The following is a 141,999-nucleotide window of genomic DNA, read 5'->3' on the forward strand; positions in this document are numbered from 1 at the left end:
GTGGCAAGGAGGGTGGCCTGAAATCATCGCGATCCTGTTTTCTGGAGCTCGGGCTGAGGTCAGCTTCCCTTGGTGCGCACGGCTGTGTGAAAGAATAAATCCTAAAAGGGTGGGATTCACTCGGGAAGGAAGGGGCCGGCGCCAGTGTCTGATCGTCCGGTGTGTGATCATCTCATTGAAGACACAAAGCTGGCGTTTATTAAGTGCTTCCCGCCTAGCGGGTGGGTAGCACCAGGCCTTCGTGTACACGGTGTCATTTTGTCCTCACGTGGAACCTGGGAGGCCGATGACAGCCACCTTTCACCGGTGGTGGAACAGGCTCTCTAAGAGCCACTGGGCCGGGACCAGAGTGCTCTCAGTCACACGGAGTAGAGCTTCGACGAAAACTCAAGGTCAATCCCCAAATCCGTGATGTTTGCAGTACCGCTGTGTGAAGGCTGGAATTAGAATTCTTCAACACAGTCACGTGAAACCGAAGCATAGAAAACTTCCAGATGTCCTGGGCCGTGGAATTCTTCCAACCTGAAGAGCACACGCCTTCGTGATTGGGCTTTTGGCTGTCTGCCCGGGGAAGTGAGGAAACAGCCCCAGAAAGAGAAGCTCTGTGTTCCCGAGGAAGGTGGGGACCAGGAGGGAGTGACAGGGTGGAGCCGGGTTCCCAGGGCTTTGCTGGTTGCATCAGTTCTTGTAAGACCTTTGCGCTGGTTTCGGTTTTGTTTTGTTTAATCGGAGTTACCGAGCCATTTTCCCGGAACCGCCGGTGTGGGGCTGGTAAGACCAGCGTGGGGCTCCCTGTCCAGCGCCACCTATCACAGCCGCTTCGCTCCTGCTTCCCGAAACTTGCCATCGCTCTCCTGTTGCGCCTTTGCCTGTATCTCCCTGTTTAGAAGGTCCTGCACCTTTATTTAAATTCCACAGTCCTCCCAGCTCCCGGCCCGCGCTCCTCAGCATCCAGGCCTTTCAGCGATTCCCGCCTTTATGGGCCTGTGTGTTTGCACCGCGTGGCATCTGTTGTCCCCTAACTTGTGGTCTAGGGTGTGGTTTATGTTTGTTTCCATGTGTCTTCTCCTTTTGGCCAGGCCGTGACTTCCTGAGGATAAGTGCCAGGTCTTAAGTGTCAGCATCGCCAGTGTCTAGAGAGCGGGGAGACACATGCCAGTATCTCGTGTCACCTCATGGCTCTGTGAGAAAGGTGACAGGTGGGCTGTCACCCCCACCAACACCAGCAGAGCATGGCTCCCTCCCACTGCTCAGGCAGGTGTCCGGTCACAGACGGTCCTCACCTCCCTGCTCCTAACTCACAGCACCCACTGCCGGTACCCGATTCCGTATCACTAGGAACTTTTCAGGGATAAGCAATGGAAACAAAATCTGCTACAAAGAGAAAAAGAAAATGTATTGGAAGGACATCGGGGGCTCAGAGAATCACAGGAAATTGGAGGACGAGATGCGGAAAATGGGTTGGAACCAAAGCCATCTGGTGGAGATGCCTCCGAGGCCTTGCTGGGCCCTGCTCTGTGAACTTGAGCTTCATTCGTTCCACGTCCAGCAGCTTCTAGTCCTGGGTGAGGCCCCGACGGCCAAGTCCCCCCGGGTGCCCACGCCCTGCTGGGAGCAGAGAGAGGGGATGTCACCCCCTGCGCTGGGGGGCAGTGGGCAGCCGCTCCAGCACAATGGGGGCCTCCAAGCTGGAGAGGGGCGTGTTGTGTCCTGGATGGCCAAGAACGAGAAGACCAGAGTGGGTGGGCTCACAGACAAGCACTCGGGGGAGGAGAGCGTAAACCAGAGCCCCCAGAAACACAGCCTGAAAAGGTGCCTGGGGAAGACAGAGTGTCGGAAACGTGGAGAGGTCCTCAAATGTGTCTTCTAGGCCCTGTTCTCCTACTTCCTAACGTCTAGAGGAGGGTCTAAAGAGAGGAGAGTGAAAGAGTCTTATTTCTCCATCAAGGAAAATCAAGGCGAAATTAAAAAGGTGGAGCATCCTCTTCCTGGCGAGGGTCGTGAGGGCAGGAAGGGAGGGACGCGGAATGTGCGTTACTTAGATGTGTGGGCCGGTGAAGACATCTGGGCTGAGGGCTTAGCACTGTAGAACTTTCAAACCCTTTGGAGTTCTGTGTACTTTTTCTATTTCAAAATAAAAACTACACGGACGGACTCTTCCCAGCACCTGCAGACACTGAGCCCCAGGTCCCTCTATTCGTCCATCCACCCAGTGTTCACCGGCATTTACTGACGGCCGAAGGTAGGTGACACTTCCCCAGTGGCCCTGATGGTCACCAAAGACAGCTTCCGTTGGTTCCTTCCCTCCCTTCTGTCTACCCCCAACCTTGAATCTGCGCTGGTCTTGTGACTTGCTCTGACCGACAGGATGCAACAGGAGTGACGTGTGCCAGTGCCCAGCCTAGGCTTTCAGAGGCCTGGCGGTCCCTACTCCGTCAGTCCCTCTGACAGCCTAAGACCACCATGCTCTGAGGAAGCCCAAGCGGCTTCCTTTGGTTTTGATGAGACCATCTGAACTGACGACACGCAGAAGACAGTGAGAAACGGCACTTTGAGAGCGTCGGGCAGCGCAGGAATTGGGCGCTGTGCCTGTGCCCCCCCCAGGTGCTCGCAGGGGCGCCCCCTTCCCCCAGCTGCACGGGGCAGCTGTGCACAGTCAGGGCGGCCCCCTCCTCCCCCCGCCTCCACTGCGAGTTCTGATCCAGCTCGGCATTGACTGGGCTGCCTGGCTGTGGGCAGGTCAACTTCTCCAGGTCTCAACTTTCTCACCTATAAACTGAGGAGGCAGGATTAGGCCTCGGGTTTTAGAAATAAATGTCAAAAACAGCAAAGAAAGAAAAAGAGAAGAGCGCAGAGGCAGGGAAGAAACTGTGTGCACCAAGCGTAGCTGGGCCAAAACTCGCCACGGCGTAGAACAGATCACGTTGCTTCTCACGCGCAGACGGTCGGACATTCCCCCAAACCGTGATCCCGCAGGAAGAAAACCCGAGCCCGGTCCCTCCGGACTCTGCCTCCCCGTTCTTTCTCCTCTTTTTTCCTTTGGGGAACGTTTCTCCTTGGTGATTCTCTCAGTGCATTTTTTATATATTGAAAATAGATATTTTATTTTTACAAGGCACAATTTCAAAATGCAAATCATACACACTGTGTAGATATAACAGACAAGGAAGTATAAATATAATTGCACATACATAAAATTGTCAGTGAGTTCTGTTTTGTTCTTTCTGACCCTTCAATCAAGAGGATTCACCGGGCCCAGTGTCGCTTCCGTCTCTCTGGGCCCCCCGTGGGCACACGCGGGGCTGCAGACAGTGTCGTGGGAGCTCGAACGCTGGAGTCTCCCCTGTAGACGTCTCCCAAGCCAGGAGGAGCCTCGTAGCTGAGAGCCTCAATTTTACTTTTCTCTGTAAACTGCAAGTCAGGATGCGGGATGGAACACACAGCTGAGCTGATGAGCTGCTACATGTCCCAGTGAAATAAAAGCCCTGCCCGGAATCCTTCAGCCTCTCCGGGGGGGGGGGGGGGGGGCTTCAGCTGCTCGGACTTGGGGAAGCCGGCCCCTGCGGCGGCAGGTGGGCAGGCGGGAGGCTGGCATCCATCCCCACGCTGGAGAACCTTCCGGCTCATCCTGGAGACATGCGGGCCGGGCACAGCTGGTGAGATCACACCAGGGGCGTTTGGTTATCCTGGCGGGCTTGCTCCTGTGCCCACCGCCCTGCGGGTCTCCTCAGTCCTCTGCGGCTAACGCGGAGTGGCTCTTCCCTGCAGGCGTGGCCGGGCTGGTCTCGCCCGGGATTCAGAGGTGGTGTGGGCCGGTTTCCGTGTCTTCCTCTCTGTTGCTGGTCATCGGCTGAGCTTCCATGGTTTCCATCTCAACATTGTTCGGCCGGGAAGTTTGCCTGCAAAGTAGACGATTCACAGGTTTTGAAAAGAAGAGAGGGTTGCCCTCAAATCAGATCAAACGCGTACGCACAGCACTGGGTGGATTATGTTAGCAGACAGAGGCCCTGCCCGCGAGAGTCATGAAACGCTCAGTCCTCAGACGTGGAGAGAGCCTATACCACCTACGTTTACAGAGTACTTTAAATCCTGTTTGGGTATTTTCAACCTCATCGTCCACCAAAGACTTACCGATGCTGCTGCAACAACCCACCCCGCCCCAGCTTTGCCTACCCTCTGCCACAAACATGCTCCAATGGCAGGAATAAGAAAAGAGTAAGGCCAGGCGCGGTGGCTCACGCCTGTAACCCCAGCACTCTGGGAGGCCGAGGCGGGTGGATTGCTCGAGGTCAGGAGTTCAAGACCAGCCTGAGCAAGAGCGAGACCCTGTCTTTACTGAAAACAGAAAAATTAGCCAGGCGTGGTAGCACCTGTAGTCCCCGCTGCTGGGGAGGCTGAGGCAGGAGGATCACTTGAGCCCAGGAGTTTGAGGCTGCAGTGAGCTATGATCACGCCACTGCACTCTAGCCTGGCGTTACGAATTGATAGGAATACTCGTTACTCAAATACTTGTTATGAATTGATGGGAATATAAAATTAAAGCTAATATGCCACTTTGGGTTTTAATCAAAGAATGATGAAAATGCCTAAAATGTAAAACATTTAAAATATAAAAACTAAAATGTCAGCCAGTGGCAGAAACAATCTTGCCCCAACTGCTGAGATGCAGAATTTCAATGACTAGAAATACAAAATTAAGGCTGCCGTGAATGAGCATATTTCTAAGAAAGCATATCCATATTTAATGAGTACGTTTGAGAAGAATATTCATGAGTACATCACAGGGAGAACGGATGCAATCGCACATTCAGCAACTTGGCCATTCAGCACACTCTTTCCTTCTGAACTGGCCCTCGGTGGGCTGGACCCTGGGATCGTCAGTCCGGCTTTTGCTGACCCGTTGCTGACGGCTCTGTGGGTGGGGACGGGCGGGGAGGGGCTCCGGCTCAGCCCCGCTCAGGCACTAAGGAAGGGGTGCGTGAGAGTCCGTGGCCAGGAAAGGGATCCTTCCCGAGGGACATCCGGGATCATCATGATGTGGCTCTTTCCCCGTAGGGAAGGACGGAGCTGGCCAGCGTGAGTCTCCCGTGCTACTCACCTTGATTTGAGGCAATACGCCAGCAGGGCCACGCCCAGCACACACAGCACGACGGCGGAAGTGGAGATGGTCACTGCAAGAGAACAGAGCACACGGAGAGTCCCAGGAACACGTTCACCCCTGCGAACCGGAAAATCCTTTCCGCTGGGCGTTCTTCCCAACCGGCTTCCCGCCGTTCACGTTTCTGGAGGCCACGCTATTCCCTCTGTCCTACGTCTGGGCAAAAATACGCCCCCCCTCTCCTGCCGACACTGCCAGCCACAACCGTCCCCACCCCGGTCACCCCTCACCCTGCTCCTCGTCCTCACCCTACCAGGCAAAGCGCCTGGGGTGACAGAGCAGGGGCCGGAGCAGGTCAGGAGGGGACAGCCAGAGCCTGATGGTCACAGCCGGGGTGAGAGGTTGCAGAGGAGGAGGAGGTAGGAGAGCAGGCAGGGACACGCTCCTCCTGCACCGTCCCCGGCACAGTGTCCCCTTTTCTCCAACGTCACAGATGCAGAAACAGTAGCATGCAGTGCCGTTTCTTTCCAGGTTCACCATCAATTCTTTTTATTTGCAACATTTTATGACAGAGGAAGAGCAGAAGAGGTGCTCTAAGAGAGGAGCTGCAGACAAGAGGAGGGGAAGGTAAGGATCTAGGACGGTTCTGACCCTGTTGAAAGCAGCAGCCTGGAGCACTGGGGCCCTCCTGGCCACACCTGAGATGTATCAGACGGGACAGGAAGAGGGGTGTCTTCACGTGTGAGCAAGGGGGCTTAGCCCCAGGGCAGGGGGACAGAACTACTGTTCAAAACGCTTGCAGCTTTGGCCAATTCGCCTGTTGTGAAATCTCCCTGCAAAGATCACCCGGCTGCGGGACGTGCGACGACAGCGCTGACATCCGGAGCGGCAGCAGCTTCCCTGGGGCCCACGGGCCACACGTGTCTCATGGGCTGTGGGGGCTTTAGGGACCTTCCCCTGCACGACTGCCAGTCCACGCCTCACACATACACCAGGATAAATGTCCCCGGGCTCGGCCTTCCAACACAAGCTGCTGGAACCAGCTGGGTGTGAGGAGGAGGGAGCACTCAGACCGCGGTAGCCGGGGGCTGGTGGCCGGGGGCTGGTGACCGGGGCGTGGATTGGTGCCACTGCTCCCGAGGGCAGTTTGCAACTCGTAACAAAAGCCCATGACCCTCCAATTCCACCAGGAATTTATTCCCATGGAATAGAGAAATATATACCGGGGTATCCACTCAAGTATTGTTTAAGATAATTTTCAGGATGTTAATCTAAATCTCTTATCAAATCAATTAAATAAAATGTGGTATATACCCATACAATGGAATACTATTCAACTATTAAAAATTATGAAAGAGATCTACATTTATTAACGTGGAAAGAAGTCTACAATATTGCAGGTTGAAAAAGGTGGCTGAGATACAAACGAAACCAAAATAATCTCCAAGAAACTGTGTGCATGGCCATCTGCACAGAAAAGTCTAGAGGAATATATAGCAAAGCGTTAAGTAGTGGTGCAATGATAGATAATCTTTATTTTTTTTTAAGAGGTATATTTATTTTTACTTTCACTTTCCCCCCTCCCCTTCCTCCCCTCTTCTCAATCTCACCAAATCTCTTCCTCTGCCCACTATAGTATAGACTAGTTGTGTATCTCTATAGAGTACACAAAGATAATCTTTATTTTCAATTTAAAAAATGTTTCTGGTTTTTTCCTCACAGTTTTGCAATCACACTGTAATTAGAAGAAATAATAAAAGAGAAACAAAACAAAACATAACAACTTGTAGATAAGTAAACAAAAACAAGCAAAGTTGTTACCAGAGAACTAACAGAAAACATGAGAAATTAATGAAAAATATTCTCTTCAGACTTAACACTCATGATCATACGACTAAGAAAAGCATTTTTTCCCCCGCAGATTTCCCCCGCAGAGATGTACCCTACGGTAACGAGGAGAAGGCTAGAGGGCCTGGCAGGCGCTGACTGTTTACACAGTGATTTATTGGAAAAGATAAGTTTCTGTAAACTGTGGTTCTCCTTTCACAACGCTGCTTCCTGTTTCTTTTTAAATAAGAATAAAAACTGCAGAGTCAAACTGGAGAGGGAAGAGGGCTGGCTCCTCAGTCAAGGGCCTTACCTCCAGGCCCCTGGCCTCTCTCAACCGTACCCCGCCAATTTAGAAAGGAATTGAAACCAGAGTCACCAGACCGTGAATTAAAAGGTCCTGCCCAGTTCTGCACGCTTTTGTGTTCCCTGGGGGTGTGTGGATTGGAGGAAAAGCAGAGGAACAGATTTGGTGAGATTGAGGAGAGGGGAGGAAGGTCGGGGGAGATCGATTATTCCCGGAGGGAGGCCAGGGCGGCCAGGGCTGCCCCCCTCAGCCCGCAGTGCGACGGGTCCGGCACCCAGCGGGCAGCGGAGACAGCCAGTGGCCAGTGTGTGGCAGAGATGACGAAAGCGTCCTCTGGGGAATGTGCAGAGAACAGTCTCCCCTTAGCACAACCCCGGACAACAGGGGTGGTAGCACCGGCCGGCTGTGACCGGAGTGCTCGTGGCCAAGGTGGTCTTGACGGGGAAGTGCCAACTCATCACTCTGGGCAGTGGTTTCTTTCCTAATTCTTACTGCGTGAAGCACGTCGTCAGTGCTGGGTTTGGAGTAGATACTCACTACGTACTCACTGGATCCAAGTAAGCCTTTACAGTTCCACACGTTGAAGGAAATTTAAAGTGACATTTGCATTTTAATGACAAACACCCATTTCTTATCAGCTCAGGACCACACCTGGCGCAGAACGGGAGCCCAGGGTACCTGCAATGAACGGCTGGAGGATGCGCCGTAGCGTCAAAGGCTGAGCACGTCGACTGCAGCAAATTTATCTCAGAGACGGAAGGCCAGGGGCGTAAGGCCATTCTGAACAACAAACTCCTCCCCCCTGGGGTAGCACACGAGCCTGCCGGCGTAAATGCTGCATCCTGACCTTTTAGTCTACAACCAGGAGTCTTCAAGGACAGGGGTGAGAGATCAGATATTGGAATAATTGTATAAAGTTATCGATACAAAGGGCTGCCAAGTGAGCCAGGAGATATTTAAGGCGACGAAACTATGAACTACATTTCTTAAATATTTATTAAAATGTTCGAGCCTTCCCATTCACTCAATCATTGGCTCACTCGTGCCATATGTGAGCAGCTACTATTTAGCATTTCCTGTTGAGTTAAATCCGGGGACAGAGGTCACACTGATCACAAACACGCTGGACCAAGGGAAATACTTACCGGTGGCATCTCTGGAGCTGAACGGATTAGCACCTGCGGAGGAGAGAGGACAGTGAGCTGGGTCACGGCTGGGCCCCAAAGGCACAGTTTCTCATGAAGCAGGAGAAATCGCAGACAACTTGGTTCCCATCTCAGCACCGTGGGACGTTGGCAGCTGGCATTAGCACACTCGTCTTAGCAAAGAACAGGCAGGGTGACCCACTGAGGATCTGGGCCACACTTAAGAATCGGGGTGGGCGCGGTGGCTCACACGTGTAATCCCAGCACTCTGGGAGGCCCAGGTGGGAGGATCGGTTGAGGCCAGGAGTTTGAGACCATGCTGAGCAAGAGCGAGACCTTGTTTCCACTAAAAATAGAAAAATTAGCCGGGCATGGTGGTGTGTGCCTGTAGTCCCATCTACTCAGGAGGCTGAGGCAGGAGGACCACTTGAGCCCGGGAATTTGAGGTCACAGTAAGCTACTATGATGCCACTGCACTCTAGCCTGGGCGACAGAGTGAGACTATGTTTCAAAAAAAAAAAAAAAAAAAAACCAGATTCTCATATGCCCTAGAGAAGGTGCAGATGACAACAGCTTCTCTGTCCCTGGATCTCCACTCCAGGCTGCAGGGCACTTCTGTGTCAGAGTCTTGGCACAGGCTCTGCTGTGCAGGCGGAGGAGGCTGCCGAGTCACCTCTGGGGGGTGGGCTTTGCGTTCTAGCTCTCCCCGCTGGACTAAGCCAGGCCAGGAGGCTGGGGCAAGATCAGCCCCAGCGTGGGGTTGGCGGCATAAAGCTGTGCAGCTGTCTGGCGCCAGAGCTCAGCCAGATCCCAGAAGCAGCACCTGCGGACCCGGCCTCCCCTGGTGCGGAGAGAGTGCTGACCTGGCGGCTGGAGGGAGGCGGAGGGCGTGCCTTCCGAGGTCCCAGCTGTGCTCTGAGAGGGGGTCTGGGCAGACTCCCACCTGCCCGGGGCTGTGGGTCCTGTGGAGGGTGGTTTGGAGGGGGAGCGCGGTGCCATAGCTGTCTCTGTGGCCACTGTGGTGTCTGGCCTGGGAGATGAAGCTGCGGTAGGAAATTCCAAGATGGGGAGAACATGAATATTTAGACTCGTCCCTGCTCAGCTCCTGCAGAGAGGGGACAGGGCAGCAGCTCCAGGGAGCCCTCCCTGGCCAGCCCTCCCCACTGGCGATGACCCCAGGGAACACAGGATTCTCGGGGCACATGTGAAGAGAAGACCCCAGAGATCTGAGTAGCTCAGGCTTGTTTACTGGAGAAGGCACATCAAACACGAACGACTCAGCCCGGATCACACGGGGAGCTGCGTCTGCCAGCCACGGCCGGGGTGCTGACTGTATTTTACATGTTGGCACATTTCTGAAATCAGTGGGAACCTGAGACGGGGTGTATTTGAGGACAGTCCCCTGACTTAGCTCCAGTCTCAGGAAGGGCTGCTGTGTCTTCCTCGTGCCTCCCCGGCAGGTGGCCGCCCCTGGACTGTAAGCTGCGGCACAACTGGTCTCGATTCTCTTTCCACGAGAAATGGGTCTTCTATCACGGCAGACACAGAATTTAGGGCATGTGAGGTCCAGCCCCGCAGCTTTCTGTACACGCTGTCGTGGCCGGCGTTCCCACGGTCCCCCGGCCATACACGTTGGGAGAAGCCGTCACACCCCTGATCCTCTGTCACCCTCTCCCAGGCGCCTCACCCCACCCCAGCTGGCAGCCCTCTGGGGCGTCCTGCAGACAGAGTGTCACGTGGTCGTGGCAGCCCCTGCTGTCTCTCGTCTGAGCTCTTGACAGCAGCTTCGTCTCCGTGATGGACACCTGACCATGCATTCAGGACACAGAGGTGGGGCTGGGAGAGGCTGCCGGATGGTTCTCATCTCTTGGGTGAGCTGGTTGTTGCCAGTGTGGGCGTTGCCCCGGGTTTAAATGGAGCCAGCACCCTCCCCCTCCCCCGTCTGCAGGGAGGCAGCTCACTCTCTAGGGGAAACCTCTGCCCAGCCTCTCCCTCCCCCCTCAAGTGCAGTCCTCAGCCACCCAGGAGCCACCTGGGGGAGCTGTGAGAGCCCCTGATTCCCAGCCAGCCCCCCAGGCCAGCTGGACGTCCACGCTGATGTCAGGGCACACCCCAGACCGAGAACTGACGCTCCGGGCGAGGGGGCTGCGCTGGCAGAATGATGCCTGTGCCTGGGGGACAGGAGGAGACCCGGGCCAGGGAGAGCCACGGACCGGGTGACGTGGCATGAAAACCGAGAGCTAAACACAGAACAAAGCATCATGGGATGCAGGGCATGTTATCCCAGGGCACTTAGCATCCCACATTTCAAATTTTCTTAACATCGAGAAAGTGCTGAGAAAATCGGGCTGGAAGATTACCCAAGACTGTCAGACTACAGATCATCGGCCGCGGCATGCGATGCTTCTAGGACAGGGCAGTGACCACGAATTTGCTAGTGTGTAGGACTTGGGGACAACTCCGCACGGGCCTCTCACCTTCTGCACATCTTGCAGAGGGGCTGAGGGCTTTAGGGAACGTGAGGTCCAGCATTTCTCTGGATGCTTCTACAGCAAGTGCCTTGGAAGGGGGACAACGTCTCCTCTGCAGCAAAGAGCAGGCGTGTTTACTGCCCAGGATAAAACACCCGGGTTCCCGGAGCCGGGGCTCCCTCTCCTGCAGTGCAGCCCGCTGAGCAGACCGGCATCTGTTCAGGCCCATCCGAGTCCCCTGCAGGCTCGGGGACCAGGCAATGGCTGCAAACATGCCGGAGCTCTTGCTTGCTGGTCTCCGGCCTGGCAGTGTCGTCTTTTCTGCCAGCACCCGTGAAACCGTGGCGGACTAACACGCAAGTCAGGTCAAAGCTCAGACCGCTCTGGTTCTTGAAGAGAATAAGCGCCTACAACCAAATATGACCTGACACATTAAACCACTCTTCGTCCTGTACGCATGCAGCCTGGATATCAAGCAACTTTGATGTCAAAAAGAAAATTAAGCCACTGGAAATTCTGATCCTTGACTTTAACAAAAACGTTTGTGCTACTGCCTAAATCCACAGTGGCACACGGGCGGTGGTCCGTGAAGCTGCGGGATTGCTGGGGGATGGCCCGGGTGGTGGGAGGATTCGAATAGGAGTCCTCAGAAAGTTTCCAACATTCCTACCTTTTCCAGAAGGGGAGGGGCTCTCTGGCTGTGGGGTCGCCCTTGCCGTTGTTGCTGTGGAGGACGGCACTGGCCTTTGGTGAGTCAGGGAGGGGTCTCCTAGAGAGGGGATAACCACACGGCATTTACCATCCTAAGCGTGGAACCCGGGGTGGCTTCAGAACTGGACACACATAGAACACGTCAACCCGTCTACAGCGGAGAGACTCGGCTTCCAAGGACAGGTTGGAAGTGTGGGAAACGAACGGCGAATGTTTCCCAGCCCGAATGCCGAGGCAGACTGCAAACTATTTTTCTAGCGTTTCTAAAAAGACCGTGCAAGTGAAATATCAAATTTCTTTTATTTTTGGCTGAAATGATATCAACCCAATTTTATAATACTGGTTTCTCATGGAAAGACAAATGATCACTCGATAGATTCTGCTTGTTTAGCAGAAAAAAACTCTCTCAAAGCACAAGAAGTTGGGAAAAAAAAATGAAGGGAGTTTGCAGTGGTCAGAAGGTGGGGGGAGCCTTTGGACTAGAGGAAACCGGAAGATTCCCCCAGTCCCGGGACACTAAAACCCCGATTCTGGCTCTCGTCTTTCCTCCTCCCTCCTGGCCCCATTCAGAGCCTGAAGCCTGCGGAGCTTTGAGGAGATGCAGCTCTCCCTGCAGAGAGCGAGGCCCAGGCCTGGGTGCAGGGAGACACCCCCCGGCTCCCACGGATGCTGCTCGCGGCCGCGCCAACTCCCCCTTCACTTGCCCCCATGCCTGGGCGCTGCGTCCCCAGCCCAAGTGGGAGGGCTTCCTCCCTGCCTCCCCTCTGGTGTCTGTGTGACTCATCCAGGGAGTGGGACAGGGACAAGGATGAGCTGACAGCTGGAGGGGGCGAGCATGCTGTGGCTCAGCCTCCGGGCAGTGCTAAGAGGGCTTGAGGGTTCCTGGAAACTGCTCCCAACGGCCCCCACCCTGGCAGTGTTTGGCTTCCTCTGGGATGTTTATCGGCTGTGGAGGGTTAAACAGAAGAGTGGGTTCTCACTGCCGGCCTCCTCCTTGCCGGACACCACACGGCGTCCCCGCATCTGCCTCCCGGCGAGGAAGCCGGAAAGCTCTCTGGGACGCAGGCATGCCCGTGAGCGCACTCCCTGGTCCTAGCCAAATCCTCCTGCTACCATAATTTTTTTTTTGAGACAGGGTCTCACTCTGTCCCCCAGGCTGGAGTGCAGTGGTGCGATCACAGCTCACTGCAGCCTTGAATCCCAGGCTCAAGCCGTCCCCCTGTCTCAGCCTCCCAAGTGACTGGGACTACAGGTGCGTGCCACCACACCCAGTTATTTTATTTCATTTTATTTTTACAGAGATGGGATCTCACTATGCTGCCCAGGCTGTCTTGTCACCATAATCTCAAAACTAAGCATCGATGCTAATAATGGTTAATGTTTACCGGGCTTTACTCAATCCTCCTCCAGCCCACCGCGTTGGCATCAGGCCACTTTCTAGATGATGAACCAGAGTTCCAAGAGGTTAAGGTGGGGCCTTGCCCACAGCCTTGAGGATGTAGGTGGCAGAGCCAGGATGTGAGCCCAGAACCGTGCGATACTAACACGTGTGTATTTTCAACGCCAGCAGGTGTTGTTTAGGGTCCCACTGATGTATCTGGCCTCGGACCTCCGCACAGATCTCTGGGGCCCCCAAGCCCGGCTCCCTGGCGGGGGTGGGCGCAGGGTGGGGCCGGCTACTTACTGATACACTGAAGATTGGGAGTCGTCCAGTGGGCGGTGTTGGTGGTCTTGTTCAACACGCACTCGGTCAGGCTGGACGTCCCGGCTCTGCGCTTGAAACCTGAGATACACACATACCGCTCCCTGGAGTTCACATTGTAGCTCTTGACACGGATGTCTGCATGTTGCACGGACGTGGGGGGAGGGCACGTGATGCCTGCAAAAGTGGGGGGAGGGGAGGGATCAAACGACTGCCACTGTGAACAGGCGTTGTCTGGGGGCTCGCAGGCAGCGGTCAGCGACGTTAGGGCTGGGGCCGGCTCCTCCCAGGGGCCCCTTAGCATCCCAGGCCCCAAGTGCCAAGCGTGTGGAAGACGTTCAGGAAGGGAGCCCACGGCCCAGAAAGATCCAGCGAAAAATAAATAGCATCCCATACCACATAGGGCAAATTCCTCTCATATGTTAAAAGCTCTCGAAAATCAATGAAACGACGACCAAATCCCATAGGAAAACCAGAAAAAGATACACACAGGCAGTTCACAGAAAAGGAAATACAAATGGTTCTTAAATATAGGAAACGATGCTCAATCTCATTCACAATGGAAGAAATGTAAACTAAAGCTACCTGACACAGCCCTTTCAGCTGCCAAGTCGGAAAAGAACTGAAAGTTGAGCACTATTCCTTGTAGGTCAAAAAGGCACTTTCATATTGCTTATACAGCCCCAGTGAGCTATATTTGCGATCTCTCTAAAGATTATAGATGAACGTGCTTTCTGACCCCACAGTTCTGTTTCTGGCCATTTATCTCACAGATACATCTGCATATCTAGGGATCGCTATTACAATGTGCCCTTCCACCGGCAATTCCACCTCTAAGAATTTATCTTACAGATATACTGGCCTATTTGTGCAGTGAGCACACACACAGCTATCGATTATAGTAGCCGGTGTGTGTAGGTAACCTTGCGCGTCATCAGGAGGAGACTAATTAAGTCAATCACAGCACAGCTGTGCAGCGAAGGATGCCTTAGCCTTTCACAATAGACTAAGAGAGCTCTTGGTGCACTGAAGTGGAGAGACCTCCAGGATACAGTGGCAAGTGAAAAAGAAAAGGAACAGAACACTGTGTATTATATGCTACTGTCTGCGGAAAAAGGAAACACTGTACATATACATAATTTTTTTGTCTCTGCATAAATCTCTGAAAGGAGACACAAGCCGCTCACAGCCCTGGGCCCGGGGCAGCCAAGAGAATGGATACCTTTTCACCAAGTGTCTCTTCCTACTTTGAATTTTTAAGGGTGCAAATGTTTTACCTATTTAAAATGCTTTTGAAAGTTTTTTAATGTTCTGTTTCTTCAGCTGGTCTGCACACAGGTTTATATTACTCTTCTTCATATATTACATATGTGCTGGGGTGAAAGTCAAAATATTTCACAGCCAGTGCCACTCAGATTGAACGGTAGGAATAGATGCTGGTCTTAACCTGGGGGTCAGCTGGCTGCGGACGACAGGGAGGCCACGCTGATGAGAGCCGATACTGTTTTAAATATTCAAAACCTCTGTAGTCCCAGGCTGAGGCGGGAGGATGGCTTGAGCCCAGGAGGTTGCAGGGAGCTGTGGTTATCAGAGTAGATAGTCAGGTATGAGCAAGGGAGGAAGGAACGGAAAAGTGAGTCAGCTGGCTCGAACGAACAGCCCTTGAACAAACAGGCCTGCAGAGAAGAAAAGAGCTACTAATGTCCCAGCGCTGCACAGGTACAAAGTGACCTTTCCCCCATTATATGACAGTGACCACCCAGCCTCCTTTGACTTCAACACATAAAAACAGCAACCGCTCGGGCTCCGGGGCAGCCGCTCCTTTCGAGCCTGCACGGTCCCTTGTTTGCCAGCGAATTCTGGCTTCTGCACGAGGCTTCCCTACACCTGTCCACCGTTACTCAGCAAACTTGCCACTATGGCTCGGTTGTGTGCCGTCCCAAAACTCCTTTCTGCAACGTTAGCAAGAACCTTTATGTCGGTGACATGCCGATGCCACTGCGCTCTAGCCTGGCAACACAGTGACAGCTTGTCTCAATCAATCAATCAAACAATCAATCAATCAAACACTTCACACTAAAAAAGGTGGAGGGAGATTTTACAGTGCTCCCCCCCATAGGAAGTCAGAAACCTCGGCTGAGCCCAGGGCGAGAGGAGAGTAAGTCGCGCCAAGAGTGGGCGTGTGATGCTTTTATTGCTGGACGTCTCCTGCTCGATGCATGTGAGCACGGCAGCGGATCCCAGAATCAGGAAGTTTTGCCTTTCTCTGAGCACGGGAGGGCAGCTGGGAGTTAAAAAGGAAGCCAAGAAGGTTTGCGAGGCCATCGGGCAGGACTCGGGCGGGACGTCCTCTTGGGGAACGACCCACAAGTCACCCCCAGCTGATGGTGGATGTGACCAGGTGCGCATGGAGTAAAAATATAAAATGGGTTTTATCAGGAAGAATGTTGCCAAAAGAAGGCAAGACCCAGAGCTAGAAAGACTGAAGTTAAATTCTTTAACCTATAAAACCGTGTTAAACACACCCCCTCCTTCTAATTAGAAGTTGAAAGGCGGGAGCGAGATTTTGACCCTACAATTTTCTTGGATATGAAACTTAACGGCTGAAACCAGTGTCCTGGGCGCCCTGCCTGATCGTGTCCATCTGTTTCATTTTGGGGGCACCCCTGTCCAGACCGTGCTCAGGCAGGGCCCCTGCAGAGAAGCCCCCGGGCTGGCCGAGCGCCTTGTCAGCACGGCACCCAGTGTTGGTGGTGGCAGACCCTGCTCTCGGCTCTCAGGTGGAGTCTGGGACTGTGCGGGAACAGCGCAGTCCTTGTCTAAAAGCCTGAGGACGTATCGACCTCAGAGTCCCGTGAACACACAGCTCCCGATGGACGCAGTGACACCAGCACTTTCCCAGGTTAGACCGAGTGCTGCGAGGGAGGGGGCGGGCTCTGGGAAATCTGGTGACCACCCACAGCTGTGCCATCCTGGGGAAGATGCCAGAGTCTGGGAACCGGAATTCCCATCTGCCCTGGAAACGTCCGGGTCTTTCGGCTGCGTGTTTCCGGGGTGCTGATTTCTATCTGTATCTCTCAGATCCGCCGGTCTTGTCTGATTTACCCAAACGGTCCCTGTGCCTGCCCTCCGGTAAGCTGAGCCTTCTTTTGGATGTGCAGTGTGTGGGGTCAGCTTTGACTGGCTGCGGGGCCCCCAGTAGCAGCTTTCTTCTTCCTCCTCCCCTGCTCCCTGGGGGTGGCCCTTGTATGCCCAGGAACCCCAGCTTTCCAGACAAGAGCCCTGACCTGCTGCTCAGGTGTGGCCCCTCTTCTCCCTAGAGCAGTGCCCGGGTTTCCACGCTCCCTGGCTGCTGGCTTCGTCCAGGTGGTGCAGGATGACTGCTAGAATCACTGGACTCTTGGCATCATCCATGCCTACCCCGTGCCCCTGGCAGGTGGGCTGCGGCTTGTCAGAATCAGCGTGAGCCACACCCGAGTGCCAGACGCGGACAGAACAATCTACTATAAGGTACCTGGTGCCTTTAGATGGGACAGACCCTCCCTCCTACTCGGTGGCCGAGCGAGGAGTCAGCCTGCCTCACACCTGAGCCCACCTGAGCAATGACGGCTCAGCGGGTCACCCACTTCAGGCCTTACTTTGGTTTACCCAGGCTCAAGGGAGAAAAGGCATGGTTTGAATTTTGTTCTTAATTCACCCACTGACTCTTTTAAAATCCTGCTTACAGTCCCTGTTAGACTGTGTACAACACCGCACCCACCGGGCCACCCTCGCTCACTCCGTGTTGAGAGCCTCCTAGTTCTCTTTTTCACTTTTGTGGCTTCTCTTGCGGGCTCGGACATTTCATTTGCCTTTAATTTTATTTATTTTTCATTTAATGGACAAATGAAAACTGTATATATTTGTTAGGTAGATAGTTAGGATCGGGTGCCCTGCTTTGGTCTGTCCCAAGCAGCTGCCCCACCTGGGAAGGATAAGGGCGGGTGCTCCACTGTGGAGCTGCCCCGCCCTTAATCCCATCCCAGCAGCCGCTACACCTGGGGAAGGAGGGAACCCTTTATCAATCCGGGAATTCCCCGCCCAGGCAGGATGGGATTTAGAAGGGACCTAGAGTAATCTCAGGGTAACTAATATGCCATCAGCTTGAATCTGCATTGTGGTTCCCCTGCTGGCCAGGCATTCTAGACCAACTGGGCAACAAAGTGAAACCTCGAGACCTCATCTCTACAAAAAATAAAAAGTAAAAAAACTAGGTTGGGTGAGATGGCTCACACGTGTAATCCCAGCACTCTGGGAGGCCCAGGAAGGAGGATGGCTTGAGCTCAGGAGTTCGAGACCAGCTTGGGCAAGAGTGAGACCCCCCATCTCTACTAAAAACAGAAAAATGAGCTGGGTGTGGTGGCACAAAATACTGTCCTTTCTGGCTATTTCCTCCCCACTTCTGGATCCGATGAGGGTCACATGTTGCATTTAGTGCTCATGTTTCTTCAGGTTCCCTCAAGCCCAAACATTTGCTCTGTCTTGCTTGTTCTTGATCTTGAATACAGGCCAGCGATTTCAGGGACTGTCCCTCCATTGCGGCTCATCTGGTGTCTCCTCGAGATCAGATTCAGGTGGTGGGTTTTTGGCAGGAATTCCACAGATGTGACGGGGTGTCCTGCTCATCGAATTGTGTCAGGAGACACATGGCGTCTGTTTGTCCCGAGATCGGGGATGCTAACTTTGATCACCTGGCCAAGGTGGTGTTTGCCAGCTGTTACCATTTTTCCACCTGGCCGCCGATTTGTGGGAAGACACTTGGCAGCTGTGTGCGTCGGCCAGGACTCTGATCCCGCGACTCTGAGAGCAGCAGAAGCCCCCCGACCCCGCAGCTGTGCAGCTAGTTGCAGGGGCAGCAGAAGCTGTTCTTTCTGTGCCTGGCGCCGGAGCCCAAAATCCGTGGGGCGGGCAGTCTGGTTGGGGACGACGTGACACGGAGGAAGCGAGATCCAGCTGGGACCCCTTCCAGCCCAGCGCGGACGTTGTGCTGAATGCTTTCCGTTTCCCTACGTGGTCCAGAAAGAGGAGGACCCCTCGGTTCTGGGAACTCCCCATCCCTTTCCCAGAAATCTTATGAATAATCCTCCCTCTCCTTAACATAAAATTAAGCACAAGGTATAAAATAAGACCCCGGAAACTCACAGGGTGCTGCTGTCTGTCGCTCTGAGAGACAGCCGCTGCCCTGTCTGGGGGGCAGCCTCCTCTTTTTCCTTTCCTTACTTCAATAAACTCGCTTTTGCTTCACTCCGTCGGCTCGCCCTTAAATTCTCTCCTGCTCGAAGCCAAGAACCCACTTCGCCTTCAAACGGACCCCGGCTTTGGGGTCCACCTTCTTGGCTCAACGCCGCTGGTCTAGGAACTGCATTTTGAGAATTTGTGCTCTATGGAATTTACAGGTGCAGCCTCACGGCAAGTGACTTTTTAGTACTCGTTTAAAATTTCTTTTAAAGTTCTTAATAACAGTGTGTTCATAGCCTTTTCAGGTGATGGTACTGGTTCCATCCATGAGGATTTTTTGTGTGGGTTCTTGATAGGCTCGTCTGAATCTCTATCCTAATCATTTTTAACTGGATCTAATTCCCCCCCTTCTATTTCAGAAACTTACATCCCTGCGTGAGCGTGCATGTGTGTGCGTGTTCATCCTGCCGGCACCGCAGGTTTAGCTCCACGCTACCCAGATCTCACACCTGCATCTGCGGTGCCCTGTCGGATGTTAACACGGCCGGCAAGTACTTAGGGATGGAGCGCTGGCTGGGGTGAGAAGTGTGACCACAGAAATCAACTCCAGTCAACTCCAGAAACATCTGACAGCAGATCGGAAAGTCCCATAAAAATATTAATATGAGACTCTGCTCTGTGATAAAATGTTCCTTCCTTCTGAGGCAGCCTGAATCGACCTTGGGCCTTTGGACCTCTCTGGGTGCTGTGACATCATCGGTGGCTGGACAGTCTCCACCCGGCCACTGAGCAGTGACTCCAGAGAAGAAGGGAGATGTGAGGTCCCCAGGGGAGAAGGCGAGAGAAAGACTGGGTTTTACTTGGTAGGAGGGTATCGACCGGGTTCGCTCTTCAGCGCTGTCGTCTTGGGCCGGGAGAGATCCTGTGAGCTCACAGATGAGCTCTCGGCCTCCGGAGGACCGACGGCCCCTGGCACGAGTTATTCTGAGACCCGGGAAGGGCGAGGTGTCTACGAAGCCCTTCCTCGCCCCAAACACCGTGCACACAGTTTCTCGCAAGACTAGTCCGTTTCTCCGTGCTTCAAAGACACCTCATTCAACACGAAGCATCCTTTTCCTGAAGCCTGATGTTGCTGTAAGTTCTGCTTGGTCATTCCGCACGTTCTGTAGCGCTTCGTTCCCGGGACCCAGTGCACAGGATGCGGTGGATGAGCCAGACGGACCCAGCCCGGCTCTGCTGGGAGTGACAGGTATTGTTACTGGGTTCCAATTCTTGGTGTCCCTGGAAAAGCACCAGGATGGGCAAGAGTTAGCCCACCGGAGAAGGGAGGGGCAGGAAGAGAACATTCCAGGCAGAGGGACAGGAAGAAGCTGATGGAGGGAGAGACGGGCCACGGGCTGTAAGGTGACAGGGACCCCAGACAGAGATTAAGAGCATTTCGGTCCTGCCCTGCGTGTGCGGAAGAGTGTCCGAGAGAGGGGCCGTGGCCAGACAGACACAACGCCCTTATCTGGGCTCCATAAATACCCAGAATTGAAGAACACGGGACCTGACAGGTGACCGGGTCCACCTGCGCACACATCGACCGATGCCTTCTGCGTGTTGAATAGAAAAGTCTCGAGTGGGTGGAAGACGGGACGGTGTAGTAGACAGGGAGCTGGCACCCAGGGCCACTGAGTGTGACATGTGCTTTGTCACCTGCGACTCGAATGTAACGAGTTACCACCATCATCACTGTCATTACCATCGACCAGCCACTTTCGGAATCTGAAGGAAGGACACTCAGCACCAGGCTGCCCGAGGGCTGGAGGGAACAAGAATGCAGGAGAGAAACTCGGGGTCACAGCCAGGATCACCCACCGACCGCCTGAGACACAGGGATGTCAAATGGTGCAGAGTCCATGCTGTGAAACCTAGTTCCACGGGGGCCAGCCCAGCGCAAGGCCTGAGACAGTCACAAACGACGACAGAGGCTGCAGAAGGAGCCTTTCTCCTCCTTCCTGCTCCGCGCGGGAACCACCGGCACCTTGGCTCTTCCTGTGTTCGGTGGGTTCCCTCACCTGCCGCCTGTCACCTGCCACCGTCACCTTTCCTTCTGCCCTCCTCACGGCCACCACCCGTGTCCTACCTGGGCCGCCCCTCTCCGCAGCCCTCCCACCCTTGTGGCTCCAGGCCTCACGCATTCGCCCGTCTCCCCGCTCCCCTCTTGCATTTGGTTTTACAACACAATTCGATGCTTAATTACATGATTAATTTTTTTCAAGAACCTAGTACTGGTACAGTTTCCTAAGTACTAGCTATTCATCTCTCAGCATTTCCCTCCTAACTCTAAAATGGTAACTCCAAGCCTTCTTGGGGACAAGTGTCTCCTCTTTGACCAAAAGACCAGAAATGCCCATCAGCTCTACAGAAAGGCCCCACGGAAGGCTGTAGAAGATAAGCCTGTCCTCATATCGTTGAACACACAGCAGACATCTCTCAGGAATAATTTAAGGTGAGCGAAGATTTCCTTGGCAAAATAACAAAATCAAAAACCACAAAGGGAAAAAAGTGATGTCATAAACACTTAAATGAACGAGTTAAATTTAATGAAAGAATTAAAAGACAATCAACTCAAAGAAAACATTTGCCACAAATGTGAAAGCATTAAGATTTTTAGTACATAAAGAACTCTCATAAAAATTAACACAAAGACACAAACCCTCAAGGCATAAACAGGCAAAGGACACAATAAGTAATTCACAAAAGACACTACACCTACGTCCCTTTGAAAAATGTCCCAAATGTCACTCACGTATCCTCATTGAATTCTGTGAACTCTGCTCTTGCCTCTGAAGTTGAAGGACTCTATACCAGGGTTCCTTCCACTCAGGTGAGGGCTGTGCCTGTCCCTTTGATACGGGATGGTGGGGGAGAAATTCCAAATTCCAGATTGTTCTTCCAGTTCAAGCCCTGTCCCAGAAACTTCTCTGCTGTCAGAGTGGCGGTCGTGTGTTCATTTCCCGTCCCAGGCATTTGTTGTCCGATGGCTGTCACTGCCACTCCCCATTCCGACGGGGACATGTTCTTGGCTAGGCTGACAGTGCGGGGGATGGAGTCAATCCAGGCAGTTGTGGAGATGGGCTTGGATTCTGCTGTTGCTATGGTTACCTGCCAGCACCACGGGCTTGGAATTCTTCTAGGGTTATCTATGGCTGCTGCGTCTCAGAGGGTTTTCTTCAATGTTCTGCTCCACCCTCATCCTCTGTCCTCTATGTGCCTAAGCCACACAGGGTCATCTCTCCACACTCACCCCCGCCCCATCCCACCCTCGTCCACAGACAGCCGTGCTGGGTACTTGGATTCTGCTTGCCTGGTGGGGCTGGCGGGGAGGACAGTTGCCCATTGTCCTGAGTCTCAGGCGGCTCTTGTGTAAGTTGGAGCTTTTAGTTATTTTGCTCCTTCCCTGCAGGGAAGGAGCCAACCTCTCGCTTGTGTCCGTAGCAGGCTTTGTTCGGGAAAAGTTTCCTCTCGTGGTAGACCACCAGTGGTATTTGCGTAGGACCAAGTGTGTGTGTGTTTATTACGTCTACACTCGCCATTCGATGCCACTGACCTATTTGCTCGTCTTGACACCAGTGCCATGCTGTCTTGATCACTGCAGCTTCACAGTGACTGCAAGTCAGGTAGTGTAAGTCCTCCTACTTTGTATCACTTTAAAAGTTGAGTTTGCGCTTTGAGGTCCTTGACCGAATTTTAGAATCAGTTATCTTAATTTTTACAAAATTACAAAAACAAAAAAGCCTGCCCAAATTTTGATTGCCATTGCACTAAATCTACAGATCAGTTTGAGGAAAAACTGACAATCATGTTGAGTCTCGTCAACACCCACAAACACAGTCTCTCTCTTGATTTGTTTATCTTCTGTAATTTCTCTCAGAAATGTTGTATAATGTCAGCGTGGCAGCCTCGTACTTCTTTTGTCCGATGTATCCCTAAGGAGTTAATATGTTTTGATGCCAATGCACATGGTGTTGTTTGTCTTCCAATTCCCTATGGTTTGTTGCTAGTATTCTGTATACGGATTTTTTTGGGTGTATTCAACCATGTATTCTGCGACCTTGCTAATTTATGATTTTATTTCATCTCCTTAGTTGGGTTATTAACTATATCTCATTGTTGTATAATTTTAGTGGTTGCTTTAAGGCTTACATTATATATCTGTACAGTTTTCCTTCAAGTGATATTATACTACTTTACACATACAGTATAAAACCTAAAACAATAGATTTCCATTTCTCTCTTCCTAGCCTTTGCACTTTTATTGCCATACATGTTGCTTCTACATAAATTATACATCCCACGACACATTGTTAATTATTTTTAAATAGCTTTAACCAGTTGATGATCTTCTGTCACCTATGGATTTAAAAAGACATTCGTGCTCTATTAGTCATCATTTCTGGGTGTTTTGTAGCAGGAGGGTTTTTAGTATCTACTCTGTCATTTTGCTGAGAAAAGAAGACTACCAGTGGTCATTTCATTGGGAACTGTCCTCAAAGTTAAGAGAAACTCATGAACAATTGACATATGACTATAAAAGGATATGGATACACTGTAGCCAACTGAACCAGCCAAATGGGGGCCAGTTACTCACTTTGCAAAGCTGGATTGCCTCAGAACTGCATTGGAGACAGTACGTCTAATTGTAGCAATAATCTTTCATTTCCACACGCCTTAATCACCTCTTCTGATACTTCAGTTATAGTTTCTATATACTCTCTCACCACATTGTTCCCTAGATGTTCACTACAAGCAAGTGTCACCTTGTTTACAGTATTATGCAGACAGTGCAAATATTTCATAGTTCTCTGGCACTGTCATGTTTCTGAGCCTGGTATACAATAGGTATTTTTTCTGAAGTTAGTGGCTTATGAAAACATATACTGAAATGATGAAGTAATGGAAATTAGAGTAAACTGAAGGCTGTGGGATTTTCAAAACTCTTTTTTTTTTATTTTTTTTTATTTTTTTTTTTTTTGAGACAGAGTCTCACTCTGTTGCCCAGGCTAGAGTGAGTGCCGTGGCATCAGCCTAGCTCACAGCAACCTCAAACTCCTGAGCTCGAGCGATCCTCCTGTCTCAGCCTCCCGAGTAGCTGGGACTACAGGCATGCACCACCATGCCCGGCTAATTTTTTCTATATATATTTTTAGCTGTCCATATAATTTCTTTCTATTTTTTTAGTAGAGATGGGGTCTCGCTCTTGCTCAGGCTGGTCTCGAACTCCTGAGCTCAAACGATCCGCCCACCTCGGCCTCCCAGAGTGCTAGGATTACAGGCGTGAGCCACCGCGCCCGGCCTCAAAACTCTTAAGTAGCCAAAAAACATATACAACAAGTCCTAACAGTCATGTGAAGTCATCAAAATAGTGTGTGGGGCCACACCTCTTTCTGCTTCCCAGAACCTGTGAATTCAACCTCCTTATCTCCCAGGTTGATCTACAGAGTCTAATGTGAGTAAGGAACCTTGGTCTAGTCTCATATCCAGAGTTCAGAAGCCGTCAGGTTAGTGTGCCCCTCTGTCCTTTGAGCAGAGTGAGGATTCGTTCCAACATTCCTTTCCCCTATTCTACCATTCCAGTGCCTGCCACCTGCCAGGGCCGGTGGGACACTAACAAGTGTCACAGGTGGTTCCTGCCCCCAAGAAGCTCACTGTGAAGTGGATGCCCCCAAAGAGCAAAGGCCCCTGCACACACAGCGATCCGTTCTCCTTCCTTATTCTCCTAGCTGAAATGCCAGCCAAGCTGACAACACACTTCCTTTTGCAGCTCACTGTCAGTACAGACTGTACGCAGATCATTATCCAAAACTTTTCTTTGTCTCTCAGCTTCAACTGAGCTTCCCAACCCGCCTCTTGTGTGCCGCATGAATTCCATCACAGTTCGAACCCATGAATGATGAGTTTTGGAGGCCTGCAAGAGTGGAGGGGCTGCAGGTGGAAGAGCAAACGAAAGGAAAAGAATGAACTACATTCTGCATTCTTTTTTTTTTTTTTTTTTTTTTTTTGAGACAGAGTCTCACTCTGTTGCCCAGGCTAGAGTGAGTGCCGTGGTGTCAGCCTAGCTCACAGCAACCTCAAACTCCTGAGCTCAAGCGATCCTCCTGTCTCAGCCTCCTGAGTAGCTGGGACTACAGGCATGCACCGCCATGCCCGGCTAATTTTTTCTATATATATTTTTAGCTGTCCATATAATTTCTTTCTATTTTTAGTAGAGATGGGGTCTCGCTCTTGCTCAGGCTGGTCTCGAACTCCTGAGCTCAAACGATCCGCCCACCTCGGCCTCCCAGAGTGCTAGGATTACAGGCGTGAGCCACCGCGCCCGGCCTGAACTACATTCTGTACCTTCCGGACTCAAGAGGATACCTGGCCCCTCCTGTCTCCTGTGTTAACACTGCCTGGGCCCAGGTGGTCATCCTCACTCACTGGAACCACTGCAAGAGGATCCCTGCTACAGCTTGTTCTCCACACTCTTGGCAAGAACGACCTTCCCACCACGCAGCCCCGTCCCTGCACAGAAACCCACTACACGGAAGGGAGCTGGCTTTTCCAAGGAGAAGCATTCACGTCACATCCACCGTGTGCAGTGGCCACGCTGACGTGACTCCTGGAATATATACTGAGGGGGTTTATATATTTATTCACTGAGCTAGGTACTGTTTGATAAGATCAACGTGGCAAACGAGATTTAGCCTGAAACGACTTAGTTGAATTGATGATTTGATTGAAAAAGAATATTCCCAGAAACATTTCAGCTATTTTTTTTTTTTGGATCTTCAGGGGTTTCTCCTGGCTTTTCTTTTTTTCCTTCTGTATGGCTTAGTTTCTTCCAGTTATTCCTACTTTGTGCTGTTTAATACATCAAACATTTTCAAACACACTAAATATCCAACAATCAGGAGGTAAATAAAGCCTCTCCACAGCTCTAACAATAAAGAATTGTTTAAAAAAACTGTAAAGGAAATAGAAATGATCTGGCCAACTAAAATATATATAGAAAAAATTAGCCGGGCATGGTGGCGCATGCCTGTAGTCCCAGCTACCCGGGAGGCTGAGGCAGGAGGATCGCTTAAGCCCAGGAGTTTGAGGTTGCTGTGAGCTAGGCTGACGCCACGGCACTCACTCTAGCCTGGGCAACAAAGTGAGACTGTCTCAAAAAAAAAATAAAAAAATTGTAAAGGATTATAAAGTGTTGGTAAAGTATGCACAAATGTTACCTGTAGTGGCTTTATAAAACTTTATTTTCAGTGATTTGCAAAATTTATATTATCATGAAAACACTGCCAAACAAGGAGATCACCTATAATTAATTAAAGATAAATTAGAAAAAACTCCAAAATTCTAGATCACTATTGTGATATCTCTTTTGTAGCTTATTTACTTTTCTTATTCAAACATAATTCAAATTATGGCAGAAAAATAAGAAAAGGCAGACAACTGCATACATGCACACATGTGCCTGACACATACTATCTTCCTATTCAATTCTGGATCTTCAAGTAAAAAATGATGCATACTACTTGAGAGCAATTCCATTTTATTTATGAAATCCTCCAGTGTTGAACATTTAGGTTGATTTCAATAAATCCCATGTTTTATACATTTAAGTTTTTATCACTTTTTTTTTTGCTATCAGTAGTAATAACTAGATACAATTGATTTGAAATAAAAAATAAAAGGTTTGGGCAAAGCCTCCAGAGTGCTGAAAATGTGAATTTCCCTCCAATTTAGGCCTTTTTTTTTTGTTGTCGTTGTTGTTGTTGTTGTTGTTTTTTTTGAGGCAGAGTCTTGCTTTGTTGCCCGGGCTAGAGTGAGTGCCATGGCGTCAGCCTAGCTCACAGCAACCTCAAACTCCTGGGCTTAAGCGATCCTACTGCCTCAGCCTCCCAAGTGGCTGGGACTACAGGCATGTGCTACCATGCCCGGCTAATTTTTTCTATATATATTTTAGTTGGCCAGATAATTTCTTTCTATTTTTAGTAGAGACGGGGTCTCGCTCTTGCTCAGGCTGGTCTCGAACTCCTGACCTCCAGCGATCCACCCGCCTTGGCCTCCCAGAGTGCTGGGATGACAGGCGTGAGCCACCGCGCCCGGCCCCAATTCAGGCCTTTTGTATAAGATGGTTTCACGGGTGCGTGCATTTACCTCTAAACTTAGCACCTTGTACAATTCAAATACATGCAGCTTACTGTCTGTCAATTATACTTCAATAAGACTGTTGGCAAAACAAAAATGAAAATAAACAGAGAGAGCTGCCCAGTGGCACCTCTGTACCGTCAAAGAGCAAGGCTGGGTGTAGCTGGTGAACGTCAGCGATCTCCCCTCTGGCTCCCCCTCAGCTCTAAGGCAGACACCTCGTCCTTGCTGGGCTCTGGCTACAACCGCATTTCACTTTCATGTTGTGCAATGGAGCCGGCATCTCCTCCGGGGTCGTGCATGTCACTGGCTAGTCAGATGGGAGGAAATGACCAGGTCACCCACATAACCCAGCTTCTCAGATGTGGGGAAAATCCAAGCGTCACAGTCTCATGAAAGCGAAACTTCATGAAACCCTGCAGATCCAGAAAGTTCAGACCAAGACAGGCAGCAGCAACTGTGGATGGAACTGGCTCTGGCCCTGTCCTGGGCAGACTGGCCCAACTGTGCGTAAATTATTGGGGGTCTTGCCTAAAAACGCACAGAGATCATGCTAACTCTCTCTCATGGAGAGCCCAAAATCATGTGTGCATTTTGTAAGTACGAATTCATGACTTTTTCTGGGGACAGAGTCCATAGCTTTCATCAGACCCTCAAAGAGCTCCTTGACTGTAAAAAGATTAAGAAGCACCAACAAGGATACAGCCAGACCCATCTACCTTTTCTCCCCCTTCCTCTGATTCCCGGGACAAAGCCCTGGGAGTCTCCCCGTTGAGATTAGATCTACACGACCTACGTCCTTTTGGAATGCACCAAGCGATCACCAGATTTCCTTCCCCATTTCCTGGGAGTGTAGACTCCAGGCTGCCCCCGCGTCCCGCGCCCTCTGCCAGCCTCTGCTCGCTCAAGGACTGGGAGTTTCCACGTCCGTCCCAGGTATGCAACTTGCCCTACGCGGTTTTTCCTCCCCAGGGGCGCAGTCCGTACCCCGTCCTTCCAGCTACCCACTTACATAATTAACTTTTGCTTGAGGGTCGAGAGGGGGTCGTCTTTCCGGGAACCCTCCTAGTTCCCTCGCCGCGCGACACGCGCACAGGCGTCCTGGTGGGCTCGGAGAAGCGCGCGCAAGCACCTCCAATCGCACCTCCAGCCCGCGCGCCCTGGCCAAGCTGGGCTTGTCCGAGCTGCTGTCCTCCCCCGGCTGGGAAGCCCGCGCCGGCCGCCCCGCTGCCTCCGGTGGCTGAGCCGGGCGCAGGCTGCGGAGCTCTCCCGCCCCGGCCCGGCTCCCCGCGTGTGTCCCCCGGCACGTGTCCTCCGCTCCCTCCCCGGCCCCAGCCGGCGCGCACCGCGTCCCTGAGGGGACGGACTCCCAACCCGGCGCGGAGGTGCGGCGCTCGGTGCGGTCACGCGCGACGCCCCGGCCCCCTCCCGCCGCCCCGCCCGGGCGCACGCCGCTCCCTACCGCACGTCGCCGGCGGCCGGAGCAGCAGGAGCAGCAGCAGCAGCAGCAGCGCCGGGAGCTCCTGGGCCGGGCAGCCGCGGGGCAGCAGCCAGGTCATATCCGCACGCCCCGCAGTGCCCGCCGCACGCCCCGGGCCGCCGCGCGTGCGACACCGAGGCCCGGGGGATGTGGCGAGCGCGGCTCCCGGGCCGGCCGCCCGCCAGGCGCATCCGCTTTCGCTTTTGCTTTAGTCCCGCGAAGGCTGCGGAGCCGTGCGGAGCGGTGACAGATCCGTGACTCAGCATCCCCACCCCTGAGGGGGAAGGAGCCCCGGCGACCGTCGCGGCCCCCGCGCCGCCGCCCCTGTCCCGGTAGCGCCGCCGGCCGTGCTCAACGGGGACCCCGGGACTTCAGCAGCGCAAGCCCGGATCCTCCCGCTCCTCTGCCGCCGCCGCCGCCGCCTCCTCCTCCTCCTCCTCCTCCTCCTGCTCGCTCCTCGTCCCCCGGGACCCCCAACGTCCGTTCGGGCTAGTGTCCCCACTGCAGAGGGAGTGGGCAAAGCCGTGGGGGCGCACTCTTTCCAGGACACCCTACTGCTCGGCGTCCCTACCGGATTCGCCCCGCGCCTTGTCACCTCCCCTGCTGGTGTCCTCCGGTAACTCCGACTTCAACTTCCCAAGTTTCCCTCCCGTGGCCCTGCGCTCGGCCGTCAGCGGCCAGAGTGGGTGGGTGACCACGGAGGTGTCGCCGCGGTGCGGCTGGCGGACCGCGCGCCGGGTCACCTGCGCGGTGCCCTCGGGCCAGGGGCAAGCGCAGCGGGCCACCTGTTCGCTCCCGCGGTGTCGGCGACACGCGCATGCTCGAGCCCCGCCGCTCTGCCTAATTCCCGGCAGGGGTGGGGAACCCGAGGCCTTAGGGTCCCTAAGTGACCTTCTAGGTCCTTAAGTGCGGCCTTTTGGCTGAATCCAAATTTTGCAGAACAAATCCTTTTATTGAAAGGGGTGCAGCATAGAAAGATGAAGCTTTTCTTGCCTCATTTGGTGCTTAAAAAACCAGAGGCCGCAGGTTGGCCACCCTGCCAGCTGTCCTCCCGAGAAAGTGCCAGACGTTTGAAGGGAGGCGGACAGGACCCGGCAGTTGTTCATCTCCGCCCCTCATTTCATTTCCTCCGACGAGTCCTCCCAGGCTGTCATCCCCCTCGATGGCCGGTGGTTTTTTTTTCTCTTTTGGGATCTCAAGACAAAGTTCTGAAGTTCCGGACCGGCTCTGCCCCGGGCCGGCTCCCAACGCGCAGCCAGAAACTGCGGTTTGGGCCGGGGCTCCAGCAAAACGAGATCTCCCTGCGCTTCAGTCTGTTGCTTCTTAAAATCTCACAGTGAGATAATACTTGCAAATTCTCTTTGAAGGGGATTTAGTGATGCAGGAATGTAAGTTATTATGTACAATGGGAAAAGAAAAGATGAAAGCGGTTCCCATACAGTCTCGCTGTGGCACAGCCACCTTTTGGTCAATGCACGGCATATACCACGGTCGTTCCATATGGTGGTAAAGGGTGTCTTCACTGTGCCTTTTCTGTGTTTAGAAATTTTTTTTTTTTTTTTTTTTTTTAAGACAGAGTCTCGCTTTGTTGCCCGGGCTAGAGTGAGTGCCATGGCATCAGCCTAGCTCACAGCAACCTCAAACTCCTGGGCTCAAGCAATCCTACTGCCTCAGCCTCCAGAGTAGCTGGGAATACAGGCATGCGCCACCATGCCTGGCTAATTTTTTTTCTATATATATTTTAGTTGGCCAGATAATTTCTTTCTATTTTTTAGTAGAGATGGGGTCTCGCTCTTGCTCAGGCTGGTCTTGAACTCCTGACCTGGAGCGATCCACCCACCTCGGCCTCCCAGAGTGCTAGGATTACAGGCGTGAGCCACCGCGCCCGGCCTAGAAATGTTTAGATGCACAAATAGGTACCCCTGTGTCCCAGCTGCCGCCAGCATCGGCGCAGGAACGTGCTGTGCAGGTGTGTGGCCTGGCTGTAAGTGCGCGCTCGGATGCGGGCACAGCACAGCCCCGTCGTGAAGCCCCGCGTGGCTGCACTTGCTCCTCTTCCTAAAACGTCTAAAATTGACACACATGTACAGCATGCTTAATAAGGGAATCCGGAGGGCTGGAAATCACACCTGGGCCCAACCTGTACATACCATCAATGCCAACATTTTGTGTGTTTCAGACTTACAAGAGCTTCATTATGGACATTTTCAAATATCAAAAGTATAAAAAATAATGTACCCATTGCCCAGCAGTGACCACACGAAGCCCACTCTTTCTCCTAGGCAGCAATCCTTCCCCAACTGGGAAATTCCCAGATGTCATTTCATTGCCTCGCTAAATACTTAAGCATGTATTTTGAGATGATCGGGTCAAATAAAAAATTAACAATATTCCATAATATCATCAAATATATTCAGGCTTTATTGAATGCATGCTGACATGTATAAAATATGACACTCTATGAACATTTATAAAGTAGAGATTTCCCTATTATTTCAAACTCTTTGTAAACATTTTTAATGGCAGCAAATCATCATAGTTTATAACATTCCTCCTAATTATTTCATTATTAAAAATAACGCTGTAATAAATATATTTCTACAAAATGCATCTTGTGAATTTGAGATAATTTAGAAATAGATTTTTTACATTGGAACTATTGGAGCAACTGGTAGGGAAGATTTTTAAAGATTGTTTTCTTTTACATAAATATTGCCAGCTTGCTTGTCAAAAGTCTTGTACTAACAAACCCTCTTGCTAGCATTGTGTTAGAGGACTCATTTTACTGCATTCTGGGCCAGAAATGAATTTTAAAATTTGAAAAGAGATTTGTTCATTTGATATCTTTAAAAGAACTCTTTCTCATTACATATATATATGTGTTACGAAATATTTCAAACACACTTCGAAGTATTGTGGTAAATACAGTGGACGTCCATATGTCTGCCACCTAGTCTTATCAAATCTTAACACATTTGCTAAATATTTTCTTCAGATAACTTTCAGAAGAAAGAAAACATTACAGATAAAAGCCCCTTTGTAGTCCTGCATTTTTCTCTTCCCTTCTCTTCCATTCTCTCACCGATTATCTTTCTTGAAAGTGGTACCTATTCTCATGCATTTCTAGGCTTTTCTTCCATGTATATAGCCATGCACAATAGACAATATGGTTTTACATCTTCAAAAATTCATATGAATAGCACCATACAGTTCCTAACTGAGCGTCCTTAACTCAAAAATCTGAAATCTGAAATGCTCCAAAATCTGAAACTTTTTGAGCACTGACTTGTTGCCACAAATGGAAAATTCCACACCTGACATCATGTGATGGGTCGCAGTCCAAACACAGGTGCACAACACACAGCTAATTCGGCATCCCCAAGGGAAAAAAAAGACCCTCCCAGCCCCCTTCAGCTGCGATAGAGCTTTTCCGCACATACCCATGCAAGCATTGATATTAATGCAACCCTTAGACATTTAAATTTCACCAGTTTTACGTGCATTCATGTGTATGTGTGTGTGTGTGTGTGTGTTTGGTTCTATGCAATTTTGTCATATGCATAGAAGGGTGTGGCACCTCTACAGTCAAGATACAGAACAGTTGTCACACAAATATCCCCCGTGATGTCCTTTTTGTTGTTGTTGTTGTTTTTTTAAACAACTCCTGGAAGATCAGAGTAACCCTGCCCTTTTATAGCTGCACCTGTCTGCCCCTTCCCCCTCTCCCGAAGTCCTGGCAACCGCTGAGTGCTCTCCAACTGTAATTTTGTCATTTCAAGAATGTTATGTAATGAAATCATTCAGTATATAGTCTTTGGAGGTCAGCTCTTTCCCTTAGTATGAGAGATTCATTCAAGCTGTTGCATGTATAGACAGTTCGTTCCTTTCTGTGAGTGTATCAATGTAGCCTTTTAGAATGTACGAATCTGCCATGCAGGTGTGTTTGTTTCCTAGGGCTGCCCTAACAGAAGTACCCAAAACTGCCTGGCTTAAAACTTCAGAGATGTGTCTTCCCATAGCTCTGGAAGGCTGAAATCAAGCTGTCAGCAGGGCCCTGTTTTCTCTGACGTCTCTAGCGGAGCAGGCTTCTTGGCGTTTGCAGGAAACCCTTGGCATTCCTTAGCCTGCAGGAGCCACACTCCAGCCACTCGGCCGTCTCCTCCCTGTGTCTCTCTGCAAGTTCTCCCTCGTTCTCCCTCCATGCCTGTTCGTGTCCAGATGTCCTCTCCTTACAAGGACAACAGTCGTATTGGATTAGGGCTCATCCTAATGACCTCATTTTAACTTGATTACCTCCGTAAAGACTCTCTTTCCAAATAAGGTCACATTCTGAGGGCTGGGCAGGGGTGAGGACTTCAACATATATTTTTGGATGGACACATTTCAACCCATAATAATATGGTAACTTTATTTTTGAGAACGAAGTCCAACATCTATTTTCTCAGACCAAAGGAAGTGAGTGGCCTTCCAAACAGCTGGCGTCCTTAGGCAGAATGTCCACCATTCAGGGGAGACCCAGATGAGAGTCTGTTTTGGGGCTCCTCTCAGGGGACCCTGTACAGAGATGGGCATTTGCTCAGCAGTCGGCACTCAGAGCAGAGCTGGGCTTGAGAACCAGGCCTAGTAGCAGGGTCTTCAGCACAGGCGGTCGTGGGCAGCTTGTAGACAGAGGACCCTCAGAGCTGGGGAGGGGCCAGGCCAAGGGTCAGAGATGTCAGATTGGGCCACCAACAAGAGGAATGAGACAGCCAGACAACTGTAGCTCAAGACTAGTGGATCTCTCTCTCTCTCTCTTTCTCTCTTTTTTTAAGAGATGGGATCTTGCTATGTTGCCCAGGCTGGCCTCCAACTCTTGGCCTCAAGCAATTCTCCTGCCTTGGCCTGCCAAAGTGCTGGGATTATAGGCGTGAGTCACCACACCTTATCTAAATTTTTAAATTGAGATATAATTGATATGACACACAAATCATCATTTAAAAGTGAGCAATTCTGTCTTTTAGCATATCAGTGCTGCAACCATCCCCACTAGCTCATTCCAGAATATTTCCATCACCCCCAAGAGACACCTCGTACCTGTTAGCAGTCGCTTCCAACCTCCCTCCCCGCCCCACCAGCCCCTGGTAACCTCTGACCTGCTTCGCATCTGTATGGATTTGCCTGCGCTGAATATTTCATGTACGTGGAATCACACACGATGTCCTTTAGTCTCCGGCCTTTTCCGTGCGGTATAATGTTTTCAAGACTCATCTGTGTCATAGCACGTGTCAGGGCTTCATTCCTCTTGATGACTGAATAAAATTCCACTGCGTGAGTGTCCCATGACTTGTCTATTCATGCACCAGTTGGTGGATATTTGGGTTGTTTCCACTCTCTGGCTGTTATGAATAATACTGCTATACACATTCACACACAAGCTCCGATGTGGCCATACGTTTTCAGTGCTCTCGGGCACGTTCCCAGGGGTGGGCTGGTTGGGAGAGGTGGGAATTCTCAGATTCTTGAAGGCCAGAAAGAAGACTTGGGGGGCCTCAGAGGAGCCGGGCGCAGCTGATTCTCAGTCTGGGGGTGAGGATGCTGGTGCGTACCCCACATGAGTAGCACACTTGGCCTTGGGAGCTGCTGATTTAGGAACTGAGGTGAGATAGAATCTGTAGTGGTCCAGATAAGGGGATCCAGCTGCCTGACTGCACCTAAAATAAGGTGGAGAAGATGAAAGAAAATGAGTCCACTCGCACAAGGGGTTTTGCGTACGAACGGAAAAAAAAAAAATGTTGGATGTAGAGAAAGGAATTGCTTTTTAAGACTCAAGTATTAAAAAAATCACATTTCCTCATTTTTATAAATCATATCATATATAGATCTGAGCTTCCACTTGTCAAAATCAACAAAAATCTGACACTATTCTTCCCTCCACCTCCTGCTGTGGCAAATGGTTCTCTTCCCTGCCCGGGGGCTGCACCAGGACCCCGGACACAGGACAAGTAGAGGAGGTGGCCAGGGGCCTGGGGGGTCATCTTGCTCGCTGCTGAGATGATCTTTAACCAGCCCCACCTCTTCCTCTGGCCCCGGCACAGCCACCTGTCTCCTTCCTAGGCACTCTACCCCCTTTCCAGATGCTTTTTGCACTTCATTTCGTCTTCACAGACAATCGAGGCAGATCATCCCAATTAGCCTGGGGTTTCCTCCAAAAACCTCATATTTGGGTCAGCCTCCCTGGCAGCCTGCATTCAAATAAACAAATCAACACCAAACAAATAAACAATCTGTGAACTGCATCCCTGGGGCGAGATAACCTCAAATTCTAGAACACAAAAGCTTGCCCGCTACAGCGGGTGGGTGGGTGGGGAGGTTGGGAAGTACCCTTCAACTTTTTCCCTGTGATGAGTCTTTGGAAGCAAAAATTCCCAAGAGACCAATCCATTTCTTCTTTTTTTTTTTTTTTTCTATTTTTTCTGTTTTTAATTTTTAATTTTTTTAAATGTCAGAATATTATGGGGGTACGACCATTTAGGTCACACATGTTGCCTTTGTACCACCCTAGTCAGAGCGCCAAGCATGCCCATCCCCCACACAATCCACTTCTAATAACTCACCCAATTATATGAATTCGGAGCCTCGTCACCGTTATTAATCACTTTTGCAGCTGGAAAAATTAAGTTATGAAAAGGCTTTTGAATTTTAAATATTTGAACATGTCAGAGCAGAGTGAGTTTAACAGCTATGTTCAAGTTTTATTGTTTTTGAACTTAAAGTTGTTTTGAAATTTTACTTTTTGACTTTGAAAGCATATTCGCTCCAGTTTTGTATTTTATTGGCTAGAAGTGAGAGGACGATGCTGGAAACCACATGGAGAAAACAGCAGCTTTGCACAATTGTCGAACTCTTCGATTCTTCAAGAACAGCTGAATTATATCTACCACTCACTTGCCAGAAGCTTCTCTTTCTTTTCTATCTGTTATTTCTGTAATATCTCGCACCTCAGGCAGGAGCCCTGTGAATATCTGTTTAAAAAAAACAAAACTTTTTTTTTTTTTTTAGAGACAAGGTCTCACTGTGTTGCCCAGGCTGGAGTACAGTGGCCCAATCATAGCTCACTGCAGCCTTGAACTCCTGGGCTCAAGTGATCCTCCTGCCACAGCCTCCCAGGTAGCTGGGACTACCTGCATGTGCCACCGAGCCTGACTAATTTTTCTTATTTTTTTGGTAGAGACTGGGGTCTTGCTATGTTGCCCAGGCTTATCTTGAACATCTGGCCTTAAGCGATCCTCCTGCCTTGGCCTCCCACATAGCTGAGACTACAGGCATGAGCCACCATGCCCAGTGAATATCTGCTTTTCAGCATGACCTATTGTGACAATTATGAGATAGACAGGTTTTCATATTTATATATGCTATATGCCTGTGTGTGCATATACATCTCTATATCTGTCTGCATATGTCTATCTCCAGATGGGTTCCTTTGGGCAAGTTACTAACTTCTCTGTGCCTTAATTTCCTCATCTGTGAAGTGGCAATAATAGGACCTGCACCATAGGGTGTCTGTGCGATCAAGTGAGTTAATAAAAACATTTGAACAGTGCCTACCATGGAGTAAACTTCCAGTAAGTATTGATATGTAAGACACAATAGAGAATATGTAATATGCTGCCCTTTGTAAACTACCTAAGATGATCGTGCACACAGTCGTCAGCTGAAGATGTTAAGAATGTTAAGTTCAAGTGAGGAGTTGAAGACGTTCGGAGAAATATTATCTGTTATTCTAAACAGAGCCATCTGTCCAGGCAGGACGCCAGAGAGAAGGCGGGGGCCTCGGGGACAGATGGCGAAGAGAGGAGCTCCACCCTTCCTGGACGTCCCAACGGCTGGGACCAGTGCTCTTCCCAGAGCGAGACCTCGCCTAGCTAAGATGGTGACACCGCAGAGCAAACCAACGCCCCAGGGTGAAGTGGCTTTGTGTCCCCTCCGGGCCTGCCAGTCCACCAGGAGCACCCCTGCTGCGTCACCTCCCCTGCATACCTCTCCCCACCCGGCTCTTCGCGCCCCTCACAGGGGACTGTCCAACTCTTCCCTTCCGTCCTTGTCCTCTGTCCTGGTAAGGAGAGCTTGGGAGTGGACGAAAATCTCTAGAGAGCCTCCTGCCTTCACCTTTGTTTTTTGGTTCATCTCTTAATAATCTCAGGATAAAACAAAGGGAGAAAGTGAAAGAAACTTAGGGTTTAAAAAAATGTCAAGATGTATCTGGGAATCTTACACCCAAATGCCCACAGGGGCCAGCCTGTGAGGGCGGGGGTCTGCGGCCAGAGGGGGTGGGCTGCATGCCCCCGGGAGTGTCAGGGAGAAGGGCTGGTTCTGCTACGGCAAGATTTTTAGCTTATGAAGAGGCTTTGAAAATATAGGTCCTTGTGTGAAACCTCCCGGTTTGCAAATAGTGTTGATCATTTTAGGAAAAATATCGAAATACTGTACAAGTCATATAAAGTCAATCCGTCGTCTTTGCAACATCTGTTAATAACACATAATAATCTTTTAATCCAGGCAGATGGTAGAAGCGTTTCTATTCCTCTACCATGTTAGAAATTAGAAACATTTAATTTACTGAAATAAGTTCAGTTCATAAATTTTACTGTATTTTATTTTCATTATTATTTATTTGTGTATTTATTTTAATTTTGTTTGTCCACCCCATCCTCCCCCATTAATTTTTTTTTAAATTGACAAATAAAATTTGTATCTATTTATTGTGTACAACATGTAGCTTTGAATTATGTGTACATTGTAGAATGGCTAAATAGAGCTAATTAATATACATATTATTTCACATACTTTTCTTTTTGTGGTGAGAATGCTTAAAATCTACCCTCAGCAATTTTCAAGAATATAACATGTTGTTAGTAACTATAGTCACCGTGTTGTAGGATAGATTCCTTGAACTCAATCCTCCTGTGTAACTGAAATTTTGTATCCCTTGACCAACGTCTGTGCCTCCCTCCTTCCTTGCCCCTTGGTCCCTGGTAACCACCATTCTACTCTCCACTTCTCTGAGTTCATGGTTCACGAATTTAAAAATATGACCGGCCGGGCGCAGTGGCTCACGCCTGTAATCCTAGCACTCTGGGAGGCCGAGGTGGGCGGATCGTTTGAGCTCAGGAGTTCGAGACCAGCCTGAGCAAGAGCAAGACCCCATCTCTACTAAACATAGAAAGAAATTATATGGACAGCTAAAAATATATATAGAAAAAATTAGCCGGGCATGGTGGTGCATGCCTGTAGTCCCAGCCACTCGGGAGGCTGAGGCAGGAGGCTCGCTTGAGCCCAGGAGTTTGAGGTTGCTGTGAGCTAGGCTGACACCACGGCACTCACTCTAGCCCGGGCAACAGAGTGAGACTCTGTCTCAAAAAAAAAAAAAAAAAAAAAAATATGACCAATCACAGTAGGTGGCCAATGACCTACTAAAACATTTTACAAAAAGCTTTTGCATATATGCGCTTTTCTTCAGAGAGGACTCACAGCACCCATTAGCTTTTTCAAAAGGGTCCTTGACCTAAAATGTTAAGAATAAACTGTCTACAAGATGTGACACTTTATAGATGTTGCAATTTTTTAAATGTAAGAATTTATAAATTTTTGAGTTGAAACATGAACTGTTCATGAACTTAAAACCATTTTATATATCTCTTGGGTTAGAATAATTTCTGTCTCTGTTTTTTTCCCCCAAATAATTTCTCCAGCTGTGTCACAAACAATGTGTTAAAAAGAATTTATTTATTTATTTATTTATTTTTAAATTTTTTAAATTTTTTTTTTTTTTGAGACAGAGTCTCTCTCACTCTGTTGCGCAGGTTAGAGTGCCGTGGCGTCAGCCTTGCTCACAGCAACCTCAAACTCCTGGGCTCAAGCGATCCTCCTGCCTCAGCCTCCCGAGTAGCTGGGACTACAGGCATGCGCCACCATGCCCAGTTAATTTTTTCTGTATATATTTTTAGTTGTCCATATAATTTCTTTCTATTTTTAGTAGAGACAGGGTTTCACTCTTGCTCAGGCTGGTCTCGGACCCCTGAGCTCACATAATCCATCCGCCTTGGCCTCCCAGAGTGCTAGGATTACAGGAGTGAGCCACCGCGCCCGGCCTTATTTATGTATTTTTTTAATTTTAAATAGGGATATCCTAGAAATTGCAGAGGAGGGAGCAGTTTCAAGACTGAAGCAGCTCTCCATCCAGAGGTAGAAAAATGAAAGAATGAAATGGTCCCCTCATGGGGGAGAAAAGTGACTTCTCCCCATGTGAAGGCAAAGAAAAGTGTCCCCGTGCGGGCCACCAAATGTTAGGGTGGAAAAGCCTACTAGGTGCTCATGGCGCAGGTGGAGAAAGATTTCTCACACAGAAATTGAGATATAAAAGTAAAAAAGGTTTATTTTATCTTCTTAAGAGAGAGAGAGAGAGGGGGAAAGCAGGGATGGGTGGGTGGGGGAGAGAGCAGGGAGGTCCCTGGCATCCTAAGGAGAGAGAAGGGGGTGCCAGCCGTAAACAGGCTTCTCCAGTGAAATTGTTTTGAAAATAAATAATCAACAGCAGGTTTTAAATCTGGCATTCTGGTAGCACGGGGAGGCTCAGGAAGCAACATTGTCACATACTTAAAAGATGGTTCATGTATTCCAGGCACTCTCTGCACATGTTCTCCCCGAACCAATAGACAAGTTTTGTTCACTGACGCGAAATACATTTGGAAACAAGAGATGTGCTTTACGTCTTGTGACTTCATTTAAGTAGCCTTAAAAGGAGGCAATGTGCCTTCCTCACTCCTCCCTTCTCCTTGTTGGTTGAGGAGCACACGGGAGGACGGAGCTCCAGCAGCCATGTTGGACCACGAGGACTCGTGACAGTGGAAGCCACATGCTACCCACAGAGGAGAAACGGGTGGAAAGAGGGAGGGTCCCTGACAACAGGAGGACCAGACCAGCCTGGACTGTCTCCCTTCGAGCTTCTTGAATGGGAAAGAGAAATAAACATCTGTCTCGTTTGTCATTGTTATTTTTGGTTTTTCTCTTACTGCGACTAAAGTTTATCCTAACAACACACCTTAAAAGAGAAACTACATTCTTGATAGGTTGGGATTTTTTTTTCCTTATAAACCTCTTTTTTATTAGCTATGGTGTTTTCATTTTCCTGATGGAAGAAAAAAATATAGTATATTCTTATTTTCCTGATGGAAGAAAAAATATATAGTATATTCTTATTTTCATCAATTTTAACATATTTGAAAACCTATCCCCACATCTTTGTTACATTTTAGTGATTTAAAATAAATTTCATTATATGACATTTATATAGAACATATGATGTATTTTGAAAGAGAGAGAAAGCTGTTATTATTATACATGAACTTAATAATCAGATTTATAATAGAAAGAACATCTGTAAAGTTATAAAGTATATATGATTGTTCTAATTATTCTATCTTTAAAAACATATTCATATTGGCCATTTCTTCATTTAACCCGGTGAATCTGATTTTAGGGGGAAATTCCAGCTAGTCATGCTATCTATCTGGCCTAACTGACACATTTTTATGATTTAGGTATCTGAACAAATATCTGGTCTGTAACATCCAATTTCCAGATCAGATCTTAGCGGCTTTTGAAAGACATTCTCTTATTGGCTGGATATAGTTGCTCAATCACCGGTACTCCGTAACGTAGGTGCATTCATACATGAAGCCCTCCGACTTTTCCATCATTTCTACAGAGCTGTGTTTATCTCCAGGTTTTCTGAAGCAGGAAAAAAACTCACATTTATGAGCAAGAACCGGCTACATAATTTGCAAGACCCAGTGCAGAATGAAAATATGAGGTAGCTTGTTAAAAATTAATAAAATTTCCACATGGCAACAGTAGAATATTAAACCACATCTGTGACACGAGGGGGTCTGAGTCTTTCCAACTTTTGAGCAGCAAAACCCCCTTTTCAAAGGACATCTTCCTGGGATGCCCAGACCAGCAGAGCACAGACAGAAGCTCTGGCCGAGTAGGAATGGGGTCTGGGGAGCAGTTTGCCACCCACTGGAGGGCGGGCAGAGGGGCTGGAGTCGCCCCTGGTCCATCTGCGTGGACGGCCACGGCAGGTGAAAGCTGGGAGCTTCCCTCCCCAGCTGGGCAGGCGCCGCGGGTAAAATCCAGCTAGTTAGACAAATACTCTCCCCTGAGGGTTAGCCTCGCTCACCAGAACAGAATGCTCTTGGCAGATCTCAAAATCGTTTCTTTTTTCCTCCCCCTGCCGAAAGCACTAGGGGATTTCTCTCTGTCTTCCCTGCGAGGTCCTTGGTGAGCTCTTGGAGGTCCTTACGAACTTGTGGGGACCCCTGAGACGGGGCTCCCCTGGGGTTCTGGTCTCTCAGCAGTGCCTGCACCCAGCCTGTCGGTTAGTTTACGCTCTCCTGCCCGAGACTGGCTCCAGAGGCGGGTTTTGCTCCCCGGCCTCCGTTCCAGGAAGTTGTGATCTGTCTGTGTGCACCTGTCTGTCACTCCACTTCCCGCAGGGCAGTTTGCCCTGTGATCTCACTTCTCCCACAGATCGAAGGAGGGTTGTTGCTTTTTTAGTGTATTCGAGTTTCCAACCCGCAGCAGACTGAATTGATTATGAGGACGGCACGTTGGGGACCAGCCAACAAACCCGGCCCTCGTGTGAAAGGCACTGGTGGTAATTCACGATTTAGCTGAAAGAGCTGCGGCAGTTAAAACCCAGAACCAGCTCCAGACGGCTCTGGGAACGTACCAGAAACGGTGTGTTTCCCGGAAGCTGTGCCAAGTTTCTGTTCTCACTAGAATACTGAATTCGAGTCTTCAGTGAACTTTAGGGATATGCTAATTTTAGCTTTTGAGAATAAAAGTTCAGCGTCTCTTAATAACTTGCTTACTATGAATAGAATACTAGTAAGTTGGTCACTATAGAAACTTCAGGAGGGTCCTCCCGACCCTCCACTGTGGGCTGAGGACCCTTCTCCGAGAATCACGAGTGAGACCAGCAATATTCAAATATTTTGGTCCCAGGATCTCTTTTTTAAAATTGAGATGAATTCATATAACCTACAATTAACCACTATAAAGTATACAGTTGAGTGGCTTTTAGTGCATACACAGCCTTGCATCATTACCGCCCCTCTCTAGTTTCAATACTTTATCACCCCAGAAAAACACCCTGTACCCGTTAGGTGATCACTCGCCTCAGTCCCTGGCAGCCGCTAATCTGCTTTCTGTGTCTGTGGAGTAGCCTATTCTAGATATTTCACATTAAGTAACCACACAATGTGTGACCTTTGGTGCCTGACCTCTCCCGCTTAGCATGATGTTTCTGAGGCTTCTCCACGTTGTAGCACGCATCAGCGCTTCATGCCTTCCCACGGTCCACATCCCCGTGTGAATACGCCACAGTTGGGTGTCCGCTCACTAGCTGATGAATATTTGGGTTGTTTCTGCCTTTTGGCAATTACGAGTAATGCGGTTACAAACCTGTGTTCAAGGTTCTGCGTGGTCATCTGTTTCATCTACATACACCTAGGAGCAGAATTGCTGCGTCACATGGTAACTTGACGTTTATCTTTTTGAGGAGCTGCCAATCTCTGTTCTGCATAATGGGGGCACCATTTTATGTTCCCACCAACAGCGCGTGAGCGTTTCTTAAAGTCATCTCAGGGCGTATGAAATGATATCTAATCGTGGCTTTGATCTGCATTTCTGAAATGACAAATTCAGATGTTGATATGGCTGTGCTAACTGGCCAGGTGTCGGGACTACTTTACATTATTAAAAATGATTAAAACTGTTCAAAGCTGTTGAAGATCCCAAAGGGCTTTTGTTTACATAGATAATATCTAGCAATATTTACCATATTTAGCAATTAAAGCCAAGAAATTTAAAAAATGTCATTTATTAATCCTGTTATAAACAATAGTCATAAATTCGTTCTATGTTAACCACAGAGTGATGATATCACATATCAAATAGCTTCTGGAAAATTCTACCATACACTTGAGAGAGAAGGAGAGAGAAAAAGGTAAATAACATCTTAGTATTATCATGAAAAAAAAAATGTGATCTCATAAACCCCCCACCCACCCAAAGTGAGTAATAATAATTCAATTCATGTTACTCAAGTAAGAATTAAAAAAATATTTTTTTTTCTGGTCTGAGATTCTTCTCAACTTTATTCAGAAAACATGTGCTTGAGGGGGTCGGGGAAGTATGGTTTGTACTCGTTTGGGCACAGAAAAGACAGAAAGTGGCTCTTTCCTCTGAATCTCGACCCTGCTGAAAACTGCCCGTGAGTTCTCCTAACACTTTCCTGCCCTTTCAGAAACGAACACCGGCCGATAGTTTAAACTGCTCGTTCGTCTCCTTCAGCATGTGTTGCTGTTAAACTGAAACATCTGCGATCACTGGTTAGGGAGGGGAGATCGTACTAGGAAAGTCGGACAAGGACGTGCCCTGAAGTCGCCGCTCGTGATGCTGAGTTTTCAGCAGGAGCTGAGGGTGGGCAGAGCCACAACACAGCCATTCTCAAAGCAGGACGCTTGCGACAGCACCATCAGCATCATCTGGGAACTTGCTAGAAATGTAGATTCTCTGGCTCCTTCCCACACCTGCGGACTCAAACTCTGGCGGGCCCAGCAGTCAGGATTTCACAAGACCCCCGGGGGATTCCGACTGGCTGAGCCTTTGGTAGCGCTGGAGCTCGACTGGTCTGTGCCCCTTTCCAAGGTGACGTCCTATCAGTGTGACCTCCCTCCAGCCTCCCTCTTCACTTCCTTCTTCTTTCTTTCCTTTCTTCCATAAACATTGACCGTATAAATTTGTTTTCAGTGTTTTTAGGCCCTTATTGGGACAGGCACACATTTGCGCATCGTGTGTCTACCTGTAAACATCAAACCAGTGCAGGCCGAATTCAGAGCATCATTTACAGCAATCCCAAAGAAACGAACTCTTACAGAGGCCTATCGGTAATGTACAGGTAAACCTTTCTGATTAAGTAAAAGTCGTCACCCGGGACTTAGTTTATCCTTCTGTTCCCGAGATTGACTCAAGGGCTTGGCTGTCCCGTTTTGGTGTCACCCACAGATCATTCTGCCATGGCCTCTGTTCTTCCTCGGAAATTCAAAACTGGAAGCTCAGTAGAGAAGGCTGGCTTGGAGGATTGAGCCAAAGACGGAAAGATACCTAGTTACCAGCCCAGAGTTCTCGCAGGAGGTGCATTCAGCAATGTGATCGGGAGAGTGAGCCGTCGGCTGGGAGAGGCTCCACCTGGACGAGGCCCAGTCCAGTAAGGTAGGGAGTGAATGTGCACGGTGGGCGTCTGTTTACATTAGTGCTGGGGCTTTACTTGGGATTCCTCCATGGGGAAGTTGGGATGAAATTAACATAAAGCCACTTCTCTTTATACTGTATAAAGTGTGGAGAGCTCCATGCCACTCAAACTTTCATGACCACATCTACATGACAATAAGGCAGAGTTCTGACTGTTTCTCCCTTTTCTTTCAAAGACCTTGGACCTGCTGTTTAGAAGCAGGTGGAGCTCACTCTGTGATAGCGCAGAGGTGGCTTAGCGATGGGGCTGCCGTTGCCCGGTGTCCTGTGATGTGACGTGATGTCAGAGCATTCTAAAACCCACGAGGCCACAAGAGATGCCTCTCGGGCGAGTGTTGAACTTCATTGATTTTGCTTGTGCTTCGTGACTTCTGTGGGTTGGCTGTTCTTGGCTTCTTAGCAGGAAGTTCTTGTTCTCTTGGTTTTCTAGATTGTTCTTCGACTCTTCCTCCTGTCGGTGACATAACAACACCAAGTGTAATACAACACCAAGAAAAATAGGGTCCCCACCTAAATCAACAAGAGCAGAGCACTCAACTTTAGTCCCAGAGGATCCACTAATTCTTAAATCCACCCCAGGCTACTGGTACCTTCCCGCATGCTGAAATCTGACCACAAGGTCTCTCCTTCCCTCCAGAGGCCAAGACTGGCCGCCCAAGCCCAGCCGCAGCTCTGTGGTTCTTAGCCCACGGAAGACCTCCCACCTCCCTGCTGGCCCCAAGGCGGTTAGGGGTGGGCAGTGAACTAAGGGACAGGCTCTGCTTTGGCTCATCCCCGACAGGGTGTATTACTTGAGATCCTCGCTTTCTTACTTATTTACTTTTCAGGCAGAGTCTCACTCTGTCACCCACGCGTAAGTGCAGTGGCGTCAGCCTAGCTCACAGCAATCTCAAACTCCTGGGCTTAAGCAATCCTCCTGCTTCAGCCTCCCGAGTAGATGGGACTACAGGTGTGCATCACCATGCCCAGCTAATTTTTCTATTTTTAGTAGAGACGGGATCTCACTCTTGGTTAGGCTGGTCTTGAACTCCTGAGCTCAAGCGATCCTCCTGCCTCGGCCTCCCAGAGTGCTAGGATTGCAGGCATGAGCCACCGCACCAGGCTGAGAGCCTCACTTTAAATTCCATTCTAGGATATAGTGATTACAGGGTCCCAGTATCAACACACAGGGACCCCTGGGAATTGTAAATGACAATAAAAATCTCAGGACCCCTACACTCCTTGTGCCAGCCTGGAGGCTGAGTCACAGTAACACCCTCTTCCAGATGAGTGTCTGTTACTTCACAGCTTTGTGTCAAACCTTCTACCTTAGCCAGACCCCTGCCCCCACCAGGCGAAAGTCCCCGGGCATCTCTGCTGCCTCCACAGATCGTTCACAAGTAAACTCTTTCCTGGCTGCAAACCTCTCTGGACGCACATCCTCCCACAGACAGGGCATTCAGGTGTGGAATCCAAGGCTAGCTCCTAAACCTGAAGTCTGTTTGATTCCACACTGACGATTACAAGCTTATCTTCCCAGGTGCAGAAGAGACCCTCTTTCCACTTGCTTTCCCCCTTTCAGGAAACCTGTGAGTGCTGAACCTCCTGAAAACCTCTTCGAAAGAAAGAAAGAAAGAAAACCGATGCTTCTGTGGCTTGAGTTTTTCCCAGACGCACCCTGAAGCTGGCTTAACAAACCTCGAGTGATGGGGACTCTTGTCTCGGTCACTCGTTTGGTATCAGAGTCATGCCTGACTCACCCGTCTTCCTTAAACCTCACTTCTGCTCAGCCAACAGATCTTGCCAATTTGACCTCCTTTACGTATTTCTTGATTCTTTTTCTCCTTTTTAACTTATATGCCCTGACCTCCTTCACGCTTTCATCATCTCCTCTGTGGATTTGTTCCATCGTAATGCGGTCAAACTGCCACCACTATTATCCAGTTTACACCCGGCCTCGACGCTGTAGCCCAACCATTTGAGTGATTGTGCCACCATCTGCCTCCTAAGGAAAACGTTCTGGGGTTCTCAGTGGCCCTCAGAACAAGGCCCAACTCCCCAGCCTGCCCCAATCTTCCAGATCTTCCATGACTACGGCATGGCATCAGGGTCACCATTGCCCCTGGGCATTTCACACTCAGTTGTTCAGAACTGCCTGGTGTCTCCCAAACACAGGTGATCATGCCACGTCACTCCCCGTACCCTCCTCCACCTGGCCTTCTGCACTCAGGCACCATCAACTCTAAGGCCGCCTTTGAACCCCCACACCGGGTCCTCTCTCTTTGCTCTTCTCACACCCCAATCTTAGGCTTTAACAAAGTTCATTTAAAGTTAGAATTTTTTTCTCTTCTCCGCCACTAGTCTGCAGGCTGCTGAGAGCAGGACCATGATGTGTTCATCTCTGGGCACCTAAATGACACTTAGAAAATGTTCTATAATTTTTTTTAAAACTCTATGGAAGACAATAGCTGTGGACCAGGAATAGTAATAGCAGCTGATGTGCTAAGTGATTTGCATGAACTGAAACTCCTAGTTTCTACAGAACTTTCTGAGATGATGGAAATTGTTGTACCTCTGGTTTCTGGCAAGGTGGTCACACGTGGCTATGCAACCAGGGAACTGAAGCTTTAGTTGTATTTCATGTATTTAAGTTTCTACTTCAACAGCCACGGGCGGCTCGTGGCCACTGCACTGGGCAAGGTGGTCTTAGACCCTTCCCCGTCCTTCCTTCGCTCACGGGAATGTCTGGTTCTTTCCTATTAACTCTTTGCTCGGTGCTCGCCTGCAGCAAGGTGTGCTGGTAACGAGTAACAGGCAGCTCTCTGCAGATGCCTATTTCCGTGGTCTGTTCTCCCAGTGGCCCAGTTTCCAGTTACCGACACGACATCACTGAACACTAAGCTGGGGAGGGAATGCGTGGCGGCCGCCGTCAATGGGATTTCCACCTCGCACGCAACAGATCGAAATAACCCTGAGAACTGAGATAGTGGCAAAACGTAGCAAAATAATTAGGAAGTGATTAGTTTTTAGTATTTATTGCCCTTGCTTTTAATACAATTTATTGCATTGTAAGTTTAGGGACTTTAATTTTTAATAATGGCTGTGCTTAAAAAAATCAGTTTGCAAAATTCCTGAAACTCTAACCATTAGCTCTCAACGCCCAGGGTGAGTCTGTTGTGTCACACCGTTGGCTCCTAGTCATTGCCCAAAAAACAAAACAAAACAACACACACACAAAAGCCCCAAAACAAATCTCTCTTTGGCTGGGATGTGGTTATCTTTTGGTAATTCAAATGTAGGATTTCTGCTGCCACAAGAGGGCACCACGAGATGGTATCGATTCTAGGAAGGAGGATTTTGGACAAACTCGTTGATGAGAGGGGTCATTGCAAGATTTATGTTTGAGTCCCCTGCCCCACGATCGTAATTCTGGGGGACCTTGTGGGAACGTAGTTCTTTGTTTCACACCATAAACACTGAGCCATTACCACTCTCCAATAGCCTCGTCCTCTGTGTCCGATGGCTTTTGCCCTTCAAGCTACCGAATGAACAATCCTTGCTAGGGATTAAGTCTTGCGAGGTCTTCAGCCTGAGGAAGGAGAGGCCCCCACAAGGACTGGGCACCTGCAATGTGTCAAGCATTTTGCATATTTCATCCCATGTGAGGCTAAAGTGACACCTCGCACATCAGCTGACGCCTCGCAGACATCGGTGGACAGTCAGGTATGTGAGTAATTCCTGCTACAGGAGCCCTGCAGGGTTTACCATTTGCATTGCAATAATTGGCACTTTCTAATAATGCACATGAGGAACATTAGGAGTATATCGTAGGCCTGATGGCCATTACAAGAAGGGAAGAGATCTGGTTTGTCTTCTCTCTGGCTGGGCCAACAGCAGGATCTAAGAGCTTTGGTTTTGTGGGGTGAGTCTGTCTTCCCAGGGTCTTGCTGGGGAGGTGACATCAGGATTGACCAGAGCATACTCTGGCCGGGGTAAGGGATGAGCTGTGGACAGTCAGGAGAGAGACACAGTGGGTCTCTCTAGTTTACTCCGTAGAGGGAGGGAGAAATTGGCTTTTTTCAGTAAAACTTGCCTTTTTTGTGAAATGATTTCACTCTCATGATTCTGAATACTGTTAGCCTAGGGCAGTGGTTCTCAGAGTGTGTTGCCTGGGTGAGCAGCATCAGTATCACCCGGGAATCTGTTAGATGCAAATTCTCAGCCCCCAACTGAGTCCACCGAATCAGAAGCTCTGGGGGTGGGGCCAGCAACCTGTGCTTTGATAAGCGCCCCAGGTGATTGTGTTTTTAAACGTTTTAAAAAGGTGACACATAATACTGTCCACATACGTGGGGTACCTAGTGATGTTTTGAGACACACAGTGTCTGGTGATCAGATCAGGGTCATTAGCACAGCACTCATCCCAAACGGACTCACTCTGTCCTTCTGTTCCTCAGGTTATTCTGATGCACGTTCAGGTTCAACAACCAGAGCCCCAGCCCAGGGCCATCCAACCTAGATGCACGTGTACTGAATGCATCCCAGGGGTTTTCATAAAAGCACTAATGCCCCAGACATAAAAGCCTACGTGATTCCATTTACATGAAATGTCCAGAAAAGGCAAATCCACAGAGACAGAAAATCAAGCAGTGGTGGCCAGAGGCTAGGAGAGGTAGGGGATTGGGGAGTGTTGGGTTTCTTTTTGAGGTGATGGACGTGTTCTGGAATTAGATAGTGGTGGTGGTTGTACAACATTGTGAGCGTACAAAATACCACTTGCTATGGTTTGAATGTGTCCCCCAGAGATCACGTGCTGGAAAATTTCACCCCAATGCAACAGTGTTGAGAGGTGAGAATGGATTAAGGTTGTTACTGGGGGGTGGGTTCAGTGTGAGTTTAGCCCCCTCTTGTTCTCTCTCCCTCTCTCACCCTCCCGCCTTCTGCCGTGGATTGACACAGCACGATGGCCCCGGCCAGATATGGGTCCCTTGGTCTTGGACTTCCTGGCCTCTAGAACCGTAGGAAATAAATCTCCGCTCTTTGTAGATTACCCAGTCTCAGGTATTCTGTTACAGCAGCACAAACAGACTAAGATGCCACTGAACTGTACACTTTATAATGGTTAAATGATGAATTTTACCTCAATTGAGAATAAAAGAGTACCGATGTCGGGCCCCCCTTAGAGATGCTGGTTGAGGTGCAAGCGCTGGTATTTAAAGGAATCTCTCCTGGCGGATCTGGCATGCATCGGCGTTGAGAACCTGACTGAGTGCAAATAAGCCCAGACGTGGGTTCCACAGCTGGCCAAGGGGATGCTGGTGTGAGCGTGTGCAGAGCTGGGCGGGGAGCGCAGGGCAGGCCAAGCTCAGTGTAGACGCTGCCCTGGTTTCCCTCTGGAGAGGGTTGGGTAGGGAGAGCCCGGGCCCGTAGGATTCAGGCTACAGGGTTGGCCTGTGCTCTGCAATCTTGTTCAAGCTACTGAATCTCTCTGGGCCATTCGCTATTCCAAAGGTATCTGGGACGACAGGCTGCGATAATGTGCTCAAGGTAAGCATCGGGCCTGGTGTGCAGTGGGCGCTCAGCGAATGTTAGTTTCCTTTGCTCTCCCATTTCCCCGGGGCTTTAATTCTTTCAGAGAGACGCTTTGGGAAGGCACGAGCGGCTTCTCCCTGTGCATGCCCCACACTGCGAGCGAGCGGCCAGCGAGAGGATGGGGCTGGGCTGGGCACAGGTCTGTCCTCTGCCCTCTGCTCGGCCCCCTCTGCTTTTTAGAGACAGGATCTCGCTGTCGCCCAGGCTGGAGTGCAGTGGCTGGATCACAGCTAATTGCTCTGCCTCCTGGGCTCAAGTGATCCTCCTGCCTCAGCCTCCCGAGTGGCTGGGACGACAGGTGCATGCCACTACACCGGGATAATGAAAAAAATTTTTTTTTGGTAGAGACAGGGTCTTGCTATGTTGCCCAGGCTGATCTTGAACTCCAGGCCTCAAGCCATCCTCCCTGGGATTCCAGATTGGAGCCACTGTGGCCGCCCTGCTCCGCCCTTCCGTGACGCACCTCCGTGGTAAGGTTGGACTCACCATCTCCGCTGCAAGGTGAGCCCACTCAGCAGGAGGACGGTGAACAGCAGGAGGACGCAGCCGGCCACTGTCAACAGAGAGGTCGGTCAGCAAAGGGGCCCTGAGGGTGGCGCTGGGGCAGCAGGAGCCGGGGCCCCAGGGCAGGTGGAGACTGTCCCCAAGGCAGACGGAGACTGTCCCCAAGGGGGATGGGCAGTGTCTACTCCCCTCCTCAGAACAGGTCCCTCCCCAGAGGGTTTCTAGGAGGGCAGAGAAGTTCACGGGCCGGGCCTCATTTAAGGAGGCCGAGAGCAAGGCTGGCGCCTGGGGAAAGAAGTGTTGAAACATGGAGGTAAACAATAAACACATTAGCGTCTCTGGGAAGTGTTCACGGTTTCCGGACGCTGCCTGGCTGGGGTCCCGGGGGCAGCTGTTCATCTGTGTGTTCAGGCACAGGCAGCCTCAAAGCCGCCCCACCAGGGGACAGCGCAGTGTTTCTGGAAGCCTGTCCTCTGTCTGCCTGGCTACACGGCCCCCCCTCTGGAGAGAGGCCGTGGGGTGCTGTCCCTCTGGACCGGCTCGGGAGGAGCAGGTGGGGCTGGCCCGGCCTCCCTGGAACTGACCCCGGGGCTGGGGCGTGTGAGCGCCTGGATTAGTCTCTGAGCCTTGTCCACATTCTGCAGGGGGACACGGGGTCCTTTCAACCAAGCAGCCGGCCACCCTGCCCACGTCTCAGCACGGTGTGCATTTTGTCCACACGGAAAGCACCCACCTGCCACCTGGTACTGTGTCGTAAATATGAATGTCTCCGTGGTCGTGGTGGCCTCCGTGTGCTCCTGATAATCTGGGCAAGAGAGAGGGGAGGCGCTCGGTTACCGTCACTGTGGGGCGCAGGAGGTGGCGGGAGCTCGGAGGCCGGGGGAGGACGGGAGGCGGGTGTTCCACCCTCTGCCTGGAGACCCTCCTGGGTCCTGTTTCCTCTTTGGGACGCTTGCTTCGGGGCGTGCAGGTCGCTGAGACCCTGTCCCTGCTCTGGAGGAGGGGGCTGCTGGGGGGGCTTCCCCTTCCCGGCACTGTGGCCACCTCTGCCCGTCGGCCCGGAGCTGCCTCTGGCGACAGTCGGGTTGGGCGTCGGCGGCCAAGCTCCCGTACCTGTCGTCGTGAGGGGACAGGACGTCTCCCTCCTAGGAAGGTCACTGGGGCTTGCCTGAGACGGCTCTTCACCTGGAGGGGAGAGTAAGTGATGCTTGAGAGCTGAAGACAGGAGACGGAGCCTCAGCCCTGCCCGCCTGCCCTTGGCAGCGGCCCCGGTGCACCCTGTTGTGGGCACGTCTCTGGGGACGCCACGTCACCCGGTTCCACCCCAGGGCCACGGGAAGTGCTGACGTGACCTCAGCAGGGTGGGTGAGGGGGAATCTAACCCCAATCCCGGCTGTCCGTGCAACTCTGAGCAACGCTTGCTCCACGGGCTTCCTACTCAGCCCTGCAACTCGGAAACGGGCCCCGGCCACGCAGATGGAGTAGAGACTCACAGAGGGACGGCTTCTCCCCCGCCACAGTCTCCCCACCCACCGCTGCTCCACCCGGCCCCGAAAGCCTATGATCAGGGAATGCCAGGGTGCCCTGGCCGTGGGGTGCCCTGGCTGTCGGGGTGGCCCTCTGTAGGCAGACTGAGGGACGGCAGTGGTGTCCCAGAGAGGAACACACGGGCATGAGGAATGCGGGTGAGCAGGGAACCAGGAACACTCCCTGGTCGACGTAAGGAACTTTCGATTGTGGAAATGTCACTAAGGCTTCAGAGTGAAGACAGCCGAGGACCTCGGTGTAGCGGGCTGCGTGTGTGTGTGCACGTGCTCTTGAATAAGACCCTTCTCTGCACTTTTGCACTTTGGTCCAAGTTCAGATGGGAAGTTACACGGGGGAAGGAGCAGGGAGCGTTGCACAATCGTGGCTGTACACGGCCACCCGCAAAGGGAAGAAACGCGTGGGTGGATGCCGGACTTTCGCTTCCAACCAGGGCAGTCTCGGTGGTGTGGGGAAGAGGTAGAATCTCAGGACTCAGCCGGGAGAGGGTGAGTGGGGTGCTGCGGAGCCCTCGGGAGGCCCTTCCTCCTCCTCCACCTCCTCCAGCCCCCTCCCCCCACCCAGGGCACGGGAGGACCCCAGTCGTTGGGGCCCCCACAGTTATCTGGTCTATTGTTTTCAGCATGAGAAGAAATGGAGGCCCAGGGAGACGGAGTGGTTCGTCCAAGGTCACATGGCGGGTGGGGTCAGGGATTCTACCCTGCTCGGCCCGACCGACAGAAGTGGCAGTGTGGACACAGGCGGGGGGGCTGCCCTACCTGGAAACGGACTGGGCTGCGTTTCATCCACGCAGGTGAGCCCAGGCCGGGTCCACCTTGTCTTCCCACCAGTCATTTCGCAGACGCTCCGGGCAGGACCTCTCTGCAGAGCCCGGTATCCCTGGACGCACTGGTAGTGAACCGTCTGCCCCACCACGAAGAGATACATTCTCTTTGCAGCCTCATGTTCCCACCGCGGAGGCTCCGTGCAGTGATCTAGGAGAGGGGAAGAGAATTCCGAAGGCCGGCTGGAGAGACCTCGCGCCAGTCCAACCTGCCTCTTGCTAGAGCCTGGACCTCGGTTCTCATTCTTTTGCAAATTCACTCTCATTCAGCCAGCACGAGCGGGGTGGGGGGGGGGGGGTGGGGGGGACAGTTGATTAGGTGAGGTGAGGAAGATACGTGTCACGGAGGAGCAGATGCTTGCAGGGGTGCACAGGGCTGGCCCCTGAGGACAGCGAGGTTTGGATAAGTGGGCAGGAGTGGGAAGGGTAGTCATGGCTGACGCATTAGGACAGGCTCAAGCCAATCTGTGCCAGCAAAGCATGAAGATCACCTTGGATCTCCACTGGAGAGGTGAGGGGCACATTCTCTGGTGGCAGCTGGTGGTCAACATGGGACCATGGCAGGAGGATGGGGCGGGGGGCAGGGGAGAAGCCACAGGAGGGGCGGGAAGGGCCGAGGGTATCTCAGAGAAACAGAGCGTGAACTCTGATCAAGCTGTGCCTATAGCTTGTCCCCACGAGCTCTGCCAAGACCTCTAAAAATGTCCCAAGCCCAGTAACTTTCCACTCGCCCGACCGCAGCCCACGCCTGATGGACTTCTGGCCTCTGGGATCGTGTCCTGTTCTGATCCAGTCTCCGAGTCCCCCACCCAGCCTGGACACAGGTAGCCGTACGTGCCCTCTAACCCCAGCCTGTGAAGCTGCACACGTGCTCTGACCCGCCAGACCCTCCGCCCTCCGAGTTCCGCACGTGTCCTGCCCAGCCCTCTGCCCCGGCAGGGCGCCCAGTGGCCCTGCCCCAAGCTGGCTTCCGCCACGCAGCACCTTGCACATCGTGGCCGAACTTGTGTTTTCATTTCAGAACGAGCTGTTGTTTGACACCCAAACTAGCCGTAACTGTCCGGACCTGTCTGAATGGGGTTTGCGTCTTTCAAATGAAAACACCGGACTGAGACAGGCTGTGAGGCAGCCTCAGCCGGAACCCGCCGGTGACCTCCTGCGTCAGGACAACACACACTGTCCCCTCCAAAACCTTCCGACAGCGGTGGAGGGCAGTGGAGAAAGAAGAACAAAACGAGCCACGGCATGGGTTGGAAACACCGTTCCAGGACAGAGCCGGAGCCAGAGGGGCAAAAACATCCTGTTGCAGTAATGCCCCTGGAGCGGCTTTAAGAAATATCACGCAAGCTGTGGATCAGTGTAAGCCAGCTTGAAATAAGTTATCAGTAGAAAGATGCCCCTGGAATCCAGGAGACCGAGGCCTGATCCCATCCTATCGTGGGAGCGTGGCCGTCTTTCAGCTTCACTCCCCGCTGCCTGACCCCGTCGCTGGTGAAGCCCAGGTGAGACTCTGTACGATGAAGCTCTTTGTAAGGTTACAAAGTCAGCCTAGGACCACGGGGCGGGGCTCAGAAGTCAGCAGGTCCTCAAAAAGCTCTGTGTTTCCTGGCAGGCTCTGTTTCTCCTCCACGTTGTGACCCAGCATAGGCGTGACTCACCTGGGGACTCCACGGGCAGGGGAGAGGCAGGCGCGGGGCTCGCTCGTCCCCAGCGCATTGCCCGGGAGATGCTCTGAGGCTCAGCCGTGTGGCCGGCACGTTGCCCAGCCCTGCCCTGCGAGAAGCACCGCGGAGGAAATAGTTTTGCCTGCAGTTCACTGTCTTGTACTTAGGGGAAAAATACAGTGTTTCCTTGAGGGCAGGGGCTGTTGTCACACTCGTGTTTGTGTAATACCCTCTGTCGGCAGGGTCAGGCACACAGTCAGTCCCAGCACACGCTTTTGAGTTGAACTGAGTCGGCGTCCACACGGCCAGCCCCCAAACCGGGAAGCAAGCCCAGACCCCGGCTGGCGGCTGTAAGAGTGGTTTGCGGTGCTGAGCAAACAGCCCGCAAACGCTGCGCGCTAGTTCTCGTTCACACGGTACCCCGGGAAGAGGGGAACAGAATGTGCGTGCTTCTGGGTGGCGGGACAGACCCTCCTCCTTTGGGGAACACGTCACCTGCACGCAAGCAGAGAGCCAGCTCCTTGTGTCAGCTGGGGGACGGGAGTTCAGATGCGTCTCTTACCTGGAAGGCTCACTTGGTCCACGGGCTGCACTTGACTTTGCATGTCTGTGACTTTTCTTTCTTCAGGTTGACGGGTAACTCCTCTTGTGTGCCTAGAGGCTAGAAAATATGAGGGAAATGAAGCAAAGAACCTCACCAATGGTTAAGGTGGAAAACACTGCTCATGTAATCATTCACTCGAGAAGAGTCTGTCTCGAGTGCCCACAAAGCGCCCGGTGATGTCTGGGTGCTGGGGCTACGGAGATGAACCCCGCATGCCCTCCCTCGGGTGGGGCCTCCCACGCCCCGCCCGGCACCGGCCTCTCGCTATTCACGTGCATCACGACAATGCCTGCAACTCGTTTCTGGAAGAAACGAAAGATTTCTTTCAAAGAAGATGAAAATCTTCTGTGCGTATGCGTGTCTCACCAAAATGGGATCCTTTCTTGTCGTTAATTCCGTCAACACTGAGCGTGGGGACGCGCGTGGGCCATTAGACGTGGTCTGACCCCACAACTCACTGCGTCCTGTGCTCCCCTAAAGCAGCTCAGAACGCGTGAAGTTGGGGAGACGCGATCTTAAAGCAACGCTGGCAAAGGAGTTGAGGAGAGTGTGAGCGCCCCGGTGAGGTGCGGATAGACTTCCAGGTCGGGATGAGGGAGGGTGTGCTGGGAAGAAGGTCAGCGGCATGCTTCAGCAGGGCATGGATCTTGGAATGCTGCAGTCCGCTCGTGTTTGGGTGGGACAGAGGACACCGAGGCTCCCTGACCGATGCCATCTCCAGGGCTCAACAATAAAAAGGCAAATGAACCCACCACGATGGACCACATTCTACTATCACAGAGTGGACAATGGGGCTGTGTGAGACAGCTTTCAGGATTAAAAAAAGAAAATTCAACGGCAAAGTTACGGTATCAGATCAATTAATTCCGCCTAACGGAATTTTTCCAAAATTTTGATAAAATAGACATAGCAAAAAAAATTAACCATTTTTAAGTGTAAAGCTCGGGGGCATTAAATACATCCACTTTGTTGTGAGCTAGAATTATGTTTTAATTGCTTGGTAATTATTAGTGCAATGTCTGCCCTCTGCCTTATATCTGCCTCAAATATAAGCACTCAGAGGCTGAGCCTATTGGATCGCTGGTGCCTAGAGCGGTTCTTGAACTTAGCAGGTGCTCGTATTTGTTTAGCGAATAAATACTCCAGGGACCCCTCGAAGGAGTTGTCCCGTGGATTGGGCTGGCCCATTTGTCTGTAGGGCGGAGGGAACAAGAGCTGGGCTCGGGCTCACGCTTCGCTGAGGTTCCCTTCAGGAAACACTTACTGGTGCTCATGCACTGGCATTTGTTGTCCCAGGAAGAGTGGCTGGAGTTTCCTGTGCAAAGTATGTAGGGTGACCCGTTTTTTATCCTGCGGTAACCTCTCTTGCATTCACAGTTTAACGTGGTTCCCCTCCTGTAGGCCAAGGCTTTGAAGGTGGCGTGTGTGATCTCTGGCGGGTCATCGTCACAGAGCTCTGCAAAGAGAAAGAAGCATCTTAGCAGTTCAGGAGGCCCCGGGCAAACACTCGCACATTTAACCAGGCAGTGATTTAAGCACACGTTTCTCCACTTTATTGAAAGGATGTATATAGACCCCACTTTTTCCTAGAAAGGATCGAAGGCTGCTACCGTTGTTCTTTAGAAACCTGTGCATCAGAGCTGGCTCAAAAGTTCGCTTCAAACAAATGCCTCTCTAAAATACGATATGTTTCAAACTAAATGAGTAGAAATTAATGAAGTTTTATTCTGAAGGTGCCTCATGTCAAGCAACTGTAGAGAGAGGAGGGCCAAGGAATGTGAGGAAAGGAAGGGAGGAAATACATGTAGATTTAATTGAGGGACAAAATGTATCTGTGCAAAGTACTTTTCAGGAAGTAAGGACTGTCTGACCTTCTATGATTAATGATTGTGCCATTTTTTTGAGAAATGTATATAACGTGGTGCTCAACATCTGGCAAGTAGGAAATGTGTGTTTCCCACCCACCTTCCCACCTCTGAGTTTGCCGAATACATTCTCATGCCGTGAAGACCTTATTCTCTCTTAACCCAAAACACAGACACTGGTATCCCACTAAAGATGCCAGAACCAGCTGCCAAACGTCCAACTATTAAGGGGGAAAATGGAGCTGTTCTAATCAGAAAAATAATTCCATTGCATACTTTGCAACAAGTTTTTTATGCTTCAAGAGATTAGATCTTTGGGAAAATGCCCCAGGCTGGATAAAGGAAGTGGCAGAGGGGGCAGGGAGCCTCTCCAGCCACGGAAACACCCACGGAGCCTGGGCAGGGCTGGTCGCTGTACTCATTGCTGTTGGTTGGCCGGTTGCTCATTAATCACCCAGGCTGAGTGAAGCTTCTCTGTGTGCTCAGACTCTGCCCAGCACCTTGTCCTCCTGAAGGCCGCCCCAATCAGCGCCTCAGGACTCTCCTGAGCTCGCCAAGAACTGAAGGTGGGAGAACTTGGACAGCTCGGCCCACCCATGTCTCACCAAGCATGGACTAAACAAAAGCAGGCTGAGTGGGCGCGGTGGGCTCCTCTCCCTGACGAGAGCCCGGGACACAGCACGGAGACCGAGAGGGGTATAGGCAGGACGGTGGGGCTTCGCCCGATGTGGAATCGGGACCCCCCTTTATCCGGTTTTGCCCGGTGCCCTCAACCCCACTCCACAGCATAAACTCCACAATATGAAAGCTGTGCCTGTATTTTTCACCCCTGCGTTTTTAGAAGGGGAAATAGAACCAAAGTGGATTTTGCCCTGAGATATTTTTGTGTCTCTCAAGTTACCCAAAAATACCAACACCGGAGGGACCGGGTGGACGGTTGTTTAACCCGACACCACGCAGAGGAACGACGTCCAAGTCGGCTGCTCTGCAGACACGGGGGTGACGCTGGGGTTGTCCACGATGTGGGCAGGGTCTGACGGGACAGGTGTGGAGGCTCAGGCTATTTCGGACAAGACCTAACAGACCGCACTTGGAGTCACAGAGTCCACAGCGACCGAAGCCCTGGCCGACGCCTCCCCTCTGTCCTCCCCTTTCCTTTTGTTTTTTATTTTTTTAAATGAGTTAAACCTGGTGGGAAGTTCCTGTGGGTGAGAGCTCTTGGGCTGGTCCAAACACTGTGGCAAAATGGTGGTGAAAGGGACTGTCGTCGGGGTTAATTCTGCAATTATTGAATGTTTATTCCAAAACAGACTGGCACGCTATGCTGGATGAGACCAAGGACGTACTCTTGAATAAGGAATTATAAAAGATCAAAGAGATCCAACTGTGTTTACACAAGGTGATCTTCTTTTCTTTTAAATTTCAGAATATCACCGGGACACAAATGTTTCAGTTACATGAATTGCTTTTGTACTGATTGGGACAAAGTTATAAGTGTGCCCGTCCGCCAGGTAGTGTGCATTGTACCCGTCAGGTGTGAGTTCACCGGACCCCTCCTCCCGCTTCCCACCTGCTTGATTTCCGTTGCATTTTACTACCATGTGTGCGCCTGAGTGTTGATCTATCGGTTCCCGTTTAGAAGTGAGTTTCATGTGGTTTTGGTTTTTCCATTCTTGCGATACTTCACTCATCGGTCTCCAGTTCCATTCAGGTTGTTACGAAAGGTGTTAGTTCACCATTTTTTTCAAATGGCTGGGTAGCGCTCCGTGGTATCCATGCGGCATATTTCATTAATCCACTCGTGTCTCGATGCCGCCCCCTTGCTGAGGCCCCGCGAGCCTCCAGCGCGGCGCGAGCAGGGACCAGACGGCGGGTGCCTGGACGCTTCGCTCAGCGAAAGCCCCCCTGGCTGGAGGGAAGGTGGGGGGGCCAGGAGCGTTTGTGGGCCGGGTGATTTTTGATGTTGTTGTTTCTCTGATGTGCGGCTCGTCTGGCTCTTGCGGCCTGTGTGAGCGACACGAAAGACAAAGGAAAGGAAGGGGCTTCAAAAGGATGTGGACTGAGTCTGAGATGAGATTCTTTGCTCTGTGGGCAAATCAAGGCCGGGTTGTTTTAACCATCGCTCAGCCAGCACCGAGCAAACGCTCATCTTCGAGCCGCGTCTCTCTCCATCCAGCAGAGATGGAAGGTGAAGATTAGAACAACTCAGTGAGCACAGAAAGCGTCTAGATGGCGAGTGACTACGCTTTACAAGGGGACGGAGCGGTGTCTCGGGGGCGTGGTCACCTGGTGAAGAAATGGTCTTGTTGCCCTGCGGTGGTTCCTCTTCTGTGTCAGATCAAACAGGGACTCCACGGATACGCCTAATGTCACAAGTTGTCCCCTCCCTCCTTGGGAAACCCAAACCAGCTGTGTGGGCCCTACAGAAGGTGAATGTTTTTGGTGCAAAAGAAAATACCATAGGTTGAATATTGCTTTCAATAGTATCATAGACTCTGAGAACTGGAAGAGACCTCCACGATCATGTAGATCAACCTCCACGTTTTACAGATAAGGAAACTGAGGCTGGGATCATTCCACGAGTTCGTGGCGAGCCCTGGACTCGACCCAGGTCCTCTGCCTCCCAGTTCTATGTTTTTGCATCGCACAGAATCATAATCTTCAGGAGAGACTGTGCTTTTCACCCATCCGTTGAAGGTTCTCGCTCACCGAGAGGCAGAGCTGTGTCTAAACTATCCGGGTGATGGGAGGTGTTGTGTGATGTTGTGGTTTAGTTCAGATCATTATCTTTGAAGAAGTCAGACGCTCAGGCCCTCGTTGGGGGTTATTTGTGTAATAATAACATTGATGTCTGAGACCTGCCTGAGTGCTGCTGCTTGGTATATATCACCTTCAGTGACAGCTCTGAAAGGTAGATATTGTCACTCTCACCTTACACAGCAAGAGATTTCAGTTCAGAGAGTTTAAGTAAGTTGTCCAAACCGCACAGCTCAAGGTAGTAAGACAGGAGTCACACCAAAGTCTACTAATGCTGCCCTCCTTTCTGCCTTTTTAAAAGATCTCACTTTTACTTTCAGGAAATTCTTTCAAAGACCAAACTAAACACGCAGGAAGAAGCAAGAAAGAAGAGGACAGAAGTGTGAGAAGTGTGTAGAAAAGGTTCGTGGAGGCGATGCATGTTGTGGTTGGCTATTCGTTATTTGAGAGGAGTGAGGATACTGATTAAATCTGGACTTGGTAAAGCCCGGGTTCATGTTAAAATGTTGAAAATTACTTCCAACATGAAAGAGTAAAGTGAATAGCTTACAAACTAATGCAAAAAAGAAATAAAATAGAATACAAACTTATTTAAGTCAAGAGAAGGGAGGAAAATGCATAGAAAGAGAAGATTAAAAACAAAGAACAAAATAAGAGAGTGGAAATCATCAAAATATATCAGTAATAATTCCCAATATCAGTAGCAATATATATAGATCACTAATATATATATATATATATATATATATCAGTAGTAATTCCCAATGTGAACACACTAACTCTGCAGTTAAAGAAAAAAGAATGTTGAGCTATATTTTAAAAATGTATGGTTGGAGGATGTTTATAAGATACACACTTAAAGCATTAAGGCTCCTAATGTTTGAGACTAAAAGAATGTGTAATTATAACCCAAAAGAAATTTATGTTAATATCAGACTTCAAGGCAAAACCATTAACAGAAATCGAGAGGTGAGTATATATTATTAAAGATTCAATTCTCTAGGAAAACATAAAAATTCTACACTTGGATGCACTCAATAACATTGCTTCAAAATATACAAAGCAAATATTGACAAAACAAGGATAAATTTACAAATCTACTATCATACTGAAAAATTGTACCCACGTCTTCCTTTGTGATGGATAGATCAAGCAGACCAAATAAATCAGTAAGAATAAGCAAAATGTAAAAAACACAATTAGCAAATTTGATATAATGGACAACTATGGAAAACCATTCCAACATCAGAATCAATTCTTTTCCCAAGCACATGTGAGACATTTATACAGTCAGAGAGGAATTCAAGGCAATTCAGGGGCAGAAGAGTGGGTATCTATGGGGTAGGAAAATGGAAATCTAGATGATGACTAAAGAGAAGGAAAATAACAATATGAGAGGCAGGATGAGTGCACCATGAGCAGATTATAATGACTGATTCAAACTCTTGATCTAAGTGTTAAAGGAATGAATAAGTAAATAAAATAAAAACAAAAAAGGCTTACTATGACAACAAGGCGTCTCTAGAGCATCGTCTCAAGAGCGTCTCTGAGCAGCTCAGACAACAGGGAGAGCTTTTCCATTCTCGCACCAAAGGACAGCAGTCTCTGGCTCCAACAAAGAAAGACTTGGCCAAGGACCTTGTCCTGGGAGAAGCCATTCCCAGAGGTTGTGATGGGAAAATGGTGGCAAACCACGGGATGCCACACTCAGATCTATTCTTTGGGAAGAATATTTTTGGTGGTAGTGTACAGTCTTCCCCCGATGCCTTTTTCTGTTCCAAAATCCCACCCAGGATGGCACTTGTCATTTAGTTGTCATGTGTCTTGAGGCTCCTCTTGGCTGTGACAGTGTCTCGTCTTCCTTGTTCTTGATGGCCTGGCCAGTTTTGAGGAACACTGGTCAGATATTTTTGTAGGATGCCTCCCTGTGGGATGGGAATTTTTATAATGTTTTTCTCAGGATTAGACTGGGATTAGGAGGATGACAGCTTTCATAGGATCCTCAAGGGAATCCGTGACCAAAAACATGTTAAGAAGGGATCAGTGTGGGAGTTTCCCTGAGCCCTGACCTTGGAGTTTTTACCATGTCCCCAGGGCTGTTCTAAGCCCTTTACATATATTAATTAATTTAATTCCGACAGCAACACTATGAAGTTAAAATTATTATTGCCATTTTACAGATGTGAACATTGAGGCAGAGCGCAATTTGTTAGGTGGCCTGAGGTCACTTATCCAGGGCACACAGCTGGGGGACCCACAGTCCCGGAGCTGGGATTCTCTCCCCGGCAGCCTGGCTTCGGAGCTCTTGGGGAAGACAATGTTACAAAGAAAAGGGAGGTACGATTATAGATACAGTAGAAATCTAAAAGAGAACAACAGACTACTATGAAAATTTTTGGACAAATTTGAAATGGGAAACTGTAAAACTATAGATGGATCGGTAAAAAACTAGATTCAAGAAGAACAAATTGATTCAAGAAGAAGAATAGAACTTTAACCATTAAAGAAATTAAATCAATAATTTAAAGAAATCAACCCACAAAAGAACACAAAGTTTTACCAAAATACCATCTGTTTTATACAAACGATTTCAGAGAATAAAAAAAAAAAAAAGGCAAGTCTTCCTGATTCCTTTTATGGGGTTAGTTTTATCTTTCTATTGAACCTGTGCAGGACTGTAGAAAAAGGAATTTTATATGGCAGCCTCACCTATGAAAATAGATGTAAGAATCCTGAATAAAATGTTTGCACCAGATTCTAGCAATGTGTTAAGAAAAAAACCCATTCTGACCAATTAGAATTTATCCCAGCAATAACAAATGGTTTAACATTAGACAGCATCTTGATGTAATTCACTACTTTTACTGTTTAAAGGGGGAGAGGGAATCATATGATCATTTTAATAGAAGAAAAAGAATATCCAATGATTATTAAAATAATACCCATTAATGATTAAAAGAAAAAAAAAACTTTGAAGATAGTAGAAATAGCCATAAACTTCCTTAATGCATAAAAGGTAGACACTGAAAACTTACAGCAAACAACACCTACAGGATAGATACCTTAAAAGCCTTCTATTTAATGGCAGAAGTATATACAATCCCTACTTATATTCAACACCGTATTGAGCATCCTAGTTAGTGCAATGAAACAAGTAAAAGAGATAAGAGGAAGAAGGAGAGGATAAGAAGAAATGAAAATGTCATTTGTAAATAATCATGTGTACTTAGAAAACCTAGGAATCTACACACAATTATCCAAAGGCTTATTATCCATCATACATAAAGAACTCATACCAGTCAATAAGTGAAAAGCAAAAAACCCCATAGAAAAACAGAAACAGACAAAGGACATGAACAAGCAGGCCACAGAGACCAATAAACAGGTGGAAGCATGCCCAGTATCCCCTGTACTCACTGATAGTAATGATACTTCATTTCATTTCATCAGATTGGCAAGGATGTCAAGATTTCTTGATGCTAAGTGATGGTGAGGAACATGTGAGGAATTTGGGAAATCTCATAAATTGCTGATGAAGGGTGTAAATTAGCATAGCTACTTCAAAGAGAAATTGAAAAATATTGCAGTAAAATCGAAGCTGTCCCTGTTCTAGGATCAGCAATCTCACTTCTAGGTATGTTCCCCAGAGATATTCTTGCACATGTGCACGTGTTCAAGGCTGTTTATTACAGCATTGCTTGGAACAGGGAAAAATTAGACACACTCTAACAGTCCATCTGTAATGATACAATGTAATAATATACAGGAGTTAAAAAGAATAAACAAGTATCAAGAATAAATCTCAACAACACAGTGTTGAGTGAAAAGAGCAGATTGTGAAAGGAAACATATTATGTATTTATGTATATTTAAAATTTAAAAAACAAACCAGTAGTGTATATTGCATTAGAAGACACACCCCAAGTTTACGAGAGGGGAAGAATGGATTAGGTTGGATCCAGAGAGAACGTCGCTGTATCTGTAGTGTGTATTAAAACTAAGCAATAAAGGACACGAAGCCACCAGGGTAAACTGGAAATGCTTACTGAATGCTGATGGCAGGGACGACAGCCACATTCATCTTTGTGCTTTTTAATAATTTAAAAATATATTTATAGAGCAAATGGATTTTTCCTGCCAACCTGCCAACTCCTCCGAAAACTAATGCTTTCCTCAGCCTTCTGCAGGAAGTAAGGAGTTCAGGGTTTTTTCCTTCAGTTTGTGGCTACGGAAATTGCACAGAAGAAGAAAACTCCCTCTCCCCCAACTTGGGGGTGCATCCTCCGCGGGAAAGTCTGACTCCCAGTTTTATTTATCAAGTCCACTATCTCCATCTCGTCTCAGTCCTCAGCAGCTGAATTCCACAAAACAATTAAAGCTAGAGCATCTTCCTGGAGAAGGCGGTAAGAGGATGTTGAAAACGGCATAATTGCAGTGATAATAAAATTTAATACATGCATAGGACCAGAACAAAAAAAACGGGATCGTGCAAAATATCCCTGGTGGTGTGGGTACTTTACCTGCCACCCGCTCTTACCCACTGTCTGGCTGGAGCAGCACCCAGGAGCCGTGCGGGAGCCTGGTCTGGCTGCGTGGCGCCCTTCGAACGGGCCGCGGGAGGCGCTGCGTGAGGCCTTGGTGTTTGGGCAGTGGCGCTGCTGACACCCATCATGTGTTCACACAAACAAATACCCACCCCGGCTCTTCCACTGAGCGAGCAGAAATGCCCAGGGAAACGTGGCAGAAGTACAGTGCCTGCCACCGAGGGGCGTAAGGGAAGTTGCTGTCATCAGAGAAAAGGCACCCAATTCCCTGGGGCCGGAGAGGGAGCCCATCCCAAGGGGTCTGGACATGTTTCTGTAGTAATTGGCACGGACCGTCTGTGAGTTACTCGTTATCTGACCCACACTTTCTGGGGCCTGGCTGGGTGCAATAGTCAAAGTTTCCACAACCGAGAAGGAGTGACTCACGGGGTAGGACCCGTTTGGAGAACTGTGCCTCCCTCCCTCAACCCTCGCTACCAGCAAAGTGGGATTAAGGGGCGGGGGATCTAATTATTTTCTCTTGACTTGGAAGGGAAAGGGAGGCAGGACCCACAAATGTCCCTCCACACAGCTGTCTCTAAACTGCCACGTTTGGGATCCCAAACGCTTCGGTGAATGGAGCGTGGGGGGGGGGGCTGGTTATTTCCTCACCCCAGGACTCTTCTCAGTCACTGACAAGCTTCGGCGCATTAAAGAGTTAACCACAAGCTCGCCACAGACTGTCACCCTGATTAAAATTGAAGGGTTATCAGATTTAGAAAAAGGGGAGGGGAGTGTTGAAATAGATTCTTTTTCTTTCTCTGAAATCTAAAAGCAGCTTTTTCCCTCAAATTTTTGAAACCAATTTCTTGGGACAGAGTCCTATTTTTAGCAGAAATACGCTCAATCGGTGAATCCCACCCACCATCTTCTGCAAGGAGAGAGAGGCTTCTGAGAAACCGGGCCGTGGAGCCGAGGAGATTTTCAACGCCACGGAATTTCCCCTGAGATGTTTAAAGAAAGACCGGATAAGTAAGTACAATGCCAAGCAGAAACTCAAGACCAGAAGGGAAATAGGAAAGAAGGAAAGAGAAAAAGGCATCAGAAAGGATGGTGACCGCTGGGAGCAACAGCACGAAGTGGGCGCCAGGAGGGGCTGGGCACGTTGGCACCAGCCCTAACTGTGTCCAGCATGTTAGGCCAAGTGTCTAGAACTGCGCCCCTGCCCGGGGACCCCCGGCGGCCGGCTCTGCCCTGTCCTCGCCCGCACCCGTGGTGCCTCTTGTACTCCTTTTCCTTCCCACTCTCGAGAATTCACACTCAGCTTTAAGCAAGATGTGAGTTGTACCCACTGTGCATTTTTGACAGGGCTCAAACCCTTCCCTGGAGAACCCAAATGTGGAACCGCGGGCTGCCAGCCACCGCAGGCGGGACGCATTCACTGAGGGTCCCGGGTTCTGGGTGCTTGGGCTGCTGCCCTGCTCCGCCCGTCCACGGAGATCTTGCACAGGGATGGGCTTTTGGTACCATTTAACCTATAATCGTAACATAACCTTCTCCCTGCTTTTCCCTGCTTAACATAAGGGGTCGCTGGGCCGAGTGGACACAACTGCCCCAAGGAACAGCTTCCCGCACTGACAGCATTTCCAGCCGGACCCGGTGCCGTGCGCAGCCCTGACGCGGTGGAGGCCAGGAGTGTGGCCCGTGCCACGCCAAGCACGCAGGACGAGTGTGAGGGAAACGAGAGGCTGGCGAAGGCTGGTGTGTCACCCCAGGGGTGTCTCAAGCTACAGCACCCGAGGAAAGCCCAGGAATCAGCCCAAGAGAGAGTAACTCGGGGATGGCTCAAAGAGTGGCTTAGAAAGAGAGATCGAGGCCTTGCCTAAGAAGGCCAGCGGTGAGTGACACCTGTTGGCAGCTTGCTTCTCGCCCACAGCTGCCGGTGCACGGCTTCTGGTCAGGTCGTCCAGCTCCTCGCTTTCCTGGGCGAGTGAATTACCACTTCACAGCCTCAGTTTCCTCATCTGTACGATGGGATTGGTGACAGCAGTCCGTCTCCTAGGTTGTCGTGGGGACTCTGTGGGACCACAGGGGCAGAGCTGCCTCTTGGGGCCTGGCTGGCTGGGAAGCCACGTGACCACCTGGCAGGGGGTGGATGCCCCCGGTCCCTCCGTGCTCGCCCCCGAAAACCCACCCCGAGCAGTGGGACCCGCGACACCTGGGACAGGGAAAGTGAAACTGGGGCTCTGGGTGGTGACAGGCGGCGAGCAGTGAAAGCTAGAAGTGACACAGGCAACCAGGGAAGAACATCGGGCTGAAACGCTCGCCCCGCGGTCTCCAGGTGTCTGGGGAAACTGCCCTTTAATTCTAAAAAGGCTTTTTTCCTTTTTGTAATTGTTTGTTTTGCTTTCAACTTGAAATGAGGAGTTTTCTTGTCACAAAGGTTCTTTCTGTTCTAAATCAGGTTTTGAACAGAGGTGTCACTACCACAACGGCCGGAAGCAGATGCCACACTGGTGCTCAGCTGGGTTGCAGGCTCTGCCTGGCGTCAGCGCAGGGGAAGCCACCAGGGCCTGCCCGCAGCCTGCGAGATGTCACGCACGCCGCCCGGCGTCAGCCCCAAAACTCCCGGGAAACTCTCGGAGCGCCGGGGCAGGAAGAGGCTGACATCAGCTTATACTCTGGGGACTTCAAACAAAACTTTCAGAAATGAGTCCTATGCCCTTTACTTGGTAACACGATAAACGGATCTTTTTCTGAGAAGATGAGCCAATTTGCTTCAACGGGCTCATTTTCATGGGGAAAAAAATACGTACAGATACGATTTTTTTTTTTTTTTGAAAGAAGCACAACTGCTTTGCTTTAAAAAAAGACCATAATAATGTAAACTGGACGGATGAGGTTTCTTCCTCCCTCCCTGCGTTCCTTCCTTTCTTGGGGAGGTCGAGGACGTCTAGGATTGGAGAATGGTTCCCACGCAGCAGGGGAGCCCTGGCTATAAAGGGTGCGTCTAAGATACTTGGGGGCAGGAAGCACAATCAAACCGCTTGTTATTAAAGGAATTTAAGTACTCCCACTTGAAAGGCTCCCGTTTTCTCTGTAAAGGAATTTCTTGAGCTAAACAAAACTTCCCATCTTCTGTGTATATTATTCTAAGTTCAAAATTAGTGATGTCTGATTTTAATAATTTTCATGGTTAAGGATGACAAAACGATGCTCTTCACTCTCCTTTCTGCTCCAGATGTTGCTGTCAACGAGAGGTGGTGCCTGAGCTCACACCTGCTGGATCTTGTGGGAATAACAAACGTCCATCTGTGTGTTCTATGGACTCTTTCTTCAGACGTCTGTCTCAGCACTTAGCTTTGTCCCAGTTGCCTGTGTGGTCTCTTTCTCTCCTGCTGGGTGGTGAGTTCCGGGAAGTTAAGGACTGGATCTGATTCACTTCTGTGTCTCTAACCCTGTGTCTGACGTCCAGTAGTTGCTTAATAAATGTTTCCTGAATGAACCCCGTTGCTCCCCTCTTCCACCTGCTCACCCCCGACCCCTCTGTGGCTGCAACGGGTGCAGCAACATTTTCACTCTGAAAAGACTCACCGGAGAGAAAACTACCCCCCCCCCCACGCTTACAGGCACACACCTATCCTTGCCGTTGTTTTTTATTGCTGAGAGTACAAAAAGCAGCGGGCTTCTGAAGGAGGTATCTATTTTAGTCCCAAACAGAAAAGAGTGGGTGATTCCGTGGGCAGAGTTGGCAATTCCTGAATGTGGTGTGGTGACTCATGCCCAGAGGTGCTCAGAATTTCCTCTGTTTCGTGGCTGCCGGGGCAGACGCGGCCGCGCTGCTTTCTCTGAAGCACCGTCCAGTGCGAGGAAGACACCCCGGCTGCATGGCGGGCAGGGGGCTGGGGGTGTCCTACGGCAGCCGTGGTCCGGCTCTGTGGGCACCGGGGCAGCGAGGCGAGCCGCAGAGCGCGCTGACTGCGGCTCCGTGGAAAGCAAAGATCAGCTGCCCGTGAACGCGGCCATCAGAGCAGCAGCAGAGCGCAGGCTCTGGGACGGACCGTCTGGCTCCCAGCCTGGCTCCTGAGCGCTGTGCTGTGTTGGAAAACTCCTTTAACCTCTGAGGCTTCAGTTTGCCAGATGTAAAATGGGGGTGATAATAAGACCTGCTTATTTTGAGAATTAACCAGAGTAATACTACGGCTTAACATGACACCCGAAAGCACGTAGGCAATGCATATTAGCTCTTACTGCTCTCAGGAGCGTGCAAGACGTTGGTTAGAACAAGGCTTAAAGCACATACACCTCAAAGGAAAAACAGGTGTCAGCATCGGTGCCGGAACCAGCCGTGCTCCCCGGTCCACAGCTGTGCTCCCTGCTCCTCGCTCCCTCGCTGTGGGAGGTTAGGGGCTGTTGGAGACTGGTCTGTTTTCCATGCTCTTCAGGGTAAAGGACCCAACTATTATCCTTTAAAACACGCTGCTCTGTATTCTATTGGGAAAAACCCAATTACTGCTAGCCCAATCGCGCCGGCTCATTCTTTCACTGTGTCCAGCAGGAGGTGGGGGTGGGGGAGGCTTGGAAAAAGGGAGGCTGCAGGCAGCAAGCTTGGCTGGCTGCACCTTCCTCCCCGAGCACAGGACGCCAACGCTTCTGATCGGTATCTTGCCCTTCCCCTCTCCTCCCTCTTCCTCCCAGCACGGTGACCTTCCGGTCACCCTCCGCCCATTCCACCCACACTTTGGTGCCTTAGAGTCCTCTGCCAGCTGAGACCCCCCCTGGGCACAGGACGCCTGGAACTAGGGTGAGAGCCGCAGGCACAGCTGCTGGCCAAAAGCCTGGGGAGTTGGTGGCATGGGTGTTGGGGTGCAGGAGTGGCTGTCGGGAGAGAGGCCCAGGGGTGCTAGCCTTGTGGTTTGCAGGTGGCTGGGGCTGGGTCAGGCAAGAAATCTGGACGTAGGCAAATAAGACCCAGGACTTCTTTTTTGGTCATTATCCGGTGGTGTCATGTGGCCCTGATGATGCTAATCAATATTCCATCGTATCAAGGAAACTACCAGAGACCAGCAACACCTGTAGACACTGGAGGATTGAAGTGAGCTGAGGAGCATTTGAATTCTTTTTGTCTGAGCAAAAGCATTGGTTTTTGTGGGAGAATCACTGGCCACTGGAGCCTCATTTTGCTCAGCACATACACCAAAAATGTACGTATATTGAAATATGGCTCAATATGGCTCCTTAATTGTCCCGCCAAACTCCTCAGTCTTCAGTTTGCTGCTCATGGAGCATGGGTCGTGTATACAGCTGTAGCAAAATCATTAGAAAAATACCATCCTCCAGCCCCCGTCCTGATGTTCAGAAGCACCGTTCTGAGCCAGTACGTCCTAGGCCCACCTTCTCCGAAAAGGCTTTTCTAACGCTCCCTGTTCTGCTCACTTACGGCATCCGTCAGCCTTTGCTATATGTACTTTGTAACAACGGGCGTCGCAAAAGTTGCCGTACACAGGGAAAATGGGAAAGTGTAGCTAAAGGTACCTTTATTTACAAAACATTCAATTACAAAATTTTACAAAATTTTTCCTTTGCATGGAGACTTTTGTGACACCCTGTATTTGATCACGATCTGATTTTTTCCAGATCGTTTTTCCCATTTTAATCCCAAGTTCTGTGTGGGTAGAAGCAATGCATATTTCTTCTCTCACGCAACAGCCCACTCAAAACAGGGGTCCATGCACCAACAACACGGGCCTCATGGTGGAACCTGTTTGCAGCAGAATCAAAATCTTCTCTGTAACAAAATTCCCAGGTGATTTGTCAATGCATTAAGGTTTGGGCAGTGCTGCTCTAGCGCAACTCTTCTTGGTCAGGAGAAATAAAATAATGGAATCAGACCAGCCACGGGCATCATTGTTCTGTCTCTCTAAACTGGTGATTTTCGATCCTAACTGAATCTTGAATCATTTGAGGAACTTAAAAAAGAAGCTATTGTGTTTGGTTCTGCTCCCCAGAGAGACTAGCTTGATTGGCCTTAGTCTTGGACGTCGCTTTTGGAAGCCTCCCAGGGGCACATCTGATGAGCAGCTGGCGTTTGAACCCTTATTCTAAATATGTTTCCCGGTGGGAATCATGTTCTATTACCGAGGGAGGCGAATCCCAGAGTAACTGTAGAATTGATCCAATAGCCAAAAACTATCTGAGTAATCTTAGGATGGAAAATACCTAAAATTTCTAGAGATGATTCTATAATTGTTTTCCCCTAACTGAGTGATTTACTTGAAAGCTTGGCGGGGGATTCAGGGATGGGATGTTGACTCATGGGCAGACACTCCTGGCTTCTCTTGGGAGGCTTCCAGATGAGAATCTCTCCGCAGATGTTTCGTCTCCACTGTTAAACCGTGAGCAGTTGGAGGACAAGCACTGGACGCTTTTTCATCCCTGTGATGCTAATGGGTGACGGGAGGATGAAAGACTATCACTGGGAATCAATGTAAGGACGTGCAGGGAATTCTGGGCTGAAATTTCAGAGGCTTGGATTCTAGTCCACCCTCTCTTTGAGCTCTTTCAGGGAAAAAGGGTTTTTAACTTTTTGAAGCAACCCATTGGATTAAGATCTTTTCTTTTCTCTCGGGGGAATGGCCTGGGATAAGGAGAAGAGAAACAGGGTCCTGCCCATGTAAAACTTCTCCTGTGGGGAAACAAGGGCATTGTTTGAGGGCAAAAATTCCCTGCACCAGCAAACAGCAGAAGGCCTCACCAACGGGTGGTGGTGTTTTTGCTTGACACCTACAACGGTGGCAGTAATACAAGAGGCAGGTCACACTCCAGCGCAGTGTGGTCGGTACCTTTCAAAAGCTGGAAATAACCTACGGCCAGATGTTAGGCTTGGTCTGTTGACACATGCAAAGATTGCTCAACCCTGACCCTGTAGGTATGTCTTCAGTTGGGAAACTCTTTCATCCAAAAATTCCCCTGCTTGAAAATGCCTTTTAAGCAGAGCTTATTGTATTTCCTTTTCAGAATCCTCGACATAGGGGGATGGGACTGGAAGGGAGTTTCAAGATCTCTGGGTCAGTGTTCTCATTTTACAGAGAGAAATCTGTCAAAAGTCGTGCCCTTCCCCTGTCTTCCCTTTCGTCCTCCAACAATGTCGCCAGGAGGTGCCTGGGTCCACTTTCCGCTTCTTGCGAGGTTCATTTTCCTCCTAATTCTATTCCCCACTGACCTCAGGTGAATTCTCTGCTTTTCCATAAAGTGTCCACTCACCAGGGGGCAAGGAAAGGAGCAGGGCGTTAGCCCGAGCGGCTGCTGTGTTGAGGCAGAGCCTGCCTCGATGGTGCCTATAGCTATTAGAGGAGTGGCTTCAACAAAAAGTCACACACAAGTGTTCAGAATACCCAAGGATTTGGCTGGGAAAAAAAGTCTAGGACTACTCTTGGAGTTGTGGAGCCCATCAGCTGTTTTTTGTTAGCGTCTCTGACGCATTAATGAAGCCCATGCTTTGGGTACAGAATTATGAAGTCAATTCTATTTCAATTCTCAAAGCTAAAATGAGGCACAGGCACAGGTGATATATCCAACTGCCTGTTGAAGACACACTACTTTAAGGAAAGTGGTGACTATTTTACCAGGTGTCCCAATGTATGCCAAAGCCCCATGTCTCCAAGGGACGTAGGGAAGATGAACAAGGTAGCAGTGGTAAGGATAGTTTGGAATCTAGAGAAATCAAAAGAGTAAAGCTTTTGTGTTTTAATGACAAAGGTGAATGATATATCTCAGGTTCCTCTAAAAAACAAATGACAAGGTGAAGATGTGAAATTCCAGTGTGGGCAGTCGTCCTTACAAGAAGGGATAGTTAGACAAACATTTCATCACAGTGGGTTCCTGCACTATGTTGTTTTCTTTTTAAATTTTCGAGTCTAGGGCATACAGATCTGATCACAGAATTCCTAGAATGAAAGAAAGATGATCAAGGGACATAGAAACTCTCAGAATTTCCACCCTTCTGAGAAAAGTGCCTTCAATAACGTGCCATTTTGGCAACGCCAGGAGAATTCTCTTTCTGACCACATCCCAGGGCCCAGTAATACGGAGACTCACGACGCCCGAGTTGACTAATCCATCCCCCATAACCCATCACCATGTTAAATGGTGGCTTTGGAAATTTTCAGAATGAAAATCTGCCTTATGAATCAGCTAGAAATTGCATCTGTTGAAAGTCTGATTTCATTAGAGAGCTCTTACTCCTGAGGAGTATAAAAAGCTTGTTTATTTTAGGACTGGGTTCCCTTTGGAGGAAAAAGTCTGAGATGAGACGGTCCCTTGCCCTGGCCTGGTTCCTGGGCCACCTGCTGATCCCGGAAACTCAATCCTTGGCATTCTCTTTGGCCACTGGGTGCTCATTTGCGTCTTGGTTGGACTATTTTAAGAGCCTCATGACCTGTCTCGGTGCACCCGGCCTGTCTCCACCCTGTGCCAGAGTTGTCTCCATAGAGCTCTGACCCTGTCTGCAGTGAACAGAGAGAGAACAAGCCCGGGAGACCGGTCTGCGCCCTGGCTCTGCCCCTGCCTGCGTGATTCGGAGTCTGGGGTTCTGCTCCGAGGGGTTCATGACATCCACATTTCAGCGTGGTTGTGAAGATTACAATAGGACGTATGTCGGGCACATAGAAGGTACTCTGTACGTGGTCATTTAAAAAATTTTCTAGTATTGCCTACCAACTGAAGTTAAAAACTTTTAACTTGTTATCTGAGGCCTCGGACCATTCATTTGACCTCTTCCTAACTTCCCAGTCTCAACTCCCAATCTCCCCACATCGCCATCTAACATGGGAGCCACCTCGGGCCACCTGCTGTTCCCTGAGGCTGCCGGGTCTGTGCTCGTATGGCCCTTTCTGCCTGGAGTCTCCACTCGTGGAGATAAATGTGCGGTCCCTCAGGACTCTCTTGTCGTGCCACCTTCCTGAGGCCAACCCTGACAGCCCCATGGTCCCTCAGACCTTATCCCATTCTGACTTGCATCACTGGTATTATGTCCATGCCTTTCTCCTTCTCGCTAGGTTCCCTTAAGGACCAGGACTATGTCTTGTTCATTTTTCTATTTCCTATAGTGTTGAAAAGGGGTGTAAGAGGTATTAGATAGATTTTTGGAGAATTGAGTGAAAGAAAGAGTCCCCACAGTACTCCACTCACCCCGCTTTTACCAAGATCATTCAGATTCTCACATAAGTCACCCATAGCTAGAAATAACACACATTTACTTGAATGTGTTCCCCAGAGACAGGACATGATGACTTTTAAAGATTTTGCTTTTCAGGCTTGGACTGACTCAGCAAAGACCCCATTGAAGCAGAAATCACATTACAGAACTTCCTCAAATCATTCTCACTTTAACTCCAAAGTGAAGACATTCCTACACCCAGGCTGGTACATAGCCCAACACAACTTGGCCACTTCCCACAAACTAGCAAACAGACTTCTTAAATGCATCATCATATTTCACTTCTTAACATATATTTTCTGCAGCCAGTTAGCATTGTATTTCTTGAAAATTATAGACTTTCAAAAAAAAAAAAAAAGAAATTATAGACTTTCATATCTTATCTGTCCTCCCGGGTAAGCAAGGGAAGATATTATTAGAAAATTCACACTCAATTAGGAAGAGTGGTTTGAGGTAGAAGTTGGTGGTTTTTTATTACTTTAAAAAAAAAATCTTTGAGAAAACCCATTTGAAAGGATGAATGAAATTCAAAATTTGCATATACACACATATACACATACATATACATCATATACATGCATAGGAACATAGGAAAAAGTAATGTTCTAAAAGTGAGTATGCTCACATTTCCTGAAATTTCTACAAAGTTGCACTTGTAAGGAGCTTCCTCAGCCTTATTTTCTGAGGCAGTCAGAGTATACATCCCTGAAGGTAAACTTTTCTGAGATCTTAAATTATCCCAGTGTTTCATATATGAGTTACCAACATCTCAGCCAAATTAACCTGGACTTAGATTCCTGACAGCTTTTTATCTTACAGCTAGGGGACGAGGGGTGCTACGGAAGAGGAAAGTCACAGGAGAATAAAAGAAAATTTCTTGCGGAATCTACTCGTCAGTGTCCAGTTAACCCCCAAATGTCATGCCACTCTATTCATCCAGAACTAACTGTCAAGGGCTGTGAGAGAGAAGAGAACAAACAGCATCCCAAGGTGTCTATACCGATCGGGGCACTGAGGCCTGACATGAGGCCCCCCCCCGTAGGTCAGGGCAAGAGTGGAACCCAAAATCCAGCTCCCTTCTTAGAACTGTCGGCTTGGGTGACCCTCTGGTTCTGTGGCCGGGGAGAGCAGAATTCCAAGAATTCCAAGGGCACCCATGGACTCTTACCTGCCTGGCCGCCAGGTACCATGATGAATGTGATCACTCCCCACACCAGCAAGTGTGGCCCCATCTTCCTGGCACTTAGGATCAGCTCGGGCAGCCAAAGGAGATATTTTTCCGCAGAAGGCCGGCTTTCCCGTCAGCCTCTCTTCTGCATCATGCTGGGAGGATGTGGGATAGAAGGCTCAATCCCCTTGTGCCGTCATCCCTGTGGGTCCATGCGGTCTCTGTGAGACTCAGGAGTTGCTCTCTTTGAGTATTAGACTGGTGTGTTCAGCCAGGAAATTGTGCCTCTCACTCTCTTCTCTGATCTCAAATATAGGAAGTGTTTTTTTGATGACAATATAGTTTGTGGTAATTTTTCAAACCAGGTCTTTTTTTTTTTTCTTTCTCAAGTTGAATTGCTGGGAGGTGTGGGCTGGGGTTGGTGAGGAGGATTGAGCTTCATTTATGAATCCTTTCTTCAGCTTCACTCATAAAAGGAAAGGGAGATTCCCCTGCCGTTGAAGGAGGGGTGAACAAGCACTTCTTGGCAGTGGTCTCATCTAGTATTTTGTAAACTGAGTCTTCCCCCAGCTTTGCAGCTCCCTGGGGAGTCAGCAGGGGCCACATGGGATGGGGGAGCAAAGTCATGCCAAGACCGCAGAGGGGCAGGTGCCAATATTCAGTTAATCAAGAAATAGGCAGTGAACTGATACTCAGAATTCATGAATAATCTCCTAAGATTTATAACCAGTACTAGCCGTAATCATTTCACCATGGGATCCTGGGTTCCTGAAAGAGCGTTGTCATTTTATAAGATGTTTTGCTTTTAGATTTGTCTTTCTCTTAAAAGGTCATGCTAAAAGTGGGCTTTGGTTTTAAACTTTGGACTTTTTTTTTTTTTTTTGGTAAAATTCCATCTTGCCTATTTATTTATCAGAGCTCTCTTCTGATTTTTGTGAAATGGTTGACTGTGTTTTGCTACCTAGAAATCTGTGTCTGTTAGCAATCATATAGTTACAGGAAAACACAATTTAAAAAATATTAGAAAGCAAGCAAAGATATTGACTAAAGGAAGACCATCTGGGCAAACAAAGGAATGGATGGTTCTAAAATGGAATACATGCTCTCAGAAAGGCAACTACCTACGTCTAAAAAGAGACCTGGAGTTCTGAAAAGGAACTCAGAGTGGTTTTCAGGCTAAGTACCAGAGTTCTCAGAGAAAAATAGTGAACTGATCCCTTTCTGGTAATGAGGTGCTTATCAAAATGTGAAAAGATTCTCTTTTAAGATTCCAGAGCAGGTATAGGAATGTTCCTCCATGCTAGGAACATTTCCAACTGTGTGGGTGAAGCAATTCATATTATTCCCAGGGTCTGTCCCAGCTATTAGGTTGAGGGTTTTTAATAGCTACAGTTACCATCATATAAGTTTGAAACAAACTTACAGAAAAATTGGAAGAATAATACAAATATGACATTGGCTGTGGGTTTGTCATATATGGCTTTTATAATTTTAAGGTGTGTCCCATCTATGCCTAAGCATTCTTATCATAAGAGGGTGCTGAATTTTGTCAAATGCTTTTTCTTTGTCTATTGAGAGGATCATATGGGTCTTCATTTTGCTTCTATTTATGTGGTGAACTACGTTTATAGATTTGTGTATGTTGAACCATCCTTGCAACTCTGGGATGAAGCTCACTTGGTCATGGTGAATTATTTTTTTGATGTGCAGCTGAATATGGTTTGCTAAGATTTTACTGAGAATTTTTGTATCTATATTCATAAGGGATATTGTTCTGTAGTTTTCTTTTTTGTTGTGTTCTTTCCTGGCTTTGGTATTAAGATGATATTGGTTTTGTAGAATGAGTGGGGAGGATTTTTTTCCTTCTCATTGGTATGAAATAATTTCTGCAGTATAGTTGCCAGTTCTTTGTAAGTTTGATAAAATTTGGGTGTGAAACCATCTGGTCTGGGACTTTTGTTGGAAGATTTTTTGTTGCTGCTTCAATTTTGGTGCTTGATATTGGTCTGTTCAGGAGTTCTATTTCTTCCTGATTGAGCCTAGGGAGGTTGTGTGTTTCCAAGAAATTGTTCATTCCCTCCACATTTTCAAGTTTATGAGCATAGAGATTTTTGTAGTATTCAGAGATGATGTTTTGTGTTTCTGTGATATCAGTTGTGATTTTTCCTTTTTCATTTCTGACTGAGCTTACTAAAGTCCTTTCTTCTCTGTTTCTGATTAATCTAGCAAGAGGCCCATCAATTTTGTTTATCTCTTCAAAGAACCAACTTTTTGTTCATTAATCTTCTATACAATTCTTTTGTTCTTGATTTCATTTAGTTCTACTCCGATCTTAGTTATTTCGTTTCTTCTTCTGGGTTTGGGATTGGTTTGCTCTTCCTTTTCCAGTTCCTTGAGTTTATTCATTAGATTGTTGATTTGTGATCTTTCTGTCTTTTGGATGTGGGCATTTATGGCTATAAGTTTTCCTCTCAGGACTGCTTTTGTTGTATCCCACAGAATTTGATAACTTATATCCCCATTATCATGTAGTTTGAAGAATCTTTTGATTTCCATCTTTATCTCCTCCTTGACCCAACCATTATCTAGCAAAAGGTTGTTTAGTTTCCATGACTTTGTAGAGATGAGTGTTTCTGTTGGAATTGATTTCTAATTTTATTCCACTGTGGTCTGAGAAGATACATGGTATAATTTCTATTTTTTAAAAATCTGCTGAGACATGTTTTGGCCTAGGATGTGATCAATCTTAGAGAATGTTCCATGAGCTGATGAGAAGAATACATATGCAGTAGTTTTTGGGTAAAATGTTCTGTAAATGTCTGTTAGGCCCATTTGTTCTAGAGTTCTGTTTAAGTCCATTGTTTCCTTGCTTATTTTCTGTTTGGAGGAATGGGGAAGAATTGAAAGCATTCCTGCTTAGAACTGGAACCAGACAAGGTTGCCCTCTATCACCACTTCTATTCAACATAATGCTGGAAGTTCTAGCAAGAGCAATCAGACAAGAGAAGGAAATCAAATCTATCCAAATATGGAAAGAAGAGGTCAAACTATTGCTCTTTGCTGATTATATATCTGGAAAACCCCAAAGATTCAACCAAGAGACTCCTGGAATTGATAAAAAAAATTCAGCAAAGTCTCAGGTTACAAAATCAATGTATACAAATTAGTAGCATTCATATATACCAACAACAGTCAAGCTGAGAATCAAATCAAAGATGCAATACCTTTCACAATAGCAACAAAGAAAATAAAATACCTAGGAATATATTTAACTAAGGAGGGAAAGACCTCTATAGAGAAATCTACAAAACACTGAGGAAAGAAATTGCAGAGTATGTAAACAAATGGAAAAACACATCATTCTCATGGATCAGCAGAATCAACATTGTTAAAATGCCTATATTACCCAAAGTGATTTACAGATTCAATACAATCCTCATTAAAATACCAACATCATTTTTCACAGATCTAGAAAAAAATAGTTCTACACTTCATATGGAACCAGAAAAGACCCCGAGTAGCCAATACAACCTGAAATAATTATAAGAACAAATTGGGAGGCATCACTTTACCACACTTCAAGCTATATGACGTGTTTATAGTAACCAAAATAGCATGGTACTGGCACAAAAACTGAGACATAGATATATGGATCAGAACAGAGAACCCAGATATGAAACCATCCTCATATTGCCATCTGATCTTTGACAAAGCAGACAAAAACATACACTGGGGTAAAGAATCCCTATTCAATAAATGGTGCTGGGAAAATTGGATAGCCACATGTAGAAGACTGAAATAGGATCCGCACCTCTCACTACTCACAAAAATTAATTCATGATAGATAACAGCCATAAACCCAAGGCATGAAAATATAGGAATTCTAGAAAAAAATGTTGGAAAAACTCTTACACATATTGGCCTAGGCAAAGAAGATCCCCAAAGCAATCACAGCAACAACAAAAATAAATAAATGGGACATGATCAAATTAAAAAGCTTTTGCACAGCCAAGGACACAATCAATAGAGCAAATAGACAACCTACAGAATGGGAGAAAATCATTCATTTCTATACTCACCTATACATATTGAAGACCACTAATTCACATTTATACATCCCAACACCCCGATTCCAATCTAACACTATAGGGTTGAATTTTTCATTTTTTCTTTTTTGTTTATTTGTAACTTCCTCCTCTGACAGTGGGAAATTTGGCTTCCACTATCCCTAATAGATTGACTTGACCAATCCTCCTGTGCATCACCAACTCTCATCTCTGCTGGTTTGCACTGCAGATGAACACTGTTGTAGTTTACTCATCTTGAGATTTCCAGCTGATGTTCCACTGCATTATGCAGGGAAGTGAGGGAGAGGGAGAGGAGGAGAAAAAGGTGGATTCATCTTGTCTTGAATTGTATCTAATTGCACATAATCACGTAATGAGTCTATCCATATCAAAGCTTCTGCCCTTACTGAGTCTACAATTAACATGGAAAGACACCTAAGTGTCACCTTCTCCAGGAGGCCTTTGCTAATCCTTTGGACTCTATCAGAGCACTTGCCATTGCTGCATTGTAATCCACTGTTTATATGTCTTTTCTTCTAGTTGCTGTTAAGCTGTTTGGGATTAAGAACCCTTTGGAGAACCTGATAGAATCTTTGGTTTCTTCCCTTGGAAACAAGGCACATCAGCACATACCCTTGCTGGGGAAGTTTCTGTAGGAAGTTTCAGGAGTGTCGTGGGCACTTTGAACTTTGGGGTCTAAGGATCTCAGTTAAAGGTGCCCACTTGTGGACCTCTGGAGGACAGGCCTATGTCCAGGGTGTCTGTGAACTCCAGTCACCTTAACACAGTGTGTAACACATATAATTGTCCAACTGCTACGTGTTAAGATGTATGCACATAAAAATATCCTTAGCATATCTTAAAACAATCTCAGAAAAATTCTTTGTGAGACAAATTCAAAGTTTTGTTTCCAAACCTGCTTCAAGGAGACAAGTTCCAATAAGTCCAGTTCAAAGGTTTCTTGCCTGGTAGAGATTTTTTTTTAGGAAGCAAAGTTAACTGGATAACGTTGGCAGGTTAGAGTCAAGAAAGGAACATTTGGTTAAAGGTAACTAAGTTCATCAAGGGACGGATGGTCAACTGTGCAAGCTGAGACTCACTTTATCAGGAAATTGCTCAACTCTGTTACCAGAAACATGTGGTACTTCCCAGAAGAAATTGCTCATCACATCAGATAACAGATTTCTGACCCAGAACACCTTACCTGCAGTGTGGGGTCATCTTCTTTCTACAAGGTGGCGGATGCTAATGATCTGATGAGAAGAGCAATTGAAATCTAGAGAGGGAAAAGTTACTGAGCTGACGTGGTCAGGAAAGGGCTGCGTGTGGTTCCTGAAGGATGGAGGTGGCCTTGGTAGGTAGGTCCAGAGTGGCAAGCCGTGGTCCACAGCTGACTGGGAGTGGAGTTGGTACATGGGCAGTAGAAGCTGAGGGTAGAAATGTCAGCCGGATTCGGAGTGGGGTGGACCTCAAAAGACAGAATAAGATGTTGGGACTTCAGCCACCGAAGATGCCTAAACAAGGCAGGCCTTAGTCCACGTGGTGCCATAATTAACCGGAGCAGGTGTGCTGTGCGGGGCAGGTAAAGGTGCAGGGGAGACCGCGGCACAGGGACGCTGAGATGCTCTCCAGGCATGAAATGAGAAGGACCCGGAGGCAGTGATGCAAATTGGAACAACAAGGAGGCCTGATGGCAGAATTATCTTGCAAAACAAAATTGCAGGTTTTTTTTTTTTTTTTTTTTTTTGAGACAGAGTCTCACTCTCTTGCCGGGGCTAGAGTGCCGTGGCATCAGCCTAGTTCACAGCAACCTCAGACTCCTGGGCTCAAGAGATCCTTCTGCCTCAGCCTCCTGGGTAGCTGGGACTACAGGCAGGCAGCACCGTGCCCGGCTAATTTTTTCTATTTTTAGTTGTTTGGCTAATTTCTTTCTATTTATAGTAGAGACAGGATCTCGCTCTTGCTCAGGCTGGTCTCGAACTCCTGAGCTCAAGCAATTCTCCTGCCTCAGCCTCCCAGAATGCTAGGATTATAGGCGTGAGCCACCACGCCTGGCCAAAATTGCAGTTTTTAATACCTGGATGCAGGCAAGAGGGGGAGAACAGATTCTGAGCTTTGCCAGGGCAAAACTTCACTGATTTGAGCCAATCCAATGGCTCAGTGAAATCCAGGTGTGAGCGGCTGAGGTTCGGGGATGGCAGAGAGGTGGGGCCATTTACGGGTAGTCGTTCACTTGGGTTGTTCTCTCGTTCCCACAATGTTGGACAGTCCTTGAAGACAGCATTTATTTCCCAGCCTGCCCTAAGCCTGGGCTCCCCAATCTCTGCCCCCACCAAACCAATGCATAGTTAGCTTGCTTGCAACAGAAACTGTTTCTGCGTGTTCGAGTCTAGATTGGGGGGGACACAAAGGAGAAGAGGGGAAAGGTGGCGAGAAATCAGATGCCTGCTTTCACTTTCCCTCCTCCCCCCCTCGTGGCTCATCCGTGGTCCTTTCGACGATGCCCTAGTCCTGTGTGGCGCAGACACGCCTGTGAAAGGAACGGTCACCAATGCTTGAATGCAGAAGTAAAAGGCAGGGAGGAGGGTGGGATAAGGAGGAGGGAGGTAGGGAGAGAGGTGAGCACAGAGAGGGTCTGGCTGGAGAAGGGCATGGTAGCTTGTTCTCTCATGGCTGCTGGGGACAGTGTCACACTGGGGACTAGAGATTGCTCAGATGAGCTCTCTGCCCGGTCCCCTTAGGAACGTTTTCAGGTATTGAAACCCTAGTTCTCCAAGCCCTGCTTGGCTGGGTGGGTGTGACAATGCAGACCAGAGATGCCAAGGGTGAGAACACTTGCTCTATAGAGAAAGAGCAATGCTGGCCGGACAAGGGACAGAGTGAGAAGATCAGAACAACCCTGGAGAAAAAAGCAAGAGCTCAAAAGAAAATCTTAAAAATCCTCTGAAGATAATAGTTTGCAATTTTGCTTTGCAGTATTAACCTTTTCCCCCAACATCCCATAAAAATCTTGAGTAACATTCCCATTTCTTGTTAAGGCATTTTGGAGTTGAATGAGCTTGGGGCAGGTGCTGAAACGCAGAGCGTGGCTTCCTCTGCGAGCCGGGATGAGAGGGACCGCGTGGTTCCTCCTTTTTCTCTTCGGCTGCTGTCCCGTCCTCCTGGCCGTTCATCATTTACTTGCATCTTCACCAGGGAAGCGCAAAGCAAAGACAAGGTGAAACTGAGATGAAAGAATTCCATTCTGTCATGCAAGCCATGCACGAGTGTTGACAGGCACCTGCAGTTACTCGAAGGATTACACTGGGATCTGGGGGAGAGCCGAGAAGGGAAGACACTTTGCTCGCAGGCTGCTCAAAGAGGAAAAGGACGGGCCCTGGAAAGGGAGGTGGCCGATCGTTTCCACAGGGATCCTTTCAGCGAGCAGCCTGCCCTGCAGTACCCGCGACACCACATGAAAGCCGCCTCGCTCTCTCATCTCACACTCTCTTTCCTCTAGCAGAGCGGCGTGCTGGGCTGTGGTCTCAGAGCCAGAATCCGAAGGGAGAGAACCCTCGGCTTTCTTGGAGGGCGGCGGTGGAAGGACCAGGGTGGTTGCAGAGAGCTGCTGTTGACAGATTTGACATTCGTGTCAGGTTTAGTAAGAGGTCATCTCCCGCCAGGCCCTCCTGTCCTTTATGTCTTAGACGTGGAGCTGAAATGTCCCTTTGAGGTCCCACAATTAAGGTTTTACAGAGTTCATGCACTCTTGGCTGCATCCTTTAGTATAATTCAACTCAGGGAATTCCTAGGACCTAGGAACGGGATGCTCCGCCCAGGGCCTGGGAGATGCAAAAATAAATGGAGAAGAGGATGCTGCTCCCAAAGAGACCGTGATCTAACCATGGGAGTGGGGGGGCAGGGGCAGAAAAGCCCCAATTCATGGCACACACATCTGTCAAACTGGTAATCCGGAGAAGAGCAAATAGACCCATACAAGAGCGCCTAGAGCAGGCGAGTCTTCCATCCTTGTTTGTTCAGCGGATGGCAGATGAGCGGACGGTGCCACCGTTACTGGTGCTTCTCGCCGTTGGCAGGCACGTGAGAACGCTGCAGACTCTGCCCCAGTTGGCACGGCACAAACAGGCCTATTTCTCTCAAACCGGTGTTGAGAGAATGTTGCTGCTAATTCTACGAAATCTACAGGTGCATCCTGTTATTGCGGCACTGCACTGAATTTCTGCAGTTTGTCACTTCCACCAGGTTTTACTAGATGGGGCAGAGGGGTCCTGTGGAAAACCCAAGTCCCCTATGAATCAAATAACCCTCCTCTCCTCCAACGTGTAGCTCCCAGGGAGCTCTCTGACTTGTGAATTGCCGCACCCATACAGCACTCGGGGAGAACAGTTGCTTTAGATGAATCATGCCCTGAGCCCGCCGTCCCCAACAACTGAACGTCGATTTTGCTGTGACTGTGCAGCTTATGGCGACATGACCCTTGCTGGGTCCTGTTGGAGCCCACAGATATTGTCAAGAGGTCAGATTCCTGTACCCCCTTTTCCATTCTAGTGTAGGATGTGTTTGCTGGATGGGTATCTGCAAAAGCGCCCTCCCCTCTTCCGTCACGGTCCTGGTTCAGGGATGGATGCTACAGTTTCTCTCTCAGGCCAGCACTGAGAGGTGACCGAGGGCAGCCCAGGGCAAGGATACCGGGGCTCCGTCTGAGCTCGGTGGGCTGTGGGTGTTTGCAGGGAGGTGAGGGGCGCCTGTGCCACTTTTTGTCCAGGCACCTGCAGAGCTTTCTGGCCGGCTTCCCTAACTCAAATGCGTCTCCCCACTCCTCCGCTATTCTCACCCACTGCTTCCAGTTTAATCTCCCTGAAGAACACGATTTTCCCCCCTCCCTTATCTGGAACTTAAGTTTTAGGAGTGTCCATAATGTCTTTGAAATTAAGCCCAGATTCCTTAGCCTGGTATTCCAAATCCTTCATAACCTGCCCTAGCCTATCTCTCCAAGATCAGTTCTCCACTATTTCCCTCCATGCTGTCTTTGCTGCAAAAGACCCCAAACAAACAACAAAACAAAACAAACATCATCAGCTTTTCCCTGTTCCCCTGACATGGCCTTCTCGTTTCTTAGTTCTCTCTGCTAAATTCATAAGCCCCAAACTCACCTGCTCTTTAAGACCCAGCTCAAAGGTCACCTTCGAAAGGAAGTCTCACCACATCCCTCCGTCTGGAAGTGTTCCCACTCAGCTGAGCTGTTACCTTGCCCATGTGGCAGCAATATTGAAAATAATCACCATCGTTGGTTAAGCACTCCCTCCACGGCGGGCACCGTGCCTAGTGTTTCGGATGCATCATGTCGCTGACTTCTCGCAGCAGTCTGATGGGCAGCGGTACCATCACCATGTCCATTGTACAAACGAAGACTGTGTCTCACTGCGGTTGGGAAATGCCCACACTGGCACAATTCCCTAGGATTGGTGCCACGGCCAGGTCCCCTGGTCTATCCAAGCCTTGAGCATGCCACTACATCATCACTCTCAGGGCATTTGCCAATTTATGAGCGTGTTAGCTCTCTGGGGACACCTCCGACCATCCCAACCCTATTGTGCATCTTTAGAGGATGGACACGCCTCTAAGTCACCTTTCATGCCTGGCACTGAGCGCAGTTCCTGGCACATAAAGGGCACCCGGTAATTAGGGAATGAATGAGTGACTGTAGGGAGACCCCTGTCAGGGCTCTGGTGTTGGGAAACACGGTTAATCGGGGAATTAGCGTTACCTGTGTTCCATCAGGCTTTTCCTTTGTGGACTTGGGTTTGAGGAAAAATCACTCGATTGTGGCGTGTCTTTGAGCCCAGAGTCCACAGTTACGCAACATATTACAGAGGGTTTATTGAAACCTTCGGCGTCTGTAGGCAGGACTGCTCGGGCATCTCAACCGTGAGTCCCGGGAACCGGATGCAACCAGCCTGCTGGTGTAAACCCTTCCTTTTAGGAACACGGTGTGTTCTCTTGGGCTCTGGACGTGCCTTTTTGTGGCTCCCAGGGACCGAGCTGAGCAGCCTTGTCTTCTGAGCATGTGGACAGGGAAGGTGAGGAGGGCATAGAATATCTCACTTCTTTTAGGTTCTGAGCAACTTTGCCCCCTCCATAAAAACCGACGGCTTCTGCCCCATTTCCCACCCCCCCCCCAAACTTCGGCTGTCAGAGCTTGAGAAAACAAAACAAAACAAAACAAAAACAAAACACAAAACACGGACTTCCTGGGTAATGAGGCCACAAGATTATTTCATAACAGGCAAACTTTTCTCACACGATGTCTGGAGGGTTCAAATAGAATCAAGGAGCCAGCCACCTGCCAGGACATCTGAAGAGCACACAAGTGACATTAACAAGTGGTTAAATTCATGGAACTCAAATATCTGTTTCATCAATCATGGCCAGAGCGGGTATTAACAATACCCAGAATTGACGAAATTCATTTTTTCTGAGAAGTTCAAAACTTTTTGTTTGAGTAACCTCATTTTTCCCCGCCCCTGCCCTCTGCGAAAGATTCAGTTTCTTGTTTGACAGACAAGAGATTGAGCTGGGCTGAGACTACGTGAATTTCATCCACTGTGGAAATGGGAGGAATTTCTAATAGTCTCACCTGTCTTTTTCTGATGATCCCATCTCTCTCCTGTTATGACCCAAATCTCCCCATGTTGGCCACTTGTCTGTCTGTTTTATACAAAAAAAGGGAATTCCTCATTTTTGGCTGAGCTCATTTTTTGGTGCTCTGTGACCATGGCTGTTTTTTGAGTACCTACTATGTGCTAGGCATGTAAGTCCTGGCATCATAATGAGAACAAAACAGACTGTATCCTTGATGTCAGTACGGCGCTTACGTTCTGGTGAGAAAGACAGACAAGCAAACAATGTAACGTGTCACCGTGACAAGTGTTGCAAAGAAAAATAACTAACGCAGGTAATAAATTCCGCCAGGTGTGGGGCTCATTCAGGTGAAGAAGTCGGGAAAAGCCCCTGAGGGGAGGCGACCTTGGGTGGAGCCGGGACAAAGTGAGGGAGCAGCAAGCCATGTCACTATTTAGGCCCAATGAGCAGCTTGGGATCCGTCCTGAAGGACTGGCTCTTTCAGGCTCACATTTGTTCACAGAAGCCAGGAGGAGAAAGTGGGGCCGGGCAGGGGCCAGCTTATCTGGAGCTGACCCTACACGACTCACCTTGCACAGGTGGGACACGCCCTCCCTCGGACAGCTGAGCCTTGCTGTTTGGGCTGCCTTTCGGAAATCTCTGCAGACAGTCTTCCTTCTGTTAGCACCTGCTTTCTCAAAATGTATCAGATTTCGGTTTTAAAAATTTCATTCATATTCCAGCTCTGCCCACCTCTTACACATACGTTATCTTCATGGGACATTGCTCCCAGATTCATGTCCCCTGATTTTCCCAGAAGTGAATGTTGTCTGGGAAAATCAGGGAACAGGAATCTGGGAGCAATGTCCCATGACTAGAGATCACACCAGTCCTCTGAGACCCCTGAAAATCCACACCTCTGTTTAACTTTGGGACTTTCAGAACTCACCCATTGTGCAAATGAATGATTGAAACTTGCTTAGTTCTGATTGGTCAATACAGCTGAATTCTGATTGGTTAATACACCTGAGCCAATCAGTGAACTCTGATTCATTGAGAAAGGCGAGCTCTGATTGGAGCTCACTGGGTATGGCCCTCTGAGCCATGGTCACACATATTCGACTCAGAACAAACCTCTTTAAATTTATTTTACAGAGTTTGGGTTCTTTTCTGTTGACAATACCCCTGACCACTGGACCGCTAACATTTTTACATTTGTGGCAGGCTCAGGAATATTTTTAGTATTTCTCCCAGACTCTCTGGGGCTTGTGTTTCTTACAATGACTTCCAGCAGGTTAGCTGCTGCTTGTCCACCTGGCTTGGTTAGCAAATATCAAACTGATGTTCAGCAGGATTCCTGAACCCTCCAGTTCTCTTCTGCATTACTGCAGAGGATAGGAGAGTTAGCACGGCCCTGGGGCAAAACTCTAAGTGTCTGTTGTCACCTCTTGCAACTATTTCTGATTAAAACAAAACTCAGCCAAATCATAATTTCACACATTATGTACCCAAGCCTGTTTGTTAACCTTCTCTAGCAAAAATATCATATCTGCGATGGTAACTGCAACGAGGGCTTCTGCTTGGCTGACTTTTTGGTAGTATACTGTCATTTTTCAGAATCTGTCTGGTGTCTTCCAAGGTCAGACTGGTGAATTTAAGGGATATACCGTGGGGACCCCCAGCCCTGCATTCTTCAGATCAGGGGTTCACAAACTGTGGCCCATGAGCCAAATATCACCCACCTCCTATTTTTGTGCAGCCTTCAAGCTAAGAATGGTTTTTACATTTTCAAATGGTTGGTAAAAATTCAAAAGAATAATATTTTGTGATACGTAAAAATTATATGGTAACACAAATTTCAGTGTCTGCAAGTAAAGTTTTATTCAACCTCAGGAATGTTCAATCACCTACAGATTATCTATACCTGCTTTTGTGCTGCTACTGCAAAGTTGAATGGATGCAACAGAGACTCTGTGGTCCACAAAGCCTCAAATATTATCCAACTCCTACTTTAGATCCTTAAGTATGATGCTAATCTTTGCCGCCCTGGCCAGGCCTTGGGGTGTGATTGAAGGAGCTCAGGAAATTTCACCCCACAATGACTCCTTGGTATAAAGAGTGTTTTGAATTAGCGGCCCTTAGAGATCAACAGGTGTTGGGAAGGAATTTCCGTCTATCTGTGTAAAACCAGACGGACCCCATCAAAAAGAACGATGGTCTTTCTTTCCTTCCCAGTTATCTCACTAGATTGTAGGAAAGAAGATCGAGAAGGCAACCATACCTGGCCCAAATCATTTTAAATATAATACCTGTCTCTCAGGTGAATTTAATTTCCAAAGAGAATCCTTTACAAGTCAGTTTTCCCCACCCATTCATCCTCCCCAGCAGCCATTTATTGCCCCTAAACAGAATCACCTATACTCCTCATCGCCCCCTCCCGTCTAAAATAAGGGTACATAAACTTCTGGCCCCCCACTGGGGTATGCGGCAGTCACTCTGTGATCCTCCCGTGCACATGGTAAACAAATGTGTAATCTCTTTCTCTTACTAATCTGCCCTGTTGTGAGTTGATCTTTCAGCAAGCCTTCCGGGGGTGAAGCGGACGTCTTCCTTCCCCCCTACATGAGATTGTCTTTAATTTTCTATCTTGATTTCGGAGGAGGAAGCTTCAGAATCTTCCTTTGGGTCTTTCCCACTGTGATGCCCTCACCCCACAGGCCAAGGAGCCACAGTGGGAAATGAGCCAGTCCCCAAGTATGGCACCGGCCGTGCAATCCCGTCGTCCTCCTAGTTAGGATTTCCCTGGACTTCTAAGACACATGACACCTTACAGGAACCAGTGCCCGACTCACCTAGAATGTTTTCAAACTGTAACTCTGTCCTTGTCCTTTTGAGTTTGCTCTTATGTGTCAGTCCTGTCCTCCATCTTGGTTCTCTTCTCAGCTCGTCTTATCTGATGTGCTACTTCCACTTTGACCTCTGTTCTAGTTTGCTGACTGCAGTCGGCCCGTGGCTCACCCCCTTTTTCCATCATATCTCCCCTTAAATCTCTGCTTTCAGCTCTTATTTTATGGAGGCCACTGCATCATTACATTTAAAAAATTCATGACAACGTACTTGGACCTGGGATTTCTCTGACCATCAGGATCTCTTTCTGATGCTATTTTACTTTCTTCCTTTTTTTTTTTTTTTTTCTTCTTGGTCTAACTTTGTGCTGATCTGTGTTGAGTACATTTTTTTCATTTGTATGAAAATTTCAATGAGTCAAGTTCCTCCCAAACGTGCTATCTTTATGGGGCTTGGGTAGCAGAAATTCTTGGACACAGGGAGCAGGTGTGTGGAATCTGTTCTGCCTTTATTTCTCTCCATTAGCAGCCGCTTGGCTGTGCTCAAGCCTTTGCTGCACTTCGGAGGGCTGTGCTGTTCCGGTGTCGAAGGTGCTCAGCTGCAGCGAGTGTTTTCCTGCCTTGACTTTCTTTCCCTGCGTTTGGCAACCCTTCCCCTGGTCCAGAGTCGGGGACATAGTCTGGTTAAAGACCGAGTTCGCGCTTCTGTTTCTTATCCTACCTGTGCTGCTGAGAAGACAAAGAGCGGGGCCAGTTCAATTTTTCCCCTTTAAAACTCAAGGGCTTGCTAAACCCTGGTTGTGATGGTCACCGCCAGGTAGAGTTCTTAATCTGTGAACCGTCAGACTGATCTAGAAGGAGTTTGTAAGAAATTGGACTCAGAAATTGCAAGACGGAATTAAAAAAATCTAAGGAATCATCCCAAACATTTAAGTCATGCTGGAATGTTTTCAGAAATAAAAATGTTATCTTGGACTTTTATTTCCCTGCATAGAGACGGTGTGTGCCAGTGAGCAGGGACTCTGTCTGTGTTTCACTGGGGGAGAAAGGAACAGTTTCAGAGGGTTCAGGATTTGTGACCTCAGGCAAATAACTTCTCTAATCTGTTGTACTACATAGAGCCCTCAGGGAGAATAAATTCGATAGAATATGTGAATCACTCACCCCCCCAGCGCAATGCATAGGAAGTGATGGATAAATGGCATTAATTTTCAAAGTGGGACTGGGGGCGAGTTCCAACGGGACCTCCAGGACTAAAGTCTGCAGTGCCCGGGACACACCTGGAGGGAGCATCTCTGTCCTGCTCATTAATGAAATCACCTTCTCCTCACCGGGCAGCTTATTATACTAAACAGCACACTAACCTCGGTCACACAGAGCTGGTTCTCATCACAGCTCAGTCGTTTCCTAGTTGTGTGACTTTAGCAAATTCCCTAGCCTCTCCGAGCCTCAGTTTCCTGTTCTGGAAAATGGGCATAATAACCCCCGTCTCACTGAGTGATTGGGATCAATGAGATGCTCTATGTTAAAATCCGTAGCACACGGTTGTCGGCATTTCTCCCCTCCCGTCCCAGGGATGGTTTACCCCTGTGCTGGGCTGGTGTCACCGCTCTTGAAGACACTTGCTCCACAGAGGGAGGGGGCGTAACTTGAAAGGTTTACTAATCCCTCGAAACCCTCAGATCACAGATAAACTCATTTCCCGATCGTGCCACGTAAGCCAATGATCCTGCTTTGATGGCCTGGTTGCAGCGTGGGGACCACATTAAGGTTGCCACTCAAAGCTGTACTGATCAAAGCGTTGGAGCCAGGCTTGCTCATCTGCCCACGTTCTCTGGGATGGCACTAAAGGGCACCGTGAACAGGACCCCCGTCCCCGAGGAGACGTCACTCACAGATTCAGCTCTTGGTCTCACTGCCTGAGAGTGGGAACCTCACCGCTGGAAAAGGACAAAGACATTTTATCATTTTATTGACCATTTTAGGTATGTACACATGTAAACATGGTATTTAAAAAATATCCGCATGAAAGCCATAAAGCATCCACAAAATTACGTTTTAAAAAAGGTAAATTTCGGCCGGGCGCGGTGGCTCACGCCTGTAATCCTAGCACTCTGGGAGGCCGAGGTGGGCGGATCGTTTGAGCTCCGGAGTTCGAGACCAGCCTGAGCAAGAGCAAGACCCCACCTCTACTAAAAATAGAAAGAAATTATATGGACAGCTAAAAATATATATAGAAAAAATTAGCCGGGCATGGTGGCGCATGCCTGTAGTCCCAGCTACTCGGGAGGCTGAGACAGGAGGATCGCTTGAGCCCAGGAGTTTGAGGTTGCTGTGAGCTAGGCTGACGCCACGGCACTCACTCTAGCCTGGGCAACCGAGTGAGACTCTGTCTCAAAAAAAAAAAAAAAAAAAAAAAAGGTAAATTTCTTATTGAAAAGATTAGTGTTCAATCAATCAATGCAATTTAAAAATTTATGAACATCTTGTCAAATAAGCAGAACAGACATCAATTGGTGGAAGATGAATGAAAACTTTCTGAAAACTTCAGAAAATTCTACAGGCTTTAAAAATTGATCATTTCCTTTATTTTATTATGAAAGCAAGGCAAGCATATTACTGAAAAATAAAAAAAAAAGCAAAAAATTTAAATAAAGAACCCATGTAATCCCACCTATGTAGAGAAAACGAATATATTGGCAGATATCTTTTAGATGCTTTCTCTGTGTTATGTTTATGTATTTTTAAAACAAAAATGACATCTTGCCATATGATTATTTGTCTCTCAACATAATTGAATTTCACTAAGCCATTATTGTTTGCTCATTAATTTGTTGCTAAATTTTTGCCATTATGAACATTACCGAGCAAGAATAACTGCAGAGAATGATTTATTTAATGGAAAGAAAAAAAATGTAGTGGGAAAAAAAAAACCTAAAAAAAATTTCTGAAAAGTGGACAAAACTGCTTGGAGATACACAAGAGGAGACAAGATCATTCTCCGTGGTGTATCAAAAGTATCACTGCACACAGAATCCTTGGAAATACCCATTTTTGATCAAATTTTAATTTTGATCAAATTGTCATCTTAAGTAGCGTGTTTTCCTCCCAGGCCCCCACGCCTTTATTCTACCTGTCCTGCCTGCTTTCTAGTTGCTGTCCTGCGTGCTGTGGAATTTCAGCCAGCCTTCTGCCAGCCCGAACACCTTACTTCTTTGCGGAACATCTGCCCTGCTAATTTCCACTTTTTCATTCATTTTACCATCTACTTCCTGCTTGCCTCCCTCCAGCTGCTGAGCCGGGCTAGAGAGGGTCCCACGACCTGTTTATCCAGGTGTCCCTACCCCCCCACGCCTCTGCCTTGTCCCTGTGCCGGACCCCCACTGTTATGTTGCCTAAAGGTTGCATGGCCTGGGCTGTATTCCTCCATCCCATCAGCCTCGGATTCTTGCTGTATAAAATGAAGGTAATATTCATTACTGTTGACGGGAAGTGGAGGCCAGAGTGATGCTTCTCCTGTACTAGGACATGAGGGAAGTAAGATTTCCTCTCCAGAGATTAACTAGAAAATTCCCAAACAATGGGAATGTGATTGCATCTATGGTGTGTAAACCAAAACGTTGTCTGTGAATGTGTGATTTAATGATTTGGGAACGAGTGCACAAAACTCCATCCAAAAGGGGAGAAGGGGAGTGGTTCTAAACGGACTGCAAAGTGCAGGTGTCGAGCAGATTAGGGAGCGTTGGTAGACAGTAGGTGCGGCTTGGAGGGAGTCCCTGAGGGACTCAGAGTCAGGGCCTTTGCACACTCACCTGGGCTTTGATCAGGGGGTGGGAGAGACCCAGGCTAGACACCTTCTATCTTTGCTCATCACCCTTTTTCTGCGTACACACCATTATTTTTGGCTTTTTTCTTGATCACTTTATTCTGCTTTTCAAAATTTCATTTTGCCCCATTGCTACCTTTTTGCACAGGTGCTTAATTCATTTAGTTTATTCTAACTTTTAAATTAATACAAAAATTGAAAACCATGAATTCTCCTCTTCGTACTGTTTCAGCTAAATCCCATGGTTTCTGAGATGTCATTTTCTAGGTACTATCTTATTTTGGTTTTGTTTTCCTTTTCGATCCAAATGTTATTTAAGCATGTAAAAATTTTCCAAGGATGTCCATGTGTCCATATTGGGGCTAAAAAAAGAGAAAAAAAATTTTCCAAGGAATGGGATTGTTTTATTTTCTGTTTGGTTATTAATTTCTAGTTTTATTGAACTGTGATCAGATAATATTGTCCATATGGTTCTGTTTATTGGAATATATTAATATTTTTCTTTGTGGCCTAATAGACACTTAAAAGTATAACGTCTGTTTCAAGATACTGAGTTTGATATATTAGATCTATCATAGTAATTGTTTGTAGGTCTAGAACAAACCTTCCTCTTTGTGTCCTTAATCTGGCAAGGATTGTACCAATTATTTCTGTCTATTCATTCTCTCCTCTAATATTTGCTATGAATAATAAAATAAAGGTAATATTTATGACTGTTGACAGGATTATGTTATCTGATGCACAGATTTTCTGATTGTTTCTTTAGTGTAAATTGTACCTCTTATGATTAATAAAATGCCCCCTCTTAATCTTATCTAATGCTTTTTGCTCTGGAAACAACCTTGCCTGAGTTTTTCAGAATCCCTGGTTTCTTTATATTTGCATATTCCTGGCATATCTTTCCCAGTCTTGTATTTTCAAACTTGCAGAATCACTTTCTTTAAGCACATCCTTACATACGACGCAGAGTTGCATGATGGTTTGTGTGCCACTCCGAGGCTGCAGGTAAGATTATGCTGTTTTCATTTATCCATGTGAGATGTTTGGACTTGGTTCTGGCATATTGTTTTGTTACGCTTTCTGTTTTGTAACTTTTTCAAACATTTCGCTCTGTTGTCATGTTTGGTTTGTTGTGGGGTGCGTGTGTGTGTTTCCTAATCATCTGAAAGGTTTCCATTTTTGTTCTGGGTTACCACCATAATTATACCATCTCACGTGCCATCCTTAATCCTCTATTTCGTTAGACTGTCTATTGCCTCCCTGCTGTAGATCTTTTCTCACATCCCCTCCCTGGTCCTAATCACCAGATTTTAGTTGTTTTGCTTTTTTGGTATGTTCCTTTGGACTGAGATGCCTACTTAAATCTCTCCTATTTGATTTATCAGCTTGAAATGTTTTTGACACCCAATTATGGAGGGGAAAATGATATGCACACGAAGCCTCCTCTTCTCTTTCCCTCCCAACTTGTGTCAGTTACATCATTTTTAAATTGCAAGGTTTTATAACATTGTTTTCTGTAACTCTGAACTCGGCATCTGTTTCCGTAGTCTTACGCTTAATTCAGTGCTCACTGTCATTCTTTTGCAGCATGTCGCTCATAGAGATTTATTTTCAGCTTCTTGCTTATAAATGACCGGTTTTGAATGAATGAGAACCAGGGTCCGGGGGAGGGGTTCCCTCCCTCTTTCCCTCCCTCTTTCCCTCCCTCTTTCCCTTCTTGGTAAGTGCAGCCTCGGGCTATTTCTCCTTCTCACCACTTGGGGTCGCTGCCGCCCGCCCTAAACTTAAGGAATGTCGGAAAGGCGAGCCAGGGCGACACCTCGTGGTGGACGAAGAGGATGCCGCCAGAGGGGAGCGTGCAGTGCGGTCCTCCCGCCGGCAGGGGGAGGTGCGGCGAAGCGCCCGCGGCGCAGACAGACTCAGAGGCAGACGCCGGCGCAGGCGCAGGGGCAGGCGCAGGCGCAGACGCGCGCTCCCGGCAGCCCGCGCTCCTGACCCCGCGCCGCCAAGCGCCTTGCGGACTCCGCGGAGCGTGGGCGCCGCCGTGGGCTCCGGCCGCCGGCGGGTGTCCGCGGAGCGCCGCCCGGCTCCGCGCTGCCGCCGCCGCCGCCACTGCGGCCCATGGGCAGAGTCGGCCGGGCGGGCTGGGTAAGTCGCGCCCCGGCGGCCCCGGGGCGGGGGCCTTCCCGGGCGGCGCTGGACGCGAGGCCGCGGCTTCAGGCCGCGCCGCGAGCGAGGGGCGGGGGCCCGGCCGGCGGGTGCCAGTCTCCGGCGCGGGCCGACCCGGAGCTCCCGGCCGCCGCCGCCTCGCTCTGCTTCTCCCGGCTGCCTCGCTCTCGGGGACTAAAGAGCGTTTCTTTCTTCTCGGGGAGCACGTCCTGGCGAACCTGCCCGGTGACCAGACGCAGCGTCCCCGAGGGTGTTCGAAGCGGCCCCGCACACTGTCGCCCTTCTTCCCGGGCTTCAGGACTTGGGTCCCGGAAGTTGGCATCTCAGACGGGCGCTCACCTGCACGGGGAAGGCGGTCGGGAGTCTGGCATCGCCTCGGCCCCGGTCGTTTCAAAGCGGCGTTCTGGGCGCTCACATCCGTGCCCCCGAGCACTTTCGAACTTCATCCTTGCCCGGACGGTGTGTTATGAACGGAGGATGCAAGTCGAGTGAGGTTCTGTCCCTGCTCTCGAGGAGTTTGATGAAAATCCCGGCCTGGGTCGATCAGAGGGACTAGAGTGGGGCCAAGAAAGGCCTCAAAGAGCAGGTGATGCTTACACTGAGTCTTGGAGGTGCTAGGTTAGACGTGCGAGATCGGGGCAAGGTTCCCCGCGGAGGAAGTAAGTGCAAAAGTAGCAAAAGCGAAGCCCGGTCGTGTGTTCTGGAAACTGCAGGTAAAGCAGCGAGAAAGGATTAAAGAGGGGCGCTGTGCTTAGAAAGCTGGTCAGGCCGGGTCGCGGAGGCCCTTGAAAATACTCGTTGCTAGAGCCAGGCTCATGGGTGGAATTTGGGTATTCTGGATCTGGGCAAGATTGTGCCTTTACGCAGATGGGGAGGTGAGGACCGTCTCCCTGCAACAGGTGGAGTAAAGCATGATGCAACTCCGTTTCCACATTTTTGGTGGATAAAGACCAAAGACATTTTGAGCATAAGGACGACTTTCAGGGAATATGGGTAACCAGTTAGTAACACCGGGAGCTTTTTATTTTTAGAGTTTATTAAGCAAGGTGCCACATGCTGTGCAGTTTAGAACAGAGAGAGTAGGTGGTGAGATTGTAGAATTCTGTGGAACCAAAAATAGCCTTTGGGGAGAATTTTGAGGGAATTGTTGGACTCTCCCAAACATAATTTTATTTAAAGTGGATTTCTTTTTGCTTGATTTGTTTTTTTTTTTTTTTTTTTTGAGACAGAGTCTTACTTTGTTGCCCAGGCTAGAGTGAGTGCCATGGCGTCAGCCTAGCTCACAGCAACCTCAGACTCCTGGGCTCAAGGGATCTTCCTGTCTCACCCTCCCGAGTAGTTGGGACTACAGGCATGCACCACCATGCCCGGCTAATTTTTTCTATATATATTTTTAGCTATCCGTATAATTTCTTTCTATTTTTAGTAGAGATGGGGTCTTGCTCTTGCTCAGGCTGGTCTCGAACTCCTGAGCTCAAACAATCCGCCCACCTCGGCCTCCCAGAGTGCTAGGATTACAGGCGCGAGCCTGCTTGATTTGTTTTAAATTACCTTTCTATTCTCCTCTGCGAGTGGCTTTTTCAAACACCTCCTTCCCCCCAGAGAGAACAGATGATCCCAGGCCCGTAATCTCTCTGGCCTTTTGATAGTAAATAGTGAAGGATGTTCTGTTACCCAAATTACTGGTGACGCTAGCAGACTTCGTTTGCAGTACACTCTGGCCTATGGTGTTTTGGTAATAGCAGTGTATGAGAATGAATGGAAATGCTAAATTATGACAAGGGTGTCAGAGGTGGAGGTATTGGAAAATTTTTTTTTTAAGATTTTTAGAAAGTCATTGTAGAATCATGTACATGAGGTAGATGCCTTTTATAGCCATATTTTTTGTAGACATCAAAGTGCACCATCACTGCTCCTATTTCGTGTTCCTTTCCGTGTATACTTGCCCTATTCTGTAGGCTTCACAGAGGCAGGCCTTGTTTTATGATGCATAAATATCTGCTTAGTGATTACAAAAGGTTTTTTTCCTACCAACTCTGCTTCTTTAGCTGCTTAAAACTCAGACCTTGAATCATTATTGTTTGTATGGTGGTAGCAGTTTTTCTTCCATGAATTACGGTATAGAATTTAAATTTTGCCAAACTTAAATTCCACTTATTGTAAGTTATGTCCTTAAAAAGCAGATCTGCAGATCTTGTGGTTTCATAATGTGATTTAAATAGATGCACTAACATTTCCATCCATTCACTAATACATTTCAACAATATTAATGGAGCACTTGTTGCTAAGCTAAAGATAGAAAGATGAAAACAAAAACAGCCCCCACTTGTAGGGGGCTTACGGTATAGTAAGAGACAAATGTGAGACCCCGTAGGCAGCGTAACATGTAGAAGCTGCTATGATCTGAGTAGTCAGGGGGAACAAGTTGGAAGTTGCTGATTTTCTGTGGGGGTAGCAGTCACTAAAGGCTTCTGAGATGCACTTGAAAGAGAAGTAGGTGGGATGCTTCCGAGAGACTTGCTCCTCGTTCTTTTTCCTGCCAGTCGCACGTTTAAAAAAACACTTTCTGCCTTCGGTGGAATCTTGAAAAGTCACCATTCTTTCTTCTGGCAGAACCATGTTTCTTTTTAAGAATAAAACATATGGGAAAGATGGGTTGATCAAAAGGTGGTGTTGCCACAAAAAGGAAGGAAATAGCAAATATTTTAAAGATGTTATAAAAACCAGTGGTTTGTGTGTATTTACATCTGTTCCCGGCTTTTTCTAGCATATCCAAATGTTAGAAAGTGCTGCTTTTTATTGCCTGGCACCAGACTCGGGACATGACTGTTACATCATCTAAGTGATCTCAGCATTAATTAGGTTAAGTTTGTGTTCATTTACTTGTTAACGTTTCAGTGGTTGCAGTGGGAAGAATTAGTGAATAAGCTATTGTATATTTGTAAATGCTAAAATTAAAAATAACCACCTTTTAAGGAGTAAATGCACTTCAACTAGGTAAATAAAACTACATAAAAGGATAAAAGCAAGGAAATAATGAGAACAGGATTCAGGGAAAGTTGTGTGAATGGGTCGGGGGAGCCATATAGTTGAGTGTGGTTTCTTGTCTAGATCTTTTGTTTTGGACGGTGAATTCACAGGTGATTGTAACTTTATGATAACTAAATAAGAGGAGGCCACACGTGCGTGGATGGATAAGGATAGTGTGTCTTACCATGATTAATCCATTTCTTTGAACTTAAAGTTCAGTGAAAATCGAAAAAAAACGAATAAAGCTCTTCTGCATTCACTGTGATGTAGAGATTTGATTTTATAAGCTCTGTGTTACAGAAAACTAGCAGATGCTGGTAAGTGACATCAGTTTCTAATACTTAAAGTGTTTTTGAAGGTTTAAAAAGAGAAATCTAGGAACTTTAAACGAACATAAGATTCTGCTGCATAATGATTTCTGAAGCTTGCAGAACGAGGCAAATCAAATGGAATTGTCAACACACCATCTTAAATGGAAGTGGAATCCTAGGAGATGTGTGGTCTCATAAAATCTCATTAATTCAGTGTTGAAATTTTTGTTAAATATTCTTAGATGGAGGAGCTATGTTGGCAGCGGAACTCTATATTGCTTGATAATTAACCTCAAAATATAGAACAATATTTCTATCAGAGTTGACTCTCTTGGGTAGGGAGATACACTCGTGTTAGATAGTGTTGGTTACCTCATCTCCACACCCCAGTGCTACCTCTGCCTATTCTTGTTTAAGTTTTTTAAAAATTGTGGTGAAATAGGCATAAAACTTGCCATTTTAACACATCTGTAGGTGTACAGTTCTGTGGCATTAAGTGCACTCACCTTGTGCACCCATCACCCGTCTGTCTCTAGAACCTTTAGCCTGTTCTTTACCTCCTGGTGGAACCTGTAGACCTTGCTTAGTTTCACTGCTGATTCATGTGGCTACATGGACTTCCTTCACTATTAATATTTTAATAAGTGCTTATTAAATGCTTACTCTATGCCAGAAATTGGAGATGCAAAAATGAGTAAGTTAATCCTTCCCCTCCTAGTTTAGTGGGCATTTGGTTAACCTGTTTCCATTGGCATTAGCATATGTGCAAACATGTTTGATGAAGTTCTCAAATTTCTTATGAAGTGATACAGGTTGACTATTTCTTATCTGAAATGTTTGGGACCGAAATGTTTTGGATTTGGGTTTTTTTTGTTGTTGTTGTTTGTTTTAGATTTTTTGGAATATTTGCATACACATATCTTGGGGACGAGACCCACGTCTAAACATGAAATTCATTTATGTCTCATATACGCCTTATACCCATAGCCTGGAGATAATTTTATACAATATTTTTAATAACTTTGTGTATAAAAAAAGTTTTGACTGCAGCCTTTCACATGAGATCAGGTGTGAGTTTTCAATTTGTGGTGTCATGTTGAGATGCTCAAAAAGCTTTAGATTTTGGAGGATTTTGGCTTTTCGGATTAGGGATATTCAGTCTGTACTGAGAAAAGTAAATATCTAAAGTGGAGTTCAGTTTGGGTCGCAAAAAAATTTGGATGATTTGTCTCTATGTTTGTGATTTCCCAGAAAGTGTCCTTGTTTATATTTGTTCCTCAGAATGTATCAGTCTTCCCCTGCCCTTGTGGGAATGAAGAAAGAACAGAAGGACCTGTTGTTTCTAGGCTTTGGTTTGGTGACTGGTTGAAGGAGGAGAGCGCCAAAGATCAAGTGAGATGACAGCTGCGTGGTCATTTGGGAACCACGGTCCTAAGCTGGACCCTCCGCATTGTTGTTCTCTGCCGTTGCTCTGCTTGGGTTTTTCCGTATTAAAGCTTAAGGGTACATACCTACCTGTGAACAATGGGCTTTAGATTCCAGGTGAGCGAGAAGAGAAGTGCGCCAAAGCCCCAGAAGCCATTTGGCGCAGCGGTCTTCCTTCTGGCCAAAGTAATTGTTAGCCAGAAATTTTTTAAAAGATGGATTGGGAGGGCTTTGTAAGTGGAGTATAAACTGCACGTGTGGCCGCATTTCCTGTTTGGCCGTGGGTCAGACAGTGATTTTAGTCTGGGGAAAGAGCAGGACTAACTGGATTGAGGTTTTCATGGAGTTTACAGTGGAGTGGATCAAACTAGGTTCTGAAGTGGACCCCCTAAAACTTTGAAGGCGCGGTTGTATTTCAGCCACGTAAAAAGTAGAGATCATTGCTTTTTCTGGATTTGGCCTCGGTGCCTTAATCTAATGTCACAAGGCATCACCAGATTCCTGTACGTACCACTTAAACTGTGGCGCTGGGGGCCGTGGGCCTGCCCTGCTGGACATGCTGCTGCCCCCTGAGCTGGTGAGTTGTTGGAGAAGCCTTGGTGGGGAGGAGGGTCACAGGCACCCCTGTGTGTGTTTATGTTCACGTAGGTCACTGGAGCAGTCGGCCACCGGTGCCCAGACCTGAGCTTTTATAAGCCCTGCGTCTCCGTTGCCCTGGGGGGGGGGGGCCTTTCATCAAAAATGAAAACGCAGAGGTTTTAAGTAATCTGCGGGTTCATGTCTGAGGGCGTGGGAGGAACTGCAAAGTGGCAGCAGTTTTGTGGGCCGCCAACTTGAGGCCGGGAGTTAACGGTACGTGAGACCAGAGCAGCCGTCCAGGGGAGTAAAAGTTGGTGCCCATCCCTGCCCTTCCCCCACACAGTGTGGAACCAAGGCCAGCTAAGGAGGTGGCGTGGCCGGTAATGGCGGGCTGAGCAGTTAGAGTACTCCAAAGAGAAACGTTTGCCCTGAGTCAGAGCCGAGGGAAGGAGTGGTCAATGTTTGCTCTCCTTTCTCTTTCCCCTTCTCCTCCTCTGAGTCACAGAACACAAGCAAAGCAGGCTGCGTATGACTCCGTTTCTATGGGAAAACGCTTCATGGGCCCCTGGGGGCTGGCAGACTTTGTAGAACGTGTCCATAAATTGGGGACTATGTTGCTAAGTGTTTATCTGCAATTTGTGGATTTCAGTTTAAATTTTTTCCTCTTTCTGTCTATGAGAGATTTATTTCTTATTTTAAGAAGTGGGCCTTGTGCGTGGGTTTCAGAATGTTGAGGGTTTTTTTGAAGGTGGCAGTTGGGATTTACTAGCAAGGGCCCTGGAGTCAGCCTACCTGGGTTGGAAGGGGCCTCCCGCTGTGACCGTGGGCCTATTAACCCCTTAAGCCCCAGTGTCCTCATCTGTGAAGTGCTGGGCTTTTTGGTATGCGCTGCAGTTGCTGCCTGTAATGTCAAGCCTGGGCGGCAAGGTTTAACTCTTGCTATTGTTGCTATGTATTTATTCCTCTGCTCTGCAAGGATATTGTGTCGCTCACATGTAGGTTGTCGATGGCTTGTTTGTAATCACTGTCATTAAAGATTACAAATTTCCGCTTGATGGGGTATGAAAAAGTCAGAGTATTTAAGGTATAACCTGTCTTCTCCCTGCTTAACAAACAGTCGTGATTTACAAAATTACAGCATCTGTGAGATCATTTCTGTCATTTTTTTCTTTTTTCTAGGAGTATGTTTAAATTTTTACTTTATAAAAGGGTAGCTAATCGTGTTAAATCAACCTGGTAATTGGTGTTTTTGTGAGTCTTCTACTTTTTGCCATTGAGATGAATAGAATTTTTAAAAAATGGGATATATGTAATTAATAATGCCCGAATCCAGAACTTGCATCTTACTTCATTATATGCTGTAGAACCAAAGGCTTTCACTCGTGAGTCATTTGACCACATGCCCTTATGGGCGGAAAAATTAATTCTGGAGGTTTATTTTTAAAATAATACACGGCTATAGCTTCATGTACTAGATCCCTGCATTGGTGATAGCAGAGGTCTTGGCCTGTGTTGCCGAAGGGTCCTAGACCTTTACCACTGAAATTTCACTTTAACATGAAAAACTTCGAAATCGTTACTGTATTTTGCATTCTTTAATCTCCACCTCTCTTTCCTTTCAGCATTAAACTGAAAAAAAGATGTCCCTGTACGACGACCTGGGAGTGGAGACCAGCGACTCGAAAACAGAAGGCTGGTCCAAAAACTTCAAACTCCTGCAGTCTCAGCTCCAGGTGAAGAAGGCAGCTCTCACGCAAGCCAAGGTAAAGGCAACGCGGGGGGACGGCAGGACCCTGCAGAGTGGGCTCCTTGGTAGGCTGCAGGTAATTTGGTTGTAGGTCGCTCCTCTGCCTGTTTCTTGGGTGGAGAGTGTTACACATTTATGGGGGAGAGGAATGAAGAGTGTGCGGTCACTTTGCTGCTGCTAGGAATGGGGATATTTCATGGGATAGTGACGAAAAAGAGTGCTCTCGACGGCATGTTTAGAGCATGCATTCTTTTTGGTTTGTTTTTGAGACAGAGTCTCACTCTTTTTGCCCAGGCTAGAGTGCCGTGGCATCAGCCTAGCTCACAGCAACCTCAAACTCCTGGGCTTGAGCAATCCTACTGCCTCAGCCTCCCGAGTAGCTGGGACTACAGGCATGTGCCAGCACGCCCAGCTAATTTTTTCTATATATATTTTTAGTTGTCCAGATAATTTCTTTCTATTTTTAGTAGAGACGGGGGTCTCGCTCTTGCTCAGGCTGGTCTCGAACTCCTGACCTTGAGCGATCCACCCGCCTCGGCCTCCCTGAGTGCTAGGATTACAGGCGTGAGCAACCGCGCCCGGCCGAGCATGCATTCTTAACAGAGGCTACATCCCCCCACTGGGGTGAATATTGGTCCTTCAGGAGTGAAAAAGTCTTGCTCATTTTATGTATAAAGCAAGATCTTAATAGAAATATCATACCTAAACAGATATACAGTGTGTCTGTGGTGTAAAAACTTCATGGGTGGGGAAAAATGTATTAAAAGGCTCTTTGATGCAGGAGGCAATAATGAAAAAAGGCTGAGAAAAACTGCTTTAGAGATACATAGTGAAACATTTACTGATAAAATGATTTAATTTCTGGAATTACTTCAAAATAATCCAGTCCCTGGCGGGAGAGGGTAGGGTTGAACAGAGTTGACCATGAGTTGATAATTGTTGAAACTGGGTAGTAATTCATTAGTCTTTTCTCTTTAATTTTATGTTTGAAATTTTTCATAATAAACAGTTTTTTTAAAGTTTTAATTGTTTTTCTTTTACCTCATCATCAACAGATACTTATGTGGAGGCATTTACGTTTGATCAGTATAGTAGAGGGTTTTTAGGATTAGGTTACCCACAGATAAAGCAACACTGTCTTAAAATTTGTGTTCATTTTGTCAGTTTTGATTAGGTTTTCTTTTTTTTAATTCATTACCAGATTTAAATTTTTTTGATGCTAGCATTTCTTTTTAGATAGACAGAATTTTGTCTTTTTAAAACAAGCTTTCATCCCAAATAAAAGGAAGGTTAGCAAAACAAATCTTGTTTTTCTCTTTAATTTTTTTTAAAATTAGTTTTTAAAATATATGTAGATTTTATGTAACTTTAGCTTTGCATGTAAAGTGTATAATTAAGGTATTATATTCTAATGCCAGTACCATTTCTTATATTTGATCTTCCTGAACCCTTTTCTCTTTTCTGAAATGGCTAGCTTTACCAAGCAATTCTAATATTTACGTTACTGTAAACTCAATTAGACTTTGAGTAGACATCAGTAATGGATAATCTTAATTCAACGGAAGGTAGCAAAATAGAAAAGCAGAAGTCAGCAAAAGCTATGTAGAGAGATGTACAGTAGTAAAAACTGCATGGGATAATTTATTACTAACTTAAAAACTGTCAGCTTTATGGATTACTTACAGCCAATTTTTAAAAATCCCAATTTGTTTCCTCTCGTCAGTGTACTCCTCCATCACTTTGTGTGTCTGGCCAGTGCATATTTATAAACTACAGGTTTAAAACTAACTTACATAAAATACAATTAAGAAAATTCTTAAAAAATAAATGCATTAAAAAGTTAATATAATTAATTTATCAATCACGTTGTTTTTTTATACATTGTTTTACTCACATGAAAAGTAGAATTAGTTGCTAATGAGCAAGAAATTGTGTTTTTATATGAAATCTAGGCTCTTAAGAGACCCACTTTAGGACCTCCTCTGTATGTCTAACTTAACTGCTATATGGTTAGTATTGTTTTTTTCTTGAAGGGAAACGAAGATACATTGCATTCATTCTCTTAGGCTGCTTAGGTACTTGGAGTACTAGATTGGCCTAACCAAACCTGTGAAGATACTTGGTAGAGACAATTTTACCTGTAGCTGAAAGATGGAGCTGTGGTTCCGTTTGTGTGTCTAAGATTATACAGTCATTCCTTGGTCTGTGCACGGGATTGGTTCCAGGACCCCCGTGGAAGGTTTGTTGCAGAGACAGAAAAAAATCTTTGTTGCAAAGAATTTTAATTTGAAACTTCAGTACATTTTTCTTGGTTTTGATGATTTTAGAGCCAAAGGACAAAGCAAAGTACAGTTCTCGCCCCAGTCATTGACCTGAAGCGCGGCGGCTCCTCAGACGACCGGCAGATTGTGGACACACCACCGCACGTGGCCGCCGGGCTGAAGGTGAGCCCGCCCCCACCTCTGCGCTGCTGTCTACGCCTCACTCTTAACAGACCGTCTCAATGGGCCTTTGAAATCTAGGTTTCCAACGTAATTTTTACTTTTGTTTTACCAATTTTAATGCGTTTATCTGTTTAAAATAAAAGTTTGTTATATTAATAAAAAAAAATCAGAAACTAGATATACGGAAGAGGAAAAACAAATGACCTTCAGTCCTACCCTCCAGAAATTAAGACTTTCTGTTCTGTGATACCTTCCCACTCTGCCCCCTCTACCTTCTGTTCTCTAACCTGCTTCCCCCACTTAATATATTGTGACTGTCTGAGTCAGAAAACTCAGGACTGTATGGTCATTTTGATGGCTTCACTGTATTCCCTTTATGGATGTACTGCAATTTATTTAATTCCTTTAATCCTGAAGATCTGAGTTGTTTCTTATTTCTGCTGTCATAAACAATGTTAATACTTGTTATTTTATTGTGGATTAAAATAGAGAAAGGAATTAAAAAAAAAAACCACCACCAAAACCGTTTCTAGTAGGCTATACTCTGTGTCTCTTGTTTTTCTAATTTCTTTGTTACGTTACCTCTTTTCTCCCAAAGAGTAGTCCGAGTTTCTGAATGTATAGGAGAAAAAAAACACAGATGTCACCATCTGAGCCTGATCTTAGTGGACCTTAAAAATGATTATGATGCTGGAAGGGAATTACATCCACCTCTGTCAAACTTAGTCCCTGAAGTGTGGCCTACCTAGAAAGGGATGTATGTTCCAGAGGCTTCTAAAAGAACAAGAAGATGCTTTCTAAAATCATAATATTTTGTTCTCTCCATGTAGTCAGAATCTGAAGTTATTCTATTAATAATGACTACAGGAATGATTTTGTTGTTCATCAATTATTTTGCTTTTTAAATTTTCATAGAGATACGTAAAAGAGAAGTATTCACTGTTTTACTATAAATGAATTTTTTTGCTTCAGACTACTAGTGTCTTAAGTTTCTGTTGGTGATGGCTGTAAGACAGTGGGGTGGGTGGGGTAGGTAGACTTCAAGGCCCCTTTTATCTCTCTTATCCTTTGACCTTGATTCTGTGAGCAAACTTGTAAGATGCGAAGACGACTCTCACTCTGGTGTTTTTACCTTCCTCAGGATCCTGTTCCCAGTGGGTTTTCTGCAGGGGAAGTTCTGATTCCTTTAGCTGACGAATATGATCCTATGTTTCCTAACGATTATGAGAAAGTAGTGAAGCGCCAAAGAGAGGAACGACAGAGACAGCGGGAGCTGGAAAGACAAAAGGAAATAGAAGAAAGGGAAAAGTAAGGCTTCCTTTAGATTTGGGGATATTTTGCAGTTGAATGTTCATTGGAATATTAATGAATGAACTTTTGTGCTGTCTGTAATGCTGAAGTTAGTTGTCAAAGCTGATTTGAACAGACAAAAAAGGAATCGAGTTGTTTTTAAAATTTGTAGTTGTTACATCCCAGCATGTCAGCAAACTTCATCCATGGACTCTGAAAACCAGAGTATATATTTTGGGTGAGTTGTTAGAAAAATAACGTAGAAACCTGGTTTTGAAGACGTGGTTTGTATGCTATGATTCTACTATAGGTTGAGTGCTCCAGTTTGAAAATCTGAAATCTAAAATCTGAATTGCTCCCAAATCCAAAATTTTCTGAACGCTGACATGCTCAAAGGAAACGCTCATTGGAGCATCTCAGATTTCAGATTTTCAGATTAGAGATGATGAACTGGTAAGTACAATTCAAGTATTCCAAAATCCAAAAAAATCCAGAACACTTTTGGTTCCAAGCATTTTGGGTAAGGGATACTCAAATCTATAGAATCACAACTGTTGAAAATACTTAAAATGTTATTCCTGACTTTACTATTTTTGAGTCAGGTAGAATTTTTTTAATAGCTTGTATACAGCTTTTATTCATGTTTTTGAAAAGTATGGGTAACAGAATTTATTTTTATTTCTTTGTAAAATATTTAATTTTTAATATTAAATAGTTAACATGTATTAAAATATACTGGTTCCCATTTATTGAATCATTTCATGAGTGAAAGAGTATTCCAGAGAACTGAAATTATTAAACTATTACCATGTTAATCTGCTTGAAAATCAAAAGAGGTAAATGTCATATACCTATTAAATTTGTTCAGTTTATCTTTTAAATTTTTGTCACTTTCCATACTTTTGCTACTTGAGTCTTTAACCAGTTTCCCTCCCACCAGCTAACAGTTTATTGTGAAAGAGGATTTGGGCATTTTCTGGCCAAGAGGAAGTCGAGGTGCCGCCCAGGTTCGCATCTCTAAGTTGGTTCCTCCGTGCTGAACACCTGTGTTCTTTGTTCTCACAGGAGGCGTAAGGACAGACACGAAGGGAGCGGGTTTTCAAGACGACCAGATCCAGATTCTGACGAAGATGAAGATTATGAGCGAGAGAGAAGGAAAAGAAGTAAGGCAGGAACATGAATACGTTTCCAACACGGTCCCCTCCGCCATTGGCTTGTCATTTCAATTTGATAAATATGTCATTTGATATTGATTTGGGTAATTTTCTCTCTGAATCCCAATAATCCACATTTGTGTAACAGTTTTAATATATGTTGTTTTCACGTGTCTTCAGTCTCCTTTGAGCTTCACAGCCACTTTCTGGCATTTATTTATTAGATACTTTTCAGAATAGCTTAAAATCTATTCTGGCACTTTTCCTTACCTGCAGCTCTTCTGAGAGCTACGTGGCCTCTAAGGAAAAGACTTTCTGTTTGACTGACCTCAGGTAACATCAGGGAGCAGCGGCAGTGTATCCATTGTTTATACCGCAGTTAACAGGTTCACGTTCCTATTTTAACCTGATTGGTGGTAGATTTCCAGTGTTCATCCTGAATTTTTTATACTAATTAGAATTATTCTATGTTTCAGACTCAGTAATCACTCTAGGTCTTAGTGACAATGTTAATAAAATGATCAAGGAGATATTTCAAAAGAAATACATGAAGGTTTTACTCAGGTTCATATTTGTCCTTAAACATTTCATGTTGTCTGGTCTTGTTCATCGTAATGCAGGGACACTGGCTTTAGAAGAATTTCTTTTGTAAAGAAACATTTTATAATCAACTTTTTAAATTTACATTTTATCATTTCTTTGGTGATGAAGGCATAATACACATGTTAGGGTTCATACCTAATGAAACATTCCTCGCAGCCTCCACTCGGGTTCTCCTTCCGGTTGTCTGATAGCAAATAGAGACGATCTCTCTCGTGGTTTGGGGTTGTGTTTGCCGTTTTCTGTGTAGGAAACACTAGCTGGAATAGTGGCAACACATGGCAGGTTCTTCAGCAGCCAGAGGGACCCACACTTCCAAATGGGTGTCAGTTCCAGTGGCTTGTGCCCTGGCAAAGGCGCCTGCCGTGTGCTGGGGGCTTGCAGCCCGGGGGCTGGGCCTGTTCCCCTCGTCACGTATGTGAAAGTGCCTGAGGGCTAACACGCTCTCAGTAAATAGTTGTAAGTAACTGCCAGTCCTTTGGGTTGTGTTTTGCCTTAAAATGTATTTGTTAACTATATTCTGGGGCTCTTGAATGCCTTTTATGAAAAAAACAATTTTGTCTTTCTGGTTGTTGCCAGTTTTCTACATTTTTAAACCCAGCTTCAGATATGTAATTGTTTCTGTGTTAGCAGGAGGGACGAAGTAGCAGGTCTTTGCCTGTTTTAGTTCCTCTGTGGGGGTGGGTGATGTGACGAATCGTGCGTGTGGCAGTCCCTGGGAGTCTGGCATCCAAACCTTTTCCCTGCTTCATGTTTTTGCAGGTATGGGCGGAGCTGCCATCGCCCCACCTACTTCTCTGGTGGAGAAAGACAAAGAGTGTAAGTAGAGCTGTTCGATCGGGGAGTCCTAGCTGGCTCCCCAGGTCTCCTGAGTTTAGAGGGAAGTGGCCTGGAAATCTGTCATCTGGCTGCCACTCCCAGCACTGCCACGAGCAGGCTGCTGCCCCTCTGCCCTCCTGCTGGGACCTTCCTGTGGCGGGACCTGAGCTTGTCTTTCTACACAGTGGATCCATCTCTTTTTCATGCAGTTTGTTTTGTCTCTTCACCGTTTTGTATTTGTTTGGAGTTAAGTTAAAACAGCAGTAGGTCATTTGTAATTTTTTTGCTCAGGTTTAGAGGCTGTTATATTCCTGAACTTCCCCAAGGGGGCAGTACCTTCCTTCGGTTTTTCTTCCCTTCGTTTCTGTTTCAGTGCGTGTCCATTTCAGCACGTCCGCCTGCTCTGTTCCTTCTACCATCGAGATCCCGTGCCCTGGGCTGGGCCACACCTAAACCGTCCCCAGAACAGTTAATCGTTTGTAGTACTTTTCAATACCTGTTGCACTGTTCATGTTATCTTTTTAAAGAAGATAACGTTTAAAATATTGTTAAATACCTATTGTATGAAAAGAACTGGCAAACAGTAGGCTCTGATTGAAACCAGTCTCGGCGGGGGGCGGGGGGCCAGGCACCTGGGTAGTTTAAAGCTGCCTGTTGAGTCTCATGTGTAGTGACGGTTGAAACCTCTGCTCTGGTGTTGTGGCCCCTAACCTCAAAGACCTTTATAGTTTGTGAGGTTAATGACACGGTGACGTCAGAGTCTTGTCACACGTACCCAAGATGCTGTGGGAATCAAAAGAGATTATATCTCCTTGGAACATACAGAAAATCTTAAGGGTTCCAGCAAGAATTGTCATTTTAAAGGGTAGATAACATTTTAGTAAGATGTGAAAAGGACATTTGAGGAGATATAAATAGCAAAGTTAGAATCAGGAAAGTAGTTTTCTACCTCCGTGGCTGTAAAATTGTTATATTTTCTTCTTGCAGTAAGCCAAAAGCGTAGGTTACGTTAGTTCAAGGTAAGTAATTGATACAAGTGCAGGTTCAAAATGTTTTCTGTAGCATTTTGGTGAGCCTACTTTATTTTCTCCAACAGTACCTCGAGATTTCCCTTACGAAGAGGACTCAAGACCTCGATCACAGTCTTCCAAAGCTGCTATTCCTCCCCCAGCGTACGAGGAGCAGGACAGACCGAGATCTCCAACCGGGCCTAGCAACTCCTTCCTTGCTAACATGGGGTAACGGTTTAGGTGTTCTTGTCTGAGAGCCTGAGAAACAGCGTGAGGTGTTGGTAGCCCTTTCTGTAGATGCAGCTTGTTGAACATGAGGACGTCGGGTTTATAGGGGGACACTTGGTATGTGCAGTCACACAACGCCCACTGCAAGTCACGTGGAGTGTGTTGCACCGTGAAGATGTGGTTTGTACAAACAGAAAGTCTTCTAATGTAAGTTTTGACTGATTTTGATGTTGAGTGTTATCTCTCTAGATAGGAACAGAATCTGATAATTTTTTATATTTATTTTCATAACATTTGAAAATAGCTCACATGAATTAGAGTTGACTTAGGCTATCTACAAAGGGTAAGTGATGTCTTTTTTTCCTGATAAAATGGGTCATTTGCTTTAAGGTCATGGCTCTATACCTTTGGTCTAAACACTGTTGGTCGTTTAACTATAATTAGAGATTTGTTTGCCAACACATAAAAGTCAAGTTTAAAGTTGATGTTCAGGTGGGGCTTGTGGATTTTTTAAAACCCCGCTGGATTCGGCATGCGTTTTGGTTAGGAGAATGTTCCGTGGTGCTTGCTTGGACAGCGTGAAGGGGCTGTGGAGTGAGGCAGCGTCTCACGGAGGCCTTGGTTCTGCGGCGTTGAGAGGCGCTTCCTGTAACCGCGGCGCTACCAGAGACAGTCCAGTGCGGGTCACGCTGCGCCCCTGGCCCGTGTGCGTCTGCTTTGGTTCTCGCAGCCCTCGGGTGGTGGTTGGGCTGGAGCACGGAGGGAGGATGCTGAGTTTCCGACTCCTGGTGTTCCTAGACCGTGGCTCCCAGACCCGGGTGGTTCTAGGTGGTGACTACTTCCGTCCTTACAGGTGGCTAGGAAATTAATTTAGAATAAATAAAACTTAAAGTTTACTTCCACAGTCACACTAGTCTTCAAGGGCTCAGGAACCACATGTAGGCGGTGACCGCCTGGGACAGTGCAGATACAGGACATCTCCATCGTTGCAGAGCGTTTTATTGGGCGTTGCCGCCTTAGAATGTGTGCTGGAGGGTTGGAAGGCCGTGAAGCTGGCTTTTTGTTTTGTTTTTTTTCCCTGATTAGGATAAAAATTGACTTCTTGGCTGAGTTTCCTTTTAAACAGGAGTTAAATCTTTAACTCAAGTTTGAGAAAGATGCAAGGTAGTACAGTTAATGAGTTGTCAGTCTTTTCAGCCCTAGAATAACTTGTTCAAGAGAAAATTTTAAGGGAATTCATTACATGAAGTAATGCGGGCGCAGTTCTGGGTGAAGCCCTGAGTCGCAGTGGTCTCGGGGGCGCCGCAGTGCAGGGGAGGCCCAGGCTGGCACAGGACGGGCAGTGGACGGAGGGCGGTCAGCTTGGTGTCAGTTCTGCCGTCACACCTGTGGGGATAATTTCTAAGCGTGAGTCCTGCTTTGCTTCTAGTCAGCCTGAAGCTCGTCAGCTGACCTGGCCTCGGTTTCATTATGTCCCGTCTGTTAAATGTTTGATCTCTAAGGTCCTCTCCTGCAGTCTATCACTGGAAACGCTACTGTGTGATTTAGGGAAATACAGTAGCGTCATCTCCATTATGGGAAACTTCCTCCTTGTGTTTGACAGGCAGCTTTATAGTAGACTGTGGTCATCCTGTCTATGCTGTAGCTGTGCGGGTCCGCGGCACACAGGAAGGACAGGGTTTTCTAACGGGGCGCTGGGGAAACGAGCGTTTCCCCTCAAAGGTAGCAGCCTGTGGGTTTCACTCGTTAGCTTTCTGTGCTGCTTCCGCCCAGTGGCCCACTGTTAGTTAGTGTGACTTGCGGAGCCCTCGTGGGAGAGTGCTGTGGTGTCAGCTCCAGCCCCTCTCTCGGGATGCTGTCGAGGCTCAGAGTGCTTCCTCCCTCCCAGGGGCACGGTGGCACATAAGATCATGCAGAAGTACGGCTTCCGCGAGGGCCAGGGCCTGGGGAAGCACGAGCAGGGCCTGAGCACTGCCCTGTCGGTGGAGAAGACCAGCAAGCGCGGCGGCAAGATCATCGTGGGTGACGCGACGGAGAAAGGTGACTCCCCAGGGAAGTGCGGTGCGGCGTGGGGACGGCGGGGGGAGGGGGGAGGGGGGAGGGTTTGTGGGGCTGGGAGGGGGTGGGGGTGGGGAGGGTATTGCTGGGCCCCTTTTTGCTGGAACACGGTCGTTCCTGGTCACAGTGCTCTGCCACTTCTGTTTTGTGATACCAGGAATCCCAGGGCTCGTCTCTGTTTTTTCAGAACAGAGTACAAAGATGAAGGCCCACGGGAGGGAAAAAATGATGAGACTCGGGCGGAAAATGAACAGTCCTCAGGAAAATAATTGCATACCTACTTTGGTTATGCAGAGAACCTTGTTAACCTGATAAAACAATGGTTGTGTTTTTATAGCATGAAGGACAGAGCCCTATACAGCGTATCAATGGTTATACCTGCTGTGTCTCCATCCTGGGGGTCTTCCCTGCTTTTTCCCCTCTTCTCTGGCCTTTCATTATAGGTGTAGTTGCTAATTGTCTTACAGATTGCTCTTTGAGATCTAGTGTTATTTTGCAGTCTAGTGGTAGATGATGCCTAGTTGGTGTTTTATTTCTACTTAATTTTTATAATCTGTGCTGTACTGAGGGAATATAGGACTGAGACAAACCTATATTAGCATTTTAAGCAGGAAAATTGCGTTGATTTTGAGTCAGCTTAGCTGAACTCCCTTTCCTAAAGAAAGAAGAAACCTTTTCTGGCAGCCCTATTGGTGCCCAGCTTAGCAAGCAGCCAGTTAGCTTGACAGGTTAGTACCAAAATCCAGTGGTCGTCCCCAAGAAGTTAGCCAGTGGCTGGGTGATGAACTGCTTATTACTCTGGGCTAGTGACCTTGGACTGTAGTTCCAAGTCAAGACTCACCTGTAAGTAGGAGTCTTCATGAAGTGAAATGAGCAAAAATTGCAAGTAATGGCAGAAGCTGAAGACTTGCCAGTATTGTTGTGAAAACAAACACCAAAGCTGTCAGATGCTCTCACTGCACGCAGGCTGCGTTTTTGCCCAGAGACTGATTGTGTAGATGCTTACAGATGATTCTAGGATGTACATGGAGATTGCTATTGAAATGAAATCAGTTATTGTAAGTAGGATTTGTTCTTTAACACACACGATGGCTTATTTTTATACAGATGCAACTAAGAAGTCGGATTCAAATCCATTAACTGAAATACTTAAGTGTCCTACTAAAGTGGTCCTATTGAGGGTAAGAAGCAAGAGGAGACAGCCTGTCTGCTTGCCTTGGTGTTTGTGTGTCGCCCCAACCTACCTCCCCCGTGCATGCGTCCCCCTGCCGATACCGTAAAAAGTAAAACTGAGAAGGATGCTCTTGCACGTAATACCTTTGGGCAGATCCCATATAAAGCTGATTTTAGATTCCTTTTTCACTAATGTACAAGTTTCTTTGCTACATGCAGTGAGTAATTACTTTAAAATATTTCAAACTGCTAGAACTTCAGCTTAGTTTATACATTTCGGTGTTTGCATAGATGCTTTTCTAACTCTTTACAAAGCTTAATGTATGTTTCGGTGTTTTAAGAAATACCAACTTTTGGATATTTAGGGATGAAATTTCCCATTGTCTTACTTGGGATTGAGAACATTTGCTATTATGAAAGAAAGTCTTATATCCCTCTGTAAATTATACTTGGTACCGGAATTTATTTATTTTTTTGTTTGTTTGTAGAACATGGTTGGTGCAGGAGAGGTGGATGAAGACTTGGAAGTTGAAACCAAGGAAGAATGTGAAAAATACGGCAAAGTTGGAAAATGTGTGATATTTGAAGTAAGAGTCGTCTTTGGTGTTTGTAACCCAAGTTGTAATTGGCAGATTACAGAACATTTTCTACAGCTGGGACTCAGGGTGTGCTACGAGTAACATATTGTCTTACTGCAGAAGACGGCGTATTGGCTAGTTGTACTTCTCTTGCTAAATTATAATAGTTTTAAACACAAAAATGACTTAAAGTTTTATTTGGTGAAAAAATGTAAATGTTTTATGAATGAAGATTGGTGTGGCGGTTGAAGACCTTGATTACAGTGTGGCCAATGGTGTAGTCACTTAGACACGCTTTTGGTTTCAGTCATTTTCAGGTGTTTATCTAGTATCATGTGCCGAGAGCACTGGGGAGACCAGAAACACGTTCTTTGCTCTCGGTGACATGTTCCGTTGAAGAAACACAAAAGGAACACGTGAAATAACGAGAGGATATTCAGTGCTAGACTTGGTAGTATTGACTGTAAGTTCAGGAGTTGAGAGAAGAATTAGGTCAGCACAGAACAGAGAAGGCTTTGTGAGTACCAGCAGATGTGAGCTGCGCTTTGAAATGAATAGGTGGGGTTGAGCGGGCAGGGAAGGGTGTTGGGATTGGGGTGGCAGCTTCTGGGAGACAGGACCAGGGCTGCCCAGATGGAATGGGGGGCGGGGGGCGGGTCAGCAGTTGCGCTGGCGTGGGTGGGGCTTTATCGTGCAGGGCCGAGAGACTGGGCGAGGCCGGGCGCAGTTCAGGCCTGATGTGGAAGGCAGTGAGAGTGCCCGTCCTTTGTCTCAAAGTGCTCCTGTTTCTGCTCCTGTCTTTGTCACGTTGCTGTGTGATGCGCAGCCAGCTGCGTAGTTATGTGTTTACGTGCCCGCTGGCGTGGGACCTTCACGAGGTCAGAGGTTGCCTCGCTCAGCTCTGTGTCCCCCCCCACCTAATGCAGTGCCTGTCATCAGTGGACCTTTAGTACGTTTTTGATGGTGAACAGATTATGCTTATTTCTTTTGAATACTATGTGATGGTAATTAGAATAGTCACCCTGGCACCAATCGTTTAAAAGAGAAAACTCACTTTCAGGGATATCTCAGACGGTGACCTTGCTCATTATTTCTGATTTCTGTTCAGATCCCCGGGGCCCCAGATGATGAAGCTGTGCGGATATTTTTAGAATTTGAGAGAGTGGAGTCAGCAATTAAAGGTAAGTTGGACAGCGAAGTACTACCTGATACAAAGCTGAATTTGCGACCTTGCTCTTCATCACTGAAGTTACTGTGTACTGAGGATGCTGTATTAACTGGCTGTCTCTCTGTTTGCCTTTCAGCTGTTGTTGATCTGAATGGGAGGTATTTTGGTGGACGGGTGGTAAAAGCATGTTTCTACAATTTGGATAAATTCAGGGTCTTGGATTTGGCGGAACAAGTTTGATTTTGAGAACTAGAGCACGAGTCATCTCCAGTGATCCTTAAATGAGCTGCAGGCTGAGGAAAGGCTACAGCCTCCGTGGCCGCTGGGTATCGAGACTCTTGGAGGGGCTTCCAAGATATATGTTGATTGGACCCTTTTTTATTTTGTGGTTTTTTAATATAGTATAAAAATCCTTAAAAAAAAAAAAAACAAACAAACAACAATCTGTGTGCCTCTGGTTGTTTCTCTGTTTTATTACCACTCCGAGTTGGTTGTCTTTTTGCTAGGATTTCATGGTAATTCTCAAGTGCTTCAATGATGCAGCATTTCTTGCACTAAAAAAAAGTCTAGGAAGTTTTGGGACATGGGGTTGTCTTAAATTATCCTTTGTTTTTCTCCCCCCACTCCCCCCCTTAATAAAGCCTGCAAGTCATGAAGCTGTAGTTTCATAAATTCTGTAATAAAGAATCATCTTGGCGGTGTGCCAGAGGTGAGCACGTCTGCTTTCTCTAACAGAGAAATTCTTACTGACTCCAGTCATAGGAAACACTCTCCACCACCTGAACTGAGGTTGGAGAACTGTGAGCATACGTGACCTGTTCGGGTGAATCATTTGCCGTGAAGCCAGACGGCAGATGGGCTGTGATGGATTTATGGAATATGTGGGAATAGAAACCATGAATCTAGCATTTGTTTTCAGAGAGTCAAGCATAGTCTTTATGGTAGATCAGAAATGACAAGTTAATTCAGAACCTAGCAGGTGCATTGTAACGTGTGGCCAATCATGTTTTGGAAATGGCAGTTCCTTAGGGCCATGTTGCTACGGGCAAAATTTGTGATAGTGTTAGTTCTGCTGTATGTAATTTTCAAATTCATAAGATTCATCCGTGTCAGCCACTTAAACTGTACTGCCAATATAATTCTGGAACTGTGAGAAATTGTACCATTGAAGTGCAATAGTACGTGCGGCTTAAAATTTAGCAGGACCACAGAAAAGAAACCATAAAAATGTTTGGTACTGAGGTTCATTGCCAGGGCGGGAGGTATTTCAAGAAAATACTCATGCCTGTGTTCTGTTCCTTGCTTTCCCAAATATCACGTGTGACTTTTCTGAAGTGGCAACACGAGCCTGTGTTGTATCTTTTGGTTATTACAACAGAAAGCATATGAAGAATCCAGCATTTCTTTGCATCCATGGACTTAGTTTGGAGACATAAGGAATATTCTGACCCTTTTTAAAAAAGGATTTTCTCATGTTTTTATTTAACATAAATAAAAGAATAACATTTTATCTTTTGTGGAATTATTTTACTGAATAAAATTGAATTAAGACTGGAGTTTTGTGATAAAAGTGCACATGTTCTATAAAATAATATTCAGTTAAAGAATATAAGGTAAAAGAATTACTTAACATTTTACAGGACAGTAAGAATTAGAAGCAGCCCTGAAACTTAAACAGTTTTACCTGTGGAACTGGGTTTATGAATATTAATGTGGACACACATTTTAGGTGACAGGTACCCGGATGTGCTGTGCCAAATATTATGACAGCTAGTTCAGTTTGTATGAACTCTAACGCGAATAAGATATGCATTGCAACCCACCCTTAATGCTTGCATTTATTGTTGTTACTGTTCGTAATAACATTATTATTCATCTGTATTTAGGTAGCTATTCCTGGCATTCTCATGATCAAGAACCAGAGAAATGCAAGTGATTCATTCATACTAGTTTGATTTTCATTAGCATGGACACCACTTAGTGAGTATCTTTCTCCCCAGTCTCTTTAATTATTATTTTCTAAGTTATCCATAACTATACCAATCATTTAGTGCTCTACTGATAGTGAATTTCTGAGATTGGAATAAGTTCTAAATCTCCTGCAAGTTAGTGCTTGAGAGAAAATAATTTTCAATATTAACTAAACTTCAGTATAAATTAAAAATTGCTTAAGCTACAGTGTCACTGCCAAGGTTCAATGTAATAGCCATTTGTCCTTCTTGGGGGGGCCCATCTGTTTGAAAACCCTTCCTGTGTGTGCGGAATTTTCTCCTTTCACCGCCGCCCCCGCCCTGCCCCCCAAGTTAGAGACTAGGAACTTCCTTTCCCGGCCTGTCTCGGAGGTCAGACAGGGGCCTGCACTGTTCTCTTCCGATCACACCAGGACTGGAGCGTGGGCGAAAGCTCTGTGGAGAATCTGCCCTCCCTCTTTGGTCAGGGTCCGTCTGCACGGTGTTGTCCTGCACCGGGGGCAGCAGTGGCTCAGAGCTCATCGTCCCTACCGCCATGTGGTGTCTGGCAGGACGGTCGGGGGGTGGGGGGGGGGTTGGGGTGTGGTTTGGGAGCTTTCTTGCTTTACATAAAACCTCCAGGCTTGCCCCTACCTGTCTGGAGATTCTGGTCCCTACCCAGTCTTTTTTTTTTTTTTTTTTTGATAGATTCCTTTTCTGCTTAAGCAAGCTAGAGTGAGTTCTTTCATTTGTACTACGAACCCTGACTGATAAACAGATTGCTATCTGGAATTGCAAATGACAAACCCTAAAAGATGGAGGAGGTAGGACAGGATTAACAAGGACCCAGCTTCCCGAGGCTGAAAAATTGGGGAACCTAGTTACTCGGTGGTGAAACGTTTCACTAAACCGTTGCTGTGATTTGGATACAGACCCCATGAGGGACGTAACAGGCGGCTGTAGGGTTGAGCCCGCGCTGGGAGGGTCCACGTCCTGGCTCTGCTGCTTCCTGTGTGGCCAGCTGCCTCGTCTGAAAATGGAAATGATGATCAGACCCACTTAGGATTGTCAGGAGGATTAAATAACTCATATCTTAGTCCATTCAGGTTGCCATAACATGATAACCATGAAGTGGGTGGCTCATAAGAAACACATTTATTTCTCATAGTTCTGGAGTCTGGAAGTCCAAGGTCAAGGCACTGGTAGATTTGGTGTCTGGTGGGGCCTGCTTTCTGGTTCACGGACAGCCCTCTCCCCCTGCATCCTCACATGGAGGGAAGGGCGAGGGATGTTTCTGGGCTTTTATAAGGGCACTAATCCAATTCATGAGGGCTCCATCCTCATGACTTCATCCCCAAAGGCCCCACCTCCTAACGCCATCATCTTGGGGGTTAGGATTGCGACATGAATTTGGTGGGGACGGAGGGGACAGACCATAGAGCATATGTGGAAAGCAGTGACACACGAGTGTTCAGTAAATGCAAGCTACAAAGTCCTGCAAAAGAGCAATATACTGAGACTTCAGGAAGCTGGTTTGAAAGCACAGTGAAGAAGAAAATACAGCCTTGCTAAGAGAAGCTTTTTCTGCTTGCAACTTGCAATCGGAGTTGAATTAGTCCTGCAGGTGTGGGAAAACCTACCCTAACTAAATCAAAACCAAAGGGCCCAGCTGCAGCGTTAGCAAGAGTTGAGGCTGCAGGTTGTGGTTTTGCAAGAATGGAATGAAGGTGTTGCTCTTCCACTCAAACGATTCTGATTTGCTTCAAGACAACAACCAGACACCATTAAGGTAAGGGAAAGGGACCGGGGCCGAGCCCCGGACACCAGCTGCTGCAGGGCAACAACTTGCAGTCTGAGGACCATCTAGGTAAGACCTTTGTGTTTACCCGAGCATGTGCATTTCAGATTCATGTCTCTTTCTGTGGCCTGATGGCTCAGTTCTTCGTATTCCGTGTGTGGATGCCCCACCGTTTGTTATTCATTCACCCACTGAAGGACACGTTGGCTACTTCAGTTCTTGGCAGTTTACAAACAAAGCTGCTGTAAACACCCATGTGCAGGTTTTCTGTGGACCTAAGTTTTCACACGCGCTGGGCAAATATTTAAGCGTGTGGTTGCTGGCTTGCACGATAAGACTGTTTGCTTTTGTCTGTCCCGTGTTTTCAAACTCTTCCTGTGCTGGCCCATAAATGCCCTCAAATCTCTCCCACCTTGAGGAGGGAGAAGGGTCAAACCCTTGAATTTTTAGCTCACTCCCCGACTCCCCAGTGCTCTGATTGTTTCTTCTTGTCACAGCCGGGCTCCCCGGAGAACCCCACATCCCGCCTCCACCTCCTCCCTCCCCACCCCTTCCCCTGCAGCCCACGCTCACGGAGCGAGGCCTGTGCTTGCCTGCGGATCAGACTGACTTCCACCAGGCCTCCTTCATCGCACAGGCCCCCACCTAATGAATGTGTTCCACAACCCCTTCCTCCTGGGGACTGTTCCCGCTAACGTTCCCCTTCAACCCTCTCCCTAGGTGATTTTATCTACTCTCCTGGCCCTGAGTTTCTTCTGTGACCAGCACATGCTTTAATCTCAGCCGGCCTTCACTGCAAAACCGCAGCTCTTATCCAGCTGCCTGCTGGACAGCAGCTGGCCGCCCCCTTCACACCTCAAACACGTGTCCCAAACTTAACTCTTTTCCCCTTCCAAACCCTCCCGCTAAGTTCTCTCATTTGGAGGGAAAGCATCATCTGTTGTTCAGTCATCTGAGTCAGAAACCCAGGAATCATCCTCAATCCCTCCCTTCTGCTCTGATCCAGTCAGTAATGGCACCTGTTGGTTCTGTCTCCTTTCCCTCTTTCGTATTAGCCCAGTGGGGTTCTTTTACTTCAGACCCCCTTCACCTCTTGCCTGGAATAGGCCCGAGGGTCTCCCTGCCGTCACCCTGCACTCTGGTCTGCCAGGGTAACGCCTCGGCTGTTCCAGCCTCTGGTGTGTAAAAATCTTTCCTGCCACGCCTTCACCTTAGGCTCCAGCAGGTGGAAAGACTGGCAGTAGTTTTTGCTCCCGTTCTCCCCTCCGCCTGGAGAATGGTCCCTCCCCCGTCCCTGTCCCCACAGTTGTCTGTGCCTGGTGAGTGGCCGTGCGTCGGCCCTGCCAGCCCTGCGGTGAAGAACAGCCATCTGCTGCCCTGTTCGCCCCCGCAGTACCCACTTTTAACTTTTTTATTTGGATTGCTGCTGGTCTCTGCCCCCGGATTGCTAAATACACCCGTATAAGGCTTCTTCCTTCTCCTAAGCAGATGTCTCAGGGAATAGTCTGTACTTAGTTTCCACCTCCTTAATTCCCATTTACTCGTTCACCCACTACAAACTCAAGGAGTGAATCTAGAACAAGATGACATGGACTCGGGGAAATAGGGAACCCAGCGCCGGAGAGAGGAAGGTAATTCCCAGGACGAGGAGGAAAGGAGGTCTTGGGCCAGTCGCCGTGCCCACCCGGAGAACCCTCGGTCCGTACGGGAGCAGGAAGATGAAGGGATCTCGAAGCCGGTGTGCAAGCGGGAAGGTGGGATTGGGTGTTTGTACCTTGTCTGACTCGATTGCAGGGAAAACATGAGGTTGTATGATAATGAAAATTAATCATGGTATACAACTGGCTCAGCTGAGAATAACATGCCTAACGTCCTAATCATGTAAATACTGATCAGAGATTTGTTTTTTTAGTGTTGCTTTATGACTAAGCTGAACGAATAAAGAGGGCCAGGAAGAGGTGTCAGGAGGCTGAACTCTTCCATCTTCTGGGAACTCAGTGGACTGTGAAAATTCTCTGTCTCCCCAAGTTGTGTCCTTTGTGCTGAATCGATGTCTTCATTGCTTGATTTCCTCTCTAGTTTTGGTGGAGCTTATCCTCCCGTGGTTTCCTGAGATACATGCATGAGAGGGATACGATGTTCCTTCAGGCCTTGCATATCTGAAAATATCTCAATTCTGTCATCATACTTAATTGATGGAAGTGTGGAATTCTTGATGGAAACCCATTTTCCCCTCAGGATTTTGAAGCCCTTGCTACATCGTCGTCTTCCTGCATCGCTGTGGATAAAATCAGTGTCCTTTATGACTTGTTTTCCCTCCTGGAAGGTTTTGGAACCACCGTCCTGCGGTCTCACAATTACGTGTCTCCATGTAAATCTCTTTTCGTCCAGCATGCCAGGCATTGGGGATGGACTTGCAGTCCGGGAATTCGTGTCCTCTGATTCCGGAAATTGTTCTTGTAACGTTTCCTTGACAATTTCTCTTTCTGGAGCTTTTGTTAGTCCGTGTCTTTCTGGATTAGTTTGTCTTTTCTCTCTCATGGGCTGGTCCCTCATCTAAGGCACAGAGGCCTCGGAGTCCTGGACCAGAGCCTTGAGGGTCTTCAGAGATGTAGCTAAATGAAGGAGCTGCACATGCTATTTTGTTTTTTTAAAGCCAGATATTTTAAATATTTTAAGATCTTTTGAAGAATGACGAATTGAATGGCATTTCATATAAATGCCCATATACTGACAATATGAGGAATTTAGCAAGTTCCTTCTAAAGCATGTTCCTCTTCCTCGGTGCTCAACTACCTCGACAGTGATGTGATTTACCGAGTGAGGAGCCTGGACCCTCTTCTGTGAAACTCTGTTTAAGTTCCCTTTGTTTTGGTTACCAGCTAGACATTCACAAAATAGATGTAATTTTTTAAAAAGTAACCTTAAACTGTTTGTTTTTTTTTTTTTAAGCGTAAGGAAGGGAAGAAGTAGAGAAATATTCTACATGTAGAATGAGTTGGATTCATACAACTGTCTCCTACAGGCGGGTGGCCATTTTTACTTTCCTACGACATTTATAGCAAGTAGTTCCTTAACTGAATCTCTCCAAAAGCAGTTCTGCTGTTTTAAATGATTTTTCTAAATGTCTAGATCATATTTTCTCTATAAAAGGGATTTGTGTGTGTAGGAATAAGAGATGGCTAAAGAATTCCTGAACAGACTTTAAAAAAAAAAAAAGAAAGAAAGAAATTCTTCACTACTTTCGAAGCCCGGGTGGCTCTGATGCTGTGACGCTGCGGTCGGTCGGGCGGAGCTGGACGGCAGGTCCCAGCCTCCCCGTCCCTCCCAGAGTCCCCCGGCCGGGCGTCAGTGCGCCCTCCCCGTCCACACACCCGCACACGGGGTGGCCCAGGCTGCCCTGTGTGGCCCCTCCAGGTGCCTTCCCTCCCCGGCCCCTTCCCGCGAGGTATTTATTGAGCATCCAAAGTTGCAAAAAGAGCTGGTACTTCTGTGACAATGTAATAATTCTGGACGTTAACAGAGAAAACAAAAGGGAAGACTTTTTTAGTGAAGGCGTCATATTCACTAAAAAAAAAAAAAAAAAGGTTAAAAGGAATTTGAGATAAAAAAAAAAAAAAAGAAATGGAGGAGGAATATTTCCTCACTTTCGTGTTGCTCACATCACGCCCTGGTCCGTGAGTCAGCATCTTTCACCCTGACTCGTGTTCTCTGACTCGCTTTGCTCATTTCTCTGTTAAACTCCTGATGCTCCTGCAGAGACGAGCGTCCTGGCCACTAAGACCACAGTCTCCTCCTCTGTTGCCCACATTTCTGTCTTCCCCTTGCTGGGATGAACAGGGAATGCATCTCACTCAGCTCGCCTTGGCCTGGAGACTTCTCGGGAGGAACGGCTTCGTGATCTGTCAGCTCAGGTGCAGATCTGGGGGTGTGGGGGGGCAGAACCGTGCAAGGGACAGGCAGGGCCCCAGACAGCTATTCTCCTTGGCCTGAGCCTGCCCTTCTGTGTCTCTTCCCCACCGTGTGTTCCCCACCTGAGTGTAAGACGCTCCGAGAGGCAGCACGTTGTGGCTTCTCACCAGAGCGTCCCATCCTTGACCTTGAGAAAACACCCGAGAAACTGAAAATAAATAATATGCACCTTAATAAAGAGTCTCAGGTCTGCGCTAGACTTCATGGTGGATAGCTGCCTGTAGCTCTCAAATGCAAGGAGCACGGGGTGTAATTTCCACACTTCGCCCGTCTCACCAGTTGTATTATTTTATAACAATGACTGTGCAGGAATGAAAGCAACACGTTCTCCTCCGGGCGTTTGGACAAAGCATATTTTCTGATAAAAATAAATCCGCCTGCTCACTTGTCCTCTCAGGCCTCCCATTCCTCACCCACTCAGCCTCTGGTTCTGCAGAGCGCGTCCCCTCCCACTGGGGACAGCCACGCGGGCAGACCCAGGGCTTGCTTCCAAAGACGGAAATAACATGTCCAAGTGCGTGCGGCCACCACCCCTGCTGCCCTCCTGGATGGCCCGTGTTGGGCCTGTTTATGCTGGACTCTGTCATCTGCCCAGGGCATGAAGCGGAGAGGAGGCTCGAGTGAGCTGTCCAACTTCCTTTCCAAACAAGTGAATTTGGAAATATTGAGTGAGGGGGGAATCGTGATATACCTTGCTTTTTCCAGTGTTAAAAGACGCCATCTCTCTACTTACCTACACAGAGGAAGAAATATGCAGGGAAATCCTATATTTTTATACCAGTTAACCATTGAAGAGGGATTCATTCAGTGCTTACTGGTAGGCACTGTGAGAAGTTTTTAAAAAAAGTATTAGATATCCCAAAGTCAGGTTCAAAAGGACACAAGTATGGTTCTAAAATATGTAAACAATAGTGCTAGTGAACTGATTAAGGTGAAAAACACGTTCAAAGCTTAGAGAAAAGATACTTTCCCTCCCTTTTTCTGGTCTTCACAGCCTTATTATTAATGAAACAAAAGATTTCAAAGCTTGAACACTTTAATGGAGCCACTGAACGCTCATCCGCGCAGAACCTCAGTGGTTAACCGGCTCAGAGTTTTCCAGATCCTTGAAATGTGCATAGACTCGTCCTGTCCAGCCACACACGGTGACTCTACAGTTCTCAGGTCTCCGTCCACCCAGCCAGGGACGACCCCCGAGCCATCTCGGTCGGACCACAAAGCCGTGACATTGGACTGGCTGCAAGACAGCATGGGAGTTCCGAACGTCAGTCAGTCTCGGGGATCTACAATAGTTCGTTTTAGTAAAGTGTTTTAAAACCCTTAGGTGCTCGTCTAAAACATTGGCTTTGAGGAAGTTTTGAGGGCTGGGATATGAAGCGCCTTAAATACACCACCCATGGGTCACGTTGGACGGGCCCTGAAAGGCCAAGTGAGCCTCCCAACCCCCCAGCTGTGCCGTGGCCCTCACGGAGCTGGTGGCAGCCACCCCCAGCCCCGTCCTGTCCTCCACACCCCTCCTCTAGAAAACGTGAATTTCCCACTTCCCCGGCACCTCAGGGCCGTGATTCTGTCTGGTAAGAGGAAAGTAGAAAGAAACCTCTCGAGTCTCTTGGGAAAGCTTTTGCTTATTTCTGGGTAAGAGGGAGAGTGGCAGCCAGCGCTACTCCCTGGTCTCCGGCTCCAGCCTCGAACCCGAGGACGATGGTGGTGGTCTCAGAGCGCAGCGACTCGCCAGCTCGCTACAGTGGGCAGAACAGAACAGTGTTGAGCCATCTGCCAGCCCTGGACTGCTCACCTCCAGAATTCTGTAAGAAAAAGGAGCCTCTTTTTGTGAATTCACAGTAAATTGGGGTTTCTGTTACTTAAAGACAAAGCATCCCTCACTGATGGGGAATTTGGTATCTGAAAGGGAGTGGCTCTGGAGACAGGCGCTACCCTGTGTCACTGGCCGAGTGGAGAGGGTCTCCCAGAGATCAGAAATAAGGTGCCCGGTGGCTCACCCAGGAACTCGTTCCCTCGCCAGGCGGGGGGACCTCAGAGCTGCTGTCCGGCAGGATCTGTGAGTGTGGCTAATTTTGTCTTCCTGTCCTCTCGGTTTCCAAAAGGGAATTTCATTGCAATTATTCTGCTCCTTTTCCATGCTTGCTTGCTTTCTTTCTTTCTTTCTTTTTTTTTTTTTTTGAGACAAAGTCTTGCTTTGTTGCCCAGGCTAGAGTGAGTGCCCTGGCTAGAGTGAGTGCCCTGGCTAGAGTGAGTGCCATGGCGTCAGCCTAGCTCACAGCAACCTCAAACTCCTGGGCTTAAGCGATCCTACTCCCTCAGCCTCCCGAGTAGCTGGAATGACAGGCATGCGCCACCATGCCCGGCTAATTTTTTCTATATATATTTTAGCTGTCCATATAATTTCTTTCTATTTTTAGTAGAGACGGGGTCTCGCTCTTGCTCAGGCTGGTCTCGAATTCCTGACTTTGAGCGATCCACCCACCTCGGCCTCCCAGAGTGCTAGGATTACAGGCGTGAGCCACCGCGCCCGGCCCATGCTTTCTTATTTGATGTGTTGGGCACACTTGCCTTTTAGCTGTGATGGCCGATCACCAGTCTCTCCCTCTGGACCCGAAGGAGATGCCCGTGAGGCCATTCCACCCACCCGTGCGCAGTCTTCCCGCCCGATGGAGGTGGAGAGCCCTGGGTCGGCAGTGTGTGGCGGACGGGGCCAACTTGGGAAAAGTCCAGCCTGATTCTCAGTCCCAAACCCTTCCTCGTATTTAATCTTTAGAAATGTCAACTATTCTCTTTCTCAGCTAATCAATAATACATGCGCAGAACCCAGGAAAGGGCGGCGCTTCTGGACGTGCTTTGCTTTCCAGATTAAAGAGACACACTCCACCCCTCGCAGACAGCACCAGAGCCTTCAGGCCCTGAACCAGGGGAGGAAACGGGCCCCTTCCTGCAGTGAAGACAACCAGAGCTGTGGCCACGGGCACCTGCCACCCCTGGAGCCTGGGCACTAGTGAGAGGGGACAAAGGTGGCGCCTCCCTTTCCCCCATGTCCTGGCCAAAGGAGTGTCAGGACTCTGAACTGCTGTCTGCCCAGGGAGGGGTGCCCTGCATAGGGGCACGAAGCCCCAGGGGCCCCCACCTCACAGCCGAGTCCCCAACTGTGCGTCAATTCCAGGTGTAAATTGCACTTTTCCTCTTTGGTTCTCAGGTGTGGTCCAGAAGTAGCAGATGGAGCAGCACGGTTGTCACCTGGGAGCCTCGGAGAATGCTAGAAACACAAACCACGCTTGACCACTCACCCCCGCCTGCCCCCCCCCCCACCAGACTTACTGAGTCAGAGACTCGGGTGGGGCCCAGCTCTCTGCTCACCCAGGAGGGGGTTCTGACCTCTGCTCAGGCTTGAGACCTTTGTCCTAATGCAGGTTCTCAGATTACGCTGGTGACATTGTAAAATGATGACAGAAGGAAGGAGGATGAGGAAGATTGAGCCTGACCAGGCAGTCTTGTAGTTTCCACGTGAATCCTAGCAATCAGGTTCGAGTTTTAAAACACACTTTGATGTGCCAAGAGCTCCGTAGGAGCAGAGCAATGTTCAAATGAATAGTCCGGCAGACAGAACAGAAATGCTTGGTTCTGTGACTCCTGTCGTCGACAGGCCTGGGAATATATTCTCAACTTAAAATGGCTTCAAATCTTTTCTTCAGGTCTGAAAACCAGAGGGACCCTGTCCCACGATCCCTGCGCATTTCTCCCAACCAGCATGGCTGTGACGCGTTCCTCCTTCAGCCCCCGATGCTCAGCAAATCCAAATGTTCCCAGGGATTATTAACCAACAGCAAAACTGACCGGGCTGTTATCTGAACACAGAAAGGAAACAGGACAGCAACAAGTTTCAAAGTTCTCTGTTTTCTACACAGGATTTGAACAGATTCAACGCAGGGAGATCAGAATACATCAGTCTGACCTGCTGTCACTTGCAGCACTGCTGACACCAAGCGAGTGGCGCTTTCCCACACTCACAACCAGTTCTCCAGCTCCGCGCACACCAGCTGCGTGGCCTACAATGCAATTCAATTCTGACACTAAGGCCGGGTTCAAGAGCTCAGTCCCCCCAGACTGCCCTGACTTCTGATGCCAGTACCCACACTTGGCTGCAAAGTTGAGGCTTCCTTACACTCCCCTAACCCCGGGCCCCCAGTGTCACATTCTCCAACTTGCTAGAACAGCTCACAGAACTCGGGAAGGCACTTTGCTCACTGTACCGGTTTATCGTGAAGCTCAGAACAGCCAGCTGGCAAGATGCGTAGCACAGGTGAGGGCTGGGGGTCAAGGAGCACCACCACCCTCCCAGCACTTCCAGGTGCTCACCAGCCCGGAAGCTCTCGGAACCCTGTCATTTGGGGCTTTTCTGGAGGCTTCAGTACACAGGCACAGCTGAGTGAGCATTCACCACCAGTGATGAACTCAACCTCCAGCCCCTCTCCCCTCCCGGGAGGTCAGAGGTTGAGCTCTAGGTCCTGCCCTCTTGCCCTGCCTTGGTCTTCCGGATCACCGGCCCCACCCTGACCCTGTCTAGGGCCCCCAGTCCTCTCGTTAGCATTCGAATGACACTCTTATCACCCTGGACATTCCAAGGGTTTTAGAAGCTCTGGGCCAGAAGCCAGGATCAAAGACCAAACAGACAGCCAGTATCCCTGCAAACACACAAGTCCACGGGAGCAAAGGTGCCAACCAGAAGGACTAAGACCCTTCCACCTCCAGGGGCACGTGTGCTGGTGGCACGTCTGACACGGCCAGCCTGATGCCCTCTTTATCTGGACCAGCTGGCTTGAGATAAAATGTGCCTTCTGCAGCAACGAAGTCCATGGAGCTAAATCCACGGCCACCTGACCTTATAGTTATGCCAGGGGAAGGGCAGAGGGCGCTCACAGGCAACATGGAATCTGGGTCACACACACACTCCACCCCACCCCCACTCCCGTCCCCCAGCTTCCTGCTCCTCTGACACGGCTCCCCTGAGGTCTCGGGCCCCTGAGCGGGGGCTGTTCTGAAGGCTCCGCCAGCACCTGTTCCCAAGCCCGCCCTCGGGACACACGGACCCCACGGCCACTTCCTCCTCCCCCACATCCTCTCCCTTCTACAGGGGGAAGCAGTTCGGACTATTACTCAGAAATGACAGCACGCTAAGAAACGGGTTCCGATTAAGACGAGAAATAAGAATCCCCACGCCTACCGGCCGCAACTTTTCAGCTCGCCTGGATGCCTTTTCCCACCACCTAGAAAGTGCGGCCAATTGCTGTTTGCACAGGTGTGTTAAATACCAGGAGATTCCCAGAGGGTTCCTAACATTATCTTTTTCGAAGTGCAATATCAAACAGCACTTTTCACAGGAGTTACCTGTTAACAGACCCAAGGAGGATCTGCTTTTGGGACACTGGGGCCGCCAGATAAAAGGCGTCTTCTCAGGTGTTGGCCTTGGCCAAGGCAAAGTACCCACGAGGGTGTCCCTCCCGCCCCTCCCTAGATCACAGTTGCTTAAGTCACACTACTATTTCCCTTGATGTTTTTTTTTTTTTGGGGGGGGGGTGCTGTGTGCGAGGGACTGCTCTGGACTCTGGATAAACAGCAGTCGCCAAAAGAGAAAAAAACATCCGCCTTCCTGGTTCTCGTGAACAAATGCAGTTTGTCGGCGGTGGCAGCGCCTGGTGGCAGGTGCAGCAGGCGGGACGGGGACAGAGGTCCAGCCAGCGCGGCGGGCGGTCGTTAGAGACGCGTCTTTCTGGGTTGCTCCCCAGCCCTCGTTTAGTTTCAATTCGCGTCAACCAGCCGTGTGAGCGCGCCGAGGACATAAAGGCGAAAATGGGACGGAACTCCCCCGGTCCCTTCCCGCGGTGGCGGCCCCAGCAGCCCGAAGGAGCAGGTGAAGGAGGTGGCTTTCTTCCCTGCGCCCCGCGGCGTCTGCAAAGGCAGGAGGCGCTCGGGACTCCGGGGGACTTTGTGCCACCCCTGCGGGGCGGGCGGGGCGGCGGCCGCACCCAGACTTCCCCCGCGGCCCGAGGGCGCCGGGCGCACCGCGCGGGGCCGCGCTTCCTGCTCGCCGCGGGTCCTCCTCCGCGCCGTGACGCGCCGGGCTCCGACCAAATAAGTCCCTTTCCCCTCCCTCGCCCGCCCCGCCGCCCGCAGGCGCCCCGAGCCGCCGGCTGTCGCTTGGACGTCGCCTGCCTGGGAGTCGCGGGCCGGCCCCGCGGGGATGCCCCCGGCGCGATGCCCTTCAGGAAAGGTAGGGTCCGCCGTCACGACCCGCGCCCGCCCGCGCGTCCCAGGGACCTGCGCGGGCACCTGCGCGCACCGGCGCCTCGGTCCCTGTCAGACGCGGGAGCCCCGCGCGCCCGGGCTGCGGCCGAGAGGCGCGCGCTGCCGGTCCCCTCGGCCTGCACTGTCCCCTCCGGCCCGCACTGTCCCCTCCGGCGACTGCACGGCCGCCACACGCGCCGGAGCCCGGGCAGCGGAGGGCGGCGGGAGCGAGTCGCGGCACTTTCGGCGAATCCTCGCATCCCGCTGCCGGCCAGTCCCGAGCAGGGGCGGGAACCGGAGGCGCCAGGTGGCCGTCCCGCGGCGGGCGCGGGGCAGGAGGCAGCCGGTGCGCCAGCCCCGGAGGTCGTTCGACCACCGGCCTGGGTTTCTTGCTCAGGGACAGAGCTCGTGGGTGGCGACGGCCGTGCGGGGTCCGGAGCGGGCGCCCAGGAAAGCGGAGCGAGCTGGGGAGGGCACCGGCCCCCCGCAGGCGCAGCCCCGCGCGCGACCCCCGCCCCGGGCGCCCCGGCCTGTCCTTTGCCCTGTCCTTTGCCCTGGGCGGGGCCTGCCAGCGAGGCCCAGGGGCCCAGGGAGGCCCCGTCTCACCGGCGGGTGGGGGGTGCCCCGCGGCCAGAGCGGGGGGCCCCCCTCGGCGCAGAGCCGGGGACAGAAGCGGGAGCCGCAGAGGGTGGGGACGCGATTTCACTTCGCTCCAGAGCTGGGCGACTCCTGCACTTTGTGTTTGGCTTGGGAGGGGCGCGGGCTGCGCACCGGCAGTTGCGGCCTGAGAGAGGAAGCCTGGCCCCGCCGTCCCGCTGCGCCCCGAGCCCTCCCCACCCTCCACCCCCCTCGCCGCCTCTTCCTCATCTCACAACTCGCACGAGTTGTCAGGGTGATGCCGCCGCGGGAGGATGTCCTGGCCTCCTCCCCCCAACAGCCGGTGCCAAGGTGCCCGCGTGGGTGCCTGGCTGTGAAGGGCGTGGGGAGGCCTGGGGGAAGGTGATGTCAGAGAGCAGCGTGATGAGTTCTGTCCCCCTCATCAGCTGGTGCCGTTCCGACCCACTGCCACTGTCCTCAGGGTCGCCATCATTTCTGTGTAAGTGGCCACCTCATCTCTTTCGGGTGTCTGGAGGCTCTGAGGGTCTCTCCCCATTAACTGCAGTGCCAACAGTCATTTATCTCTGGAGTTCATCAGTCCTACCCACTTCTGTGCCTGTGGTCTCTGGTTGGCAAACTCCTAGAAAGAGCGATCTGTTCCCTTGTCCCCGCACTCAGGGAGTGGCCTCGTGCATCCAGGCATTAAATAACTGGGCTGTTGGAGTACTTTTTGGGTATGAAGATGTTGCTTTATGACAGTGCATTTTAGTGAATTATTAGACCACACAGGACAAAACCTTTGCAAACTGCCAACCACGTGAAGCTTTGGGCTTGTTTGTTGTCTTTTAATCTGCATGAAGAGGAAAATACCATCTTCCCATTCTGTGGATGCTACTTCCTGAAGGTTCCAGGTGACCAGGTGTGGTTCTGCTCCGAGACTGGGGTCTTGACTGTATTTTTGAGGTCCCTTTCGGGTCTAGAATCCTATAAAATGTCTCCAGACAACGGCATTCCAAGTATTCTTACATGTCCATCTTCAGAAGGGACAAGAATAGCAGCTGAAAGTACTAGTATTAATAATAATAGGAAACAAAATTAACATTTACTGCACACCCTCAGAGTGCTAGGAACTATGCACAGTGCTTCCCACGTGTCTGTTTATCCTCACGACAGCCCTCTGAAGTGCCTGGTAGTGCTAGTTCCATTTTAAAGACAAACAAAGTGAGGTTTACAGAGGTTCCATGTCTCAGCAAATCATGAGCTATCCAGAGCTAGGGCCCCGACCTCTGTGCTCTGCCTTTCCAATAGGACCAGCCTTGGAGAGGACAGGAAAGGACAGGATGGGACATGAACTGGGCTCCCTGGCCACTTTGGAGCCTGCCTCTGACTTCCACTGTGGCTTGCTCCCTCAGGAGAGGGGACCCAGGGGACGTCTACTTTGGGAGGGCACCTGCCAACCAGAGTGAGCCAGCCCCATGTCAGACCAGGGACCTTCTGGTCCCGAGATTTTCCCTCTGCAGTTTGTCACTCAAATTCTCTGCTGAACGCGTCTTTCCAAGCCTTTTGTCATTGAGCTGCACCCTTCTGACGTTTTCCCATCACTTCTGCAAGTGCATTTTCCACCGTGGCCAGGTGTGTTCCTCAGTGTCCGACCGTGGCCACCCAGGACCTCGTCTGTGTGTGCAATTCCACCTGTGGCTTCCCTCCTCAGACCACCGAGGGCCTTCCGTGCTTCCTGCCACACTCGTACACACACAGGTGTGCACACGCGCACACTCATGCATGCAAGCTTCTGATCATTCTTTAAAGCCCTTCTCAAGCCCTTCTTCTGGCATGGGTAGTTGCAGGGCTCAAATAAGATCATTATATTAATACAACGAACACTGTCCTGGTGACAGGCACACTGAACGCCTTGACTTCAGCATTATACAATGAATCCATGTAGCAAAAACAGTTGTATCCCCTTAATATTTTGAAAAAAAAACCCTAAGCACTGAAAGATGACTGTCATCCCTCCCATCTGTAATTTTTAAAAAAGACAACACCAAGCCGTACATGTGAGGAAGATGAACACATTTCTGATAGATTTTTACTATGGTCAGCATTTTGGTACTTTATTTTTTTGGAAATACCAAATGTCAGATTGTCAAGGACAACACCACCTGGCACTGCAAGCGTTGAGCACAGTCTGCTTGCCGTTCGTTCAGCCCTTGGGGGCTCATTCAGTTGGTTTCTTCTTGAACAGAGCTAAGAACACCAACTGCTCCTACGTCCTCAGGAACTGGACATCTTTCAAGTTCCCAAGCACGCAGCACATTGCTCTGCCCCACCCCCGCGGTGACCTGCAAATGGGTCCTTTAACCTTCCAGGCTACTGGAGTTTCCCAGGATGGAGTCTGCACCTTCAGCTTGGTGGCAGCACCCAGCACAGACACGGTGGCCTTCCCGCTGCCTCTGCCTCGGTGTCTGCCCGTCCTCAGAGATATTTGTATGCAGATGGACAAGGATACAATGAAGGGGGGGGAGGAGTTGCAAAGTCACTGGAGAAGCCTGGGAATGGTGGGGGAGGGGCATCGCAATGAGGGCGCCCCCCACCCCATGTTCTGCCTGGGGGTGCGGTCTGGGCTAATGCAGCGTCTCAGGGCTCCTTATACCACCTGCCGCTTCCCCAGCCCCCAGCACCACGGCTTCCAGGAGACTGGGTGTGGACACCACCCGCATTCTACAGCACTGTGGTTGTGCTTGAGGACAGTTTGCAGACAGTCTGGAAGCTGCTCAGGCAGGTAAGTGCAGGGGTGGTTGGAGGAAGCATTGGGGAGAGTTGGGAAGCCACTGAAGATCACTTGGCCTCAGTTTACCCATCTGTCAAAGATTCCCTCCAGCTCTAATTCTGAGAATGGTGCTTCCCAATCACTGTCACACACGATGCTTGTCACACACACCTCCCAAGCTCCCTGGCTCAGTTGGCTGCAGGTAGCAAAAGGGATTCCATCCACACCTTTGTCCTCCAAAGACTTTGTCCTGAGCACCCCAGCCTGGTGCCTCCCGAATCTCTAGGTTTTCAGGCAAGCAGCAAATGCAGAGGCCACGACCCTGAATTCCCCAGGCTATGTGCTCCTTTGGCTTTGATTCAGGGACTGGAGTTTATGTCCAAAGAGTGGCCGTGCTGGGATCCAAGCTCCTGTTTGCACCTCGTACCTTCTCTCCTGTCGAGACCGCCTGACACCCTCTGTCTCTGCTATCAGCCACCCTCCTCACAGCCTGCGGCTCCTTCAGGTGGCTCCTGGGCAAGGAATCCTTCAAGTTGTCTGGTGGCACATCCTTCCTGCCGTACTTCGGGACAGAATGACTATGAACCTCGTAGAAGGCCAGAGGAAGCAATTTAGTTAATTTATTGCAAAAGTTAAAAGACCCAGTGTTTTCTTTGTAGATGTAATTGGAGGCAACTTGCAAAATGCAGAAAACGATAAAGGAACACAACACTTGCTTATCATCCCATGACCTGCAGGGGGGTAGATCCAGGATTTCCTGCTGGGTGCAGGACAGGGAGAGGGGACAGAAGAAGACAGCCTCTATCTGTGGACACCGTCCCTCTCCCTGCAGCCCCCACACTGTGTTCGGCTCCTGGCGGCACCTTGTGTCCAGGCTCTGAGCACAGGGGCGTGGCTCTGGGGACGTCCGAGGTCCTGGCTGGGGCAGCCGAGGGACGTCTGAAGAGCAAAGGGGTTTCCTCGAGCAGCCCCCCCACAGGCACTCTGGAAGGCGCCCTGACATTGCAGTTGGGCAAACACGCTTCCCCTGGCCTGGGTTTCAACACTCACTTGTCAGAAAGAGCTTCCTCGTGCCCCTGTCCTCAGCCAGATGGACACTAAGCACATTGTCTAGAGGGAGTGGCCCCTTGCTTTTGCACCTGTCCCCTGATATGGGGGGACGCTGAGGTGCCACCTGTGCTTGTGAAGGTGACGACTGTGCTCTTCCGTAGAGTGGAACTGGACTGGCGTTTTGACTGTCTGCTCGGGACACTGACCCCTGGTGATCGGATTCTGGAAGTCCTGTTAGAGGCTCATCCAGTCACAGGAGTGGAGGAAGATTTAATCGGTCAGTGGCTGAGGAGCAGGAGGTGGGGAAGGTACCCGGGGGACGTGTGAGGAAGGAGTGGCCCGGGCGTGAGTGACACGCGTTTGCTGCAGTCGGACTAGGCAAGGCTGGCCCTCAGCCCGTGGTCCTGGGGCTGTCGGGCAGATGCTGGCTCAGAGCAGCAGCAGAGAAACATCGTTTCTCGGAAGGACAGAACCAGCCCCCTGTGGCTCGTGTTCCTGGCTGCACATTGGACTAACTGACGCCCCAGAACTCTATTTAATATTCTGGCTTGATGCCCGGACAAAAAGTGTCATGAAACAATACTTATCCTTAGGCGATACAGCACACTCTGATGTTTTCTAGTCTATTCCATTTCATTGAAAAAGATTCTGGTCCTGTTCCAATAGACTGATTTCAAGGCCACTAATGGGTGGTGACCCACATTTTTGAACCTGCTGTTCCGGGCACGGCTTGTACTGCAGAGGCTGGGACTAGACACCTCGCCTCCCAGGCTGCCCCAGGGAGGGCTCTGGGTGAGATTTAGGTCTCAAGCGAGGCCGAGGCTCTGCTCAGGGGCCTCTCGAGCGCTGCTGTGGGGCACTGGCCCTCCTCGGGGCTCTGTGAGCCAGGCAGGGGGCAAGAAGAGCCTGGGTAAGAGTCGAGGGGCACCACAGTCACCAGCCACCCACAAGGGCCAAATTTCTCTGGGACATTCACAAAAGGAACATTTGGGGCACACTAATAAAGAGAGGCTACAGAGGTGGTAGCTGAGGAAATTTAGCAGGAAAGCAAGAGACATAGTTGGAAGCCAGATGGGTTGCCCTGCCTGCTGGAGCCGACCCTTGTCTGTGATGTCACCGGAGTCACTTCCACAAGCCCTGCAGTCACCTGCAAATACTCACCGAATGCCCAGTGGCCCAGGCGTGGAGCTTGTGTTCTGCCGGGAAGACAGAGAGCGAGCAGCTGAGCAAGTGACAGGCAGAGTGCTGGGGGCTGGGGGGGGGGGAGCAGGGAGGAGGAAGGCGCCAGGGGTGGGGAGGGCTGCTGCTGTTGCTGCATGTAGGATGGTCACTGCCAGGGGACATTTGGACAGAAATGCACAGGAGGGAGGGAGTGAATGGTGCTGACAGCTCAGGCAAGCGTTCCAGGTGAGGAAGTGCACGGCAAAGTCCCTGCGGCTGGGGCCGAGCACTGCGGGGACTTGTGGGGCCCTGCGAAGCTGCAGCAGGGAGCCTGGGAGCCGGAGGGCTGGTGGGTGTCAGTGTGGAATAGGTGAGGGCCGTACAGGTCCCCATTGGCCACAGGAATCCCCTGGAGGGTTTTAGTGGAGGTGTAGCCTGAATTAATTCGATGTTATAAAACATCTACACGGTAGGCAGCTGCTCTCCCGAGAGTAGGCTGGAGGGTGCCAGGTGAGGCAGGCAGGCTGGGGCGGGAGTCTCTGGGCCTCGTGCAGGTGGGCAGTGACAGAGGCTGAGATTGGGGGATGTTGGAGGAGGCTGGATCTGAATATATTTAAGACATAGAGAAGGCAGGATCTGCCGATGGACTTGATGTGGGGTGGCAGAAAGAGTGAATCACCGGTGCCTCCTACAGCTGCCTTCTGTCTGAGCTGGGGATGCCGCGAGCCGCACCGAGCGGCCCAGGTGGGCTGCAGCGAGCCAGGCGGAGCCCGGGCTGCAAGAGCCGCAGCCGCTTCCTCCAGGGCCTGTCTTTCATGGACACCTGAGCAGCCACGAGGTCAAGGTGACCTCCCTGAGCAGTTTTGTGTCTGTCCATGGTTCAGAAGGATGGGGACTCAGCAGGCAGCCTTCCAGAATGGTCCACTGTGCTCTGGATCAACCACCAGACGGACCTCTGTTAAGAAGCAGCGAGCCTTCCAGATCAGGGCTGATGTCCAGGGACTCCCAATGTTTCCGTATGGCTTACGTGTGGCCCCTGAGCATGACATCCTCCAAGCTGGACGGGAGCATTTACAAGGTTTGCCATGGTCCCAGTATTTCCATGTAAGTCGGGTCCAATTACCAACTAAATTTCTGTCCTTTCCTCGGTTTCCACAAAGAGTGAGGGGAAGGATGAAACCCCACTCCAGGAAGCCTTCCTGAATAGACCCAGCCCAGCCACCGGCTGTCCCAGTCAGCCTCCAGTCAGGTGACCAGCTCTTCCTGCTTTACCCAGACTCCCCTGGTTTCACCCTCAAATGTCAGGTCACCCCTATCTGCGGCCAACCCTTGTGCCCCAGGCTTGATGACAGCTGGACCGCCGCATCTTAGAGAAATGGGTTTAAAAGTCTCATTCATGTTTGAACATAAAAAGAAAGAAGAAGAAAGTTAATTTCATGGCCCTGGGCTACTGGCTTGAAACCACAGAAGATGCTTTTCAAAGCAGTTTTGCCAAACTGACTTAGTAGATAATCAAAACCAGAATTTTACCATCAACTTGCTGCCATAGTCACTGCAAAGGAATCTCAACCTGCACATAGCTTGTTTCTCTAGTGAACAAGCTGAACTCCAATGTCATCCCTTTGTAATAAGAATGAGTCAGCGTGCTCTACCACGAACCACATTTGCCATTGTTACATTGTTTCCCGTGCCCCGGATGTACCCGGAGAACACGGGGAACCTACTTCAAGCTGAAATCATGTTTTGTTCACATCCTGGATTCTAGAAAAGCCTTTTCATTTAAAGTCACTCAAATGAAGCAAAAGGTCACTACTGCTTTATAGGAAATTGATTTCTTAACCTTGTAAAACTTTAAAGAATTCATTTTGGAATGAATAATAAGTAACACATGGCATAACAGTGAATCCTAATCCATACTATGGAAGAACCAATTTACCATGCATGCGAACAGTCCTTTGTTTCTCCTCGGCTATGTTCTTTTCTCCGGCTTCGATTAGAAATAACTGAAGGACTGGTAAAAACTTTTAAAAATCAGGCAGTGTGTAACAAAAGGAAATGAAGAAATCTGACCTCTTTAGTGATCAGGAATATGCAGATCGAGACCACAGTGGGACACATTTCGCCCCTATGTGGCTGGCACAGATGAAGAAGTCTCATAGTTTTAAGTGTCAGGCAGAATGTGGATCACAAAGGTCCCTTATACATGGCTGGTGGGCGTGTAGATCCTACAATCGCCTTGGAAACAGTTTGGCTTTACCTTGTAAAGTTGAAATTCGCATATCCTAAACCAGCAATACCACTCCTAGGTGTGGCACAGAGAGGAACTGATGTTCACACAGTCATGTTTACCGTGGCACTCTCAGAGAAAAACCTCTAAGCAACCCAAATGCACTTGAACAGGAGAATAAATAATTCTTGGTATCTTCACACGGGGGAATATTTATACAGCAGTCAAAATAGCTACACTCAGATACCTACTCTCAATATTGTTGATGACTAAAAAAATCCCAAAACAATAGATAAAGTAAGATACTTTTCTTATAAAATTAAAAGAACTGAAATGAAACAATATGCTTGTTAGGGATACCTATATAATAAAACTATATATTTTTTGCAAGATTCAGGGTAATGGTTACTTCTCTTTGGAGACCGGCAGGAACAAGGGATGGGAGAACAGTAACTTAGTGTCAGAAATTCAGATGCCAATTGGCTGATGGAGTCATAGCTGTCTGTTATATTATTGAAACAAACAAACACAAAAGAGGTCCATGCAAGACTCCCTGATGAGAGCATGAGATGAACCAAGAATTATGGTTACTGAAACTTTCTACATCTGAGGTCCGGGAAGCTAGAATGAAGAGGAGTTTCCCCACCTACTTGTTAAAAAAAACAGCAGTTCCCAAACCTACACGTTTTCATGGCTCATAAAATAGCTTTAATACAAGTAGATTGTCACACTTCATCAAAACATAACAAAATCCCATTTTTGATTTTAAATTCGTTTCTATTATTGCCAATTATATTTAAGTCTTAACCAAGAAATGAAATTATTTGGAGAGTCTATTTTCCAAAAAGCCAAGTAAGGCCTATTAATTAATAGATCCTTAAAGGCAGGTATCCATAAATGCAAGGTGTGACCCGGGATTGCAGCCTGGATGTTTCAGGGACAAATGGCGAAGTTCATTTGGAGTCTGTACAGTATTGGAGTTAACTTTCTGATTGTGATGGTCGTGTTGTGGTTAAGAACGTAAGAGAGCCTCTTTACCTTGCTTTACCTCTTGGCAGCTATGAACATGGATGTGCAGGTATCTTTTTCAGACCTTCAATTCTTTTGGATAAATACCCAGAATAAACTTTTATGCAATAGTTTTAGCATCTGTTGATGATGCTTGACGGAAACACTGATTACTACAGTGGTTATGAAATGGTAATTTGCCGTTTCTGTCATTCTTTCAATATTTATTAGTTGGCGTGGCGTTCTTTTGTAAAGGAGCACTTTCCTGCTCCTCCTTCCCTTTGCTTGTTTTAATTTCATTATTATTGTTAGCAGTAGTAATAGTATCATTGTGGACTCAGGGATTTTTAAAACTATTATTGCATGTGTTATCATCTATTTCTGACATTATTCATTTGATGCTCAAATTGCTCCAAATGTGGCTGACAGCCCTTTCAGGCAGGCTGCTGAGTACTTTCGACACACCCCAACTGCTTTTTTAATTTTAGAGAGGGGGAAGTGCTCTGTCACTCAGGCCCAGTGCAGTGATGTGATCATAGCTCACTGCAGCCTAGAACTTCTGGGCTCAAGTGATCTGCCTGCCTGAGCCTTCTGAGTAGCTGGGATTATAGGCTCGCCCTACTATGCCGGCCAATTTTTAATTTTTAAAATTTTTTTTGTAGAGACAGGGTCTTGCTATGTTGCCAAAGGTGGTCTCAAACCCCTGGCCTCAAGCGATCCTCCCTCCTTGGCCTCCGAAAGTGCTGGGATTATAGGCGTGAGCCACTGTGCCTGGTCCCCATACATTTTGAGCTCTTCCTTACTTCCTGGCATCCCAGATGTTTCAGCCTTGGCATTAGCCATTCCTCCAAGGAGCCTTGTGCCTTTTAGTGGAGACCGGTAGCGAGAAGCCAGGATGTGGGCTTGAGTGTGCTGCTTGCTACCGGGGTATCGGCGTATTGTTGTTCTTAGGGCCTTTTCAGTGCCCAGAGCTAGGAAGCAGTTCTTTTTTAAATCATAAATTCACCCTGATCGCTCTTATTCCAGTCCAACACCCGTCCTTCCCTTCCCCCATTCCACATTCCTATCTTCTGTTTGCTCTTTGTGTTTCCCCAGGAATGTCGTCTTTATCTTGAATCTCCTTTGCTCCTGGCCGTATTAATTATAAAAATAAACCTCACGATAACATCTGCCCCCCCCCCCCCGTGGGTGCGGGCACCGCGCAGAGGGAGCTCCTGGGGCTTTGGAAACACTTGCACGGGCAGGAGGGTCTGAACGGAAATGCCGCCAGGAAAGTTTTATGTGACATCTTTCCAATCACCGCACAGGGGTGCACAGTGCCTTTTTAATGACAAGAATAACAATAATAAGTTGTTATTGTTCTAAGGCAGGCCGCCCACCCTCTGCAGACCGACCCTCAGCTCCGCAGTCCCACCCGTTCCTCCTGGAGCCGGGAGCTCAGAGAGGCGCCCGGCGGGACACGGGTTCCAGGGAGCCCAGTTCTGGGGACAGTGCGCCCCACCCCCGCACCCTCAGACCCCGGCGTCCCAAACCGCCCAGCGGCGGCCGCTCCCAGACTCTGCGCGCGCGGAGCATCCTGGAGAGGTCAGCCCGGGACTTGGGGGCGGGGCCGAGGGCGGGGCCTGAGGGAGGCCCACGCGGATTGGCTGCAGCGCGCTGCGCACGAGCCGGTCAGCGTGCGCCCCGCCCCGCCCAGGCCGCCCGGCACGCCGCGTTCACGTGCCGCCGCGCGCCCTCCCGGCGTGCCCAGCGCTGCCCCAGCCTGCCCCAGCCTGCCCCGCGCGGGCCTGCCCGTCTCGTGAGCGCGGCGTGGATCCGGCGCTCGGCCCCCGAGCCTTCCCCGCCTGCCCCCCGTGGGCTGCCGCTGCCTTCCTGGCCGAGGGTGTTTTCCGAGAACGCCTGGGAGCGGCTGTGCTTTGTAAATACGCCAGAGGAAATGAGACGGGAAGGTGTTTTGCGGATACCGGAGTTGGGTGGGGCCGGGCGGGCGCGCAAGCCGCAGAAGGGGAAACACACGGGCAGCGCTTTTAAAAATATATGTTGAACTTGGGAGATTGCATAAGAGCACGCCGTGTTTTTGTCTTTGCTTTGGGAGTAAGCAGAATGGCGTGCCAAACCCGCGGCTCGTGGACGCGGTGTTCTACGTGGCACCCACGTAAACAGCGCCCCGAATCCGCGGTGGCCCCCAGGTGACGAAACCAGAGCCGCCTCCCGGGTGCGAGCCTTCTGAGAACTCCGGACCCTCCTAGCCCCTGCTTTGTGGTCCGGACCTCCCCAAGGTCCTAGAAAGCACTGGGTCTGTGGCTACGTCCGACTGTTCCCTAACTGGGCCTGAGTTAGTTTGGGGAGAGTGACTTCGCTGGTGAAATAAGTCATAGGACTCATGGTTGGAGAACTGGGGATGTTTAATCCAAAGTACTGACGGGGCACTTGACCTGCAAGTGTTTGAAAGTCTGTCTCGTGTGAACAAGAGGTTAACTGGCTGGTCTCCTGCTGCCTCGGGACGAGAGAGTTTCACAGGAGGCAGAGTTCAGGTTAATTACAGAGAAAGGATAGAGGTGAACCTGTAAGGTGTATGGAGTTCTCTCCAGAAGTGAGGTACACCTAAGTGTTTATGTATGTTAGTGAGAGAATGGTGGAGCTAAGATGCAAATTCTCATCTGCCAGCAGACTCCAAAGCCCTTCCCTTTTTTTTGATGCTTTTTTTTTTTTTTTTTTTTTTTAAGAGGCAGTTGATCATTCTTTCCCAGGATGGCGTGCAGTGGCTGGATCAATAGCTCACTGTAATCTTGAATTCCTTGGCTCAAGTAATACTCCTGCCTCAGCCTCCTGAGTAGCTGAGACTACAGGTACAAGCTCCCATGCCCACCTAATTTTTTAAAATACTGCTTTTTTGTAGGACGAGGATGTTGCCATGTTGCCCAGGCTGGTCTCAAACTCCTGACTTCAAGGAATCGTCCCACCTTGGCCTCCCAAAGCACTGGGATTACAGGCGGGCAATGCATCTATTTTAATGGAATGGGTTACTTTGTGAATAATGACAGTATCGTTATTCACAAAGTAATAAAGCATTTCTGCGTTGATCATTTGCGTTGGAATAGAGGGTTTGTCCAGCCCTGTTTGGCTTTGTCACTGACTGTCTACCTCAGGTGAAGAGGGACATTGTCCCTGGCCAGAGGAGGATACCAGGACTATTCCGGGATGGAGGAGGCCCCCCATCTCACCAGCAACTCAGGTCTTCAGTAGTGCATACGTCTGACCCATTGTCCCTAGAGGTGCCCTTGGACTTGTTAAAAGAACAATCGTGACTTTGGGTTTATCACATGTGGTCACAGTATCTCACTGCCACCCATCTTTGCCACTTCCTCCTAGCCTTTGTTTTCAAATCTGACAGTCCTTCCCCTTCTACCCTACATGCCTAGACCAGGCTAGAAGTGGGGCCCACACAAGAAGGGTTGAGGACTGGAGGAGTAACTTTGACCCTGATGAGTACGTTTCAGCCCTCCAGGCAGCACCAGATACAGTGCCCTGATAAGTCAGAAGGGAAGTGTCAGTGCTGGTCCGGTTCAGCTCTGTGGCCCCCAGTGTCATATTTCAGATGCCAAGTCTGTAGTGAGGTGGTGCAGTTACTACCACCATTCCCTTGTGTATGAGTTTAATGGGCCAGAAATACAAGGATGGGACGGGCAGCACCATGTGCTCACTGTTCTTGCAGGTCTGCTTGAGCCTGGGGCCGCGGGGGTGGGGTTAGGCAGCCTCCATGATCTGACTTGCTGTCCAAGAAACTTCTACATCATCCATCCACCAAGACAGCCTCCCAAAGTGGTCCTTAGTGTCTCCCTAAAAGTCCTCCAACAGGGTCCCCTCCTCTCATACTTCCTTGCTACAGTGGATCTGCTTGGGGGGCAGGTGCATCTGGGGGGAGCATATTTTCTATTTTTTTGAATTGTAATGGGGTCTCTGCTGGCTGCAAGCAGGGTGGGATCTTAATTTTAGTGAGCAAAGGGATCCAGGCGCTCAGAACTGGGCCACTGTGGAATTGTGGGGAGAGGTAAGAGGCAGGCATTACCAATAAATGCAGAGTAGACCTCATTTCCCAGGATATTTGATTGTGCTCTTGGGCCCTGGGGGTGATCCTCAGGTGAGAGGGGAAGAACTCGCCACTGCGGACTGATAGGCAGGGGAGGAACAGGAGATTGAGCCCAGTACTGTCTGAGAATTCAGGGATACTGCTTGCTGGAGTCTGTAGAAGGCTTACAGATGTGCAGAGTCTGTGGCACTAAAAATTTGGCACCCTCCAAATGTTTGTGCCCCAGGGTGAAATCCCGGGAGGATCCGAGGCCCGAGGAAGGACTGGCTCCTGCCTGACCCCCAGGTTTACATTTTTATAGAGCTTTTATCTCTTGAATGTGCATTTCCTTAAACCTTTCCCAATCTCTTTGAGGTTCTGGGTCTAGGATACTGAGAGGATTGACTGGGAGTATGTGGAACTCGCTTTCTGGAAAGACTTTACTTCTATTCCGTATTTGTAGTTACTGTAGTAACATTTTGTGCCCTTCTTTTGCATGTGGAGTGGGAGGTGGGGATGGGAGGGCACGCCTGGGGCCCACCCTGTGGTTCTTTAATGAGGAGACTATGGTTTTACTTTTAAGCAAAAGAACCTTGTTTACCCTTTACCAGAGGTCTAGAAATAGATGTTTAATCCCAAAATGGCAGGGTTCAGGTCAGGGTGGTGTGCCTAGAAGCAATTTAAAAACCCCTAGCTTGACTAGTCACCTTATCTTGAGTGATTTATCGGATTGTTTGCTAATCTGGAAATTAGACTACTTACTGCTGGAACATTGAAGAAATCACCTTCCAGACTCACTCCTTCCCCCACCCCTTCTTGATGCTTTCTTGTTCCTCTAACAAGTGAAATACAGAATACATAAATTTAAATAAAGTGGACTAGAAACTTCTAGCCACAAAAAATCCTTGGGGCCATTGAGGTGCAAATGGGAAGATCAGGAGCAAAAGTGGAGGGTGGAGAGGTGTAGGAGGTGGGTCCACAAGAGGCCGGCTGGGCTGAACCACAGGAGCTGGGTTGGGCCGGAGGAAGGAAGGAGAGCTGCGCACAAAGTGCTCTCAGCTAAGCCCAAGGAGATCCCAGATCCCAGCGGACTCCTCTAATCTGGCAGCTGGGAAGGCAGAATGTGCCTTGGGTCCTTCTTAGACCCTTCGGGATCACTTTGGGTACCTGGAGGAAATTACAGCTTTTGTTCTTTATTTTTAACCCCTCTTTTAAAAGGTCTGTTTTTATGTAAGGTTTATCATGTATGTAGTATTCCAGTGCAGTAGCACATGTATGTAATTTACAAATAGATATCTCATTGAAGGTAGTGGTTGGTGATCAGAAAAGTTTGGATACCTCAGCTCCAGGCCGTGGGGAGAGGAGCCAGCACCTCTCGAGCTTGGATGCTGAGCATGGTTTGGAGATTGAGTTCAAGTGCAAATTCTTGTCCCATAGGTCTGGGCTGGAGCCCACAGTTCTGCTGTCGGAAGGCTGACTCAGAAAGCCTCAGTTGGTGATTTCCCTCTTTTGCCACAATACTCCATTTGGACTCTTAGTCATCGAGGGAAACCTGAAAACCACCGGGTGTCAGGGACAGATGCTGTGACGTCTCCTGGAACACCCTAGTGCTGTCCTGGAGACTGAGAAAGTCCCATGCTCTGTTCCCATCAGGGCTGTGTCAGCTTCCTCATGATGGTTTGCTTCTTGGTCCTGACGGCTTCTGCAGCCACTGCAGGGGGAGGGGGGAGTCAGGAGCCGGTGCGGGGCAGACCTGTGCTCTGCCTGCCTTTCCTGGCCTCAGACTGGGCAGTCTGTCACCTGGGTTGTAGACTGCCCACCGCTCCCAGCATGAACTAACCCTGGGAAAGCGCATTTAAACACAGTTACTTAAAACTGCAACTCCACGAGGCTAATATGAGGAAACTGAGGCACTGAGTGGTTAAGTGGCGTGTCTGAGATCACGGGGCCTGTAAGTGGCAGACAGGGGTAAACTCTGACTTCGTGCTCACCGTTTCTTCTCTTTGAATAAAAACTGCGTGTGCTCTGAGAGTCAATGAGAGTTACTGGGTTTGAGTTTTTGAGACTTAAATTCTCATTCTTCAAATAAGTATCTACAGTGTGTCCAGTTCTGCCTAAGAATTCAGAGATGGACGTGGCACAGTCCTTGGCCTTAGGGAGTTCCTGGGCTGCGGAGGAGACAGATAAGTAAAGATGCATTTACGAGGCCGATGAGTGCTGGGGGGGGGGGGAG

At 48.5% G+C, this 141,999-nt stretch overlaps 3 protein-coding genes across 4 annotated transcripts; 1 reads left to right on the top strand and 2 right to left on the bottom strand.

The window, feature by feature from the left end:
• Positions 1-3,131: 3,131 nt before the first annotated feature.
• On the bottom strand, positions 3,132-29,239 carry IL15RA (interleukin 15 receptor subunit alpha). The gene is made up of 8 exons (XM_069458621.1): positions 29,202-29,239; positions 28,705-28,973; positions 13,244-13,438; positions 11,519-11,617; positions 9,241-9,420; positions 8,378-8,410; positions 5,099-5,171; positions 3,132-3,899 (listed from the first exon to the last, which is right to left on the bottom strand). The coding sequence occupies exons 1-8, from the start codon at positions 29,237-29,239 to the stop codon at positions 3,797-3,799; spliced, it is 990 nt and encodes a 329-aa protein (XP_069314722.1). The 3' UTR covers positions 3,132-3,796.
• A 14,674-nt stretch (positions 29,240-43,913) lies between these two features.
• Positions 43,914-73,781, bottom strand: IL2RA (interleukin 2 receptor subunit alpha). Its single transcript, XM_069458858.1, has 8 exons — positions 73,729-73,781; positions 55,463-55,654; positions 54,157-54,255; positions 51,866-52,081; positions 50,676-50,747; positions 50,296-50,367; positions 49,545-49,611; positions 43,914-43,938 (listed from the first exon to the last, which is right to left on the bottom strand). Exons 1-8 carry the CDS (start codon positions 73,748-73,750, stop codon positions 43,914-43,916), a joined length of 765 nt encoding a protein of 254 aa, XP_069314959.1. The 5' UTR covers positions 73,751-73,781.
• Positions 73,782-93,068: 19,287 nt separating this feature from the next.
• On the top strand, positions 93,069-114,648 carry RBM17 (RNA binding motif protein 17). Of its 2 annotated transcripts, none has more exons than XM_069458712.1 (12): positions 93,069-93,236; positions 100,225-100,365; positions 102,677-102,793; positions 103,935-104,101; positions 105,149-105,246; positions 106,600-106,656; positions 107,753-107,894; positions 109,783-109,934; positions 111,060-111,133; positions 111,614-111,712; positions 112,812-112,884; positions 113,008-114,648. In XM_069458712.1, the coding sequence occupies exons 2-12, from the start codon at positions 100,243-100,245 to the stop codon at positions 113,109-113,111; spliced, it is 1,206 nt and encodes a 401-aa protein (XP_069314813.1). In that variant the 5' UTR covers positions 93,069-93,236; positions 100,225-100,242; the 3' UTR covers positions 113,112-114,648. The 2 variants fall into 2 exon arrangements, with proteins under 2 accessions (XP_069314813.1, XP_069314812.1); XM_069458711.1 differs by having other exon boundaries at positions 93,080-93,236; positions 109,783-109,943; positions 111,057-111,133; positions 113,008-114,295.
• Positions 114,649-141,999: the final 27,351 nt, after the last annotated feature.

This window comes from Eulemur rufifrons, chromosome 25 (genome assembly GCF_041146395.1).
Source record: "Eulemur rufifrons isolate Redbay chromosome 25, OSU_ERuf_1, whole genome shotgun sequence".
NCBI lineage: Eukaryota > Metazoa > Chordata > Mammalia > Primates > Lemuridae > Eulemur > Eulemur rufifrons.

Coding starts and splice junctions, on each gene's coding strand:
- RBM17 (XM_069458711.1), top strand. CDS start 100,243: ATGTCCCTGTACGACGACCTGGGAGTGGAGACCAGCGACTCGAAAACA. Junction 104,102..105,148: donor GAAATAGAAGAAAGGGAAAA/GTAAGGCTTCCT, acceptor TTGTTCTCACAG/GAGGCGTAAGGACAGACACG. Junction 106,657..107,752: donor GGTGGAGAAAGACAAAGAGT/GTAAGTAGAGCT, acceptor TTTCTCCAACAG/TACCTCGAGATTTCCCTTAC.
- IL15RA (XM_069458621.1), bottom strand. CDS start 29,239: ATGAACAACTGCCGGGTCCTGTCCGCCTCCCTTCAAAC. Junction 28,974..29,201: donor CTGTCCGCCTCCCTTCAAAC/GTCTGGCACTTT, acceptor GCCGGGAATTAG/GCAGAGCGGCGGGGCTCGAG. Junction 9,421..11,518: donor CCCCTCCCCTTCTGGAAAAG/GTAGGAATGTTG, acceptor TTCCTACCGCAG/CTTCATCTCCCAGGCCAGAC.
- IL2RA (XM_069458858.1), bottom strand. CDS start 73,750: ATGGTACCTGGCGGCCAGGCAG. Junction 55,655..73,728: donor GGTACCTGGCGGCCAGGCAG/GTAAGAGTCCAT, acceptor TTCTCTTTGCAG/AGCTCTGTGACGATGACCCG. Junction 50,368..50,675: donor CTGTCCCCTCACGACGACAG/GTACGGGAGCTT, acceptor TCTCTTGCCCAG/ATTATCAGGAGCACACGGAG.